A 144179-nucleotide genomic window follows, 5' to 3' on the forward strand; every position below is an offset into this window, starting at 1 on the left:
TCTTTAGATGAAAATTCTAGATAGAGGATAGGGTTGTGACTTTTCTGGTCATTCTTAGGTTTTAAAAAGTCCTACTGTGCAGGTCATAAAATAATGTCATTTCAGTAATTAATGTTTTCAGTTAAAATTCCAAACTTCATTTACAGTTGAGGCTTCTCCCCTTGTTCATCTCTGGTTTATTGCCAGCAGAGAGCTGGCATTTGGAGACAGTGATCTGGTGGGCTTCTTTTTTCACCTTGGCTTCCTTCTAGACCTCCCCTTCCCAACCTAGCAGGAAGGAGGAGAGTAAATGGGAACAGGAAACTTTTTACCTACTAGTGCTGTGATGGACATGATTGAGCGACTTCACTTTATTTTTTCACTTTCATGCATTGGAGAAGGAAATGGCAGCCCACTCCAGTGTTCTTGCCTGGAGAATCCCAGGGACGGGGGAGCCTGGTGGGCTGCTGTCTATGGGGTCGCACAGAGTCGGACACAACTGAAGTGACTTAGCAGCAGCAGCTGTGATGGTAGATGATCAATGCTGTGTGATGCTATCAGATGTTTAAAGCTAATTCTTAAAAACAATCCTGAATTCCTGTACAACTCCATCATCAATAAACTACTCATCTTTGGTTCCTTTGGCAAAGCAAATGCAGTTCTCCTTTTGCAGCCCCTAGAAACTCAGGCTCTGTGCTAAAGTCTGTCATGCCACCCAGTCCTTCTAGACAGGATCTAAGATGATCCTACACTTGCTGTCTTATAGTGGCCCACAACTGTTCCATGTGTATCCTTTTGTGCTGACAAAAGGGATTCTGGAGGTGCAGCAGGGGATCTGCTCCTCCCTTCCCCATTTCCTTTCTAAGCTACCTCAGCCAGCCTCTCTCAGTTCATATTTCTGAGTACACTGGGAGCCTAAGTTACATATACCACTGATGGGAGTATAAACTAATGCAATCATTTCAGAGAGCAATTTGGCAATAGATAATAAAGTTATATAAAGCTCCCAGCAAATTCACTTCTGGGGATCTATTTAGTGAATCTCTGCACATGGTATTCACTGCTGCTCTTATGTGCTTTAAAGTAGAACCAACTTAAATCCCTCAGTGAAGGAAAAGATAAAGAAATTTTGGGTTAGTCATACAATGAGTAGTGAAAATTAACTAGAGATTGGTCAATTGATTAAGTCTCAAAAGTATAATTTTGAGAGAGAAGAAAGGTGCAGAATGATAGGTATGAATGATTCCATTAAATTACATGTCTAAACATGCAAAAGAAAATATATTGCTATGGGTACACATAAAAACATCCATGGGAATAGTAATCTAACCATTCTGAGGATAGTGTAGAGGAAAGGGAGTTTCTGCCTATCTGTATTGTTCTACTTGAATAAATCAAAGCTAGTATAATATACTGAAGTTTTTACTAAAATTTAAGTTACATGGACCTATGGGTCCATAGGTATTTATCATATTAAAGTAATTAATTCATTTTAAGTCTTCCATTTATGGTATTTCATTATAAACACTGTCATTATAAGGGCTTCCCTGTGGCTCAGCCGGTAAAGACTTCGCCTGCAATGCTGGAGACCTGGGTTTGATCCCTGGGTTAGGAACATCCACTGGAGAAGGGAAAGGATACCTGCTCTAGTATTCTGGCCTGGAGAATTCCATGGACTGTATAGTCCATGGGGTCGCAAAGAGTCACAATGGAGCAACTTTAACTGTCATAAACATTTCATTTAAAAACTAGCAGAAGGTAATCAGAGAATGAAAGCTGACTGCCCAGGGTCCATAGCAATGGCTGCATACTGCTGGTATACAACTTTAATTTTTGCTCAGATACCTGTAAGTTTTGCTTGGACCTCCAGCAGGCACTTTAAACCTTGACAGACCCGGTATGGAGCCTATTCAGACATCCCACTGCCGCTGGGAGAGAAGAAAAAGAGTCCTGGGAATGACTTGCTGTAATCAGTTAAGAGCCGGCGAAAGGGGCTGCTTAACAAATTCAAGGGCTGAGAAGGGACATATGTATACCGATGGTTGACTCATGTTGATATTTGGCAGAAAACAACAAAATTCTGTAAAAATTATCCTTCAATTTTAAAAATGTATTAAAAAATAAAACGCACATATACAAAAACCCAAGGGCTTAGCAAAGCTCCACATTCGAGGTCCTCCTCTCTTGGAAAGCCTGAGCAGGGCGTGACCCTAGCACATGGTTGGTGTTCAGTTGCCCAGTCGTGTCGGACTCTGCGACCCCAAGCTCACACGTGGTTCAGTTCAGTTCAGTTCAGCCACTCAGTCGTGTCCAATTCTTTGCGACCCCATGAATCGCAGCACACCAGGCCTCCCTGTCCCTCACCAACTCCCAGAGTTCACTGAGACTCACGTCCATCGAGTCGGTGATGCCATCCAGCCATCTCATCCTCTGTCGTCCCCTTCTCCTCCTGCCCCCAATCCCTCCCAGCATCAGTTTTTTCCAGTAAGTCAACTCTTTCTCATGAGGTGGCCAAAGTATTGGAGTTTCAGCTTTAGCATCAGTCCTTCCAAAGAACACCCAGGACTGATCTCCTTTAGAATGGACTGGTTGGATCTCCTTGCAGTCCAAGGGACTCTCAAGAGTCTTCTCCAACACCACAGTTCAAAAGCCATCAATTCTGTGGCGCTCAGCTTTCTTCACAGTCCAACTCTCACATCCATACATGACCACTGGAAAAACCATAGCCTTGATTAGACAGACCTTTGTTGGCAAAGTAATGTCTCTGCATTTCAATATGCTATCTAGGTTGGTCATAACTTTCCTTCCAAGGAGTGTCTTTTAATTTCATGGCTGCAATCACTATATGCAGTGATTTTGGAGCCCCCAAAAATAAAGTCTGACACTGTTGCCCCATCTATTTGCCATGAAGTGATGGGACTAGATGCCATGATCTTCATTTTCTGCATGTTGAGCTTTAAGCCAACTGTTTCACTCTCCACTTTCACTTTCATCAAGAGGCTTTTTAGGTCCTCTTCACTTTCTGCCATAAGGGTGGTGTCATCTGCATATCTGATTGATATTTCTCCCAGCAATCTTGATTCCAGCTTGTGCTTCTTCCAGCCCAGCATTTCTCATGATGTACTCTGCATAGAAGTTAAATAAGCAGGGTGATAATATACAGCCTTGACGTACTCCTTTTCCTTTTCGAACCAGTCTGTTGTTCCATGTCCAGTTATAACTGTTGCTTCCTGATCTGCACACAGGTTTCTCAAGAGGCAGGTCAGGTGGTATTCCCATCTCTCTCAGAATTTTCCACAGTTTATTGTGATCCACACAGTCAAAGGCTTTGGCATAGTCAATAAATCAGAAATAGATGTTTTTCTGGAACTCTCTTGCTTTTTCCATGATCCAGTGGATGTTGGCAACTTGATCTCTGGTTCCTCTGCCTTTTCTAAAACCAGCTTGAACATCTGGGAAGTTCACGGTTCATGTATTGCTGAAGCCTGGCTTGGAGAATTTTGAGCATTACTTTACTAGCATGTGACATGAGTGCAATTGTGTGGTAGGTAGTTTGAGCACTCTTTGGCATTGCCTTTCTTTGGGATTGAAATGAAAACTGACCTTTTCCAGTCCTGTGGCCACTGCCGAGTTTTCCAAATTTGCTGGCATATTGACTGCAGCACTTTCACAGCATCATCTTTCAGGATTTCAAACAGCTCAACTGGAATTCCATCACCTCCACTAGCTTTGTTTGTAGTGATGCTTTCTAAGGCCCACTTGACTTCACATTCCAGGATGTCTGGCTCTAGATGAGTGATCATACCCTCGTGATTATCTTGGTCGTGAAGATCTTTTTTGTACAGTTCTGTGTATTCTTGCTACCTCTTCTTAATATCTTCTGCTTCTGTTAGGTCCATACCATTTCTGTCCTTTATTGTGCCCACCTTTGCATGAAATGTTCCCTTGGTATCTCTAATTTTCTTGAAGAGATCCCTAGTCTTTCCCATTCTGTTGTTTCCCTCTATTTCTTTGCATTGATCACTGAGGAAGGCTTCTTATCTCTCCTTGCTCTTCTTTGGAACTCTGCATTCAGATGCTTATATCTTTCCTTTTCGCCTTTGCTTTTCACTTCTCTTGTTTTCACAGCTATTTGTAAGGCCTCAGACAGCCATTTTGCTTTTTTGCATTTCTTTTCCATGAGCTCCTCCAAAAAAGACCCCCAAACAGCAATGTCTTTTTTGCCCCGTGCCGATCACAGGGCCCAGAAGACATCTGGACTTTAGGGAATCTTTAGAAAGAACAAATGAGCTAGAATTGCCGGTCTTGCTAACACAAAGGGGATGTCCAAACTAAAGCTAAAGGGCAGCTCTGCCTCCAACTCAGTATTGTTGGAGAGACCAGCCAAGCTCAGCATAAACACCTCAGGACAGCACACCCGCCGTACGGCTCCCGCCCTCAACCCATTCTGCGCAGGCTCCACCTGTGACGTACGCGCGCTTTTCCCCGCCCCTTCCGGAGGCTCGCCGTGCGCATGCGCCCTACGTTACGCGCTTTGTTGCAAAAGCGACGGGGTGAGGTCCTGCGGTCCGCGCGCGAGGGGCGGCCAGACGCAGCGGACGGGGCGGAGGATGGAGACTGTGGCGTCTGCTCCAACGGTCGTGGCCGCTCGTGAGAAGGTGGCGGTGTAGGCAACTCGGGCTCCGTGGAGGCTGGCGGTGGTGGCCGGCCATGGCGGGAGACCGTCTGTGTTGGGCTCCCTGAGGTGCGCTCCCTGCCGTCTCGGGGAGCTGTGACCCATGGGCTTGCTGAGCAGCCGGGTGCTACGCCACCCGGGGCGAACCCGAGCCCAGCCGGAACCGGCTTCTGGAGCTGGGGGCTCCGCCCGGAGGCCAGAGACTGGCGGCGACGCGCCCGGCCATGGCTTCTGTTACTGTCCGGGCAGTCACAAGCGCAAGCGGAACAGCGGGACCTTCTGCTACTGTAACCCCGATTCCGAGACCGACGAGGATGAGGAGGAAGGGGACGAGCAGCAGCGGCTTCTCAACACCCCTCGAAGGTACGGGGCGGGGAGGGGGACACGCCCGCACTGCCCGCTCTCGCACCTGTTGGGCGGCTCCCGCGCCCCGGCTTGGGGGTGAGCCCTGGGGGCTTCGGGGGCTGCGGCGCTCCCTAGCCTGTGAAGAGCCGGACGTGCCCTTGACGGGGTAGACCTGGGAGCCGGTCCGAGGCGGGCCGGATGGGGTGCACCTGGGGAGACGCCCAGTGGTCTGGCTTGTTAACCGCAGACGCCGCCAGGGTGGTGCTACCGCCCCAAGATGAGACTGAGAAACGCCAAGCCAGGCTTGCGCCTCGTTAAACCTTAGACAGGGCCAGCCAGCCGGCCTTCCGTAATACACCTCGGTCCTCTCTTGAGTGGGTGGCAGTAGAATTAAGTTGTTTTGCATCCGGCTGCCTTGAATAGTACAAGACACGTACATTCAGGCCCTGAAATGGGCACTCCTGTTGTCCCACAGCGGAAGGGAAATGGTTACGTACAGGAGCTCTTTTTAACTGTAAAGGTGAAATTTTCAGTTGTGTGTACAGTTGTTCCTCAATAGCAGGAGAGTCTTTTTAGCGTCTCTAGCACTCAAAGTCGTTGACCGTGGATATGTGTAAGGCAGCTTGCTTAACCTCTTTTTTTTTAGAAGAGTTGAAAAACGGAGTATTTACTTGGGAACTAAAATGTAGTTTGTAAGTTGAATATATTTTCACATGAAGAGTCTCGTTGCTACCTTTTTTTAAGGCTATCAGGGGGTCACATAGATGTAATTTTTTTTAAAAAACTTTAAAAGAGTAAAATTTTATGCTACACGTTACGTGTTTATTATAAAATAAGAATAGCATAATAACCTCTGTAAGTAATTTGATTTCTAAATCCTTTCATACAGTTTTATGTTTATATTTACACAAATGGACCCCGACTGTCAAACTGTTCAGTTCCCTTTTTGGAGAATTAGTGTAGTATAGTTTTTAGAGCTCAGGTTCTGAGTTCTAGTCTATATTTTGCACTTAACAGCCTTATTTCTAAAATGGAGATGCTAATACTTTACTTGTAGGACTTGACGGATGTTAGAATGCATACAATGCACAGTGCCTGGTATGGAAGCAGTCAGTAAATATTATGTCTCCTTGATGAATTGGCTCCCCTTATCTTTACAAAATACAAAGACGTTTACATCTGTATTACTACAGCCAGTATCACTTTGTCTTGATTCCCTTTTAACCTGTCTTAAAGTAGTATTTTGTAGACAGCATTTAGTTGAGTCTTGTTTTTAAAAAAATGCAATAGGATTATCTCTGCCTTTCGATTAATTAGTATTTAGACCACTGTATTTAATGTCACTGTAAAAATATATGGGACTTCCCTGATGGCTCAGATGTAAAGAATCTGCCGATGCAGGAGACCTGGGTTCTATCCCAGGGTCAGGAAGATCCCCTGGAGAAGGGAATGGCTACCCACTCCAGTATTCTTGCCTGAGAATTCCATGGGCAGAGAAGCCTGGCAGGCTGCAGTCCACAGAGTTGCAAAGAGTTGGACATGACTAAGCGTCTAAGGATTTGCCTGGAAAATCCCATGGACGAAGGAGCCTTGTGGGCTGCAGTCCATGGGGTCGCTAAGAGTCGGACACGACTGAGCGACTTCACTTTCACTTTTCACTTTCCTGCATTGGAGAAGAAAATGGCAACTCACTCCAGTGTTCTTGCCTGGAGAATCCCAGGGACAGGGAAGCCTGGTGGGCTGCCGCCTACGGGGTCGCACAGAGTCGGACCCGACTGAAGCGACTTAGCAGCAAGCGTCTAACACACACACATAGAAATATATATGTCAGGGTCCATTTGAAAGAAATTACATAGTACTTTGAGTAGAGAAAATTTAATATAACCATGGCACCCCACTCCAGTACTCTTGCTTGGAAAATCCCATGGACGGAGGAGCCTGGTAGGCTGCAGTCCTTGGATTCGCTAGGAGTCAGACACGACTGAGCGACTTCACTTTCACTTTTCACTTTCATGCATTGGAGAAGGAAATGGCAGCCCACTCCAGTGTTCTTCCCTGGAGAATCCCAGGGACGGGGGAGCCTGGTGGGCTGCCGTCTATGGGGTCGAACAGAGTCAGAAACGACTGAAGTGACTTAGCATAGCATAGCATTAAATTATTGAAGTAAAGAGATCTCTGAAAAATAGAAGAATAGAGGACATAGGGAGCAGTCACTACTTCTAGGGCTGAGACAGACTATCCAAATAAGAAACAAGTTTGGAATAGGGCCACCTTTTCCAAGCTGAGATTCAAATGTTAGAGGAGTTGTGGCCCTGTAGATGGTAGAAAAGTTTGCTAGGGTGTGGAAGGCTAAGACTGGCTAGCAAGGAACCACCCACTGGCATGCCAACAAAACTAGCTTGAAGGCTCTCTAGCTCACAAAACTGAAAATATTTACCGTCTAGACCTTTATAGAAAAAGTTTGCTGACCCCCAAATTACATGAGTAGAGTGGAATGGAAAATCGAATAAAGCAAATCTTTATTAGGAAGTGTATATCAGAATCTAGTGTGTTATACTAGCATACCAGCATAAGATGACTAGTTTATTCAGCTCAGCGTGGAGAAAGGGTGTAAGAAATTTTTAAGGTCAGGAATTTTGTGAGTTGTCACTAATATGCTTCCTGAGTCTGTCTCGTGTGCACTTCTACCTCAGCCACCACTCCATGAAAAGCTTTGGTCTCCAGGCCCACTTTCTGCCTAAGACCTTTTGTCAAGTGCATGTTTTACTTTTACATTAACAAGACTTAAAACTCAGCTGTTCTGCAACCAGATCTTTAGTTTCTTGTCCATAGAGTGTCTCAAAATTGAAATCTAGTGAACAGTTATTTTTTGTTAGAGCTATGTAAATGTTGTTCACTGCAGAGTCAAGTAGTGTGCTAGGATTATAAATCGTACTTCCTGGGTCCAAAGTCACAACCACTTGTTTTTGTCTTGGGAGAAATCTTTTAAACTCATAATTAAATTGAATCTTTTTTCTTTTTTTTTCCACTCCATTAAGTGTTTAAATTCGAACCCTGTTTTCATTTGTAGCTTATTAGAACAATACTCTTTTTTGTGTGTGTGTTGCTTTTTTATTTTCCTGGACTTCTTTGACTGGCTTCCACCCATTGGACAAAAGAATTATATTCCTTCATCCTGTCTTCAGATTTTTCTCTTTCCAAACACACTTGCGTGGAGTCCGTCTTATTTAAACCCAAACCTCCCTCCCGGGTCCCTTCATCTTCCTGTTCCAATTTGGATTCATTGCCCTGTAGGTCAACACTTATCTTGGGACAGACATTGACCCCGTGTGTAGGATTAGATCCTGTTTTCTGTAGCCTGTGTCTTTTATGAACTCTTCTGAGGGAACTACATCCTCAAGTATATTTTCCTAAGAAAATTGCTGAAGAAGGTAATTTGTGCTTCAGTTCAGTTCAGTCGCTCAGTTGTGTCTGACTCTTTGCAACCCCATGAATTGCAGCACACCAGGCCTCCCTGTCCATCACCAACTCCCAGAGTTCACTCAAATTCATGTCCATTGAGTCGATGATGCCATCCAGCCATCTCATCCTCTGTCGTCCCCTTCTCCTCCCGCCTTCAACCTTTCCCAAAGTCAGGGTCTTTTCAAATGAGTCAGCTCTTTGCATCAGGTGGCCAAAATATTGGAGTTTCAGCTTCAACATCAGTCCTTCCAAAGAACACCCAGGGCTTATCTCCTTGCCAAGGGACTCTCAAGAGTCTTCCAACACCACAGTTCAAAAGCATCAGTTCTTCAGTGCTCAGCTTTCTTCACAGTCCAACTCTCACATCCATACATGACCACTGGAAAAACCATAGCCTTGACTAGACGGACCTTTGTTGGCAAAGTAATGTCTCTGCTTTTGAATATGCTATCTAGGTTGGTCATAACTTTCCTTCCCAGGAGTAAGCGTCCTTTAATTTCATGGCTGCAATCACCATCTGCAGTGATTTTTGAGCCCCCCAAAATAAAGCCTGACACTGTTTCCACTGTTTTCCCCATCTATTTCCCATGAAGTGATGGGACCAGGTGCCATGATCTTCGTTTTCTGAATGTTGAGCTTTAAGCCAGCTGTTTTACTCTCCTCTTTCACTTTCATCAAGAGGCTTTTTAGTTCGTCTTCACTTTCTGCCATAAAGGTGGTGTCATCTGCATATCTGAGGTGATTGATATTTCTCCCAGCAATCTTGATTCCAGCTTGTGCTTCTTCCAGCCCAGCGTTTCTCATGATGTTCTCTGCATAGAAGTTAAATAAGCAGGGTGATAATATACAGCCTTGACGTACCCCTTTTCCTATTTGGAACCAGTCTTGTTGTTCCATGTCCAGTTCTAACTGTTGCTTCCTGACCTCCATATAGGTTTCTCAAGAGGCAGGTCAGGTGATCTGTATTCCCATCTCTTTCAGAATTTTCCACAGTTTATTGTGATCCACACAGTCAAAGGCTTTGGCATAGTCAATAAAGCAGAAATAGATATTTTTCTGGAACTCTCTTGGTTTTTCAATGATCCAGCGGATGTTGTGCTTACCCAGTTGTAAATTTAGTCTCTTACTTTAGTCATCTTTTGACTCGGTGCAGAAGTCTAATAGGGGGAGCCTGGTGGGCTGCCGTCTATGGTGTCACACAGAGTCAGACACGACTGAAGCGACTTAGCAGCAGCAGCAGAAGTCTAATCTGAAATAACTTTTTATATCTGATGATTTTAATTCATTGTCTTCTAGCCTGCCATATTGATGAGAAATATGATACTGGTCCAATTCTCTTTTCTTTTTAGGTGACTTTTTTTTTCTCTCTGGTGCGTTTGGAATTTTTTCTTTGGTATTTTGGAATTTAGAAGGTACTTAAATATAGGTCTTTAAATGGCCTTGGTGCTTGGTGGATCCTTACAGTCTAAAGACTGCTTTGGGGAAACTTTCTTCTGTAATTCCCTTTCTTCTGTTATCTTTGTTTTTTCTTTCTTGGACCCCTGTCAACTGGATTTTGGATCTCTTGAACTGTACCTCTTTCTCTTTTTTTCTTTCTAGGCCTTTTTTGCTTTATGTTCTAGGAAATTTTCCTTAATTTTGTCTTTTTTTTTTTTTTTTTCCGCAACCATGTTTTTGGTCCTAAGAGCTCTTTTCTCCCTCTTCTGAGACATCCTTTATCATAGCATCCTATTTTATAAATGTAATAATCTCAACTCTCATAGCAAATAGATGGGGAAACAGTAGACACAGTGACAAACTTTATTTTCTTGGGCTCCAGAATCACTGCAGATGGTGTCTGCAGCCATGAAATTAAAAGACACTTGCTCCTTGGAAGAAAAGCTATGACAGACTTAGTGTATTAAAAGCAGAGACATTACTTTACCGACAAAGGTCCATCTAGTCAAAGCTATGGTTTTTTCAGTAGTCATGTGTGGATGTGAGAGTTGGACCATAAAGAAAGCTGAGTGCCAAAGAATTGATGCTTTCGAACTGTGGTGCTGAAACTGAAGCTCCAGTACTTTGGCCACTTGATGCGAAGAGGTGGCCAAACGATGCAACTCATTAGAAAAGACCTTGTTGCTGGGAAAGATTGAAGGCAGGAGGAGAAGGGGTCAACAGAAAACAAGATGGTTGGATGGTATCACCGATGTGATGGACATGAGTTTGAGCAAGCTCCGGAAGATGATGAAGGACAAGGAAGCCTGGTGTGCTACAGTCCTTGAGTCTCAAAGAGTTGGACTTGACTGAGCTACTGAACAACAACAAAATCTCAACTCTGTAGGTGTGCTAGTTATAATTAGAGTGTTGGGATTCTTTTTTTAAGTTCTCTTTTCCCTGAATTATACGTTTCCTCTGATGCCAAATTCTCTCTTTTTAAAAATAGTCTTTAATACTCCTAACTTCCTCATGTTGGGAGATCCTTGGTTGGCTGCCTCAGAATGGGTAGCTTGTGTGTGTGTGTGTGTGTGTGTGTGTGTGTGTTGAATAAATAGATTTATTACTACTGAGCCTCCCCTTTGAGTAGGAAGACTGTCTACTAAGTTGTATATGATTGTATATGGGTGCGACACGCTCTGTTTTAGAACAGAGATTCCCAAACGTTATTGGTTCACAGTACCCTTCGTGTCTCAATAATGTTTTTCTTGGCACCTCTGGCCCTAAAGAAACATTTAATAGTCAGGTCCAAACAAGTAAATAGCATAGATCACATAGTGTCTGAATGATGTTGCTGTGATTTCCTCTAAGTCTGTAATATTTCACATGCCTCCCTGAGTTTGCTGTGGTGTTCCAGGTGCTTTGGCACACAGTTTGGGATCCAGGATTAAATCCTGGTGAATAGGTTGGTAAGTAACAGGTTACATATTGCTCAAATGCCATGATAAGGATAGCTTTGTGTGGGGCTCCAACACCTACACCAGAGTCTTAATTCTTCCTGATAAATATATTGTTTCTTTCTAGAAAAACCTTGGATTCTGTTTGCAGGAGTTATCTGTACTCTGTGTTCATAGTGGTGGAGGTCATTAGGGGAACAAGTCTCCCCATTTTCTGCCTTCTTTTTCTCTTGAGATCTCATCCTCCCAGCCCCATCCCCACCCCACAGTTCTGAAGGGCTTCAGCCTCCATTCTAGATCCTGATACATTTTGGGTTATGGCTTTCACTGCTCTTTTCCATTCTAGTTTGTTTTCTAACTTCCAGATCCATAGAATTCTCTCAGCACATGATAAGCCCAACCTCACCTTTTTCCTGTTGTGGGTTTATTCCTTTCTGCACTTTTAATCTTCATATAATCTAGAGAGAGTGCTTTTAGGAACTGGAGACTACTTGTCTTATTTATCTCTTACAGTAACCCAATGAAGTGAATATTTATACCCTTTTTTCACATGTAAGGTAACTGAGCTGTTATAGAGCTGGGACTCAAAGCCAAGTCTGTCTACCACCAAAGCATGTGCGATTTTTATTGTCTATTGGGAAGAGGTATTCAATACACAGATTTAAGACGCTGTCAGAATGATTACTGATTTTTTTTTACATTTAATAAAAATAATCATTAATTTTACATTAATCATTAATTTTACATTTTTCATTAATCAATGATTAATGATTTTTTTTCTTTGTTTACATTTAAAAGTTTTACTAGGAAAGCTGTCAGGATTGGCCAGGAGTATGAAAAATATTGATCAGCCTCTGCCTAGGGGTTTCCTCACCTACTGGATGGACCATCTTGATCACAGATTGTCAAAACAAAAATTACACAGTTCTTCCTTTAAATCTTATGCCCAAATCCAGGATATTTACAGATGCATAATAATACGTGATGCTGTTCTGGTTGAGGTTAGATGGGATACCCAGAATTCACTCCTCACTCTCCTTTGTAAACCCTAAGACACACTTCTCCATTGAGCATAGTTGTGAAAATCTTTGGTCTGAGGCTGTAAACCATTTGTCTAATTTAGGGAAAAACACATTTTAAGGAGTTTAAGAATAGTTTGGGGGCTTTCCTGGTGGCTAAGTGATAAAGAATCCACCTGCCAATGCAAGAGGCATAGGTTCAGTCCCTAGTCTGGAAAGATTCCACATGCCACAGAGTAGCTAAGCCCATGTGCCTCAACACCTGAGTCTATGCTCTAGAGCCCCAGAGCTGCATCTACTGAAGCCTGCATGTCCTAGAGTCCATTGTCCACAATGAGAGAAGACACACAGTGAGAAACTCGCACAGTATAACTGGAAAGTAGCCCCAGCTTGCCGCAACTAAAGAAAAGCCCTCACAACAATGAAGACCAAGTGCAGCCAAAAATAAAAATAAATTACATTAAAAAAAAGTTGTTGGTACTAAAGTAAGATCAAATGTAAATTACTAAAATACTTGGGTAGGTCTTGTTCTTCATTTTGTAGTTGCAATATTATTGCAACTATATTGACATTGTCCATAGTGCTGATTTCTAAACAAAAAAATAAGCAAAATCATCATGCTGACTTATCTTTATTGAATAGGTAATTGACTTAATTCAAAAATTGCAAAAAGGCGTATAGTGAAAGGTCTTCCTCCCACCCCACCCCCTCTATCCACTGTTGCCCCTCTTGGGAATAGAGTACTCCAGAGGTAACCACTATTACTAGTTTTTTATGTGCCCTTCCGTACATAAGCGCATTTGAATGCATAATATCTCTCTTTTTATACCGTGGGCAGATTGGTTGTATTTAATAGAAATTGAGCAAAAAGAGTATTTAGAGTTACATGCAAAATAAGTAAAATACTCAGTATTACACATACATAATGTTTGCATTTCTTTTAACAGGAAAAAACTGAAGAGTACATCCAAATATATTTATCAAACATTATTTTTAAATGGTGAAAACAGTGACATTAAGATTTGTGCTCTAGGAGAAGAGTGGAGCTTACACAAAATATATTTATGTCAAGTAAGTATTTTATTTTTCTCTTTGAGTAGCCAAAGTAGTTGCTTAACTCAAATTCTTTTAAGTCTTATTCTTATTGTATTTTACAATAGTCTTTTGCATGAGTATTTGTCCTGTCTGATGGCAAGTCTCATTCTGTAAGAGATACACTGTGAATATTGTTAGTGAAAACTTAAGTTTGGTCTAGGAAACAGATTTTGAATTTTCATTGTCATACTGGCCTAGGAGTATGTTTTTGTCATTCCAGTGAGGTACTTATTTTAGTGCCTTCTGTTGACAAAAATGGAAAAAGTTAGGGGAAAAGGATAGAAGAAGGACTCAACAGTTTTTAGTTTCTTTTCTCACTTCCTTAGTAGATTATTTTGTGTCCATCTTGTGTGCTGTCATATGTTTATGAGATACTTAAATGTATAATTTCTATGCTTGCATTTAGAATACTATTGAAAAGGAAAACATATATATATATATATAAAATATACTCAGAAATTGTTCCACTGAGTGAAAAGCTTAGTTGGTTCAAGTAGTAACATAGGAATTCAGTTCAGACAGTAATATGAGAATTTAGTTTTCTTTAATTAAAAACATAGTATTTTGATAAGCCTAATAGTTTCTTTATCATAATTTCTTTTTCATTTTGTTAAGTCTGGCTACTTTTCTAGTATGTTCAGTGGTTCTTGGAAAGAATCCAGCATGAATACCATTGAACTGGAGATTCCTGACCAGAATATTGATATAGAAGGTAACTGCCACCATAATTACTATTATGTAAAAATGATAAAAACATAACCTTTTTATCCTTTTGGCAGAAAGTATTTTCTTCTAACCTTGTTAACTAGGAAAAAAGCTCCTTTTAACACACACAGTGACAATTTTTATTGATTTACTCTATACTTTATCAATTCTGTTCTGTGTCTCCCTAATCTTAGTCATGTCAGCTTTATCAGTCCGTTTCCTTCATGTTTAAAAATATATCTGCCTGGGATATAGAGGATGTAGAGTGAAGAAAGGAGAAGTATGACCAGTAAACAGTAAGCCAGTAAACAGTATTCATTGATTATTCCCTGTACAGAAAGATCTTTTCTGGGAACAAGTAGATGTATCAGGTAGTCAGTATTGTTTTAGAGCTATAATGGTCTTTAGATGACGAAGCTGAGGCCAGGAGGATTTAAGAGACTTATTTTAGGTCTCAGAGCAGTTTAGTGAGGTAGGATCAGACTATAGTTCTAACTTCTATCCTGGTGCTCCTGCTTCCCTCTTTGATAACTGAAGTGGAAGTACCCAGTACTAACCTCATGGGTAAAGAATGTTTATAAAGCCAGCCTTGCAGGACACACATGAGAATGGCAATAGAGAAAAGGATGGACAGGTTCAAATAGCTGTGGTGGCAGCATACACAGAAGATGCGGGTTCAATTCCTGGGTCAGGAAGAGCCCCTGGAGGAGGAAATGGCAACACTCTCTGTATTCTTGCCAGAAAAATCCCATAGACAGAGGACTGCCTGACTGGTTACAGTCCATGGTGTCACAAGGAGTTGGACACAGCTGAGCACTCATTCACAGGACCAGGAGATATTCCATGCTCCGCAGTGAAGCACTGAACCACCAGGGTTAAGACTGTCATTTGGTCTGTGTAGTTGTACTTAATGATTGATCTACTCAGGAATATCTTCATAAAACTCTTTCCAAGGGTGTCTTAATTCTGACCACTAACTGACATCAAGGTTAGATGTAGGAGAATCCAGCATGATTTGATAGAATTGATGGAAATGTATAACATTGTTATTAAAGCATCATCAGTCCATAACCATTACTAGTAGTTTTATTGGCAACCCACTCCTGCACTCTTGCCTGGAAAATCCCTCGGATGGAGGAGCCTGGTGGGCTGCAGTCCATGGGGTCGCTAGGAGTTGGACACGACTGAGCGACTTCACTTTCACTTTCATGCATTGGAGAAGGAAATGGCAACCCACTCCAGTGTTCTTGCCTGGAGAATCCCAGGGACGGGGGATCCTGGTGGGCTTCTGTTTTTGGGGTTGCACAGAGTCAGACACGACTGAAGCAACTTAGCAGCAGCAGTAATTTTATTAGTGATGATCATCTTATCCTTTTAGACTAGATTTAGACATATGTCTTAGTGTATAAAGACTGTCCTTATTCTTGTAATATTCTTACAGCTAAAGTTGTTATTTTATTCTATCTGTGTATTTTGCTTCTGTGTATTTTGCTTTCAGCACTTCAGGTGGCGTTTGGGTCATTGTATCGAGATGATGTCTTAATAAAGCCAAGTCGAGTCATTGCCATTTTGGCAGCAGCTTGTATGCTGCAATTGGTAAGTATGCATATTACTCAAAAAATAATAATACTTGTATCTTTGTTTCAAGGTATCCCTTCCAAAAACAATAATAAAACCTAGTTTTTTATAATTTTTAAAATTAATATATAAATATTTCTTTTGTGATAAGTCATTTAAAATGTTAAACCAAAAACTTTACTACAAATGAGGAGGGTCTTGATATTTGTGTAAAATGAAGGCAGGCTGTTTCTATGTAGAGATCTTAGAATGACTATAATGTGAAACTAATATACTTGTCTAAATCCATTTATAGATTTCTGTGCATTAATGGGGCTTCCCTTGTGGCTCCGCTGGTAAAGAGTCCGCCTGCAATGCAGGAGACCTGTTCAATCCCTGGGTTGGGAAGATCCCCTGGTGAAGGGAAAGGCTACCAACTCTAGTATGCTGGCCTGGAGAATTCCATGGGCTGTATAGCCCATGGGGTCGCAAAGAGTCAGACATGACTGAGCGACTTTCACTTCTTTCTGTGCATTAATGACTTATCTTGACTATTATGAAGCAAGTGGCTTATGATTTGATTATTAATTCATATAGTTCATGGATTCGGAAAACATTGAGTGCTTACTATGTAAATGTTTTCTTAGGAAATAATTGCGTGTAAACCACCTAAATGTATATAACCTATTGACAGAATGACAGATTTGTTTATTCAACAGAAGTATATTGAGCAGTGTGTCAAGCTAGGCATAGAGATCCAGAGGTAAATAAAGATATCTATGCCTTCAAGAAGCTCACAATATAATAAGTGTAGAGTCGAGGAGGAAGAGTTGATATACAGGCCCCAAAACTAAAGTAAGAGCTGTCCAATATTATAGATATGATGATAAACTTTCTGTAGCATTTAGTGGATGTGCAAAGTGGTCAGTTTAACCTGGTAGTGTAAGAGAAGGAAGTTGTGTTTGAGGTTGAGTCTTAAAAACTAAAAATGTGTTTACTTGTGAAGTAAGAAGAGAGGGGAAGAAAAAGCATTTCATGCAGAAAACTAAGACTTAGAAATGAGAAAATAATGGAGCGTTAGAAAATCTGAGTGGAACACAGATCTAGCATAGAATAGAAGGGTTGGAGAAAAAGAGGCAGAGGCCAGATCACGAAAGTCCCTCAGTACCTTTTAAAAAGTTAACACTTTGCATAAGTGCTTTTGAAAAGTTCTAATCCGAGGAAAGACAAAGTTGTATTTTAGGAAGAATGCTTGGGATCAGTGTGAAGGATGAGCTGAAAGGAAAGTTGAGTATAAATCCTATTGCAGTAATCCACAGGAGGGTCTAGATGAGGGTAAAAAGCATGGAGAGGAAAACTGGATACTGGGAGGTTAAGCAGGGATTATCCACTAGACCTGATGACACAGATGGATTTTAAAAGGAAAGGGGCGGAGTCTAGAATAGCTTGCCGGAAAGTTTAAAATCCCGGTTTGAGTCAACATTTTATTTTGATCATTTTAAAAAGTTAAGTTTCTTTTTATGTGGCATTTTTATACTGGTTTATTTGAAATAATAGTTAATAGCTTGTTAAATATCCCTGGCTGAGGTAATTTGACTTTTTAACGTTTTGATCCTTTTGATACTTATTTTCAATAATTATACTTTTGTAACTTTTAATCCTTTTTAGGTTTTATTCTAAATTCACTTTCTGCATTATCTGTGTGACTTGGCTATTTAACAATAATACTCTTGCATGGTGGATGTAGTTCAAAAATTTGAGTAAACTCACTTTCTGCATTATCTTTATGACTTAGCTATTTAACAGTAATACTCTTGCATGGTGAATATAGCTCAGAAATTTGAGTAAAAAATGATAATTCTTTCCCTATATTAAATAAAATTAGCCATTTGAAATCTTCTATATAAACATTTTAGATTAAAATTTCAACGTGTTTAAAACAATACTATATTTGTCTTAGGTGTATTTCTTAGCTATTGATAGGTGTTTTAAACTTTAATAACAACTTGCTCTTGATTCATACTGTGTACTTGCCCAGCCCATCACATAGTCGTCTGACTGTGTAAAAAGGTCTTAGTTTTAAAAGAACGGCAAAACAGAATGCTGCTTAAGTTTGCAAAGGTCCCAGAGAGGAGAACAGAAAAGAGAGTAGCAATTTTTATCTCTGTCTTACTGCTTTTACCCTCTCCCTTCCGTTTTTCAGTTCAAGTATTTAGTTGAATACTTGCTGGATTTTTTTTTTTTAGGAATTTTTACTGGACTTTCAAAAAAGACTTAGGCTTGCTGCACTTAGTGGTTTTCTTTCTTTCTTCCTTTTTAATATGTGAAAGCACATATTCAGAGCTAATTTTTCCCGTATGAAATGGGCCTTTCCAGTGGTTATTTATATTTACAGGATGGTTTAATACAGCAGTGTGGTGAGACAATGAAGGAGACAATTAATGTGAAAACTGTGTGTGGCTATTACACATCGGCAGGGACCTATGGACTAGATTCTGTAAAGAAAAAGTGAGTTACCTTACTTGTGTTTCCTCTCATTCCACTTTTGGGAATTTGACTGCTTTGGTTTCTTAAGAGAATGTATAGGTATTTAAAAAAAAGAAAAAAAAGAATAGAATTTGCTATAAAAGGTTCCTTTTTATATTTGGACTAATTAGTAAATTCTTCAAAAGTGTGGTCTCTGTGACTGTGGGTGGGTTATACATGCTTATAAAAACTATGGTCCCTCTTTACAGTACATTTCTATTAAATGTTTTAAAGCAGTAGGCATAATAGCCATTACAGTCGTCCCTCACTATCCGCAGGGGATTAGTTCCAGGACCTGAGTGGATACCAGAATCTGCGGTTGCTCACCTCCCTTATTTAATGATCTAGTATATTCAAGTAACCATCTTTCTGTATACTGTGAATCATTTCTGGATTATTTATAATACCAATGTAAAGGCTATGTAAATAGTTATAAATCCAGTGTAAATGCTATGTAAATAGTTGCTGTCTTGCGACAGATTTAAGTTTTGCTTTCTGGAACATTCTGAAGTTATTATTTTTTTCTCCAATATTTTCAATTCTCGGTTGGTTGAATCCACGGATACAGAACCTGCGGATACCGAGGGCTGACTGTATATCAGTGCAACTACTGGCAGTGTTTTTAAGTCTTGAGAATTGCAGTACCCATTTTCAAATTATAAAGAAGGTAACAGAAGTATGTAAGGCCCTTCATAAACCATTTAACACAAACTTGAAAATGAAGTTTTCTCAATTAGAAAGGCTCTTATTAATATTAAGGGAATATTCCCTTACTAACTGCTGACAAAATCAGTACTAAATTTCCAGTTGTTAAATTAAAATATTTGAGCATGTCCTAGCAAGATTAATATTCTGTTTTTACTTTAACTGTATGTCCTGCTTAATAAATCATAAATATATACTGTATAATGAAATAATTCCATGTTTTAATTTCAGGTGCCTTGAATGGCTTCTAAACAATTTGATGACTCACCAGAATGTTGAACTTTTTAAAGAACTGAGGTATTTGAATTTTAAATAGCTTCATAATTATCCAAAAGACTATTCTTCATTTGTTAAAAGTATGCAAGACATTTTTATATAAAACAAAAATATATTATGAAAAAGTGAACTTAATGAAATGTATCTAAGTTTCTTTCCTTTGTTGCAAATGATACAATGCGTTTTTTTGATACAGTGCATATTATGTCTACTGTTTTAATCAATTTTAATGGAAAAATTCATTGCTGCTGTAAAACTATAGAAAGTCTCTAGGGTTACCTCACTTTAGCTGGACTCTTAAAGAATCTAAACATTTATTTTAAAAACCACCATCTCTTATTATCCAGAAATTACATTTGAGAAAATTGTCTTAAACTTGTTACTAAGACTGATGAAATTAAATTTACAATTAAGGTGGTCTTTTGTTTTAGTTTGCTTGTTCTTCCTTCCTCCCTTCAAGTAATTTCTGAATGACGGCTATGTGTAAAGGTACTCTGTTAAGGGCTTTGAAAGAGGCAGAGATGATTATGTCATGGTCTCTGTTCTCTCTGAACCTATTTGTAATAATGGAGCTAACATATCTGCTATGGGTCTGAGAAATTCAGAGTGGGAATGAACTTTTAAAGGCCATAATCACTTTCAGGATTGCAGTACCTTGACAGTGGTGCTTCTGAAACAGGGGTACAAATGTCCCTGGGAGTGTATAGCATTCTGATGGAAATGTACAAAACCAAAGGCTTTGTTATGTACAAAACCAAAGCCACATTCAGTGGCTTACTGGTTTGTCAATTTTGCTGACTTTTTGAGGGGAGAAAGGTAGGGAGGAGTAGGAGAGAAGTAAACATTTTTATGTTTAAATACATCATGGAATGGAGAGAATTCAAGTTTCTTTGGGCTTATAAATACAAAAATTAATAGAAATGTTATTTTTATGGCTAGCCTTCTCCTAGATTCCTGGATCCTTTCCTTTCATTTGCCTTTAAGAGGTACTTTGATAGAAAGATTTGAGAAGTATTGTATTCTACCAGAAAATCATCACCTAATGATGTCAAGGCATAACGTCATTAGAAACACTTTTTATCTTCTATAATTCTCATTGAGCTTTTTTCAAAAGGAAAATAAATCATAGTGGTCATCGTAAAAATTCAGATGCTCTTCTGGCTTGTTTAGGGTAGTGGGGGGAAGGGGAAAAAAGAAAAGAGCTAGTAATATCATTTCCATTCTAAATTTATACTAACACTTATTTTTTGATATTACTCCCTTAATAAAATAAAAACTTGTTTTATGACTAAGCAGTTCTCTTAAGCCTGGAAGTAAAAGGTTACTTTGAAGATATATCTTCTTCAGTGAATTTTGACAGAATTTTAATTGAATGAAAGGGAAAGGCAAAAGAAAGGGAAGGCTGCTACTTTATGAGAGCATGCTAAAACTTATCTTATTAGGACTTTGCTTTACCTTGATTAATCAGTGGAGCAAGCTTTTTGTTCCTCAGCAGTGCAAGAAAAAACCTTTTGCAGCATACAGTCTGAATTATAAGTATTCTTACATTCAAATAGATTGTTTTTGTCTAAGATTCTTTGTCTTGGGCACAAAGACTGATGTAGTTTTTTAATTCCATGTTTTCTTTTGATAAAAAAGACTTTTAAAAACATTTTCAGTTCTACCAGAGTCTTTAACTTTTGTATAAAGAGAGGCTCACTACTTCTATTTTATCTTTTCTAGTATAAATGTCATGAAACAACTCATTGGTTCATCTAACTTGTTTGTGATGCAAGTGGAGATGGATGTATACACAGCCCTTAAAAAGGTATTTCCATAATATGATATGTATAAAGATAGCCACTCAGCATTGCTTATAATAGTGAAAAACTGAAAATAGCTCGTGTCCAGTGGTGAGAGAGTGATTATACATGCAAGAAAAGGAAAAGGACATATGCCAGAATGCTAAGTCTTTAGGCTTAGGGAATTGGTATCATGAGTAATTTTAATTGTATTCTTTATACTTTTCTCTTCTAGGAATACATTTGTTTTTTCCAAGGTTTTTTTTCCCCAGTAATTAACATGTTATTTACATGATCAGAAATGTTAAATATTTTATGCAGTTTTCAGAAATGTTTTCAGAATTGAGCTTTAGTTGAATTAATAACTTTATGATGAAATTTTTAACAAATTTTTCTAGAGAATGTTGAGATTCTTTTACAGGTCTTTTGTACTTCAGACATATGTCTCACTTCATCCTTTTGTAAGGTTTCAACATTTTTAGTATAATTTAGTTTTCACAACTCTGAAGAGACAAGTGGGCTATTACTTTTGTTCTGTAGATGGTAACACTTAGAATTCTTACAGTTACTACATGGCAGACGTGAGACAGAACCCAGGTCTGTGAGTTCTAGTCTGTGCTTTCCCCACGGCATGATTTTGCTGTTAGCCTTTTGTCCTTAGCACCAAGTTTACATTAACATGGTCATGAAACCTGGGAATGAGTCACCTTCTGGGTGAGATTCTATTACTATTTTTCCTCAAGGAAGTTCAGTAAATGTGGTAACCAGTCATTAAAGGAAGGTAGACAGCCCATTTCTATCTCTGAGCCACTGGTAGCATTCATTCTTTCTCATAAGTATTGAATGTTTACTATGTGCTAGGCACTGCTCTATGTTACCCATATTAATTCTAATGTCCTGTGAGGTTGACATATTATCATGCTCATCTTGCAAATGAAGAAATTAAAGCCCAGAGAAATTAGGTAATTCCCCTCTCTATTAGTTGACAGGACCAGGATTTAAAAATTCATGTTCTTCATTACTCTGCATACTGTCTCAACAGCAGTTAGACAATGAGAAATTCCTTTTTCGCATATTTAATTTCTTTTATAATCTCACATAGGATGTCATGAAACTTAATTGTTAATTGAGTAAAATAAATTAGTATATTTTATATATTGTGTATATGTGTTGTATCTACACTCTATGATATAGTATATTTTATATGTATGTGTGTACACACACATGTAGGACATTTACCTTTTTAATACTAAAACTATAGTGCATTTGAAACCATAAATATTTTTCAGGTATTAGCTTATTCCTTATATGCTCATCTAGTTTTTATCTTTGGACCACGATTAATGCCATGATGAATTTAAGGCTTATCATGAGCATATCATGTAATAGTTTTACTTCTTTCAGTTGCTTATAAAATGGAAATTAAATTTTTAGATACTGTGTTTTAAGAAAACAGTTTGAAAATGTGAACTCAAAATGATGAAGTTTTACGGGGTTTTTTTCTTATTTTTTTTAATCTAGTGGATGTTCCTTCAACTTGTGCCTTCTTGGAATGGATCTTTGAAACAGCTTTTGACTGAAACAGATGTCTGGTTTTCTAAGAGGAAAAAAGGTGTGATTAAAATTGTTATTCAGAACTTTTTTTTATTGAAATTTAATTAAAACTGAGCCCTGATTTATTGATAAATAGAGAATTTTAGAGCTGGAGAGGACGTTGGGAATGATCTAACTCAGTCCCTTATTTATACTGAAAAAATTTAGGTTGGATAAAAGAGATTACAGAAAAAAAAAAATTTAATGGCCATCAGGAGCAAAAAAGTGGATAAAAATCACAGTCCTTAGTTCATGATTTTCTTAGTTCACTATCATTTTTTACCTGTGCATAACTACCTTTTTCTTTAAAAAAAAAAAAAAAATAATGTATTGAACCTCAATGAACTAATCAAGTACTTGAACATTAAAAACTCAGTCTATTCATGTGCTTCTTTTCTGTTGTGTCACTTCAGCTTTCCCCAACCACTGTCTTTAGTTTTGTGTTTATTTTTCCCTTGCTTTTAAAAAATAATGTTATGGTATTCTACACATGTCTTAACATGAATGTATAACATAGTGATGTGCTAGTAAGCTGGCTTTCTGAAAAAATAATCACTTATTTATAGCATTTAAAAAAAATTTTCAATGATAAATTTTCTTAGCATGACTAATTTCAGGCTAACATGATACTACTGAATGTGGAGTTGGAAAGAAATGCATGCCATGAGCTCCTGTGAGCCAATACAAGCCAGATTCACCTCACTCCTGGACAACATATCATCCTGTTTTTTGTTGTTATTGAACTATTATACTGTGGTATTGATTTTCATTTCCTTGAAAACTGAAGAGATTGAACAGCTCTTTGTGTGTTTATCAGCATATGTTTTCTTCTTCTGTGAAATGTCTGTTCAGGTCTTTTTCCTATTTTAGTAATGTAATTGTCTTTTCTTACTGATATATGGGCATTCTTTATATATTCTTGATAACCAATTCTTTGTCACAAATATGTGTTGCATTTATCTTTCAGTTTAGATTGTTTTTTAACTTTTTTAAAGGTGTATTGATGAATAGAGGCTCTTATATTAAAATTCAGTGTGCTCTTTTAGTCTTATTTAAATAAATTTTCTAGAATTATGTAGTGAGATTTACTAGCTAATTGTTTTTCCTTGAAGCTTATGAACCAAAATGTATAAATGACCATAGCAATAAAATCTAACTTGATTTGCTTCAAGAATAAAACACTAAATTTCTGTCTTAAGTTATACTTTATGGAAGTTAAAGAGGGATTTAAGAAATTGTAAAGGAAAAAGGTAGAGGAGAAAATTTAAGTTAAAAACAGAAGTAAAAGCTGAAAAAGATAAAGGAGGTAGAGAAGTTAAAAAAACAAAGCGGGTCAATAGAAGCAGTAGATGTTAGGTAAATTTTGACATAAATTTATGCTCATTTGAGCTCCAATTGGATTAACTGCAACAGTCCATCAAGAGAGAAATTACTTTGTAGCCTAAGTGGCAGAAGCTAGAATAGGAAACTGTGGTTCCCTCTGCCTTCTGGTTTTCCCACTCTAGGCTCTCTGTCCCAGCCTCAGTAGTATAAAAGTATACAGTTTAAGAAAACTTTGCAGGGAAACATTTACTGCATAAGGCAGAATGTATGTCTGATGCCCTTGTTTTTCAAAGAGGACTTCAGAAGTTTATTTCAAACAGTTTTTAAATTATAAAAGTGACAGATACCCAGAAAATAAGACCAAAAAGATCACTTGTAGCCCTTACCCACTATATTTTAGTATATTCCTCTTTGTTGTTGTTTAGTTGCTCAGTCGTGTCCGACTCTTTTGCGACGCCATGTATTATAGCCCACCGGGCTCTTCTGTCCATGGGATTCTCCAGGCAAGAATACTGGAGTGTGTTGCCATTTGCTTCTCCAGGGGATCTTCTTGACCCAGGCATTGAGCCGGGTCTCCCTCATTGCAGGCAAATTCTTTATCATCTGAGCCACCAGGAAAGCCCAGGGGAAGCCCAATATTCCTCTTAGGTTATCTTAACTATTTGTCTTTTCAGATATATATGCGTCAGGACCAAGAGAACAATAGAAATTTAGCAAATTTTCTGCATAGTTATACTTAAGGATTGCTTCCTTTATTTCCTATCACAGCAACAAGGCTGAGTCCACTGCTGTGGGTATACCTTGTAACAGAAAACAGGCTAAGGATTATGTGCAAGTCCATGCTTGATAGCAGCAGACCTTTCGTTCCCACTCATGAGAGCATATTGGAATGCAGCTGAGAGTATTTTTGGAAATAAGCTTAAATTCTCCCTAGAAGAAAAGACCCATAACTTTCAATTATTTTAACAATAAATACTACCCTTGTGTTGCAGATTCACAGCTACAATGTCTTTGTATCTTATTTTGTATTGTAGTAGAGAATTAAGGTTTTGAGTAATGTTCATCGCTTGTAACTAAAGTGTAAATTAGAAAGATGCCAAGAAATGTTCCGTGTCTTGTGAAGACCCTTGAATGAGGTATTTGGGCTAGAGTTCCACTGAAGTGTTCAGTCCCTGGGAAAAGGGATTCTGGAAAGATATCGTACCCTCGACCACCATTCTCAACCCTTCCTTTCCCACCTTGCTGGGCTATGTGCTGTCAGCTCCAACCCCCAGAAAGGCATCAATTGAATTCCCAGCCCAAGGGTCTAATTAGGACCAAAGTTAATTTCCTGGGGCTTTTTTTCTAAATCTCCCCAAGTTTGAAGAGATAAATTAATACATTTTGAAAAGAATGTCTATTTAGTTTAAGCTTTTTTGTTTGGTTTTGTTTGTTTTGTAGATTTTGAAGGTATGACCTTCCTTGAAACTGAGCAAGGAAAACCATTTGTGTCAGTATTCAGACATTTAAGGTTACAGTATATTATCAGTGATTTGGCCTCTGCAAGAATTATTGAACAAGATTCTCTAGTACCTTCAGGTAAGAACAGGATAAAATTGTGATTTTAAGTAAAATCTTTCTGATTGTAATAGTAAAATATATATATCATAGAAAAATAATAATGAAGAAAATAGAAGTTATCCTTAATTCCAGCAAGGATTTTTATACCAAGCAGAATCATACCATGTAGATAATTTTCTTTGTTCACATTATATATTATGAGTATCTTCCCATATCTTTAAATACTCTTCAGAACATTTAAGTGGCTGTATAGTATTCTATAATGTGGGTGTTCTTTAATTTGCCTTACCAGTACACTATTTTGGACTAGACTTTGAAGTGTTATTTAAAGGTCAACTTCTTTTTCTATTAATACTCCTTAAATTTGCTGTTTTCTTTTTCGTATCCTAGTCTTAAAGACATAAAGACATTGCTTTATGTCAAAGCAAATGTAATATCTTTGCTGGTTATGACTTAAAACTTGTGAAACAATTACTGTTTTAATTTTCTAGCTAGTGTTTGTGTAGGATTAAATTTAGTACTATATTCACATTTAAGAAATAGAAAGTAGCATTTGAAGATTTACTTGTAAATTTGTATAGATTTATCTGAAAATTATAATTTTTTGGCATCTTAGTTTTTGACATAATTGTGTTTATAGATTTAAATTGTTAAAATCGGTACATTTATTTATAAAGGTATTCAATAGAAAACAAACTGAGAGTTAACATTTCTGGTAGTTAAAGTAATGCATTTTTTAATAAAATCACTCTAGGCAGGTTTATAGACAGTGCTTTTTTGTTAATTTTGAATAATTCATTTGTATTATATTTGTGTGGGTTGGGGGTCTGAGATTTGTTTGCTCAGTCACCATTTCATTTGAAGATCATGTGCCCCTTTAGTATAGCAGCTTTATACTAGTTTTAGTGTATATTATACACCAGACACTAGCAGTGTGTGACATTGGATGCCAGGGCTTATTCCATACTCCCACTCTAATCATACTTCTTTTAAGGCTCTCTCTAATGAATTTTTAAAGAGTTTAAAAAATAAAGTCTGTTTTAAAGTAGTTTAATTTAGGTGTGTCTGTGATGCAAGGGGATAAGCTGTATATTTTTGAAATGTAAGATGGGCATAAATATTTCTAGTCTGAAATATTTTGCTTTAATATAAAATTGAAAAGAATTTAGATCCCAAATTTCTGACCAGATTTCATCCATGATTTTTTCTGACTTAAAATAGAGGGCACTTTTTTCATTTTAAAATATAAATGGACAAATAGTTTTTCCTGTATATCCGAATAAATTATCATTTCAAAAGCAGGGTATAACTAAAATTAAATCCCATGCTGTTTGTGAGAGGGCAAAAAGTGGCCGTATAGCTCACATCTTCAAGATACCTTGGTATATGCTCTCAATAGGAATGTATCCCAGATTTGAAATAAGTGAAAATAGTTTCAGTTATTTAGCTAAAATTCACTGATCATTTTTCAGAAATAGTGCCAAATGTGTTAACATTATTCAGAGTTATATGTTCAGTAATCTGGGAAATTTTAATATATACATTTTTTATCATCTTTAGGTCAGAATTAAATTCAAGATTTAATGAGATTAAATGAGAAAAAAATTAAAATTTTAATAGAAAGTGAAGTCGCTCAGTCGTGTCTGACTCTTTGCAAACCCACGGACTGACTATAACCTACCAGGCTCCTCCGTCCATGGGATTTTCCAGGCAAGAATACTGGAGTGCGTTGCCATTTCCTTCTCCAGGAGATCTTCCTGACCCAGGGATTGAGCCCGGGTCTCCTGCATTGTAGACAGATGCTTTACCGTCTGAGCCACCTGTTAATTCCAAATTAAATCCAGACTTTGTGTAGAAACATGGTAGTATTTTAGGATTTAACTGTGTTGAGCACGGTTGAATTCCATTATTTCATAGAATTAGATTTGTTGTGTTCAGTCGTTCAGTTGTGTCTAACTCTTTGTGACAACATGGACGGCAGCACACCAGGATTCCCTGTCCTTCATCATCTCCTGGAGTTTATTCAAGTTCATGTCCATTGAGTTGGTGACGCTATCTAACCATCTCATCCTCTGTCACCCCCTTCTCCTTTTGCCTTCAATGTTTCCCAGCATCAGGATCTTCCAGTGAGTAGACTCCTTGCATCAGGTGGCCAAAGTATTGCAGCTTCAGCTTCAGCATCAGTCCTTCTAATGAGTATTCAGAGTTGATTTCCTTTAGGACAGACTGGTTTGATCTCCTTGCAGTCCAAGGAGCTCTCAGGAGCCTTTTCCAGTACCACAATTCGAAAGCATCAGTTCTTTTGTGCTCACCCTTTTTTGTGGTCCAGCTCTCATGAATTAGATTTACCTTAGGTGAGGTCATTAAGTCTGTTTTGTTCTATACTCTCATTGTCTTGCTTCCCTCCCCATTGATACCTCTGACCTATCTTGTTACCATCTTTCCCAGACCTTTCTCTTTATGTCCTCTCCTATATTCCCTCCATTTTATTTAGCTCTCTCAGAAGAGAGTATTTTCCCTCTGTGGAGGACTTTCTCTCAACACATCCTGCTAATAAAGGGTTAGGAGGCCAGATAGTCATCGGCCCAGCCACCTTAGTGCCCTTTCTAAATCCTTGTTGCACGTGATCCAGCTCATACTCTCTTCTTTCTCTTCTGACCCCCAGTCTTTTCTTTCACATTCATTTAAATGTGAAATGAATTCTCCACCCTTCTTCGGTAATGTAATGTGTCCATATTATCATTACATTTACTAGCCTCTGAGTAATTTGACCTTAACTCCTGTAACATTTATCTGCTGATCATTAAGCCCTTGCTACATTTGAATCTTTCTGTAACCCCAAATTTCTCAGCATCAGAAATCCAGTAGTTTGCAGGCTATAAATAACCTTCTAGATGGTTCATAGTCTCATTCCTCTTACACTGTTATTTGATTTCCAGTCCATTTTAAACTCCATTTTCTGCCAGTCTTTCAAGCCTCCTGCTTTTTTCTTCCTTTCAGACCTGGATTTCATATTAGATCATCTGAACTGCTCTCTGTCACAGTTGCCTTTAACTTTCTGTCCTACTTTACAAAATTCTAAAACTAAACTAAACCTTCTTTGTTCTAATACCCTCTACTTTGTGCTGAGTACTGCTCCAGAACATTCTATAACTTTTGTATTGGTACCACTGCAAACTCATATTTCATTGCTAAGCTTGTACCTTGTGACTCCTTATATCACTTTTACTTGGTCACTGTTTTTAATTTGCTTCAGGAATCGTTTATCAAACCTCTGCCCCCCTGTTCAAGCGTCCTCTCCAGTCACCTCACTATCAGTGGGTGGTGGTGGTTTAGTCGCTAAATCGTGTCCGACTTTTGTGATCCTGTGGACTATAGCCTGCCAGGCTCCTCTGTCCATGGGATTCTCCAGGCAAGAATACTGGAGTGGGTTGCCATTTCCTTCTCCAGGGGATCTTGCCGACCCAGGAATCAAGCTTGTGTCTCCTCATTGCAGGCAGATTCTTTACCGACTGAGTTACGAGGAGAAGCCCACGGGAACTCTGTTGTTTTTTATATAAATTCAAGATAATCAGGCAAAGGTTTATTCAGATTTCTAGTTTACTCACCTCTCCTTCCTGTCCTGTCCCAGAGGTTGAGGTGCTTCCTTTCTCTTCAGGCCAACTTCCTACTGTGTTCATAATCTATAATTTTATGCTATCATTTAATAATATGTATCTTCAGCCCTTCCTGTTCTCCCTCAGCTTATAAATATGGTCAGACCTCTCATTAACAAAACAAAAATCCCTCCACTCCCATCTGGACCCTGAGTCCCCTTCATGGTAACTATTCCTCTGCCTTAAAATCACCTTCTTCAGAGTAGTCTATAGTTGCTGTCTCCATCTTCTTACCTTTCAGACTTTTCTCAACCCACTACAATCTGTCTTTTGCCCCCATTATTTTACTGAAACTTTCTAGCAAAAGTTAGGATTGTCCTGTTTTTATAAAATCTAGTGATCTTATGTTAGTCCTATTTTAACTTCCCTAGCATTTTATATCATGGTTTGTTAGTTTTTTCTTTAATTCTGTACAGTACTAACTTAGTTTACAAATACTATACTCTTCTGATTCTTTCCCTGTCCCTCTGACCATTCATTTTCTTGTGTAAGTTTCTCTTACTCCGCCCACCTCTTAACCTCCTAAGGGTGCCCTTGGCTCATTGATCTTTTCATTCTACATAGTGTCCCCAAATGATTTCCTTCATTCCTATGATTTATTGAGAGAATACAGTTCTGACCTCTTCCCTGAGTTTCATACTTAGATATCCAACTGATAGCGTGCCATCTATAAATTGCTTCAGTTCATCTATTCAAAAAAATACTTAATCTTTCCCCTCCAGTCCTAGTCCCTGCATTCTTTTTTCTTCCTATATTTGCTTATCAGTCATCAACATTAATAACTTGCCCAGCCTCACAAAAATGGCAGAATCCTGAAAGTCATCCTATTCCTCCTCAAACTCTTTTCTTCCACATCCATTTACCATGCCCTGTATATTTTTTTCTTAGATAATTCTCAAACCTTTTTTTTTTTTTACCTGCTACCACTTCCTTGTTAAGGCATCGTTATCTCTTGCTAGGTTACTCTAGTGTAGAATATATCTGTGGCCCTCTTGGGCCATATGTTTTTCATCTTTTTCTCTTAGGTACTTGATAGGTAGTAGAGACTGAGTTTGTGTAAACTAAAATTGTGTCCTAAAACATACTTTAACAATTATCATCTCTACCTTACAAAAATATTAAAAGTTTCCCCATTATACCCACAACAGTAATTCTTGACATTAAAAAGTTACAAGGATACCCATAAGGGAATAAATCTACTGCATTTACTCTGTCAAATAAGTTTAGATTCTAATTCCTAACCTAAGAACTATAAAGGAGAGAAGAAAAAGTGTGTAAATTCTTTAGTGTCCCAGTAATATGCCAGATTATGCATTTAATGTCTATTATGTAACATAATCTTTAAAATTATCAAGGTAATTGTTCCCGTTTTATACATGAAATATTACTATCCTGTCACACAGCTAGTTAGAAGCAGAGCTCAAATGCCACCCCAAGTCTTTCCTGTTCTAAAGTCCCCCGGTGCCCTGCTTTTTTTTTTAAACTGCATCTTGTGTGTGTGTTAGTCACTTAGCCTGAGTAAGCATGTGTTGGACTCTTTGTGACCTCGTGGACTCTTTGTGACCTGTCAGGCTCTTCTGTCCATGGAATTCTGCAGGCAAGAATACTGGAATGGGTGGCCTTTCCTTCTTCAGGAGATCTTCCTGACCCAGGGGTCGAACCCAGGTCTCCTGCATTGCAGGCAGATTCTTTACCATCTGAACTATAGGGAAGTCCCCAACTGCAACTTACTGATTACTTAAAAGAATTCCACTATGTTTAATCTCTTTAAAGTTGCATATCCAATTGTATAAACTTAAGCAGTAATTTTGAATCACCATTTTTTCAAGTATGTTTAATTTGGCTCTTGATAACAAAGTAGTGAAATAGATTTATTCCCTAACGGGTATCCTTGTAACTTTTTAATGTCAAGAATTACTGTTGTGGGTATAATGGGGAAATTTTTAATATTTTTGTAAGGTAGAGATGATAATTGTTAAAGTATGAATTTTATGAAAATAAGTTGCTTAAAATGGAAAGATATAATACAGAAATTCATATAATTAGTTTTATTGAAAAATACTATTCTCAGTAAGTTAAATTGTCATCTTTTGGAACTAGATTTTTAGATTATTATACAAGAAGATCTTTGAGATGAACTACTCCATTTTTATACTAATATACCTAGATGCTCTGTATAAGATATTCTTACTTATCCAGATAGGAATTTTTATTATGTAGACTTTTTCCTTCACCTTCATGATCTAATTCTGACAATGTGCTTCATATAACAGTTCAACCTATAGGCTGTTTTTTGCTATAAGCTTTACTGGTTGTGAGTAGATTTTTGTATGTTGTATATACCTGAATATCAGTTCAGTCGCTCAGTTGTGTTTGACTCTTTGCAACCCAGTGGACTGCAGCACGCCAGGCTTCCTTGTCCATCATCTACTCAAACTCATGTCCATCGTATCGGTGATGCCATCCAACTATCTCATCCTCTGTCGTCCCCTTCTCCTCCCGCCTTCAATCTTTCCCAGCATCAGGGTCTTTTCAAATGAGTCAATTCTTCACATCAGGTGGCCAAAGTATTAGAGTTTCAGCTTCAGCATCAGTCCTTCCATATTCATTCAGGACTGATTGAATATTCATTCAGGACTGATTTCCTTTAGGATGGACTAGTTGGATCTCCTTGCTGTCCACGGGACTCTCAAGAGTCTCAAGACTCTCTTCTCCAACACCACAGTTCAAAAGCATCAATTCTTCAGCGCTCAGCTTTCTTTATAGTCCAACTCTTACATCCATACATGACTACTGGAAAAACCATAGCTTTGACTAGATGGACCTTTGTTAGCAAAGTAATGTCTTTGCTTTTTAATATGCTAAGTTGGTCATTGCTTTTCTTCCAAGGACCAAGCATCTTTTAATTTCATGGCTGCATTCACCATCTACAGTGATTTTGGAGCCCAAAAATATAAAGTCTGTCACTGTTTCCATTGTTTCCCCATCTATTTGCCATAAAGTGATGGGACTGGAAGCCATGATCTTAGTTTTCTGAATGTTGAGCTTTAAGCCATCTTTTACACTCTCCTCTTTCACTTTCATCAAGAGGCTCTTTAGTTCTTCAATTTCTGCCATAAGGGTGGTGTCATCTGCATATCTGAGGTTATTGATATTTCTCCTGGGAATCTTGATTCCAGCTTGTGTTTCATCCAGCCCGGCATTTCTCATGATGTATTCTGCATGTAAGTTAAATAATCAGGGTGACAATATACAGCTTTGACGTACTCCTTTTCCAATTTGGAGCCAGTCTGTTGTTCCATGTCCAGTGCTAACTGTTGCTTCTTGACCTGCATACAGATTTCTCAAGAAATACCTGAATATACACTTTCATTTAAGCAATAAAATACTAGGCAAGCTAGGGGTGTATCTTATTTTTCTGTTTGTTTTTTAAAGTTTTGTAAATAAGACATTTAGATTTTCAAATAGTTTGCTTTTGGAGACCTCCTTCCCCATATCCTTTGTATAAAACAAGAGAAATTATCTAAATAAATTCATTCTGACTTATATTTTCTATTAGAAAAGTACTGTGTTTACATTTAAGACTTATCAATTAGATCTGCAACTGCTGATTTATAGTGCTATCCAGTGCCACCTTGATGTGCCCATTTTGAGTTTGTTTTGGATTTTGGTCTGATAAAGTTTAAAAAAGTGATTGAACTTGTTTTCACTAAGTGGAAGTTTCTTGAAGGCACTTTTACAGAATCTTTCCACTGAACACTAACTGCCGACAAGGATTCTGGCAAACTCTACCTTTTGGAGATATGTCTGCATATAATCATATTAAAAGCTCTACATAAAGGAAATTGTTTCACTGTTCATTCTATGTTTTTCAGGCTTGTTTTTTTAGGGATTTCTCCTTATGTATCAGTTGCCAGCACTGCATTTGAACGAGTGGTTCTGTTGACTTATTTGAGGCTGATGCTATTGGGTGAACTACCAGTGACTGAAAAGATTTCTAGTTTGACTTTTTACTTTTATTTAAGGCAAGAAAGGAGGGACAAAAATATGTACACACATTTTTAACTTGTTAAAAATGCTTTTAAGAAATTGCATGGCACAACCAAAAAAAAAATGTTTTTTAGTTTCGAAAGAGATCATTCAAAGTTGTTGAAACTAAGTTTTAAATTATTTTCATGGGATATAGCTTATATGATATTTGTGAATGTGAATGTATAACGTTTTCATTCCATTTTTATAAGTGAATCATGAAAAGCCATATTCTATCTCTAGATCAGTGAATTTCAAACTATAGGTATAACCTGAAGGCAGTGGCACCCTACTCCAGTACTCTTGCCTGGAAAATCCCATGGATGGAGGAGCCTGGTGGGCTGCGGTCCTGGTGGGCTGGGTCGCGAAGAGTCGGACGCGACTGAGCAACTTCTCTTTGACTTTTCACTTTAATGCATTGGAGAAGGACATGGCAACCCACTCCAGTGTTCTTGCCTGGAGAATCTCAGGGACGGGGAAGCCTGGTGGGCTGACGTCTATGAGGTCGCACAGAGTCAGACACGACTGAAGTGACTTAGCAGTACCAGTCGTGAGTTGAGAAATCATTTTAATGGGAAGGGATCAGCTGTTTTTTAAAAAAATAAAATACAGTAAAACAAAACTTAAAAATCCAAATACATTGCAAGTAAGATTGAATATGTTTGTAGATATACTGAGTCACATAAGCTTTGCTGTTAGTCTTTACCTACTAAAGATGAATTGTTTGTCACCTAGATATTTAGCAGTTATTTAGCAACAATATTATTTTGAGGAAAGAAACACTCAAAAGTATATTTATGGAGAATTTTAAGAAAGGACACTAATAAATCAGTGCACAGGTAGATAATTATGAAGTGACAATCCAGATTTTAATTGCACTAGGGTTTCCCCCTGTGCCTTTTGGTAAAGATAGACAAATCACTTAACTTAAAATAGAAAAACTGTCCTTTTAGTTGGGAATAAATAAAAACAAAAAAATAAATATGGTGCTAAGCCATTTCAACTTAGGTGTTTAATAAGTCCATGTTTTTACGTAAAATAATAAAAATCTCAGCTTCCAAAGTCTCATTTTGTAGAAAAATTAATATGCTTATTACTGAAGGAAAACATCTATTGCATTTACAGTAATTTTAATTATAACAGTTATCTAAACCAGATGGTGACTGCAGCCATGAAATTAAAAGACGCTTACTCCTTGGAAGGAAAGTTACGACCAACCTAGATAGCATATTCAAAAGCAGAGACATTACTTTGCTAACGAAGGTCCGTATAGTCAAGGCTATGATTTTTCCTGTGGTCATGTATGGATGTGAGAGTTGGACTGTGAAGAAAACTGAGCACCGAAGAATTGATGCTTTTGAACTGTGGTGTTGGAGAAGATTCTTGAGAGTCCCTTGGACTGCAAGGAGATCCAACCAGTCCATTCTGAAGGAGATCAGCCCTGGGATTTCTTTGGAAGAAATGATGCTAAAGCTGAAACTCCAGTACTTTGGCCACCTCATGCGAAGAGTTGACTCATTGGAAAAGACTCTGATGCTGGGAGGGATTGGGGGCAAGAGGAGAAGGGGATGACAGAGGATGAGATGGCTGGATGGCATCACTAATTTGATAGACGTGAGTCTGAGTGAACTCCGGGAGTTGGTGATGGACAGGGAGGCCTGGCATGCTGCGATTCATGGGGTCGCAAAGAGTCAGACACGACTGAGCAAGTGAACTGAACTGAATGTGTCAGAATTAGTTATTGAGTGTGCTTGATTCATCTAAGAATTTAGAAATGATTTACTTCTCATTATTTAGTTGCTTTTAGATAATGCCGTACACGAACATTCCATTATTCAGTTTTCTATTAAAGGTTTTGTAAACACTGAAAATACTACTTTTGGTATGTTTCTCACATGAAAATTAGTATGAGCTATGAAAAGAAAACCATTAAATGTAAGAATATACTTTTAACTAAAGATTTAAATATATGTGATTAAAGTAGAGTCCTAAGGCGAAGGAAGATAACATTTACCATCATGAGGCCATCAGTTCAGTTCACTTCAGTTAAGTTGCTCAGTTGTGTCCGACTCTTTGCGACCCCAGGAATCACAGCACACCAGGCCTCCCTGTCCATCACCAACTCCCCGGAGTTCACTCAAACTCATGTCCATAGAGTTGGTGATGCCATCCAGCCATCTCATCCTCTGTCGTCCCCTTCTCCTCCTGCCCCCAATCCCTCCCAGCATCTCCTTGCAGTCCAAGGGATTCTCAAGAGTCTTCTACAGCACCACAGTTAAAAAGCATCACTTCTTCAGCGCTCAGCTTTCTTCACAGTCCAACTCTCACATCCATACATGACCACTGGAAAAACCATAGCCTTGACTAGACAGACCTTTGTTGGCAAAGTAATGTCTCTGCTTTTGAATATGCTATCTAGGTTGGTCATAACTTTGCTTCCAAGGAGTAAGAGTCTTAATTTCATGGCTGCAATCACCATATGCAATGATTTTGGAGCCCCAAAAAATAAAGTCTGACACTGTTTCCACTGTTGCCCCATCTATTTCCCATGAAATGATGGGACCAGATGCCATGATCTTAATTTTCTGAATGTTGAGCTTTGAGCCAACTGTTTCACTCTCCTCTTTCACTTTCATCAAGAGGCTTTTTAGTTCCTCTTCACTTTCTGCCATAAGGGTGGTATCATCTGCATATCTGAGGTGATTGATAGTTCTCCCGGCAATCTTGATTCTAGCTTGTGCTTCTTCCAGCCCAGTGTTTCTCATGATGTACTCTGCATATAAGTTAACTAAGCAGGGTGACAATATACAGCCTTGACATACTCCTTTTCCTATTTGGAACCAATCTTGTTGTTCCGTGGCCAGTTCTAACTGTTGCTTCCTAACCTGCATATAGGTTTCTCAAGAGGCAGGTCAGGTGGTCTGGTATTCCCATCTCTTTTAGAATTTTCCACAGTTTATTGTGATCCACACAGTCAAAGGCTTTGGCATAGTCAATAAAGCAGAAATAGATGTTTTTCTGGAACTCTCTTGCTTTTTCGATGATCCATCGGATGTTGGCAATTTGATCTCTGGTTCCTCTGCCTTTTCTAAAACCAGCTTGAACATCTGGAAGTTCACGATTCACGTATTGCTGAAGCCTGGCTTAGAGAATTTTGAGCATTACTTTACTAGCGTGTGAGATGAATGCAATTTGTTGTAGCATAGTTTTAAAATATAAATTACCAGCTTTACTTATTGCCATTTTAAATTTGAATTTTAATATGGTAAAAATTTTATCAACGTATTAAAATTTTAAATCCTTTGTTTTTCCATATTTCTTATTATTATTATATTTGTTTTTACATTTTAGAATGGCTATCTTCTGTGTATAAACAGCAGTGGCTGGCTATGCTCCGAGCAGAACAAGACAGTGAGGTCGGGTAAGTATAGTGTTATCGTGTGTTGTTGGGGTCCTTTAATGGACTGGAACCTGGTGGTCTGGAGTCGACAATAAGAAAGTAAAAGAGAGTAAGAGGCTGATATTCCTTGGTTTACACAGAAAACTGATAAAGCCTTTGACACAGGGCTTGCACTGCTTCACGTAGGCACTGGATGCCCTCTTGAGGGGGTAAAAGCACAGTGCTCCTTCTCGAGAAGGTCTTAGAAGTCCGGGCAAGAAAGTGAGCTCAGCGGGCTTCTGCGCTCCAAAGAATTAGCCTGAGAGAGAGAGAAAGCAAGAGTAAAAGAAAAACACGGGGACCCAAGCTCTGATGGAGCAAAGGTGTTTTATTCAACATAGTGTGGGTATATATACTGTCTTAAGAGGTAGCTATTTTCAGCAAAGATAAAAATCAAAAGTCCAGACTTACAAATTATCATAAGGCAATCCATATCAAAGAGAGAGGGTTGTAAATAATCACTTTTACCTTATGGTTCATAAAAAGGAAGAGGGTTGTAAATAGTTACTTATCACCGTATGGAAAAACTAATGAAGGAAATGCATGCGTTCCTCAGCCCCCGGAGCGGTTTGCCAACTCCTCTTGATTCCTAAATATTCAGGAATTAATAAGGGACAGAGGATTCATGACAGATCCAAAACAGCACACAGGAAGCCTCCTGTTAAATGCTTCCTGACAGTGTGTGTGTTGTGTCTGACTCCTTGTGACACTATGGACTGTAGCCTGCCAGGCTCCTCTGTCCATGAAATTCTCCAGGCAAAAAGACTGGAGTGGGGTAGCCATTCCCTTCTCCAGGGGATCTTCCCAACCCAGAGATGGAACTCACATTGCAGGCAGATTCTTTACTGTCTGAGCCACCAGGGAAGCTCCCGTGGTACATCATAGCATTTTTTATTTAAAAAAAAAATTTTTTTTTATACTGAATTTAGTTGATTTTATAATATTGTGTTAGTTTTAGGTGTACATCAAAAAGATTCAGTTTTTTATATTTGTATATATATATATTCCAATTATTTTCCATCATAATTTATTACAAGATGTCAAAATAGTGAATATAGTTCTCTGGGCTCTATAATAAATCATTGTTGCTTATCTGTTTTATGTATAGTTGTTTGTTAATCTCATACTCGTAATTTATCCCTACCTGCCCCCCCCCCCCCTTTCCCCTTTGGTAACCATAAGTTTGTTTTCTATGCCTGTGAATCTGATTCTGTTTTATAAGTAAGTTTGTTGGGTATTTTTGTATAGATTCATTTTTATTATTTTTTAGATTCCACATATAAGTGGTATCATATAATTTGTCTTTGACTTACCTCACATAGTATAATGTTCTCTAGATCCATGTTGCTGCAGATGGCATTATTTCATTCTTTTTTATGGCTGAGTAATATTCCACTTTATAAATTTGTGTGTGTGTACACCACATCTTTCTAAGACAATCATCTGTTGATGGGCACTTGGGTTACTTGGATGTCTTGGCTACTGTAAATAGTGCTAGGGTGCATGTATCCTTTTGAATTAGAGTTTTCATCATTTTGAGATATATGCCTTGGAATGGCATTGCTGGATCATATGGTGTCTCTAATCTAGTTTTTTAAGGAACCTCTGCACCATTTTTTCATAGCAGCTGCATCAATTTGCATTCCCACTAACAATGTAGGAAAATTCCCTTTTCTCTATACCCTCTCCAGATTTATTATTTATGGTCTTTTTAATGATGGCCATTCTAACTGGTATGAGAGTATACCTCATTGTAGTTTTGATTTGTATTTGTCTAATAATTAGCGATATTGAGCATTGTTTCACGTGCCCATTGGCCGTCTGTATTTCTTCCTTAGAGAATTGTCTATTTCAGTCTTCTGCCCACTTTTTGATTGGGTTGTTCATTTTCTTTTTGAGTTGTATGAGCTGTTTGTATGTATTGGATATTAACATTCCTTGAAAGTCACATCATTTGAAAGTATTTTTTCCCATTCAGTCAGTTGTCTTTTCATTTTGTTTATGGTTTCCTTTGTTGTGCAAAAGCTTTTAACTTTGATTAGGTCCCATTTGTTCATTTTTGCTTTCATTTCTTTTGCCATGGGAGACTGATCTAAAAAAATATTGCTTGGGTTATATCTGAGAGTGTTTTCCCTGTTCTTTTCTAGGAGTTTTATGCTATCATGTCTTTATACTTAGGTATATAAAATATTTTTTTTTTGGTATATAGTGTGAGGAAGTGTTCATATTTCATTGATTTACATGTAACTGTCCTGCTTTCCCAACACCACTTGTTGAAGAGACTATCTTTTCCCCTTTGTATATTATTGCCTCCATTATTGTAGATTAATTGATGATAGGTGTGTGGATTTTGCTATGAATTTTTAAATGGACTCATTATGTTGGAAAAACAGTAACAATATTAAAATCAAGAGCTGTTAGAGAAAAGATCATGTAATCAACGTTTATTCTTATATTTCTTTAACTGTCAGTATTATAAATATTTATCTTTCTGGTAAATTAGTATAATGGGGCATTTGCATTGTCATTTGTTTTATTAGTAGAATTGAATAATTTATGCGTTTTGTCTCAGTGTTACGGTTTTCTTTTAACCTAATTGAAATGTTACTTGGAATGATGCTTTCATAAAGCATGATCTTCATATATATGTATAGGTAAAGCTGATTTTCTTATTTGTGGTAATATTGTCAAATTTTACTAATGTAATAGGTTTTTTGAAGACTTGAGTCTAAGGTGAATTAACTCATCTAGATATACGTGCCTTCGTCAAAAGCACATGACCCCTCTACAAAATGTTTCTGTACTGTCTTCATTTTAAGAGGAAGCATATTATCTGTTCTTTCAGTGTGTGGTGCTCTGCAGTTCACAGAAGTACTTCCACATTTATTGTTTGATCTTTATACTAGCTCCTTGGTATAGGCAGCATGAAGAAACAATCCACCTATAAGTTTATAGAAAGGCTTTACATTTAATTTTTTTCCTGCCCCAGTCTCTTAATTTATTTTTATATACCAGAAAACTTACTAAAATAATAGCCTAGTATGTTTATATCTAAACAGTCTATGAAAGGGTTCTATAAACTCATGATAATGATTACAAGATTGTTATCCAGGGTTCTTAGTTTCTGTTTACTTACAATTTATATCTCATCTTCTCCCAGATATATTCACAGCATACTTACTTTGCAGAAATTAGTAAGATAGTTGAAATAGGAATAAGAAAAATCCCTCCAAAAAATGAAAGTAAATTATTTATTGGAATTCAGATGTGAAGACTTTTTTAATGTATGAAATATTTTATAAACCATCCTACCTACTTCTTTTGTATATTCAATTTTTATATGATGGATGTTCTTTTCTTTTTTTTTTTTCAAGATTTTCCTCATGTATACCCTTTTTGAGTTTATAATATAGAGTCTTACCTAAGAGTCTGAGCTAGAATAAGTGGTTTTCTTGCCCTCAGAAGTATATGGCTGTATTGCCCCTAATGAAGCACTCTATTCCACACATGCTGAGCATCTTCTTGCTACTGCAGGGCCAGTAAAATGAGAAGGACAGTGTACTCCCTGGACTCTAGGTTATAATCTAGTAAAGTCTCCCTCCAGGGTTCTCTTCTTCCAAATTCTTTTCCACATTGCCAACAGGATTATCTTCCTATGTAGAAATATATTTTCACTTCCCTGCTTAAATAGGACCAGGGACATTTGAGCTTAGTTAGGGATTATTGCTTCATGTGTGATAAATCTGTGTCAATGTTTTTTGAAAGTTCTTATCTTTAAGAAGTACATACTGAACTATTTACAGATTAAAGGATATGGTGTCTGGAGGATCAGCCTCAGAAATAGTAGTTGGGAGGAGTATGGGAAGAAGTGGGTTGAGAGTAAAACTAAAACAAAATGACTGAACCTAGATGGTAAAAAAAAAAAAATCGGCTCATTATGCTGTTTACTTTTACAGGTTTTAAATTTTTCATAAGAAAAAATTTTAAAGTAACAGAAAAAATACATGGGAACTCTCTCATCTTAAAACTCATATTAATGTAGCAGCAGGGGCAGCCCTTCAGCAGTCTGTCCCAAATGCCTTTTGCTTCGTCTCTCACGCTCGTTTTAGGTTCTGCCTGCACTACATTCTTCAGACATTTGGTAACCTTTCATGCTCTGGTCCTTTTCTACCTGCTGTTCTTCTGCCTGGAATGGCCTTCTGCGTAGAGGTCATCCCTGACCTCTACCTCAAGAAACTCCCTCTCAGGCACAAATAATACTTCCACCATGGTGATCCCACTCTTAACCCCAGGCAATAAACCTGTGCCTTCTTCATGCTCTTAACATTAGTTCTCTCCACATTATTATATTATTACTTAAGTCTAGCTCCCTACTAGACTGGGCTCTTGGATGTCATGGGCATGTTTTATTTTATCTACATTTAATTAATTTTTATTTGTTGTATTTGTTTCAGTATATTTATGAGATGATGATAGCCCCAGTATCTTGGTACTTAATAAATGCTATATATGAATGAGTATATTATATTACTTTTATCATTTGGAATTCTAAGCTAGTAATAATGTCATTTTATTATTTCATACTGAAATAACAGTTTCTCTTAGTTGATTATGGTTTTTAAAGGGCCAAGTAAAGATTAATTGATAAAGTTCTACAGCAGTTTCCTGTTAAATGCTGAACTTGGTTTTTCTGCTCTTAAAAAATGGGTTGTGTGTGAAACAATAATAATAGATGATACCAAGTTGCATCTTATATATTTTATTTAATAGTTAGACTTTAAGTATTTTTCTTTCTTAGTAAGCAGAATTTCTCATAGATTTCCCCCACCTTTTCTCTGGTTTTACTCTGCTCTTGTAAAAGTGTTCTAGAAGTCAAAGCAATAAGTAAAACACTAAAGATTTAAAATTTTTTTATTTAGCAAAGGTAATGGGCTAGATGTAATCCCTGCATTTTAATCTTCATCCATACCACAAAATGTTGAATCTAGTAGCAATTTTTTCCTGTTGATTTGAACTCACAATTATTTTTCAATTATTAGTTGCTTATTTTCTATGAGATTTCATGTTTTATGTATAATTCTAGGCCTCAAGAAATTAATAAAGAAGAACTAGAGGGAAATAGCATGAGGTGTGGTAGAAAGCTTGCCAAAGATGGTGAAGTAAGTATGGGTTGTAACTCTATAGTCTTATACAAATTGTTATACTGTTAGTGCAAAATATGCTTTCAGTAACGGTCATGATACATGTTATCATGTCATAATGATCAATTATGACATAGTCATAAATGCTCAGAAGAGCATTTTTTTGTGTTTTAGTTTCTGTAGCATGATCTCCTGGGCAAGGAGTTACATGCTCAGTGGTGACTAATTTGTCAGCTTTTCATGAGACTGTTCAACCTCTGGAGTCTAGATAAGAGATATGAGAAGATCCCTTAGTAATCCAAAAATTAAGATAAATAAGTTAATCCTATTAATATCTTAATATCTTTAATGAGAGCCATTACATAGTCTTAAGAGTGATTCTGTTTTATAGTTACAACCCTAGATGAAAGACATTCAAGCCTTTTGATTTGCTTGCCATCCACATTAAGAATTGTTTTTCATTACCACCCAGTGCAAATTCTTACAAGGGAAACAAAAGTATCACAAAACGGTGCTTACAGCTGCTGTGTCCCAAGCTTTGTTTCTCCTTAATTTATTTTTAAAAACGAGTGTGACTCATTAATTGATTTTACAGCCATTAAGGAGACATGAATTACATTTTTTAAAAAAACTCTACCCTAATTGTAATTTTTATCTTAAAAAAAAAAAGCCTAATTTTTTTTTCTTTTTTTTATTATTTTTTTAAACTTTTTATTTCTATGTGTTCCCCATCCTTAACCACCCCCCTCCCACCTCCCTCCCCATCCCATCCCTCAGGGTCATCCCAGTGCACCAGCCCTGAGCACCCTGTCTCATGCATCAAACCTGGACTGGAGATGTATATTATCATATGTGAAACAGATTGCCAGCCTAATTTAGATAACAATTTGGTTATTTTTCTCCCAGATTTTCCCTCATTTTAAGTTTTTAAAGATTTATTATTTTATGTTTGTGTTAACAGTTGTGATAAATGATCAGAATATGAATGAGAAATAGCGTCTTTATTCCTTAGTCATCCTAGTTGCCGCTCCCAGACCTTGTTCCACCCTCGTCATAGTTGAATGATATCTCCTTTGACAAGCATACTTCTTCACCACTCACTACTCTGACTATGGCCATCACTCCCTGGGCTCACTGGCTTGCTTTCTCCCTACTCTTCTTAGCAGTCTCAGTGGTTTTAGTATCTTTTCCTGAACCTTCCTTCCCTCCGTGATCTTGTGCGCCACTCTATCTCAGGTACCCATTTCCTGTAAGCATATCCTCCATTTTTGTATGCCTGATTCATACACCCCCTTCAAAATCTCTATTTTAAGCACACTGTTTGCAGAATGTATCTTTGTAGCGCTCTCCCTCTCCTATTTGACCTCCCAACATCTTTCTAACCCCACTGGAATGTACATTACATTGCTCTTACTTTTTCCCTTTACCTTCTCACCACATCCCTACTTCTTTCTTTACTTGACTTAAATTTTGTTACGTCTTGAAATTGGTCCCTGGCTTATACTCTTCATTTCTCTTTTCCTTTTTTCACTCTGTCAAATTCACCTGGCTAGTCCTCAGTTCTTGTTAAATCCCTCCTTTCCATGCTTTCCATGCCAGTTATTGTTGTTTAGTCGCTAAGTCATGTCTGACTCATTTGAGACCCCATGGACTATAGCCTGCTAAGTTCTTCTATCCATGGGATTTCCCAGGCAAGAATATTGGAGTGGCTGATTCTTTCCCACTGAGCTGCCAGGGAAACCCCTGCTTTCCATGCCTGCTTCCATACAAATGGATTCAACTAAGGAAAAACACCAAATATGCCCAAGCAGGTTTTGTTTGTAAATGTAAACTTCAAGCAGGTCTTTAATGCTGTGTGATCCTTGCGTCTCCCTAGTGAACTTATCCTCCCACACTTGGAGTAACTCTCATACCTTCTCAAGGGCAGTGCTGCCACCCTTATTCTTATCCAGTGGCATTCCTTCTTTCTTTATTCAGAAAGTAAAGGCAATAGGAAGAGGATCTGTGCATCTTCTACCAACAATACTACCAGTCTACCTGCATCTTAGCCATGTATTGTACTTTTATCAGAATGGATGAACTGTCTGTTTCTGTCCTAATCCATCCCCTTCTCCTGTAACGACCCCATCCCTTCTCACATATTCAGAAGGTTTGTTCATACAGTCATCACCTCCCTCTCTTGCATCGTCAGTTTTCTCTTCTGGATCATTCTGATTTAGCATATAACATGCTACAGCATCACCCATCTTAAACCATTCCCTGACCCACATTCCACTCTAGCTCCCACTTCATTTCCCTGTACCATTTTTAAGCAAAACTCATTGAAAAAAGTTGCCTGTCTCCATTCCAATTCATTTACTCCAATAAACTCAAGTGAAACTGCCATGCCACTATCACCACTGATTCCTGCATTACCAAATCAAGTAGTTTTTAGTCTTCTGAAAGTTCTTGGCAGTGTGACCCATCTGCTCACTCACTCCTTGGAGATTTTCTCTGTGACTTCCAGGAGAGCACACTGTGCTGGTTTTCTTTCTACTTAATTGGCTGCTTCCTCTAAGTCTTTGCTAGATCCATCTCTTTCTCAATACATATTGATATGACTGGAGGATCAGTACTTGGACTTCTTCCTTGTCTTTGCTCTTTGGCTGGCTACTAAGTGATCTCTAGTCCTATGACTTAACACCAATTTCTAACTCCTGTATCCAGTTTCTTACATGACATCTTTCTTAGAATCCTAATAGCATCTCAGATAGAATGGGCCCAGTTAAACTCTGATTTTCATTCCCAGACTCCTCCTTCCCAAGTATTCTCCAACCCATAAATAGCACCTTTGTTCATTCATTGTATAGGCTCCAAACTTTGGATTCTTCTTTCTTTCATTCCACACCTGTTGTCTGTAAGAAGTTCCTTTAAATATATAGCTTCAAAATATACTTGCCCTGTCTTCTACTGTGACCCAAATCCAAGTCACCATTACCCCTTGCCTGGACTGTATTGGAGCTTCATAACTGCTCTCCCTGTTTTTACTCTTGTTGTACATTCTGTTTTCCACACAACAGCCAAAATCATCTTTTTAAAATGCAAGTTAGATCATGTTATCTCCTCTAAAATTTTCCATTAGACTTTTATCACACTTAGAAGAAATCCAAACTCTTCTCTACTATGGACACTGGACCCTATATTCTCTGGCCCCTGACTGGCTGTCTGAACTCATCTCCAGCTTCTATCCCCCTCAGTTATTGCCCTAGCCACATAGCCCTTTTTGCTGTTCTTCAGATATGCCAAGCATGTTTTTCCTTCCAGAGCTTTGGACTCGTTGTTCCCTTTGTCTAAGTCACTTTTTCCCAGATAGCTAACTGGTCCGCTCCTTAGTTGACTCAGGGCTCTAGTCATGTAGCATCTCCCTAGACATTACCTGACCACCTGCCTGAACCAGTAGGCTCCCCAGCTGCCAGCCCCTATCCTCTGCCCTGTCACTCTCTCCTGGAATTACATTCTGTCCTCCTCCACACAAACATACATGTATTAAAATATACATTTACTAGGGCTCAAACTTATTTACTGCCATTTCTTCAATGCCTAGGGTAGTACCTGGCACAAAATATGTGCTCAATAAATAATCAATGAACTATTGGTTTAATGTTGTAATTCATAGTGTCAACCAAGCACTCAAAGCCCTAACTTCAACTTCATTGTAGCATGCCACTTTATTTAATAGTGTCTTGTTAACTATTAGTTGATAGAATAAACAAACTTGTGAGCTTCATGATGGTTTTATTTATTTATTTTTTGGCTACACTGGGGTCTTTGTTGCTCTGTGGGCTTTTTCTCTGGTTGTGGTGCGTGGGCTTCTCATTGCAGTGGCTTCTCTTGTTGCAGAGCACAGGCTCTAAGGGCGCGTGGACTGAGTGGTTACAGTTCCCCGGTTCTAGAGCACAGGCTTAATAGTTGTGGTGCACAAGCTTAGTTGCTCCACAGCACGTGGGATCTTCCTGGGTCAGGGATCTAAACCTGTCCCTTCTGCATTGGCAGGCGATTCTTTACCACTGAGCCACTAGGGAAGTCCCTCATGATGGTATTTAAAAAAACTCAGTTGGTGATTCTGTTGGTTAGTTTAGAGTATTTTTTAAATTTTTTAAACTTTTTTTTTAAAAAAACAGTGTTCATTCATTTCTCCTACTCCCTACCCCTTGCCTCTGGCAACTACCCAGCTGTTCTCTGTAGCTGTACATATTTTTTTTTTTTTTTAGATTTTACATGTAAGAGAGATCACACAAGGTATCACTTAAGGTATTTCAGAGTATAAATAAGGTATTTTTATTAAGGTATTTTTAAAGCAGGAGAAATTTTAATGGATTCTTACTACCTTTATCTAGACTCCTAGTTTCCGAACCTATACACCTCCTTAGAATTGTAGTAAAAAGCCATATTAGTTATGATAAAATTACAGTGTGGAGAGTTGATGAAATAGATCATAAAGAGACAATATTAAGAAAGTACCTTAAGGAATAATGATCATAAAGGCTGCTTTTGCTGGCTTTGATGTACACCATGTTTGTGTAGCAAACCTTTTATATGTATTCTGTGTGGTAAGTCTTAAGGCACTGACAAAATTAGGAAACCATGATACAGGAATATTTGAAATGAATTTTAAAAAGAAAAGACATTTTGATCTTTTAATTTTTGACTTGCTAATATGATAAAATGAAGTAAATCTTTCTCTTTTGTATTTCAGTACTGCTGGCGGTGGACAGGTTTTAACTTTGGCTTTGACCTGCTTGTAACTTACACCAATCGATACATCATTTTCAAACGCAATACACTGAATCAGCCATGTAGTGGATCTGTCAGTTTACAGCCTCGAAGGAGCATAGCATTTAGGTAGGATGAAGTTTTACCACCTCACTCTTCCTCACTCCAGAACTATAAAAATGAAATAAAACCATAATTTATACCAACAGTGGTAGAACTTTGGTAAGATACAATATACAATGAAACGGGAAGGCAATGATAAGGCTCTATTCTTATAAAGTGTATTAATAGTCAAAAGTATAAACCCTAGATCTAATGTATCAGGAAGAAAGAATGTGCTAAAATATAAATGGTATAGGGTTGATACTGGGCTTAAAGCTATTGCCTTGCTGCTAATCCAAAAAGGTCCAAATTGGAAATATAACAAGGTACTTGTATAGGAAAACATGTCTCATACTATCCTTAACTTTCTGTAGGATTTCAGATGTTCAACTTTGCCTAATAGTTGAGCTGGCAATATTTTTCTGGAGAGGATGCTGGCAAATTAGAAAATAGCTTATTGAACAGATTATTTTAAAGTCCTGGATTCATGTCTACCTTGTGTGTGTGTATGCTCAGACATGTCAGACTCTTTGTGGCCCCACAGATTGTAGCCGGCAAGGCTCCTCTGTCTGTGGAATTTTCCAGGCAAGATACTGGAGTGGCTTGCCATTTGCTTCTCTAGGCGATCTTCCCATACCAAGGATCAAACTCTTATCTCCTGCATTGGCAGGCAGATTCTTTACCACTGTGCCACCTGGAAAGTCATATTTAAGTTACACCGTGCACAAAAATTAACTCAAAATGAATCAAAGACCTAAACATACGAGCCAAAACAATAAAATAACTCTTGGGAAAAAACAGGAAGAAAGCTTTTTGATACTAAATTTGACAGTGATTTCTTCAATATGATACCAAAACACAGGCAACAATAACAACAACAAAAAAATGTTGAACTTATCAAAATTAAATCATGTGTCAAAGGACACTTAACAACGTGAAAAGGTAACCCGTGGAATAGGAAAAAAATATTTGTTAACCATATATCTGATGAATTAATATCTGGAATACATAGAGAACATCTAAATTCCATAACAACAACAAAAAACTGATTCAAAATTGAGCAAAGAACTTAAATAAATATTTCTCCAAAGAAAATGTACAAATGACCAATAAGCACATGAAAAGATGCTCAGCATCACTAATCATTAGGAAAATGCAGATCAAAACCACAGTGAGACATCACCTCACACCTGTTAGGATGGCTAATATCAAAAACAAAAGTGTTGGTAAAGATGTGGATAAATTTAGGAATTTTAAAATGGTGCATACTCTGTAGAAAATGGTATGGCATTTCCTCAAAAAATTAAACAGAATTACCATATCACCCAGCGATTCCTCTTCTGGTTATTTACCCCCAGAGAATTGAAACCAAGGACTCAAACATATTTGTATACATAGCAACATTATTCACAGTAGTCAAAAGGTGGATGTAACCCAAGTGTCAACAGATGGACAGATAAAACATGGCATATACCTAAAACAATATTATTCAGCCTGAAAGTGGAGGGAAATTTTCACATGTGCTGTAACATGAACTTTGAAGACACTATGCTAAGTGAAATAAGCCAGTTAACAAAAGTTCGTGTGCTGTGTGATTCCACTTACATGAGGTACATAGAGTAGATGAGTTTATAGAGACAGAAAATAGGATGGTGATTGTCAGGGGCTGAGGTAGAAATGGGGAATTCATGTAACTGGGTACAGAGTTTAATTTAGGGAAGAAGTGAAGATTATGGATGGATGGTTCAGTTCAGTTCAGTCTCTCAGTCATGTCCGACTCTTTGCGACCCCAGGAATCGCAGCACGCCAGGCTTCCCTGTCCCTCACCAACTCCCAAAGTTCACTGAGACTCACGTCCATCGAGTCAGTGATGCCATCCACCCATCTCATCCTCTGTTGTCCCCTTCTCCTGCCCCCAATCCCTCCCAGCATCAGAGTCTTTTCCAATGAGTGGTGGTATTGACTAAAACAGAACAGTGTGAAATGTCTTTGGTGTCAAGAACTATACACTTAAACTTGTTTAAAATGGTAAGTTTTATGTATATTTTATCACAATAAAAAGGCATAACATAAATTATTTTTATATCCCAGATGTATATAATAGCACAAGCTTAAAAATATAAACAGAATCAGTTATAGTTTGGAAAAACTTTGCAAAGTATTATCAAATAAAACACTTCTAGAGAATAAATAAATAAAAATTTTAAAGTAAAAGAATATGGAAGAAAAAAGTATAAATTAAAGTAAGGTAGGGCTTATTTAATGTGTGCTTTAAAAAATCATTATTTATTTTTGTGCTTGTGTGTGTATTCTAGATTACGTTTGGCCTCTTTTGATAGCAGTGGAAAACTAATATGCAGTAGAACAACTGGCTATCAGATACTTACACTTGAAAAGGACCAGGTATGTCTGATTACTTTTCTGTTAAATTTTTATTGTAGTATTTGTCTTTTGACTCCTTTTTGAAAATTCGTAAGATTTTAATATTTGACTTAAAGATTGGTTTGAGAGTTTTTTGAAGGTAAAGATGGAAGTGCCATGTTTACTCATTCAAAGTTTACTCCATTCTAGCAGAAGTGTCACTAAGACAAAAAAGAAGGAAACACAATTTGATTGGAGGGGCAGGAAAAAGTTGACAGTATGGAAATAATTATTCATCCTGGACATGATCTTCAAAAAGTTATGACTCTTAATTGTTTTCTCCATTGTGTTCATTATTGCATTTATTTATACATTAATAAGAGAGACCTTAAAAACAATCCGCTAAGTTTCCATAGATCCTGGATATTAAGAGAACCTAATCTGCTAGCATAGTCGGTTTCTAAAATGACAGACATCTACAGTGTTCCTAAAATTATCTGAGACCTTTTGTTTCTTCATATATCACATGCGTGTATAAGTTTCAAAATGTCATGATGCCAAAGGAAACCAGTTTCAAAAAATAAAATGAGAGCTGTTAAAAATCAAGGAAGTTTGTTTCTAGTACAGCTAACCATCATTTCAAAGGATATACTGTGTTTATAAAGGGTTTGGAGCCTATCACATCAGATCAGTTGCTCAGTCGTGTCTGACTCTTTGCGACCCCATGAATCGCAGCACGCCAGGCCTCCCTGTCCATCACCAACTCCCAGAGTTCACTGAGACTCACGTCCATTGAGTCAGTGATGCCATCCAGCCATCTCATCCTCTGTCGTCCCCTTCTCCTCCCGCCCCCAATCCCTGCCGGCATCAGAGTCTTTTCCAATGAGTCAACTCTTCACCTGAGGTGGCCAAAGTACTGGAGTTTCAGCTTTAGCATCATTCCTTCCAAAGAAATCCCAGGGCTGATCTCCTTCAGAATGGACTGGTTGGATCTCCTTGCAGTCCAAGGGACTCTCAAGAGTCTATGCTATGCTATGCTATGCTATGCTAAGTCACTTCAGTCGTGTCCGACTCTGTGTGACCCCATAGACGGTAGCCTACCAGGCTCCCCCGTCCCTGGGGTTCTCCAGGCAAGAACACTGGAGTGGGTTGCCATTTCTTTCTCCAATGCATGAAAGTGAAAAGTTAAAGTGAAGTTGCTCAGTCGTGTCCGACTCTTAGCGACCCCATGGACTGTAGCCTACCAGGCTCCTCTGTCCATGGAATTTTCCAGGCAAGAGTACTGGAGTGGGGTGCCATTGCCTTCTCCATCAAGAGTCTATAGTTTACATAAATTATTAGAAGTTAGCAGTTTTGAAAGAAAAAAACAAAAAGCAAAACACACACACAAAGAAGTTAGCAGTTTTCCTCAGACTGAAGAGCCTATCATAGAATATCAGAATTTAGCACTGCATGGAGCAGCCTTGGAAGTGATAGATCTGACCTCCCTGCCTTGTATGAGAACTTCTTTAACAGCATTCTTATGGAGGGTCTTAACCACTGTTAGAACTCTTAGGGATGAAAAGCTGACTCTGTCATGTGAGGTAGGAAATGACAAGGCAGATACATAATAAGTTCAAATCTGCCTCCACTAAAATTCTCTACTGGTCTCTCTCACACCCTCTGGAGCTGCATGAACATTTGTCTGTCTTTGCCTTCAACTTAGAACTTCCTTAAAAAAACACTGTCATGGACGAAAGCAGCCAGAGACTTAATTAAAAATCACCAGGCCAAGATACTTGTATTCCTAGTGTTCCTTGATTTGCTCATTCAACAAACATTTGTGTCCCTGTTACATGCTAGGTTTTATGCTAGAAGTGGAGGATATGAAGAGAGGCTTATGTTATAAAGCTGAGTAGCACAAGAGAGATGGGCTCAAAGACTAACATTGAGGGGAGATATCTCTAACCTTTGGGTGTTGGGAAGTGGTGAGGGACAGCTCCGGAAAGCCTCTTCTGGACAAGTTGAAAAGTGAATGGATACCTGAACCAATCCTCAGATGGAGCCCAGGGAGCATATGGGTCCTTCAAGGAACTGAGAGGTTTGAAAGAGAATGAGATCAGGAGTAGAGCAGGGCATGATGGGCTATGGATTGAGTTTGGACTTTTTCCGAGATCTGTAGAGAGCTATGGGAGTTGCATATATGTATTTTATGTAGCTTATGGAGATTTGTTATAGAAAAATAGAAAATAAAAATAAACAGGAAAAAATCATACATGGTTCGCTGAGAGATGACACTTTTTTCATCTCCTATATTCTTTTTCCAGAATTTTATCTTATAGTTAAACTACTTTGTAACCTGCTTTTTTCCCACTTTGCTGTATGTAGCTTTTCTTGTCAATAAATGTATACGTGCAACATCATTTTTTTTTTGTCCTGTAGTTTGTCTTTTTTTTTTTTAATTATTTTTAATTGAAGGAAAATTGCTTCACAATATTGTGTTGGCCTCTGCCATACATCAGGATGAGACAGCCGTAGGTATGCATGTGTCTCCTCCCTCTTTAACCTCCCTCCCACCCCTACCCACCCCTCTAGGTTGTTACAGAGTCCAGGTTTGAGTTCCCTGAGTCATACAGCTAATTTCCATTGGCTGTCTATTTTACACATGGTCGTGTATATGCTTCCATGTTACTCTCTCCATTTGTCCCACCCTCTCCTTCTTCCCCCGCTGCCCGTGTCCATAAGTCTGCATCTCCATTGTTGCCCTGTAAATAGGTTCCTCAGTACCATCTTTCTCCATATATATGGGTTAATACATGATATTTCTCTTTCTGACTTACTTCCTTCTGTATAATAGGCTCTAGGTTCATCCACCACATTTTAGAACTGACTCAAATGCATTCCTTTTATGAATGAGTAATATTCCATTGTATGTATGTACCACAAGCAGATCAGGTGGTCTGGTATTCCCATCTCTTTCAGAATTTTCCACAGTTGATTGTGATCCACACAGTCAAAGGCTTTGGCACAGTCAATAAAGCAGAAATAGATGCTTTTCTGGAACTCTCTTGCTTTTTCCATGATCTAGTGGATGTTGGCAATTTGATCTCTGGTTCCTCTGCCTTTTCTAAAACCAGCTTGAACATCAGGAAGTTCACGGTAGACATATTGCTGAAGCCTAGGAATCTGGAATGTTAGGCCCATGAATCAAAGCAAATTGGAAGTGGTCAAACAGGAGATGGCAAGAGTGAACGTCGACATTCTAGGAATCAGCGAACTAAAATGGACTGGAATGGGGGAATTTAACTCAGATGACCATTATATCTACTACTGTGGGCAGGAATCCCTTAGAAGAAAGAAATGGAGTAGCCATCATGGTCAATAAAAAAATCCGAAATGCAGTACTTGGATGCAATCTCAAAAATGACAGAATGATCTCTGTTCGTTTCCAGGGCAAACCATTCAGTATCACAGTAATCCAAGTCTATGCCCCAACCAGTAATGCTGAAGAAGCTGAAGTTGAACGGTTCTATGAAAACCTACAAGACCTTTTAGAATTATCACCCAAAAAAGATGTCCTTTTCATTATAGGGGACTGGAATGTAAAAGTAGGAAGTTAAGAAACACCTGGAGTAACAGGCAAATTTGGCCTTGGAATACGGAATGAAGCAGGGCAAAAGCTAATAGAGTTTTGCCAAGAGAACACACTGGTCATAGCAAACACCCTCTTCTAACAACACAAGAGAAGACTCTACACATGGACATCACCAGACGGTCAACACCGAAATCAGATTGATTATATTCTTTGCAGCCAAAGATGGAGAAGCTCTATACAATCAGCAAAAACAAGACCGGGAGCTGACTGTGGCTCAGATCATGAGCTCCTTATTGCCAAATTCAGACTTAAATGGAAGAAAGTAGAGAAAACCACTAGACCATTCAGGTATGACCTAAATCAAATCCCTTATGATTATACAGTGGAAGTGAGAAATAGATTTAAGGGACTAGATCTGATAGATAGAGTGCTTGATGAACTATGGACGGAGGTTCGTGACATTGTACAGGAGACGGGGATCAAGATCATCCCCATGGAAAAGAAATGCAAAAAAGCAAAATGGCTGTCTAGGGAGGCCTTACAAATAGCTGTGAAAAGAAGAGAAGCGAAAGGCAAAGGAGAAAAGGAAAGATACAAGCATCTGAATGCAGAGCTGCAAAGAATAGCAAGGAGAGATAAGAAAGCCTTGCTCAGAGATCACTGCAAAGAAATAGAGGAAAACAAGAGAATGGGAAAGACCAGAGATCTCTTCAAGAAAATAAGAGATACCAAGGGAACATTTCATGCAAAGATGGGCTTGATAAAAGACAGAAATGGTATGGACCTAACAGAAGCAGAAGATATTAAGAAGAGGTGGCAAGAATACACAGAAAAACTACAAAAAAGATCTTCACGACCAAGATAATCACGATGGTGTGATCACTCACCTAGAGCCAGACATCCTGGAATGTGAAGTCAAGTGGGCCTTAGAAAGCTTCCCTATGAACAAAGCTAGTGGAGGTGATGGAATTCCAGTTGAGCTATTTCAAATCCTGAAAGATGCTGCACTCAATATGCCAGCAAATTTGGAAGACTCAGCAGTGGCCCCAGGACTGGAAAAGGTCAGTTTTCATTCCAATCCCAAAGAAAGGCAATGCCAAAGAGTGCTCAAACTACCGCACAATTGCACTCATCTTACACGCTAGTAAAGTAATGCTCAAAATTCTCTAAGCCAGGCTTCAGCGATATGTGAACCGTGAACTTCCAGATGTTCAAGCTGGTTTTAGAAAAGGCAGAGGAACCAGAGACCAAATTGCCAACATCCACTGGATCATCGAAAAAGCAAGAGAGTTCCAGAAAAACATCTATTTCTGCTTTATGGACTATGCCAAAGCCTTTGACTGTGTGGATCACAATAAACTGTGGAAAATTCTGAAAGAGATGGAAATACCAGACCACCTGACCTGCCTCCTGAGAAACCTATCTGCAGGTCAGGAAGCAACAGTTAGAACTGGACATGGAACAACAGACTGGTTCCAAAAGGAAAAGGAGTTCGTCAAGGCTGTATATTGTCACCCTGTTTATTTAACTTATATGCAGAGTACATCATGAGACACGCTGGACTGGAAGAAGCACAAGCTGGAATCAAGATTGCTGGGAGAAATATCAATCACCTCAGGTATGGAGATGACACCACCCATATGGCAGAAAGTGAAGAGGAACTCAAAAGCCTCTTGATGAAAGTGGAAGAGGAGAGTGAAAAAATTGGCTTAAAGCTCAACATTCAGAAAACGAAGATCATGGCATCCGGTCCCATCACTTCATGGGAAATAGATGGGGAAACAGTGGAAACAGTGTCAGACTTGATTTTTTTGGGCTCCAAAATCACTGCAGATGGTGATGCAGCCATGAAATTAAAAGACACTTACTCCTTGGAAGGAAAGTTATGACCAACCTAGATAGCATATTCAAAAGCAGAGACATTATTTTGCCAACAAAGGTCCGTCTAGTCAAGGCCATGGTTTTTCCTATGGTCATGTATGGATGTGAGAGTTGGACTGTGAAGAAGGCTGAGCGCTGAAGAATTGATGCTTTTGAACTGTGGTGTTGGAGAAGACTCTTGAGAGTCCCTTGGACTGCAAGGAGATCCAACCAGTCCATTCTGAAGGAGATCAGCCCTGGGATTTCTTTGGAAGGAATGATGCTAAAGCTGAAACTCCAGTACTTTGGCCACCTCATGCGAAGAGTTGACTCATTGGAAAAGACTCTGATGCTGGGAGGGATTGGGGGCAGGAGGAGAAGGGAACGACAGAGGATGAGATGGCTGGATGGCATCACTGACTCGATGGACGTGAGTCTGAGTGAACTCCGGGAGTTGGTGATGGACAGGGAGGCCTGGCGTGCTGTGATTCATGGGGCCACAAAGAGTCGGACACGACTGAGCGACTGATCTGATCTGATCTGATCTGATGCAATATTGCTCTTTACAGCATCAGACCTTGCTTCTATCACAGTCACTCCACAACTGGGTATTGTGTTTGCTTTGGCTCCATCCCTTAATTCTTTCTGGAGTTATTCTCCACTGATCTCCAGTAGCATGTATGGATGTGAGAGTTGGACTGTGTAGAAAGCTGACCGTTGAAGAATTGATGCTTTTGAACTACAGTGTTGGAGAAGACTCTTGAGAGTCCCTTGGAGTGCAAGGAGATCCAGCCAGTCCATTCTAAAGGAGATCGGTCCTGGGTATTCTTTGGAAGGAACCTCATGCGAAGAGTTGACTCATTGGAAAAGACTTTGATGCTGGGAGGGATTGGGGGCAGGAGGAGAAAGGGACGACAGAGGATGAGATTGGCTGGATGGCATCACTGACTCGATACACGTGAGTTTGAATGAACTCCGGGAGTTGGTGATGGACAGGGAGGCCTGGCATGCTGCAATTCATGGGGTCGCAAAGAGTTGGAACACGACTGAGCGACTGAACTGAACTGAACTGAATGAGTGGTGTTGAGCATCTTTTCAGGTGTTTATTAGCCATCTGTTTGTCTTCTTTGGAGAAATATCTGTTTAAGTTTTCACCCACTTTTTTGATTGGGTTGTTTGTTTTTCTGGTGTTCAGTTTTATGAGCTCCTTGTATATTTTGGAAATTAATCCTTTGTCAGTTGTTTCATTTGCTATTATTTTCTTCCATTCTGAAGATTGTCTTCCCACTTTGTTTATATAGTTTCCTTTGCCATGCAAAAGATTTTAAGTTTAATTAGGTCTCATTTGTTTATTTTTGTTTTTATTTCATTACTCTGGGAGGTGGGTCATAGAGGACTTTGCTATGATTTTATATTTTATACAATGTCCTGCCAATGTTCTCCTCTTAGTGTTTTATGGTTTCTGATCTTACATTTAGGTCTTTAGAATTCATTTTGAGCTTAGAGGCATGATAATGGCAAGAAGACAGTTTTTAGAAACTATTGCTATAATCCAAATTATCAGCAGTAAACAAAGCATGAATTACTGGTACACAGAACATGGATGAAATAATTAAGCTAAATGCAAGCAGTGAGACAAAAAAGAGTGCATTCTGTATGCTTCTTTTTATTTAAAACCCTAGAAAAGGCAGACTATGGAACAGAAGCAGGCAGTTGGTTTCCAGAGGGTGGAGGAAGCATCAGGAACCTAAGGACACTGAGGGGGATGGATGGGGGTGGATATGTCTATTATCTTGAGTATGCTGGTTTCTCAAGTGTATATACATGTAGTAGAACTTATTGTATATTTTATGTAACTTGTATGTTTATACCTCAGTAAAGACCCTTTAAAAAAATAAACCAATATCCAATTAAAAAAAAAAAAAAGATGCTCTTGCTGTAACCCAGATCAGAAACAACGAGAACCTCAACTTAAGGAGGATAGTAATGGGGTGAAGAGATGTTGATAGGTTCTCAAAATTAAGGGGTGCACTTGGTAGAATTTGATGCTTAAGTGTGTGTGAGCGTGAGGAAGAAAGTAGTCAGAGATAGTACCTGGCTTTGTGACTTGGGAAACTTTTTTCCCTTATATTTGAATTATAGGAAGGAAAATGAACATGACTTGGGGGTAAAGAGATGATGAATTCTGTTTAAAGCATATTTGATTTGAGGGCACTGAGGTAAAAATTGGAACACTGGTGGATAAATGGGTCTAGCGTTTATCAGCAGTGCCTGGGCTAGGAATAACGATTGGATCAGACAACCTACAGGAAATTATGTTGAGAATATGACAGGATGGAAACCTAGGGAGCCTTGGTATTTAAGGGGTGGGCAAAAAAAGTAACCTGGAATGAAGTATTTAAGAACTAGGATGGGGAATCAAAACCAGTTGCAAGCATGACAGCACTGACGGCCCAAAAAGAATGGAAACGGTAGGTAGTATTCAGTAGCTGATGATTTAAACTTGAGTTGCTTTATGTCTAAGCGAAGATTTCTAGTAAGGAGTTGGACTTAAGGATTCTGGAATTTAGAAATAATAGAGCTATAGTAGAAATAAGTAACATGAGCCTCAGAGAAGCAGAGAAGATAGAAAAAACAGTCTGGAAACAGATGAAAACTAGGAAGATACCACCACTATGTCTGATGCTGTGATGTATGGGCTTCACTGCTCCCATGCCATAGTGGAAGAAGGAAAATGGAGCTTTTCTAAAGATAAAGGTGCATGTATAGATATAAACTGAGCCATCGGGCGGCATTAAAGGTTTTAAGAAAGCAAGAATTAGGTGTCTAATGAACGGGAAATGGGGATTAGTACAGTGTTATAATCAGAAATTGGTATGTCCATTCAGCCCCCAAGTGATATCTGCATGGCTCTCTTTCCCCAGAATTGGGTCTTTGACCTACTCTCCCCCACCAACCTTAACTATATTTATATACCAGAATGCTAATTTTCTTAAGAGTTGTGAGTAGAGAATCTTGCTTTTATCATCAGATACACACATCATCAAAGCCTTTGTCCTCAATAGACTTAGTAAATCTGCCTTGAGTCAGGTTATTGCTACACATGTTGACTAGTCCAGGGTGACTTAAGCATCTGAAGGTCAACTGTGCTTTGACATGCTTGCTGTCTGCCAGCCCTGTTTGCACCATCAGCCCAGGTGATGCCTCATCTGACTTGTCATCATATCCATTTGTTCACTTAAACAACAAAATACCACTTTGCCCAATTTGGAGACTATAGTGTGTGTGTCTGTGTGTAACATTTCTATTCCCTGCCTTCTTTATCCAAATTTATCTTGCTGCTCCCCCAACACAGAAGCTGTATCTAGCTGAGCCTTTGTCTGTCACTCAAATGTTGCAGTTTTAGTCCCTCTTTAGTCCCTTAGTAGGAACACATGCTTCAGTAAATAATATAAAATTCTAGATTTAAACAGTATTTTAAAAGTATATTCTTCAGGGACTTCCTTGGTGGTACACTGGATAAGAATCTGCCTGCCAGTGCAGGGGACATGAGTTTGATCCCTGGTCCGGGAAGATTCCATGTGCCGCAGATAATTAAGCCCGTGCATCACACCTACTGAGCCCATACTCTAGAGCCCAGAAGCCGTGACTGCTGAGCCTATGAGCTGCAACTACTGAAGACCGCTCGCCTAAAGCCTGTGTACTACCATGAGGAGTAGCCGCCACTCACCACAACTAGAGAAAGTCCACACAGAATCAAAGACCCAGCACAGTCAAAAATAAATATTTTTTTAACTTTTTTTAAAAAGTATATTCTCCAGAATGTATAAAGATAAAACAAATGCATATTAGTTCAGAGAATATATCCAACTATTGAAAAAATAGAGGAGTTCCCATTTCAGGGCTCCTGCTTATACTCTAAAAGGATTTATTCTTTTCATGAAAACCTGCTGGTAAACGGTTCCAGAGATCTGTAACATGAGTGAGTGAGGGTTATATTTGTAGCTCTCAGGTGTAGTATCAACTCCTGTCTCTAGAATCTCAAGTTGCTCTCATGTATATTGATGTAACTGAACTTGAAATTGATTTTACATGGTAATGTATTTTAGGTTCCAAGAGACAAATAACTTGTTTGCATTAGAGATGGTGGGAAATCTTAGACAAGGGTGGGAAGGGGCCATGCTTATTGTTGTGACAATAATGACTCCCATCAAGTATTTGCTGCACATAAAGACCATCAGACATAGAAACCAAATGAGAATTCTCTGTATTTCTGGGCCGTTATCTGTTCATAAAATATGTAGGTACTTGATAGAAATTTTCCAGTAATGAAAATAACTACCGTTATTGGTAACTTAATATATAGCTGGCTTTGCTGAGCCCTCTATGTGCATTGTCTCATTTAATCCTAGTATAATCCTATGGACTGGTTATTCTCCTCTTTTACAGTGAGGAAGCTGCAGTTGATAAAGTCAGTGACTTGCCTGAGGTCACAAAGCTAGTGGGTGGAAGTCTTGAGATTTGAACAGAGACTGTCAGATTTCAGATGCAAACTTTTAACCACCATACTAACCTTTAGTTCACTCAATTCAACAGTTGGTTCTCTGTTTTATTTTTATACTACTACTATTATCATTAAAGTAACAAATTTGTTTTATAGGAACAAGTAGTGATGAACTTGGACAGCAGGCTTCTGATCTTCCCTTTATATATCTGCTGTAACTTCCTGTATATATCGCCAGAAAAAAGAACTGAAAATAGTCATCATCCAGAAAATCCAGAAAACTGAAGAACTCACCAGTTGGAAACAGTAGCACTTTGAAAACTTTTTTGCCAGCTTTAATTTAATGGCCCTGCAGATATTCACATCTAAGGTGACTAACAATGACAAAGGCCTTACGAACTGTACAGATAATACAGAAGACTATTCTTATCCTCATTACATTTCTATGCATATATGGAAAAGCATTTTAAAGCCAAGAGAATATCTGTCAAACCATTTGCTAATAAAGATATCAACTCATGCTTTTTAATTTAGCATCAGTAGAAAATTGCTATAGGTAAATTTCCCATTTCTCTGCAACCATACATAGAGTCAGTTTTCAGCTTGAACTTTGATCCTACTTAATGTTAATGAACCTCAATTATCCATCTGTTAGTTTCATTTTTATCTGACTAAAAGAATGCTAAAGGAATAATCTGGCCAATTATAAATGCTCTTTCAATTGGTATATTTAAAGCTGTCCTTAATTTTTTTTCCAGCTGCTCTTTATGATTCCTCCTACTAGTCAGATATTCTTCTAGTCTACATATGTTATTAGTCATTAAATATTTTTTCATGGTTTTGAAGACTAAGCTGAGGAACTTTTATTTAACTTAAGCATTTTCATGCTTTTTTATTTTGCTTTCCTAGAATTTTAACAAGAAAAAAATCAGCTTCAGGCTTTCAAATGATCTTGAATAGGGGAAGAAAATTAGTTTGATTCCAAGGATATTCCTTTGCCTTTTATGGTCTTTTCTTTGACATTCTGTACAACTTTATTATTAGGTCACAGATTATTTATATACCAAATATTATACGTTAAACATTTTCATATTCTGTGGTCTTTGAATTATTTATTTTCAAATTTTAGTTGGGAATCTCAGGACTTTATAATCTCCGAATTGAGTGCCTTTGAGTTACACATAATATTAGAAATCTCATAGTAAATGTAAATAAGGTCGGAGGATATCATATAGAAGCTGATAATAAAGCATTAATGTATAAATAGAACTTATTTTTGTCAAAAATGAGATGTACATTTTTCATGATTTATATATGTTCGGTTCTTGCATTTACTGCTATTTTGAAAATAGCCATGCTCATCATTTTTCAAGTCAAAGTGAGTATTTTTTGTGGTTAATAAATATTTTTAGTATGTTTTAAGAAAAATGGGAATTACTTTTGTGTACCTGTACAAATAATAAATACTCATTTGGAGAAAGAATAAATAACATATAAAATGAACCAAAAAAATAACTCAGTTGAAACCAGAATTTTTTTTTCCAAGTTTGAATTTTTTATAGTTAGATTTAACTTTTAGAACTCATTGCTAGTTTTTATTCCCTAGCGATATGTCCATAGATCATAAATCACTTTTGTCCTTTCAAAATTGATCCTCATGGTGAATTTAAAGGAAGCTTTTAAATGCCTTCCCTATCTCTACCCCTAGAACTGTAGTTTGAATGGTTTTAATACAATAATTTGGCTGTATCAAGAGACTACATTTCTTGTTTTTGTATTTGGCTGTATCTCTTTCATGAGATGCTTTTGTTTTTTTCCTGTCTTATTGTAACATCAGAGATTCCTTACCCTTACATATTAAAAATATAAATACCAAATTTAAATCAAATTTAAATAACTGAATTTTTACAAACCTTGGGAGTAAAGATAATTAAAGTTTGAGTATATTAGTAAAATTATTTCATTTCACTTGTATGAATTGATCAAAGTGGAATTATATATGGTTCCTTTCCCTTGTTTGTTTCCTAGCCAAATTGCTTACAAACAAAAGAATTATTTCTTCAGTCACAAGTAGGTTGTAGTCTCACTGGAGAAACCAGTAATTGTCAGCTAGTACTCCACACTGATAGTAAAGATCTGCTTTTGTTTTCTTACCAAATACTTTGCATACTTTTCATTCTTTTTAATTGGAATCTTCTTAATAAAGTATTAAGTATCAGCTGGAGTCTTATATCAACTAATATATATGAAGATTTTTGTGTTGGTCACCTTTTGCCTTATAACCTTTGCCAAGTCTTTTTTTAAGCTGCAAGGGCTAGAAAACAATATTTAGCCAACTAATAATTATTTTTACTTGGCTATCAGTAAAGAAGAGGTCCTTATGAGGAAATACTCTAGAGTTCCATGCTAAATTACTAGAGATATATAAATATACCTTTCTTTTTCAAAAATTTGGCTTGAAACTTAGCAAGGTAGGCAAAATTAAATGATTAGTGGTAGTCATTGGTTTTTTACCAAGCATTTAGTAGCCAACATTTTATCACATTTCAAAGTCTTTAAAGAGGATTGATTGCCATCATTAATAAGCAAATTTCAACATCAGATGTAAAAATAGGGTCACCAGAGTCACTGTGGCTATCAAAGCTAATTAAAAATAAATAGAACTTAAAATTTACTTCCTCAGCCACGTAGATACATTCCAAGTGCTTAGTTAACCACAAGTAACTAGTGGCTACTGTATTGGACAGTGCAAATATAGTCTGTTCATCATTGCAAAAAGTTCTGTTGAACAGAGGTGCTCTAGAATATTGGACTGTTAACGTTGAAACTGTCAGGAATTATATTCCCTTAAAGATGAACCCATGTAAAGAATAGAAAAGGATAATAGAATGCAAATGGTAGATAATTTATCAATCACCTAGAATGATGTGTTGAATCATAACTTCAAGTAATTTGGACCTAAATCCATTAACTACATTAAAAAAGTCACAGTAGTTTCCTCCCAACCACAGAGTTTGCAATTCTTCTGAAAGTCCATGATAAAAGGATACAAAAACAGAAAACCTCAAACATCATCAACCTCTATTAACTAGTGGTCAAACTATATCTAATTGGTGGTGAAATTACTGACTCAATAGTATGCATCCATTTGTAAAGATAAAGTCAAGTTGCTCAGTCATGTCCAACTCTTTGCGACCCTGTGGACGGGGCGGGGGGCGGTCCTCCATCCATGGAATTTTCCAGGCAAGAGTACTGGAGTTGGTTGCCATTTCCTTCCCCAGGGGATCTTCCCAACCCAGGGATTGAATCTGTGTCTCCCACATTGCAGGCAGATGCTTTACTATCTGAGCCACCAGGGAAGCCCTCTGTAAAGATTAAAAGTAGGATGCTTTTGTAAAGACTGGTGATTTTACATAAAATAGGACTAGAAAAGGTAAAACAATTTAACCAAGTCTCAAGATAGTACATTTGTAGGAGTCACAGATGCTTAATGTTTAATGTGCCTTAGAGGTGTCCGTGAAGAGATACCCCAGGTCCAAGGTAAGAGAAACCCAAGTAAGAGAAGAGATACCCCACATCCAAGGTAAGAGAAACTCAAGATGGTAGGTGTTACAAGAGGGCATCAGAGGGCAGACACACTGAAACCATAATCACAGAAAACTAGTCAATCTAATCACACTAGGACCACATCCTTGTCTAACTCAATGAAACTAAGCCATGCCCTGTGGGGCCACCCAAGATGGGCGGGTCATGGTGCAGAGGTCTGACAGAATGTCGTCCACTGGAGAAGGGAATGGCAAACCACTTCAGTATTCTTGCCTTGAGAACCCCATGAACAATATGAAAAGGCAAAATGATAGGATACTGAAAGAGGAACACCCCAGGTCAGTAGGTGCCCAATATGCTACTGGAGATCAGTGGAGAAATAACTCCAGAAAGAATGAACGGATGGAGCCAAAGCAAAAACAATACCCAGTCGTGGATGTGACTGGTGATAGAAGCAAGGTCTGATGCTCTACAGAGCAATATTGCATAGGAACCTGGACTGTTAGGTCCATGAATCAAGGCAAATTGGAAGTGGTCCAACAGGAGATGGCAAGAGTGAATGTTGACATTCTAGGAATCAGCAAACTAAAATGGACTGGAATGGGTGAATTTAACTCAGATGACCATTATATCTACTACTGTGGGCAGGAATCCCTCAGAAGAAATGGAGTAGCCATCATGGTCAATAAAAGAATCCAAAATGTAGTACTTGGATGCAATCTCAAAAATGACAGAATGATCTCTGTTCATTTCCAAGGCAATCCACTCAATGTCACAGTAATCCAAGTCTATGCCCCAACCAGGAACGCTGAAGAAGCTGAAGTTGAACAGTTCTATGAAGACCTACAAGACCTTTTAGAATTAACACCGAAAAAGATGTCCTTTTCATTATAGGGGACTGGAATACAAAAGAAGGAAGTCAAGAAACATCTGGAGTAACAGGCAGATTTGGCCTTGGAATACAGAATGAAGCAGGGCAAAGGCTAATAGAGTTTTGCCAAGAGAACGCACTGGTCATAGCAAACACCCTCTTCCAACAACACAAGAGAAGACTCTACATGGACATCCACCAGATGGTCAACACCGAAATCAGATTGATTATATTCTTTGCAGCCAAAGATGGAGAAGCTCTGTGCAGTAAGCAAAAACAAGACCGGGAGCTGACTGTGGCTAAGATCATGAGCTCCTTATTGCCAAATTCAGACTTAAATGGAAGAAAGTAGAGAAAACCACTAGACCATTCAGGTATGACCTAAATCAAATCCCTTATGATTATACAGTGGAAGTGAGAAATAGATTTAAGGGACTAGATCTGATAGAGTGCTTGATGAACTATGGACGGAGGTTCGTGACATTGTACAGGAGACGGGGATCAAGATCATCCCCATGGAAAAGAAATGCAAAAAAGCAAAATGGCTGTGTGGGGAGGCCTTAAAAATAGCTATGAAAAAAAGAGAAGCGAAAGGCAAAGGAGAAAAGGAAAGATACAAGCATCTGAATGCAGAGCTGCAAAGAATAGCAAGGAGAGATAAGAAAGCCTTGCTCAGAGATCACTGCAAAGAAATAGAGGAAAACGACAGAATGGGAAAGACTAGAGATCTCTTCAAGAAAATCAGAGATACCAAGGGAACATTTCATGCAAAGATGGGCTTGATAAGACAGAAATGGTATGGACCTAACAAAAGCAGAAGATATTAAGAAGAGGTGGCAAGAATACACAGAAAAACTACAAAAAAGATCTTCACGACCAAGATAATCACGATGGTGTGATCACTCACCTAGAGCCAGACATCCTGGAATGTGAAGTCAAGTGGGCCTTAGAAAGCATCCCTATGAACAAAGCTAGTGGAGGTGATGGAATTCCAGTTGAGCTATTTCAAATCCTGAAAGATGCTGCTGTGAAAGTGCTGCACTCAATATGCCAGCAAATTTGGAAGACTCAGCAGTGGCCCCAGGACTGGAAAAGGTCAGTTTTCATTCCAATCCCAAAGAAAGGCAATGCCAAAGAGTGCTCAAACTACCACACAATTGCACTCATCTCACACGCTAGTAAAGTAATGCTCAAAATTCTCTAAGCCAGGCTTCAGCGATATGTGAACCGTGAACTTCCAGATGTTCAAGCTGGTTTTAGAAAAGGCAGAGGACAGCTGCTTCCCGTCCAGAGGTGGGGCGTCCCCAAGCTTCCGCCGCGCCTGCGCAGGAAGGGCAGATCAGTGCGCGGGTGCAGTGCTGCGGTCATAGGCTGACTGCTGTGGGACGAACCTCACTTAAAGTAAAAAAAAAAAAAAAAAAAGGAAAAGGCAGAGGAACCAGAGACCAAATTGCCAACGTCCGCTGGATCATCGTAAAAGCAAGAGAGTTCCAGAAAAACATCTATTTCTGCTTTATTGATTATGCCAAAGCCTTTGACTGTGTGGATCACAATAAACTGTGGAAAGTTCTGAAAGAGATGGGAATACCAGACCACCTGACCTGCCTCCTGAGAAACCTATATGCAGGTCAGGAAGCAACAGTTAGAACTGGACATGAAACAACAGACTGGTTCCAAATAGGAAAAGGAGTACGTCAAAGCTGTATATTGTCACCCTGCTTATTTAACTTATATGCAGAGTACATCATGAGAAACGCTGGGCTGGAAGAAGCACAAGCTGGAATCAAGACTGCCGGGAGAAATATCAATCACCTCAGATATGCAGATGACACCACCCTTATGGCAGAAAGTGAAGAGGAACTAAAAAGCCTCTTGATGAAAGTGGAAGAGGAGAGTGAAAAAGTTGGCTTAAAGCTCAACATTCAGAAAACGGAGATCATGGCATCCGGTCCCATCACTTCATGGGAAATAGATGGGGAAAAAGTGGAAACAGTGTCAGACTTTATTTTTGGGGCTCCAAAATCACTGTAGATGGTGATTGCAGCCATGAAATTAAAAGATGCTTACTCCTTGGAAGAAAAGTTATGACCACCCTAGATAGCATATTCAAAAGCAGAGACATTACTTTGCCAACAAAGGTCCGTCTAGTCAACGCTATGGTTTTTCCTGTGGTCATGTCAGAGTTGGACTGTGAAGAAAGCTGAGCACCGAAGAATTGATGCTTTTGAACTGTAGTGTTGGAAAAGACTCTTGAGAGTCCCTTGGACTGCAAGGAGATCCAACCAGTCCATTCTAAAGGAGATCAGCCCTAGGTGTTCTTTGGAAGGAATGATGCTAAAGCTGAAACTCCAGTACTTTGGCCACCTCATGCGAAGAGTTGACTCATTGGAAAAGACTCTGATGCTGGGAAGGATTAGGGGCAGGAGGCGAAGGGGACGACAGAGAATGAGATGGCTGGATGGCATCACCGACTCGATGGATGTGAGTTTGAGTGAACTCCAGGAGATGGTAATGGACAGGGAGGCCTGGCATGCTGCGATTCATGGGGTCGCAAGGGTCGGACACTGCATGAGTGAATTGAACTGAATGTTCTTATATAAAGTACATATACTTTTTGGCTTCTCTGGTGGCTCAGTGGTAAAGAATCCCTCTGCTAGTGCAGGAGAAGCAGGTTCGTTCAATATCTGGGTTGGGAAGATCCCCTGGAGAAGGAAATAGCAACCCGCTCCAGTATTTTTGCCTGGGAAATTCCACAGACATAGGAGCTTGGCAGGCTATGTAGTCCATGGGATCACAAAAGAGTCAAACACAACTTAGTGACAAAACAACAACATACACAAATTTACCTTTATGGAAAATTGCCCTGTCTGGTTAGGGAGGGAACTTGTAAGTATGATCACAAGTGTTGACAGCACTCCAACCCTACCCCGCTGCTGCCAAGTTGCTTCAGTCGTGTCCAGCTCTGTGCGACCCCACAAACGGCAGTCCACCAGGTCCCCCGTCCCTGGGATTCTCCAGGCAAGAACACTGGAGTGGGCTGCCATTTCCTTCTCCAATGCATGAAAGTGAAAAGTGAAAGTGACGTTGCTCAGTCATGTCCGACTCTTAGCAACCCCGTGGACTGCAGCCCACCAGGCTCCTCCGTCCATGGGATTCTCCAGGCAAGGGTACTGGAGTGGGGTGCAAATGCCTTTTACCCTACTGTAAAGTCATTAAAATAACCATTAGAATGAGGGAACCTCACGCCATGTATTATAAACAGGATTTTTCTTCAAGATAACAGTGCTGAAAGTACACAGTGATGGATAATCTATATTCTGAGAGAGGGCAACTTGATCAGTAAACAAGGAAGCCTTAGCAGAGCACAGTTTCTGTCCCACATCTTCAGGTGGGGGAGAGGGGGTGCTTTTCTGCCTGAGGTAAATCTCAGGGCTGTCCCTTTAGGAAACTTTACTCCTTTGGTTTTCTCTTTCTCTCGTACTTTTTTATTTCTCTAAACTGACTTGTTCATACCAATATTTTAAACATGCTTAGGTTTCTCCCATCTTCACAAAACCTCCAGATTTACCTCCACCCATATTTTGCCCTGCGTAAGCCAAACTTTTCAAGAGGGTTATGCAGGGAACCCCCTGGTGGTCCAATGGTTAAGACTCCATGCATTCACTGAGGGGGACCTGGGTTCAATCCCTGGTGGAGGAACTAAGATCTCAAAAGCCACAAAGACCAAAAAAAAGGGGGGGTATACAAATTCGCTCTCCACTGTAAAAGTCATTCACAACTCCATAAAACTGAGTGAACAAAGACTTTGTTGCTAAATCCTTTAGGTTAGATGGCCTGCGGTGGGGGGTTGTGGGGGGGGGGCAGGGGCGCGGTGGGGGGGGTTGGTGTTTGTTTTTCTTTTTTTTTTTTCTCATTTTAACATTTTAAATTAACCACTTTGTTCTTGAAACAGCAGACTTCTCTTAAAACTTACCTGATAACACTCCTTCTGTTTCTCTGGCTACCCCTTAGTCTCCTTTTGGGGTTCTTCCTCTAGCTGTCTCCAGGCCCTTTTCTCTCAGCCTCCCTGAGTGGTTTCATGCACTCTCGTGGCTTCAAATGAACACCTGTATTCTGATGATTCCTTTTCTGTGTGGTTCCAGCCGAGAGCTCTCTTCCAAGCTCCAGATACGCATCTAGTTGGCATCTCCTTTTGGGTGTTCAGCATGGCTCCTCACATTAGTAGGTCCAGATATACAGCCTTCACCCAAAACTTATATGCCTTATCTTAGCAAATGATGTTACCATCTACCCAGTTTCACAAGCCAGAAACCTGGATGTCTCCTTGAATCTTCAAACTCTCATGCAGACATCTAAGAATCAAGTTTTTCCAATTTTACCAATTCTCAGATTCAGCCACTTCCACATTACCTACTGATAACCACTCTAGTCTAGGTGACTGGAGTCCCAACCTAGACCACTATACCATCCTCCTAGCCGTTTTGCACCCCCACCTCCCAGGCAAGTCTCCACATTACCCAACATGTTCTCTGAATAAACTCAAATGTGATTCCCTCCGATCCTCAAAGCCCTTGAATGAACAGCTCTCTGTTGCTTTTACATCAGGGTAACTTGACCACAGCCTACAAGGCTTCCAGTCTGGTCTTCACACGTTCACTCCTTGCTCCATAGGTCTCTACTTTTAGCCCATCTGCTCCCTTGCCTCTTGTCCTGGCACATGCAGTCTCCTCTGCCTGGACAATCTCTTTCCTTGTCCCCACTACAAAAGTCACCCCATTTGACCTGGCTAATTTCTACTCATCCTTAAGGTCTCATTTGGACATCATTTCCTCCTGGAAACATTCCTTGAGAACCCTTCCCCTCAAAGGAGTTAGGTATCCACTTCATGTGAACTCCTAGTATCTGGTTCTGCCCCTCTCCTGCATCTTGATACTATTTACTTGTTTGTATCCCTCAGTGGACTGCAAGTACTCAAGAACAGACTTGCTTTTTTCATTGATTAATCCTCTGGTACAGGACTTCCCGGGTGATACAGTGGATAGTAATCAACCTGCCAATGCAGGCGACATGGGTTGGATCCCTGAGATTCCACATGCTGTGTAACAACTAAGCCCATATGCCACAACTACTGAGCCCGCCTGCTGCAACTACTGAAGCCCAAAAGCCTAGAGCCTGTCCTCTGCAACAAGAGAAGCCACAGCATTGAGAAGTCCGCGCACCTCAACTAGAGAGTAGCCCCTGCTGGCCGAAACTAGAGAAGGCCCATGTACAGCAACAAAGACCCAGCGCAACCAAAAATTTTAAAAGTTAAAAAAAATTTTTTTAATCCTCCGGTACTAGGTGTGCAATAAATATTTTTGTGAATACTTGTATTAATCATTCCTTTTTAATTGCTTTCATTTTCTAGTGTTTTGACATCTGGGGCCTTGCCAAGACTGCCCTTCCCAGGACTAGCTAATTCTTCGAGATAGCAAATGAGTCCCCTTATGAGTCTGACTTTAATATGTAAGCCAGCCAGTAAGAAGCCCCTACTCTATGACCTCCTTTATCAAGCTCACAAGTCAAGGCATTATCCCTCTGCCACAGATCCCAGGGCCAGGTACCAACAGCTCTGGACAGCCCTTAAATCTCAAGAGCCTCTGGTCAGTCTTAGAGAACCTGCTTAGCCTGCTTCCCAGCCTCTGCTGTTCCCTCCAACAAAACTCAACAAAAGCTCTCAGCCATGCTTGCTTTCCCCTTGCTCCCTCTGCCTCCTGACCTGCCCTACTGCTTCCCCGTGTGGACTTAAAACTTTGTATATGGTAAGTTTAGATTGGTTTGATATGAAATATTTTTTTGCCTATGGACAAGATGGTAGGAAAGAATAATGGGGGCAGGGCGGGGGTGAGAACTGTGTTAGGGTGGTTTATATATGGCTTTTTCCTGACATTTCTAGAATACCAACAGGGAGCAGGGGCTTCCCTGGTGGGTCAGTGGTAAAGAAACCGTCTGCCAATGCAAGAGACCAGATTTCAGCCGTGGGTCGGGAATTTCCCCTGCAGGAGGAACTGGCAACCCACTCCAGTATTCTTGCCTGGGGAATTCCATGGACAGAGAAGCCTGGAGGGCTACAGTCCACGAGGTCGCAAAAAAGTGGGACACGACTTAGCGACTAAACAACAACAAAGCACATTCTAATGCCCACCTCGAAATACAGGAGAGAAGATACTGCAGCCACCAGGAAAGAGGGGTTGGAGGAGCAGAGATGACAACTCTGTTCTCCACGGAACCTCTGGGCTCGGAAGAGGTGATACCAGGTTGGGGCAGCCTCCCTTCTTTAGATGCCGGAACCCTGGCGAGTCGTTTTATCGTTTCCCAGTCGGCGGTGAAAGCTCAGTTCCCGGCCCTCCCGGAAGTTGTTGCACAGCCGTTTCCGGGTCGACTTGTACTGGAGAAGGATTCCAAATGGGTCGCAGTCGCAGCCGCTCCCCACGGAGGGGTGAGTCCAGAAGTGGTTCTGAGGGTCTAGGGCTCGGTTGGAGACTCGTCCCCACTTTGGTTCCCAGTCTAAGGGCCGCGGAGAGGGGGGAACCTTTTCTTCTAAGGAGAAGGGAGGGGTCTACTGGGAACGAAGACCTGGGCCCTACACGCTTCAGCCCTCCGGTTTGAAGGCAGTTTTTTTTACCCAGTTGGGGTTTGGCCAACTCTTTGTCAGCCTCCTGTAGTAACTTTTGTTTTACTTGTGGCTTGGGAATTTAGAGTCAGGCCATGGTTCCCCCAATTTCTGTACCTAGTGCAAGTCATCCAGCCCTCCTGCGTCCGAATTCCCGTAATTAGACATCTGGGGTAAATATTATCTTTCAAAGCTGACATGAGAATGCATGCCACACTCCGTTAACACTCAGCATGTGCTGCCGCCAGGTTCTTCAGCGCTCAGGGTTTCCTCCCCGGTTTATAGTAGGGAAATCAGTGTTTAGGAGTTTGCGTTCAGGGTGCTCACCTCATAATGACTTCTGGCCCCAGCCCCCAGAGGGGGCAATGAGAGGGGAAGATTTCACTTAGAACCTCGATTCTGCCCCCTCGTTAGTTTTTATCACCTTCAGCTAATCAGGGTTGATCTTAAAAGTTAAATGAGCCCTCGAACCACAGAGGGCTATTGAGCACTTAACAAGTTCTCAATCCGAATTGAGAACTGCTGTTTAAGTGTCGAACACACCGGTTTTCCTTGATTAGTGCGGAAAAATAAATGCGTGTTGAAATGCTGGTGAAGTGAAGTGAAGTCTCTCAGTAGTGTCAGACTCTTTGCGACCCCGTGGACGGTAGCCTACCAGGCTCCTCCCACCATGGGATTCTCCAGGCAAGAATACTGGAGTGGGTTGCCATTTCCTTCTCCAGGGGATCTTCCCAACCTAGGGATCGAACCGGGGTCTCCCGCATTGCAGGCAGAAGCTTTAACCTCTGAGCCACCAGGGAAGCCAAGTTTGGGTTAAATCTATACTGTTAAAATTAATCTCATGTGTCTTTTTTTACTTTTTAAATGTGACATCTAGAAATGGCTCGCATTATATTACTGTTGGTCGGCTCACCATCCAGTAGATGTTTGAAGTAATTTTTGACTCTGCAATTTTGTGTTTTTATTAGAGCGTAGGCGGTCCCGGTCCACATCCCGGGAAAGAGAACGCCGGCGCCGAGAAAGGTCCCGGTCCCGGGAGCGAGATCGGAGAAGAAGCCGTTCTCGGTCCCCACACAGAAGGCGTTCCAGGTAAGTGCAGCAAAGCAGAAGTTTTACCACAGCTGCGTAGTCGCTGCTCTTGACTTTTGTTGTTATCGCTTACAAAGCGACTTACAGTTTCATGAAATCAGCGGAACTTTATCCCACTTTATTCTAAACCTAACATTCCCATTGGTAAAATGGGGTTGATAACATTCCACATAATAGAGTTGCCTTGAGGAATAACTGAGAAATAATACATGAAAAGCACTTAGCAGGAGTAAGAAGTGTTTTGTATATTATAGTCTTACTTTTTTATAAACTTTTGGTGATAATAGTTTATTCAACCATATAATCAAGAGTGTGAGATCTTGGAAGAATCTTAGAAGTGGACTCTGATTCTTAATAACCATCAAATACACTTTTTGTTTTCTTTTCTCTGCCTTACAAAAAATTTTTAGCCTAGCTATACTGAGTGTAACTGATAATTAAACAATAAATAATTTTTTGTTAATAGTCAGGGCCTAGGCAGAACTTTGTTCCTCATTCTGCTTTGAGGAACAAATTCCTTTCTCTAGAATCCAGCTTTTGTTCAGCCTTTACCTTTCATGCACTCATGTATATCTCTGCTCTTCAACACAAGTCACCAGGTATGTCTCTGTTTCTAACATCTTTCCTTATTAAATATTAGGTCCCCAAGACGACATAGATCCACATCTCCTTCCCCTTCTCGACTGAAAGAAAGAAGAGATGAGGAAAAGAAAGAAACAAAAGAAACCAAAAGCAAAGAACGTCAGATAACTGGTAATATTAGATAAATAACTGTAGGAAATGTACAGCCTTGTTTAGAAATTCAATTATAAAATTAAGTATAATTTTTGAATCTTTAGCTATTTAAGTTTTTGACAGTATTCATTAAGGGCTTCCCCAGTGGCTCAACGGTAAAGAATCTGCCTGCAATGCAGGAGACAGACGTTCAGTCCTTGGATTGGGAGGATCCCTTGGAGAAGGAAATGGCAACCCACTCTGGTATTCTTGCCTGAAAAATCCCATGGACAGAGAAGCCTGGCGGGCTATAGTCCATGCTGTTGTGAAAGAATCGGACGCAACTGAACATGCGCGCACACACACACACACATACATAGTGTTCATTTGCATATGGTTTTGAGATTTTGTTTTAATTGTACCCTAATTACTAGTTATTTGGTGCTCTTGATACAGGAAGGACAGTTAAAAACATGAAAATATTCTATTTTGGAAGTATCTTCACTGTCTGATGTTGAAGGTGGTCCTTCCTAAAGATGCCAAGCATATCCTTTTAAGCAATCTCTTACAATGGAGGATAGAGATCACACTTTTTCCTTGTACCTTAAGTTATATTCTATCCAAATTGAGGGATTTTTCATTAAATTCAAGTCTTTAGCTAATTGTTTAGTATATTTTCTGCTGGTAAAGTGGAATAACTATTAATCTATTGCCAGCTCTCTTTTTTATGTATAAAATGAGTTTAAAATGTATCACTTATTTTTGCAGAGGAAGACTTAGAGGGCAAAACAGAGGAAGAAATAGAAATGATGAAGTTAATGGGATTTGCCTCCTTTGACTCCACAAAAGTAAGTAAAACATGTAGCTAGTCAGGTATTCTTAATGTGAACTGATCTGCCCCATTTTTCCATATTCTTTTATTATCACTTGTAATTTCTTCCAATGATGCAAGTTTATTCTGTTAGAAGACAGTAACTGTTTGTGTGAAGGGATTTGAAAGCAAGGGAAGGAAGTTGTGGGCTGCCATTGGAATTCAGGAAGTATTTGCTTGGGATATTTGAATTAGATCTTAAAGGGCCAGTAGAGGTGATCAAAGAAGAGGAGGAAGATCATTTGAAGTAGAGGGAAAAGCTCACAGAGATGCCCTGTCGGCGTGAAGCGGCATAGAGTATTGGAGGAGGTGCAAATTCAGTAACTAGAGAAAGGATGTTGATGGGCTGGTGACTATAGATGGGGCTAGAAATAGAGGTGGGAGGCAAATCACAGAAGGCTGATATCCTTAGCCATACTGAGGAATTTAAGTTGATTATTTTGGTGATGAGAGGAAGCAATGGTTTTTAAGCGAGAGAGCAACAGATTATATGTATGTTTAGAAAGATGACCTGGGGCCTCATGGAGGGCAAACAAAAGACTAGGAGAACTGCCTAGTCATGTAGTGAAAGATGATGAAGGCCTGACCTGAGGAGAGAGAACTGAGAACAATTCAGAAACAAGAGTTAGTGGTGGTGGGAATGGAGGTGAGTAGTCAGTGATGACTCTTGAGGTGTCAGGCTGATAGAGTTAACCAAAAAAAGGATTGTAGGAAAGGGAAGTGCTATGAAACAGAATGAAATGCAGCTGCCAGATAAAGATGGCATTGCATCAGATCAGATCAGTCGCTCAGTTGTGTCCAACTCTTCGCGACGCCATGAATCGCAGCACACCAGGCCTCCCTGTCCATCACCAACTCCCGGAGTTCACTGAGACTCACGTCCATCGAGTCAGTGATGCCATCCAGCCATCTCATCTTCTGTCATCCCCTTCTCCTCCTGCCCCCAATCCCTCCCAGCATCAGAGTCTTTTCCAATGAGTCAACTCTTCGCATGAGGTGGCCAAAGTACTGGAGTTTCAGCTTTAGCATCATTCCTTCCAAAGAAATCCCAGGGCTGATCTCCTTCAGAATGGACTGGTTGGATCTCCTTGCAGTCCAAGGGACTCTCAAGAGTCTTCTCCAACACCACAGTTCAAAAGCATCAATTCTTCGGCACTCAGCCTTCTTCACAGTCCAACTCTCACATCCATACATGACCACAGGAAAAAACATAGCCTTGACTAGATGGAGCATACATATCTCATAACTCAAGAAGAGGGACTGACAGGAATTTGAATGCTGTCTAGCCCTGACCATCGTATTGAAAAGAATAACGAGGTGGTGAGGCAAAAGAGGGAGAGGTTGTGGAGAGGGAGATGGGAGAAAGATAAGGAGATAGGGTAGAGAGAAATAGAGCAAAGGGGAGATGGAGGGAGAGAGGAAATTGAATGAAGAGAGAAGGGAGGATAGAGAGGAAGCCATTAAGAATAGACAGGGAGAGTGTGTATGGAGAGAAAATATATTGTTAAAACTTTCTTTATAGAATTTTAAGTCCTTTTCATTTTGCAAATAGAAGTTGCAATCTCTGAGGGGAGGTGTCAAAAATAATCCACTTCCCCTAATCTTGTGTTCCATTATGTCATGAATGGAGTGGGGTAATCACAGATGCTCTAAGAGCTTCTAACTGATGTCATTCTGTAGGATTCCTGTGTATTTTTTAAATGACAGTGTGTGGCCTAAGAGGAGTACCAGAGGCATGACTATTTTGAGGTGAGAAAATTAAGAATGAGCTATTTGATTCTCACAAATGGTTATGTGAACCCCATTTTAAAATTTAATGCGATTTCTGTACCAGGTTTTTTTCTTGAATATACCAGTTCCCTATTTGCTATTCCAATGAGCGTTTGTAAGTAAACTGGTTTATTAATACATATATTGGATGAATAAACATATTTTCAAAATGAGACAACTAAATTTCACTGTTTTTAGAAGAATAGTGAAGGACCTTATTAGAATTCTTTTTTTTTTTTGGTTTTACTATTGCCTGACGTTATGTTTGGAATTCCTGAGTATCAGATGTAAAGATGGAGCCACTACTTTTAAATGTAGTCTGTGCTGAAGATGTTTGTTTATAAAGGAAAAATTATGTGAGAATTTATAGATTCCATAAAAATTATGGAGTACCACAAGAACAAATGATGTCAGTTGTTTTTTTAATGACATCAACAAGGATGTTATTTCATATGCACTTGGCTTCAGGACTCTCAATTATAGTTCCTCAGCTCATTTGTATTTTTCAGTAATGTGTATCTTATGATATTTCATCACTAATCTATGGTGGAACCTCTTCAAATGCCAAATTAGTCACTTATTTTCCCTTCTATTTTAACATTCTAAAAAATTTCAAAGTTGGTTTTGTTTATGGACAAATTTTCTATTCCAACATGTAAATAAGAAGAGAGCTAAAAATACACAACTCTACAAATAGTTTTCAAAAATCAGTTAGCCTTTAGTAACTGAACTTAGTAAAAAAAGATTAATGGACTTTCCTGGTGGCTCAGTGGTAAAGAATCAACCTGCTAAATGCAGGAGACTTGAGTTTGATCTCTGGGTGGGGAAGATCCCCTGGAGAAGGAAATGGCAACCCACTCCAGTATCCTTGCCTGGGAAATCCCATGGACAGAGGAACCTGGCAGGCTGTAGTCCATGGGGTTGCAAAGGGTCGGATGTGACTTAGTGACTAAACAACAACAGTGTGATGTTACACATGGTGATTGTGTAGATGTTATCATCATGATTAGACATCTTGATAAATGGAGGGTAGAAAATGGAGGGAATTGTGAGGAAAGCACAGTTAACGTTCTGTGGAAATTAGAGAAGAGAGCTCTTCCTAGCAGCTGGGTCATTTAACTTGGCCTCGAAGAATGCACAAAAACCAGACGGTTGAAGGTTGAATGGGAGTTGAGAAGGCAGTTTAGGCATGAGGAACAGAAAGTGGTGAGTTCATTTTGCTGAATCAAAAGACCCATAAAGAAATTAATGAAAAAGAAAGTCTGAGGTACAAGTGATACAACATTAGTATCTGTTATCCTGATTCTTGATTTAAAAATCAAAATTTCAAAGCCTATGCAAGAAATGGGATTAGATATGAATGGTGACTGATTTGAGAATCCCATCAGTTCAGGTCATAAGTTAAATTTTTGTGGATATGAATTTTTCTAGAGGAGATATCCATAACTTGTATCTGGTTTTGAAGAATTCTCTGACCAGAAAAGGTGAGGCTCTGCTACCCACTTTCCCTGCATGCCTTGCACATAATACATATGAGCATTTGTTGGTTTGAATATTGGTATTTCTTTATATGTGACTATAAAAATGTGAACAAGATTGTAACACTTGAGAGTTCCTGCGATATCATCAGGATCTGAAAATTCAGTCATTGGACTATGTCATGCTTAAATGAATCTTGCCATTAAAGAGGTCTGTGGAATCCAGCTCTTTGATCAAGGCATTTAATATATTCTTTCTCTTGTGTGTTGTTTGTTTGTGTGTGTGTTTTGGTTTTTGTTTTTTGCTTCTCTCCAGGGGAAAAAGGTGGATGGCTCTGTAAATGCCTATGCCATAAATGTATCTCAGAAGAGAAAGTATAGGTATGCATAGCTGCCATTATTATGTTTGAACTAATATAAATTATATGCTTGAGAAAGAATTTGTTATGGGATAATCATGTTTGTAGGAAATGTAGCAGTTTTCCATACAATCCCTTACTTTAGTTAGGTTTCCATATTGTTCCTTGATTTACTCTTCCTTGTTTATATTCTTGTATGTTAAAATAATTTTAAATTTACCTGTGAACCAGAAACTATTACAGAGAAAGGGTAGTTGGCATAAAATTTTAGGTTATAAGTAGTTCTTTCTTCAAAATAGCATAATCTCAAGTCTTTAGACTTTAATTTCATTATAATTATAGGTTTTAAAATAGATTCCTTCTCAATTATTTATCTAAATTGATTATGTAAGGATTTCAACTGTAAATACCTATCTGTTAAGTATAGGCATATTTTATTAATACCACAAAACAAACCAATCCATACTTGAAATCTCACTGCATGAACAGAAAAGTCAAGACATCTGCAAACATTCTTTTTCTCTACATTTTATCACTTCAGTTAATTTAGACTAATACTTCAGTTAATTTAGAAATATGAATAGTGTGATTTGAGACGGCTGTGAGTTAAAATACTAGAATCAACAGTCCATTATAAAATTACCTTCAAATAAGGTCTTATGGGGAGAACTAGTACAGTGTGTCATCAGATTTGTTTGATAGGTACCTATTTGAAACTCTTCTCTGTTTTCCTTAAACTTAGTAGCTGTTTGGTGTTACTTAAATATGGATTTTCAATTGGTTTTTTTTTTTAAGTCTGTAGAATCTTCCCAAATAATACTGAAAGTATATTTCCATGCTTTTGTTTAGATTTTGACTTTGAATACTTCTTGCCCTAGACGTTGCCGTTTTAGAAATAGTTTATAGGTTTAACTTCTGAAGCATATGATTATTTCTTTTATAAGACAAACCCACAATTTTTTTAATAAATAAATTTTCTCATCATAGGCAGTACATGAATCGAAAAGGTGGATTCAACAGACCTTTGGATTTCATTGCATGAGCTGAAATGTTGAAGAATGATGTTTTTTCCCTCATCTTGATCAGAACAATGGATTTTTGTATTTAATATGCATCAAAAACAGGATCAGAGTCCTTCCTCCTTGTAAAGTAAGAAAATTTTATTTATGATGTGTGTAGTTCACTTACCTAGCCTCAAAAAAAAAAGAAGTTAAATATTACATTTTTTTCCTTTAGGAAATATCGTTTGGGGCAGTCATCAACCCCATTTTTTTGTCCTTATTCCTATGGAAACTATATGTTTTTTTCTTGGATGCTCTTTATGACTTTTTAAAATACATAAAAGTAATTTGGAAGTAAGTTTCTCAAATAAAGCAATAATTTCTACCCTTTTGTATTTAATATTTTTATAACTAGAAAAAAATAATCTCCCTACACATATACATAGATATAGATATCATGATTCTTCATAGTTTTAAAAATTAGAATATTGAAAAAATATAACTGGATTTTTTGTGTCTTCTATGTTTTTTGCCCCTGTCCCAATACCGTATTTCCCCAGTTAAAAAGCAATACATGCTTATTCAGTTCAGTTCAGTCGCTCAGTCGTGTCTGACTCTTTGCAACCCCATGAACCTCAGCACGCCAGGCCTCCCTGTCCATCACCAACTCCCGGAGTTTACCCAAACTCATGTCCATTGAGTCAGTGATGCCATCCAACCATCTCATCCTCTGTCGTCCCCTTCTCCTCCTGCCCTCAATCTTTCCCAGCATCAAGGTCTTTGTAAATGAGTTAGCTTTTTGCATCAGGTGGCCAAAGTATTGGAGTTTCAGCTTCAGCATCAGTCCTTCCAATGAACACCCAGGACTGATCTCCTTTAGAATGGACTGGTTGGATCTCCTTGCAGTCCAAGGAACTCTCAAGAGTCTTCTCCAACACCACAGTTCAAAAGCATCAATTCTTCGGTGCTCAGCTTTCTTTATAGTCCAACTCTCACATCCCTACATGACCACTGGAAAAACCATAGCCTTGACTAGATGGACCTTTGTTGACAAAGTAGTGTCTCTGCTTTTTAATATGCTGTCTAGGTTGGTCATAACTTTCCTTCCAAGGAGTAAGCATCTTTTAATTTCATGGCTTCAGTCACCATCTGCAGTGATTTTGGAGCCCCAAAAAATGAAGTCAGCCACTGTTTCCACTATTGCCCCATCTATCTGCCACGAAGTGATGGAAATGGATGCCGTGATCTTCGTTTTCTGAATGTTGAGCTTTAAGCCAATTTTTTCACTCTCCTCTTTCACTTTCATCAAGAGGTTCTTTAGTTCTTCTTCACTTTCTGCCATAAGAGTGGTGTCATCTGCATATCTGAGGTTATTTATTGATATTTCTCCCAGCAATCTTGATTCCAGCTTGTGCTTCTTCCAGCCCAGCGTTTCTCATGATGTACTCTGCATATAAATTAAATAAGCAGGGTGACAATATACAGCCTTGATGTACTCCTTTTCCTATTCGGAACCAGTCTGTTGTTCCATGTCCAGTTCTAACTATTGCTTCCTGAGCTGCATATAGGTTTCTCAAGAGGCAGGTCAGGTGGTCTGGTATTCCCATCTAAATAAAAAAACAACCTTGGGAGAAATCAGAAGGTAGGAAAAAAAAAATCACCTATAATCTACCCCCAGAATGTTAACATTTTGGTGTTGTATTTCCAGGCTCCTATGGGTGTATATTTCTTGCCCCTAGCCAAAGAGATCAGATGCTGCTTTCTTTGCTAATTGTTTTTCTCCCCTGTACTGTGAACATCTGTTAAATGCTCTTATAAATTCTTTGGAAACTTAGGTTTTAGTAGCTACTTGGTTATACTGTAATTTTTTAACTAATCTTTTATTGGTAAACATTGGCTTCCCTTCCAAGATTTGCTGTTATAATCAAAGCTATGAGTAGATTATTTAGGGGTAAAGGAAAACAAAACACAACACCCATGAAGTAGTATCCTTTTTGCATGTATTCTTTTGTACTTGTTGCCTTATTTGCTCATGTTTAGGTCTTGGAGGCAGCATTGCTGGGTGAGAGAAAGGTGCATGCTTTACCCTTTGTGTCCATGCTTAAGGCTTTTGATATATGTGTGGTTAGAAGGCTAAAACCCAAGCATCACCAGTAAAGTATGAGCATTCCTGTTTTATATACGTGTACCAGTATTAAGTGTTGTTTTTTAAGTTTTTTGTTGTTTTTTAAGTTTCCAGTCTGAAGGTTAAAATAATGGCGTTTGGTTTTGTTTAGTTTCTAAGGAAGATGTATGTTTTAAGAATGTGTATATTTCTTTTGTGAAATACGTATTTCAAACCTTGGCTCCATTTGTCTTTTGGCAAGCTTTTCTTTTTCTTATTTGAAGGAATCTCTTTTTCTAATGACCATTACCTGTTCTGTTTCCTATCTCAGTGATATTTGAGGCTTTGTGGCTAGATTTTTAATTTGGGGGGTTTTTTTTTAGTAACTAATATAAACACATGGAACACAATTTGATGAGCTAACTATATCCTTTTGGAGATATTCCATGTATACATAAGCATATAATTTACATGTATATGTGTTTTTTACTCAAGTTTAAGCAAACTTTACACTCTATTTTGTACCTATTGTTTTTTCACTTACTGCTACATCTTAAGATTGTTTCTTACCAGTGTGTGTAATATTCAGTTCAGTTCAATCACTCAGTTGTATCTGACTCTTTGCGACCCCATGGACTGCAGTTCGCCAGGCTTCCCTGTCCATCCCCAACTCCTTTTCAAATGATTTGATTTATTTTATTTTTGGCTGGGCTGGGTCTTTGGTGCTCTGCGGGCTTTTCTCTAGTTGCAGAGAGTGGGGCTACTCTGTAGTTGTGGTGGGTGGGCTTCTCACTGCAGTGGCTTCTCTTTGGAGCACAGGCTTCAGTAGTTGTGCCTCTGGGGCTCCAGAGCACAGGCTCAATAGTTGTGGTGCACAGGCTTATCTGCTCCATGGCACATGGCATCTTCCCGGATCAGGGATCAAACCTGTGTCTCTGTCATTGGCAGGTGGAGTCTCTTCCACTGAACCATCAGGGAAACCTTATTGCCTCTTTTTTTAAGGGTAGCAATTATAGTTCATTAAATGTGCTACATCAGCTGTACAACCTGTAGTACCCACTGCACAAGTGTCACTACCCCAAGCAGTTGGGTTATTCGGCTTAGACTTTTTGCCAAATGAGTTGAGTAGATTCCCATACCCTGACCCTCCGAAATACAGCCTATCTGTAAAGTATCTGCGATAAGGACTGTTTCTGACCACGCTTGTGCACATCTAAAGGAAAGCTCACCCACTTGTCTTATTGGGAAGCTAAAATTTCTAGGATGAAATAATATGCCCCAAATCAAACAATGGGTATTTGGATTGTCATTTTAGTGTGGTGTTCAGTATGATTGTCATTTTAGTATGCTGACTTGAGATCCTCAAGGCAGCATACTTTGTAAAGAAATAATCTGAGAATACCTAGTAGATCAATAGGTTCACTCTCTGTGAGCTAACTCCAAAGAAATGGAAGAGGAAGAAATCTTTAAAGATCTAGAGATGAGATCAAGTCTTGCTTTGAAGAAACTTTTATCCATCAGATCATCTGATTCTGTAAGAATAACAAAGATGGAGCATTCTTGTCTTCTTCTAACAGGCTGCTTCTCTCAGAAGACATAAATTGTGCCAAATCTTCTAAGTATCCAAATGTCAGAGTGCTCCAGGGCTCAACCCCTAGACTCTCCTGTCTGCCTCTGGTGAGTCATCCCTTCACAAAGCGTCAAATGTCTTCTGCTGTGGCTCTCCATTGTATACTTCTAGCCTGACTGTTTTATGGAGTTCCAGTCTTGTAGATGCACTTGGATTAGTAGGCACCTCAAATTTAAGATGAATTGACTTCTGATTTCCCTGCGCAGTCATCTTCTCTCAGGCTTCCCCATCTCATTGAGTGGCCTCTCCATTTACACCTTTGCACAGGGTGAAACTCCTTAGGCTCGTTCTTCGCTCCTCTCTCCTGTGTGGCACATTTGATTCATTAGAAATCCCTTCAGCTCTAACATTCGAGTATATTTTGAATCCAACCACTTTTTTCTCCCATATTTATTGGGATATAATTGACAAATACAAGTTTAAGATATTTAAAGTGTATATTGTGGTGATTAGATGTACTTCAAATCTGACCATTTTTCACCCACCTGTACTAACAGAAGCCATCTCTAATAGATTTCCTTCCTTCCCTTCTGCCTCAGTTTATTCCCCACCTAGCAGCAGAGTGAACCTTATAAATGTACCTCTGGTCGTTGCTTCTGGCTCTGATGGCTTTCTATCATTTAGAGTGAAGACCAGTCCTTACTGTGGGTGTACACATCTGTACAGTTTGGACCATGGCTTCCTGCAGCCTCACCCCTTGCTACTGCATGCAGCCACACTACTCGCCTCTTTGCTGTTACTTACAAATAGGTATGCATCTACCTTAAGAGTCTTCCTACTTGCCTTTCCTCCTGGAATGTCCCTCCTCTCCCTCCTCCCACCTCTCAGATTTACATGGTTAGCTTCTTTATATTGTTCAGGTCACTGCTCAAAATAAGGTCATTCCTGACTACCTTATCCAAAACAGCAGCCTCCCCTTCCCTCTCTATCCTTTTACCCTGTTTTACTCTTTTTTATTTAGCTTTTTTAAATTGAAATAAAATTCAACCTATTAAAGTATATCATTTCAGAGACTTCCCTGGTAGTCCAGTGATGAAGACCCTGCACTAACTTGCAGGAACTAAGATCCCATAAGCCCTTTGTGGCATGGCCAGAAATAAAGTATACCACGTTAGTGGTTTTAGTATATTGACAGTTATATATTTATCGCCAGTAATACTAAAATACTTTCATCATCCCAAAAAGGAACTCCATGCTCATTAACAGCTGTTGCTCATCCCTCCCCTTCCACCTTACCCTCCAACCCAAAAACCGCTAAATTTACTTTGTGTCTTTAAAGGTGTATCTATTCTGGACATTTTCATGTAAATGGACATTTCAAATGGATGGAATCACACAATATGTGACCTTTTGTGTCTAGCTGCTTGTGCACAGCACAGTGTTTTTAAGATTCATTCATCTTGTATCATAAATAGTACTTCAAGGGCTTCCCAGGTGGCTCAGTGGTAAAGAACTCACCTGCCAATGCAGAAGACAGACTTGGGTTCACTCCCTGGGTTGGGATGATCTCCTGGAGGGGGAAATGGCAACCCAGACCAGGATTCTTGCTTGAAGAATCCTATGGACAGAGGAGCCTGACAGGCTACAGTCCATAGGGTTGCACAGAGCCAGACATGACTGAAGGGACTTAGCACACACACGTCCCTTTTTTATAGTTTATAATATTCTGTTCTGTGGATGTGTGTGCATGCGTGTGTGCATGCTCAGTCGTGTCCGACTCTTTGCAACCCTATGGATGTAGCCAACCAGGCTTCTTGTCAGTGGAATTTCCCAGATAAGACTACTGGAGTGGGTAGCCATTTCTTTCTCCAGGGGATCATCCCGACCCAGGGATCGAACCCGATTTTGTCTCCAGCATTGGCAGGTGGGTTCTTTACCACTGTGCCACCTGAGAAGCCCCCACCTGTCACACTGTAATTTGTAATTCATCAGTTGATGGGAATTGGGGTTGTTCCACTTTTTTGGCTATTATGAATAATGCTACTATGGACATTTGTATCCAAGTTTTGTATGAACATACGTTTTCACTTCTCGTGGGTATGTAACTAGGAGTGCTATTACTGGGTTATATAGTTAAACTCCATGTTTAACTTTTTGAAGCACTGTCTGTTTTCCAAAGCAACCGCCCTATTTTATATTCCCACTAGCAATTTGTGAGGGTTCCAGTTTTTCCACATGCTCTGCAGAGTTTCCTTCTCCTTATAGTTTATCATTCCCTGACACTCTGTTACTATGCCTTTGAACTTTGAGAAGCAGGGCTTCTGTCTTGTTTGCTGCGGTAGCCCCAGCACCACAAGTGCCTGGCACCCAGTAAAGCATTCAGTGAATACCTGTACATGAATGTAGTTTAGTAACATTTTTTCACTTAACAACTTCTCTTAGTGTTGTTGTTTTTTTTAATTTGTATTGGAGTATAGTTGATTTACAGTGTTGTGTTAGTTTCTGCTGTTCAGCAAAGTGAATCAATTATACATACAGCCACTCTTCTTAAGATCTTTTCCCATATAGAAAAGACCCATATAGGTCATTATGGAGTACTGAGTAGAGTCCCTTGTGCTATACAGTAGGTTCTTACCTATTTTATATATAGTAGTATAAATATGTCAGTACCAGTCCTGCAATTTATCCCTCCCTCCTTTTCCTCTTGGTAACCATAAGTTTGTTTTCTACATTTGTGACTCTATTTTTATTTTTTAAATAGGTTCATTTGTACCATTTATTTTTAGATTCCACATATAAGTGATATGTGATATTTGTCTTTCTCTTTGTGACTTAAACTTCATTCCACTTCCCTAAGTTTTTAAGTTAACTTTTAGTTATCCAACTCTTAAATGAACACATTTTTCCTATAAAAATTTTAAAACATAACTGCTTAATCCCTTTTGAACAGTCCTGATTCACTGTGAATCCTTTGTAGTGTTTCCTTCCAGACATATATGTGTGTGTATGTGTGTGTGTATGTGTGTGTGTGTAGCAGACTTAGTGTTGGAAATGAGGAAAAAAGCCCAGTTTGAGGTGTTTGGTTGGTTGGTTTGTTTTTTACACAGATAATATGCTGCAGGGATCATCTTACAACTCAGCTATTTACTCAGCACTGCCTTGGAGATGTTTCCATGCCTATATATATATATATATATATATATACACTCGTCTTTTTTTTTTTTAAACTTCTACATAGCGTTCTGTGTAATGTATGTACCCCTGTTTAGCCACTGCTCTGTTTTTAAAAGTAGCAAATATTTGTGGAGTAATTAACTTTTGCAGAGCAGTGTTTTTAAAGGTTTTTAAGTTTTAATTTTGTGATATTGGATATCATGATGTTAGAGTGTCCCAAGTAGCCACAAAGAAAGATTAATACTAAGTCAGTAAATCACAGTCCTGATTTTTACATTTCGAAGAATAAAATAAGTTCCTCAGAAACTCAGAAAACAAAATTCATTTTAATGTCATTATAGTGTTTTTTAATTCAGCATTCATCAGTTCTGGAACTTTTTAGACAGTTAAAGGATTAGAATACCAACAGTTGTGTTCTTTGTACTCTGAGGAACTCAACTGAAATGCACCTCTGTCAGAAGTTCCATTGCATTTAATAAACCTGCCATTCAGCACTGGTATTTACTACTATCCTCTGCCCACCTAGAGTATAAACGCCTCAGAGGAAGGAAACCAGGGCTTTTTTAAAAAAAATAAAGATTATTTGACAAATACAATCTTTTGTGCTTCCCATTTTCACTATATTTTTAGTTTCCAATTCTATCAGTTTAGCTTGATACCTGCTCAAGGATATATATAAACTGTTGTCAGCCTATGTTTATTCTATTTCATATGGCTTTTTACTTAAAATTCTGGTCATAAAATTTAGGTTCAAACATTCTGGAATTTCAGGTTCTTATTCTGAGGGTTTTGCCTATCCGTTAGTGCTTGTGTAATGCCTTTGAAGTGCTAGATGCTGGGGGTAACCACTTCTTCATTTTAGGATTTCAGTTCTTCAAAATCTATACTTTCAGATTATCTAACTGGTCGTTCATTGTAATATATTTGTATAAAATAATTGCTAGAAAAACAAGAAAAAACCCTTTGTTTTATACTTACTGCTTGATATCCAGTAGGTGGCATCAGACACCCTTTGGAGTTCTTCATGATACTAATTCCTAGTTGGTATTACTGGTTTACTGATCATTTCTTCCAGTGCTGCCAGGGAACAGAAAGAGGTCTATTCCTTAGTCTTAATTCTCTGATTTTATATATTATATAATTTATTTTTGTTTGGAATTTAAGCTAAACCTATTGGTGTTTAAATGGTTCCTTTGCTATATCTGACTCAAATTTCAACCATTTTTCCTTTTTTAATTTTATAAGTGTGATTTTCAATCAGGCTAATTCCAGGGGAAGGATCATGATTTTGAAATAAGACTGGCTTTTTAAAAAAAAGAGTTGAGGATAAGAGAAAGAATAAAGAGATGCTAAATGTTCATAATAAAATCAAAGAGAAAATATAGAAGTACACAGAATCCAAAATTAAGAATGAAATCAGTGTTTTTACTGTCAGTAAAAACTGTATTCATTACTGTTTTCAGGTTTGTTTTACAAATAACCTGCAGTTAAAAATTATATCTTTATAATTTTTATAAACTTATATCCCCAATTCTAGCTTTTTGTGCTTTTTTGAAAACTTTTATCTTCAGTGTATTAATTGCTGTAAAGAAGCAGCTTTTAGATCCAATTAACCATTAAAACCAGAAAATATGTGTTCTGTATGTAAGGACTGGGTTACTCTATTTATTCTTATTCTTTTGAGTTTAATGGATTTGTCAACCATTAGAAAAGACATATTTAAAACTTACCATCATAATTACATGTTTTTCTTTCTTTTCCCCGTGTTTGAGTGTCACTGTTTGTGACTCATGGAGATCCGGTTCTTAATTCCTATTTTTTGGAAAAACTACCACCCATAGTATGGGCTTTGGGTGAAACAGATCTAGGTTCAGTTTCCATTTCTGGCTGAAAGGATGTCTAAGAAAGTCATTTAGCTTCTCTGGGCATCAGTTTCCTTATATACAAAATGTAGATAATTAACCTATCTAGTGGGGTTCTACTGAGGATTAGCAATAATGTAGGTAAATTACCTGACAAGCTATTGTTTTCACATATTGGCAACAATAAACTGTTTAAAAGCTTTGTTAAATATGTTCATGCTTTACTCATTTCTATATTCAAGAGTCTCAATTTACCAAGAGTTTTATTTCACCTTTTTTAATGGAGCTGTCAGTGTATTATAACTTGGGTCTCGAGATAGCTTAAGGAACAATTCTTAAAAATCTTAGTTCTGTTCTACGTACATTTATATTTGTACCACACACACACAAACATCATTTATAGCCGTCTTGAATAGGAAGTATTCTTTTTGAATGTTTTCCTCTAGAATTAAAAGAGAAGGAAAGACTCTGAAAGAGATGTCAAACAAATCTCAGAATTCAACGTCAATTGCAGGTACAGGAAGTTTCTGAGCTTTTAAAATCCACTCGCATGAGGGAGTAATTAGCCAGCACTTAGGGCGGGGTATACAGCCTCGCGATTCCAGTGCTTTCTGGGGAAAGAAAAAAAACGCTGGGTGGCGAGCACTGAACACAGTCTCCCCCGCCGAGCGCTACAGCCACGTGGCGCTCGCCGGAGCCCCAGGCCCACCGCCCTATCGGGCTGTCGGCGGGGCCTTTGGTCCCGGAAAGCCTGGAACCTCTGGGCCGCAGCCAGCAGGCCCAGAGATCTGGCCCCGAACCCGAGCAGGGCAGAGCGCCCAGGTGACGCGCGGTGCCAGCTTCCACTCTAGGGGCGTCCAGCAGATCCCCGCAACTTTTCCCCGGAGACCCGTTCCGGCAACAGGTCCGAGGAGGGGTCGGTGAATCATCGCTGCTCGGTGCCTGGGTCAGCCCTGCAATCCAATGCCAGATTCGGGTAGGAATAGCCCGGCGTCTAACCACTAGCCATTCAGGGATCGCTAGCCAGGGGAAAGATGACGTCATCGTAGCTGGGCGGTGTCGGAAGGTCCCACCAATGGGAGACAGGCAAAGTGGCTTGCTCTCTGTATCTCGGCCAATACTAACAAAGCAAAAGGGGGCCCGGTTGTTGGTATAGAACCAATGGAAAACAGAGAAGGAGCACGAGGCGGAGTTGAGAATCCTGTCACCAATTGGAAAGAGGAGGTGGAGCCCGGGCCTTGTCAAGCGTGACCAACCAGGGAGAGGAGCGGACTCTGAGGGGCGGGGCCGTAGTGCCTTCCCCCTATCGGACAGGTCTGGGGGCGGGGAATTCTTTGGGGCGCCCAATGAGGAACGCAGCCGAAGTGGGCCTGTCAAGAGAAGGGCCTGGGGGCGGGGGACGGTGAGTCGGGGATAAACACTCCGCGGCGGTGGCGGCTGCTGCTCTTCTGTAGGTTCTGTCACGGTGTCGGTGGTGCCCAGCTCGCCGGTCCCCTCCCCCTTCCGGCGAGCGTGGTCGCCAGAGAGGCTCTCTCAGCCCTGCTCTGCGGGGTCCACAGCGGGGCGCGGGTGTCCGGCGGCGGCGGCGGCGAGCCCGTGTCCAGTGGGGGTTGGTCCCGTGGCTCCGGCCCCCGGTGCAGAATGGCGGCGGCGGTTCGGATGAACATCCAGATGCTGCTGGAGGCGGCCGACTACCTGGAGCGACGGGAGAGAGGTGCACGGGGACAGGAGGGGTTCGGCCGGAGCTAGTGCCGGGAGCTCTGAGGGGCCTGGCAGCGGATCCGGGCGCCCAGCCTCTCCGGGGGTGGTTGGAGGAGCTGAGAGCGCGACCCGCGAGCGCTCCCAACCCCTCCAGCTTTCCCCACGCGCGGTCCGAAGGGAGGCCGTCGCTGCCCCCAAAGTCAATGAATGGGAGTAGAAAGGGACTGCTGCCCCCGGGATCCTGAGCGCTTCCCCCTCCGCACCCCGTCGCGAGTGGGGTGCCCGGGGCCCCCTCAGCCAAGCGCTTGGTTTACCTCACCCGGCTCTTCCCGGCCCGCCCCAAAGTGGGCCTGGCGCCGGGTCTCCCAGTCGGCGGAGCAGCGCCTCCCTTGCCCCGCATCCTCCGTCCTCGGCTCTGGCTCCCGGTGTCTGGGCCCGCACCTTCGTCTGAGGCCGGTCCCACTTAATATACACCAACCTGCTGGACGTTGCCAATGGGAAACTCAGGCTCCATGAGACTTGCTGTCTTTCTCAACAATGAGCAGCTGGAATGCTCCTTACACCTGCTCCGAACTGAGGGTATTCACTCAATTAAAAAAACAATCATTGTTCTAAGAATTCCACCTTGCTCCTTTTAATTATTTCCACAGTCTTCTTTTAATAAAAAATAACTCCATTTTTAAAAGGAAATATTGTGAAGGGGAGAGAGTGTTGACTGTTCTGTGTTCATTCATTAACTGGATCCTCCGGTTTTCTAGAAGCTGAACATGGTTATGCCTCCATGTTACCATACAATAACAAGGACAGAGATGCCTTAAAACGGAGGAGCAAATCCAAGAAGAATAACAGCAGTAGCAGGTAATTTGGTAAACATTTTCCTTTCTCTTTTAGGTTATGCCGCAGATGATACTGGGTTTTAACTGGTAAATGAAGCAGCTATCTTGATTCAGTAATATATACATAGTCCTAAGGCATTGGAAGAAACCCTTCTATTTGGGTTGAGGGGACTGAGAAGAAAAGAGAAATGGAAGTGTTTTCTATTTCTTTATGAGCTTTTTCCCCCCAGAACTTAATTTTGCTTTTCTTCCCTTTGGAACAAAAAATCTGTGGAAACTTCAAGTGGAATTAAGCAGCAGTGACAGTATTTTGCCTTCAGAAGTTGAAGATTGAGGGCAAGTTTTCTATAGCTGAAAATACTGGACATTACCCACTTTTTACTTTTCATAGTGAAGATTTTATAAATATGTTAAAGTATTGATTTGGCATAGGTGGTAGGATTTCATATTTGACGTGTAAATTAAATACAGTGATATGTCTGATAATCTATCACTCTATTTATAATGGCAAAGAGGAACAATTGAGGTTCAAACCTGCTTTTTGGTGATGGAGGAATAGATTGATATAATATTAAAATATTCATATGCCACAAGCTTTTTACGTTAATCATGCAATTCTTGAAATTTGTAAGTCTCACTGGAAAGTATTTGGTTAATGGTCAATGAAATCACATAATAAAACCCTGAATGTACTTCCTGGTATAAATGAGTACTCCATTAATGCTGTTGCACTCCCTTTTCCCCCTCTTTCCCCTGAATATATACGTTAGCTAGGAAATCTGTTTTTATTAGACTCATTCAATTATACCTTTTATTCCAGTAATTGAAAATCATTGACATTTTCCTTACTGATTTAGAATCCTTGTCTGTCTCCCATTCTCATGAACACTCTGCAAATAACTGTATTTGGTTAGTGTCTGTGACATTATATAGACTACTAAAAGCCAGAAGTTTCCCACTTAAACCTTTAACTCCCTTGTTCTTCCTTCCTCTTCTGTCCTTGGTTCACCCCATTGTCCTTAGCGTTGGAAGAACCACAGGATATGAGTGAGCAGCACATATGTGCCGAGCTCTTAAATAGGAAGGCACGGGAAGGATGAACCTGTTAATTAGTTACCTGGTGGTTCTTCCTTTCCCTCCCACCTTTGGCATTATCTGAAGGTGGCAGCAAGTAGATCTGTGCACGAGTGCTGACAACCTTTAAGAAGGTTGATGCTGACTTGTAGTGTGCAGTGGTATAAAACAATATGTGTTGCTTTTTGTTACAGTATTTTTTTTAAATAACTTTTTGAAAAGACATTGAAGCCTTTTGCTTTATTTTTATGGAAAAGTATAGTTCATTTGTTACTTTTACTCTTGTCCACTCATGATTTGAGAGGAATTGTTCACATTAATAGTCAAGGCTTAATCCTTAGTACTTTGTTTTTTCCTAAGTTTCACAGAAAAGTTGTTGAGGGGATGTTCAGTGGTGAGGAGAAGGGGATGTTGTTGAAGAGAAGTAGCTTGGCCCCAAAAGGTGATTGCCATGCTATGCCATGCTAAATCACTTCAGTAGTGTCTGACTCTGTGTGACCCTATGGACTATAGCCGGCCAGGCTCCTCAGTCCATGGGATTCTCCAGGCAAGAATACTGGAGTAGATTGCCATTCCCTTCTCCAAAAGGTGATTAGGAAAGAAAAATAATGATAGTTGAGAATTTCAATTCAAGAAATAGATTCTTTCTCTTTTCTTTAATATCCAGCTTTATTCCTGGGAAAATGATTGCAACTCTGGATTTGGGGGAAAGCTCTATTATTTCTGTAAATGGATTTGGTTTGCTTTCCATAGTTAGAAACAGGAGGCTCTCACAGTTTTCCATATTCTTGACTAATGATGAATTCGTGCAGTAATTTAAGTGGTGCAGGGATCTCTGCGAGACCATGATTAAACCTGGAGATTGCACCAAGCAAAACAGATGAAGCAACAGCAGGTTGTTTTCTTTAAATGTAATCACTTCCTTCATGACCTGTTTGGAATGACCCTTACCTGAGCAATGAGACATCTCCCCAGAGAATGCAGTTTGACCCCTTGATTTGAATCAGACTTATATCCAAGGCCATTTATGGTCAGAATTTTGAACTGTTGTAAGAGCTATAGATTACTTCTGGTTTACATAACCATTGGTAACAGTGTATGCTTGTTAATTCAGGTTGAAATGCTGAGCTCTTTGCTTGTAGCATCTGGGGGTTACTCTTCCTTGGACAACAATAAAAATAAATAAAATTTAGCTGCATAGCAAACTTCTTGGAAACTGAAAATGCAGATCTTAAGTTTCTCTAATTGCTTGTCTAAAAACAAAAACAAGTGAAATTGTGAATATTGATTGTTCTGGAATCATCTGGAGAACTACAGGAAGATGGAATTTTTTTTTCTTTCCCACTGATTTTTTAAATCAGTTACTTAAATAATTACATTTGAAATCCAGAGTTTTTAAAAGTGTGTTTTGTTACATTGGTGAAGCAGGCATTGGCATTCATGTGAAAGAGGAAGTTCAGCCCTTGTCACCCAGTTCTTTTATGAGACAGTGGTCATATAGCTGACTTGACAGTGTGAGTCTTTTTTAACCCAGGGACTGGTTTGGCTTAGTTATATTTTTGTTAAAATATATTTTTAAATGATGACATTTGATCTTTTATCAATGAGTCCAGAGTTATCCAATCTTTTCAGTAATCACATGGAAAATGATTTTGATACAAGGTGTCTATATATTCTTATGCTTTAATTAAAAATATAAATGTTTTCCCATCAACAGAGTTGGCAGGGAGTCTCTGGACGGCCTTTTCTGAATGGCCTCCCTTTTATTAAAGACAAATTCAGTTTCACTAAACCAAATGTACTTCAGTAATGCCCTAGCCGTTAGGTGTAAGTCCTCTTGTAAAAATCACCATGTGTTCAACACTCTTAAGTAATCAAATAAGATCCATAGTTTCCAAAACTCTGTTCAAAGTTTGGAAAGAGTTGTGCTGCTTATGGAATTTGTAAAAAGATTATCTTGGGAATTCTTAATTTTTTTATATGTATCTTCAAAGAATCCAGATGGCATAAGGGTGACTTGTGGTGTCTGATTTTTCTGTAATCGGACACCATGTTCTTTTCAAATATCCACCCTTCTCTCCTCCACCTCCTTAGAATGGTCCATGTCTACAGTTAAACAGGGTAATTTTGACCACCTGTCATCATATATTTTCATCCATCTAAAAAATGTGCCAGACTTTGAACTTGTTATTCTCTGTTAAAACCAGAATGCCACGTGCTATCAAGCCAAAGGTTTGCAGTTGCATGCCAGACTCTTGTTAACAGTGATATCCTGCTGGCCATTGCAGGAAGTGAAGTATACATCAGAAAAACACTGAAGGGTAACCAAGTGAATCAACTTAAAGCTTTTAAGTTAACCAGTTTTAAGGTTCATATAGCCCTTATCTAGAAAACAAATATTCTAAGATTTAAAATATTGTCATTATTGTCTTGTTTGTTTTTCCTTGTGAATGAAAATTGTATCCCAGAAGGCTTGTGGAAAAAAAGTTTAGTGCTGGATTAGAAATTTCCCATTTCAAGAATGCCCCAAATCCCACAACTAGTCTCTGGTGTGAATGAACGGGATGGTGGTGCCCCTTGCTGTGAATGAATGGTCGAGCATTCACAGAAGTAGGGTTTCTCCATGATTACTCTGAGAATTTATTTCCAAGACCCAGTAAAGTTCCAATTATTGCCCCACAGAATTCTTGACCTGAGCCAGGGTGTCATCTCTCCTGAACTGATTAGATTCTAGAGAATTTCCAAAAGTAAGGTCAAGATTCAGTTCATTTATAATGCTGGCAGTTTCCTCAAGTTTATTTTTAACTAGTTGGGATGAGTTATTTGAGATGGACACTGAGATAGCCACACTGACTGACTTCTTGTGACATCTATGAAAACCTGTCCATGAATCCATAGGCCAGGCCTTATATTCAGGGTCAGCTATAAACGCACTAATAGTCTGATTTCACACACACCTGTGCTTTCATCCAAACCTCTCTCATCACTTTTACAGTTGCTACCTCATTGATCCACATGTGTTCTGTAGATAATTGGCAATCATTTTTATTTCCATTTTACACAAGAGTTAACCAAGGACAGGACGGTAAGCATGTGTATTTCTTCCACAGTATCAGTCAGTGGCAAAGCTGGACCTCAGATTCCACCCAAAGGGCTGCCCTTAACCAGCCTGTCATCTTTACATTGAACTGAGTTTTGGAAGCCCCTTCCTAAAAGCATTTGGTAGCTCTTCAACAGTAGCATCTTTTGGGAGGTTGCATGCAATAAAATAACTTCAAGGAGTAGAAAGATTGAGGGAAGAAGGGTTATATTTATCCTTTTAAAACTGTATCCTATAGTCAGACAACCTAGCGTACAATTTTGGTGTATAGTACACCTAGAGAACTGCAGAGCTGGGTGGGGATGCCAAATTTCTGGTGTTCCATGCTCAGCCTAAAGAAAGCCTTGTGGTATTATATAACCCAAATTCGCATCACATTGTGCAGTTGTTTTCCCTTTGTATAAATAGAACCCTTTTATTTCCTTTCTTAAAATGGATTACTTTTCCACGAGGGAATGCATGCCTCTCAGTTTGTCACTTCTTCTTGAATGCTGTTTGAGATATTTATGTTTATCTATTTCCCCAGAGGGACTAATTTCTTAGGTAGAGCCCTTCCTCTGTCTTCTCTCCTTCCAGCTTGAGAGAGAAAGAAGTTAAAATAATTGTGTTGGCATTGGAGCAGTCCTTTAAAATAAGAATAATGTTTCTCTTATTGTTCCCTCTTTCAGATCGACTCACAATGAAATGGAGAAGAATAGGTGAGTTGAGGGTTCCGGGTGTGGGATGGGGGGAGCTTTGATGTATTTTTTCATTGACACTTGGTTGCTGCTCTTGGCTTCTCACAGTGAGCCCCTGATATTAGAGTTCGCTCAGTATCCTGTAATCAGCACTGCCTGTAAAGCCCTTAGATAGATGGACTCCCCAGCTCCCAAGATGACACCCCCAACCCTCATCCCCACAGCCTGCTGTTCCCCAGCAGTGCTTTCCCTGTGACTATTCTAAGGCCAAAGCGTTTTAAGTCAGAGGTAATGTTCCCACAAATAGTGTTTTTCAAAAATTACATGCTACTGAATATAATTGGTAGTGCTGTCTTAAATCATGTACACACACAGATATATATACGTGCACATACAGAAGTTCACTTGTGAGTAAAGATGCTCAAAATTTAGGTAAATGTATGCAAAGCAGAAATTGGAGATGAGGAGGCAGACCACCCTCCCTGGGCTCCATCTTACCACATCTCACCTGATTCCCTTCTGCTGCTCATTTGCCTCCTTATTTTTCAAATGATGTGGCCTAGTCACTCTCAACTCTGGTTGCACATTAGAATCACTTGCAAAGCTTTTATTTTAATGTTTTCTTTTTAATGTTTATTTCCATTAAATATAGTATACACATACACTCATATGAGTTGGGAGGGCATGGCTCCCCGCTCCAGTATTCTTGCCTGGAGAATCCCATGGACAGAGGAGCCTGGCAGGCTATAGTCCCTCGGGTCAAAAAGAGTCAGACACAACTGAAGCAACTTAGCATGCACACACAGTCATGTACTCTTTGGGGTAAGAGAACACATTTTTATTTCTGCTCATTTTATAGAGTAACTTTTTATTATAGAATTTTTCAAATATATAAAAGTGGAGTGAATAATGTAATCAACTTCTATGTATCCATCACCCAGCTTCCACAATTATCAGTATTTTACCAATCTTGTATAATAAACTCTCTGGGGAGTGTTTTTAAAAGCACCTTTTCTTCAACCTCTGGTAATGCAAAACATAACCACTTGCTTTTATTATGCTGAAAAAAATTAATAATTCTCTGTGGAACTTTAGGGAACACACACACACACACACCCCCCACAATGCGCACACACACACACACACACACCCCACAATGCGCACACACCCCACAATGCGCACACACACACCCACACACACCCACACCCACCCCCCACCCCCCCACACACACTGCTCAGACCTCACCCCTAGCAATTCTGATTTAATTGGTTTGGGTTGAGATCCTGCACTAGTATTTTTTATTTATTTATTTATTTTTTTCATTTTAAATTATACTTTATTGTACTTTTGTTTAAACTACAAAAATAATGTATCTTTGTTGCCATAAGCCAAACCCAACAGGGGTGTACAAATAAAAAGCCATGAAACCACCCTCCCCCAGAGCCGACCCCCTTCCATACACTAAGGTAATCCCACTGGGCAGACAGGAGTGTCTTCCTCCAAGTTTTTGTACCAAGCAATATGCTGCTGCTGCTGCTGCTGCTAAGTTGCTTCAGTCATGTCCGACTCTGTGTGACCCCATAGACGGCAGCCCACCAGGCTCCCCCGTCCGTGGGACTCTCCAGGCAAGAACACTGGAGTGGGTTGCCATTTCCTTCTCCAATCTGGTCTCTGAACTCCCATCAATTTGAAGTACAGGCTGTCCATCCAGACTGAGTGCTTTCTCAGTGCTCTGCATGAACAGGATGATGTGTGATGATGGTTCTCTAAACACATGTGGTTATTTCATGCAAACCCTCTTTGAAGAGAGTCTGACTCTGATAGTCAGAATCTGAATGGCATGTTTCATCAGTGAAAGGGAAGACCAGACCTGACAAGGGAGGAGAATCTTGGAACAGGCCGTGTGTGTGTGTGTGTGTGTGTGCACGCGTGCGTGTGCAGGCCGTGTGTGTGTGTGTGTGTTGGAGATGGATGGTAAGTGTGCCTTGCACATGTGCTTCTCCGCATCCTAGGGAGGAGAATCTTGGAACAGGCCAAACATTTAGCATTACTCCACCATGTGTGTGTGTGTGTGTGTGTGTGTGTGTGTGTGTTGGAGATGGATGGTGAGTGTGCCTTGCACATGTGCTTCTCCGCATCCTTCTCCCCTTTCAATTTCTCTATGATTGTGACTGACCATGTTTGAAATCAGACCATCTTTATGCATTAGGGATTTACGTATCATGAACTGGAAACTCCAGAGTATCTCTTCTGAAGGTGGAAAGGTAGTCTGATGTGGCTTCTCTTTCTCATCTTTAGATTCTCTTACATCTCCATGGTTTTTAGGGGAACTGGTTAACTGGGACTGTTTCTGCTGAAAAGCCTCCTAGTTCTCCTCCTCCTCATAGGCATTTATTTGTATTATTAAAATGTCATCCCTTCAGGTAAAGGCTCTTAGGTGTACCCAGCTTTGTGCTTCACCTCTGCAGGAATACCACAGGATGTCAATTTTATCATTTATTTTAGCAGTTCAAGAATGTTTATTTTCTGCCTACCATGTCTTAAGAGCTTGTGCTCAGTACTAGGGTATTAAGTAAGTTTATACTGGGGTATGAAATCAGCATGGTCTCCATCCTAGAGAAATGTAGTTTGTCTAATGAGAAAGATGCAGAGACAGTCTGCACAGGAAGCGATGGAGGTAAAAGTTCTAGAAAACTGGATTTGAAGTCATAACTGGGCCAGTTGCTTATAATTCAGATTGTGCCCAGGCAACATTTGTTTATTGAAGGGCTAGTGGTCTGGTTTCCTTATTGTCCTTCCTTTTTTGGAATTTGGTCTTCTACGGTCTTGATCGTTTATCCTCTAGTCTAAAGCATGTGAGCAGAAGAGAGGGAAGTAAGGACTCACATTTAGTTAATTTAACCAAGCGCTGGTTGCTTCAGTTGGGGGACAGGGAGGGGTGGGTGGGGTGGGGAGGGGGGGGTGGGGTAGGGCGGGGAGGGAGTTAAAGTTGTTGGGTTCTTCTCTTGTAGAGTAGATGCTTATGATTTTAGGGTTTGATGGTCAATTGAACAGCTGTATCTCCTTGGTTTTCATAGCTGAATCCTACAAAAGAAGACCACTTTGCAAAATGCTAATACACTTAGGCCATTTTTTCCTTAACATCACATTAAAAAAAAAAAGATTGCTGTGGCTCTCAAAAAAAAAAAAAAAAAGGCAATTGAGAAAAGAATTCTAATAATTGGATTTTTTTTTCCTCTTTAACATTGCAGAGTTAATTAGATTTGTGTTAAGTTTTTTTCACACCAAAACCTTTTCTGTGGCTCTTAAGAGATTCTGAATAGTTGGTGTGCATCAGGACTCCACTATGAGGATATTATATTCAAACTGCCCGTTTAATAATCTTGGCAGTGGTGGGACAATTAAAAGATTTCTAGAATGGTGGAGATGGAGGTGGTAGTGGCAGAGGCAGCAGCAGTAATTTTCATTCAATAGACTAGGCATTCATGGAGCACCATAGATGCTGGGTACTAGGTGCTGGGGTCCAGAGCCCATCAGAACCCTAGCCCCCAGGGTGGAGGGCTCAGTTTGGTGTCACTGTAGATACGTCTGTCACTTGGTATGTGCTTCTCTGCATTTTAACTAATTTTGTGGGTCTAGCCTCCTAAGGAAACACCCATGGTGAGTGTATGATCTTTCTTTCGTTTTAAAACTGATCTCATAGAAAATTTTGAGAAATATAGTGTATTGTGTGCTCAGTCGCTTCAGTCATGTCCTACTCTTTGCAACCCCATGGACTGTAGCCCGCCAGGCTCCTCTGTCCATGAGATTTTCCTGGAAAGCATACTGGACCAGATTGCCATGCCCTCCTCCAGGGGATCTTCACCACCCAGGGATCAAACATGCATCTCCTGAGTCCCCTGCATTGCAGGCACATTCTTTACTACTGAACCACAGGAAAGCCTTCAGAAATCATACACTAAAAATTAAATCATCCATAATTCTAGCAGCCCAAGGAGATCAGTGAAACTTTGAAATGTATTTTTCAATGGTTTTTTGGAAAGAAACTTTTAAAATAGTTTAGTAAGTTGGAAAGTTCAGAAAAGCACAAAGAAAATAAAAATCACTGGTAACAGACCTTGCAGCAGCAACAACTGTCAACATTCCTACTAAGTTCTGTGTCCACTAGATTTTTGTGCATACTTTTTAAAAATCAGTATTACATCATATGGTGTGCCATAACTCATATAACCAGTCTCCTATTTTAGGTTCTTCCCAGTATTTTGCTGACATAATTGATGCTTCCTTAAACTATCTTATAGATAAATAGATAATTATTTCTTTAGGGTAAGTTCATGGTTGTGAAATGACTGGTATCCAAATGGTTGTGGTTTTTGATATTGACTGCTAGATTGCCCACCAGGCAGATTATAGGCCATATTTTCCTTCACCTTCGGAAGTTTATGTTTTAGCTTAGACTTTTATAACTTTGATAGATAAAAAGCAAACACACAGCTTGTTTTAACTTGCATTCTTATATTACTAAGACAGTTTAACAGTTTTTATTATCTTTGACAGTTTGTGTCTGTGTATGTGAATTGCCTGTTAAATAAGTGTTAGTTGCTCAGTTGTGTCCAACTTTTTGCAACACCCTGGACTATAGCCCACCAGGTTCCTCTGTCCATGGGATTCTCCAGGCAAGAATATTGGAGTGGGTTGTCATTCCCTTCTCCAGGGGATCTTCCCAACCCAGGTCTCCTTGCATGGTAGGCAGATTCTTTACTGTCTGAGCTTCCAGGGAAGCCTGTTAAATAAGCTTTGCCCAATTCTCTACTGAGGCATTTATCTTTTTCTTTATTTTGAAAAGATTCTAAAATATGAAGGGTGTGTATGAAAGAAATTGCCCCTTGGTGGGCTTTCCTGGCAGTCCAGCAGTTAAGACTCCATGTTCCCAGTGCAGGGTGTGGGTTCAATCCCTGGTTGGGAAAGTGAGATCCACAAGCCATGTGGCCAAAAAAAAGGTATTGTCCCTTCAGGTGTCATACGGTCGCCCTGTTTGTCATTTACCTTTACAGAATCGGTGTTCTCACACTATTTAAAGTTGCTGCCTCTGTGTGTACTAAATTCAGGCTAAGTCTGATTCTGGACTTGTTCTTCTGTTCCACTGATTTGTCTGTTCTTCCTGCACCAGTGTACAGTTTTAATCATTGTGGTTTCATGCACTTCAGGATCTGGTGAAGCAAATCCCTATTCTTCCCTCCTCCTCCTTTTTTTTATTTTACCAGTTTATTTTTCTTGATGAATTTCATAGTTAGTCTTTCAATTCTCCATACCCCAAATTCTTTGGGGATTTTCAAAATGCAAACGAAATAATTTCAGTATAAATTAACCTTTAAAAGTACATGTTTACATATTAGAGTTTTCCATCCAGGATTTGATGTGTGTGTTCATTTACTCAGATCTCTTTTATGTCTCTAAGCCAAGTTTTGTTGTGTTTCCATGTGGATCTTACACATGCCTTGTAAAAGGTATTCCTGGATTTATGTGTATATATTTTTAAATTGCTACTGGTTTCCCACTGTTGTTACCACTAATTAATTATTGTTGGGAGGTGGGAAACCTTTTAGTCTTTGGTTGCTGTGATATGCCCTTTATTGATGATAATTGTGCTGTCTCTTTTCCTTAGCTGGTAATTCCTCTGGTTTGAATGCCCTTCAATACGCTGCTCAGCAAAATGGAGGCTGAGTGAATGCAAATACGCTGCAGCCGGTGGGTCAGGAGTCAGGTGCTTGAATGGGCTCCTTTTCAAAAGAAGGCTCTAGCATCTCCTTTAATTGTAGACACCCATTTTTTCTGGAATGGTACACACATGCAGGCCTTTCTGGAATTAAGCAGCTGGTCTAGAGAGAGTACCTCTACCAGAGTCTTCTGACCCCATGACAAAAGATTTCTGTGTGTGCTCTGTGAGGAGGACTCGGCAGCCTGACCTAAGCTGTTGTTTTTATCTGGTCAAACAGTATTTCATGGCATCTGGTCTGACTTGAGAAGCCATTCCAGTCAGGTCTCTCTTGGCAAGATATGCTAATAGACTGCAGTTCCCTAGAGTTGTTTCTTCTGGAGTCTTGCTTTTCAAATGGCCAGACTCCCACGGAAGGGGTAGGGGCCTGAGTTGTGGTGTGCATTGCACCACTCTTCCGCTTTTGAACACCCTTGACCACATTCACATTTCACTCTAGGATGTTGTAACAAATCCACATTGTTTTGTTGCTACAGGGCCCTGAGGACACAGCCAGGTCATTACAAAGGAAAGGTATAGGCATTAGTGTACAGATCTCTCTGGTGATGGTGTGGAGGTGCACCCTAATTTGTGCTACTATAATCCATTTTCCTGAACTGTACCTCTTGGAAGAACTTGTAGAAGAGACATGCTAATTATTCAGCCAATTTCAGGCACTCCTTGACTTTTTGTCCTAGACATTAATAGTTGAAGGGTGAGATAGACCTAGCAGGTACTATAATTTATATTTTGTGTTTTTTTAAAATTGAGCTCTATAAAGGAAATATTAAATAGATTATTATGTATTTAATACTTTAATATAGAACTGACGTTATTAAAATGTAGTCAGCATGAATTACTGTTTATGCATTGCGTACTTAGTGTCATGTTCCCATACAGTGAGGATGTATGGCTATCTTTGTGTATTTTACAAAGGTTACCATCACAGTTATGAAAGATCTTCAAAACCTTCCAAGATTCCACTTAAGTCAGTAATAAGGATGCATTTGGCAATATTTATAAAGGTACCATTTTAGAAAAAGGAAAGTACTTTTTTCCCTCAAAGAGTGACTTGTATTCTTCCCCTGGATTTTTTTGTAATCCAGTAAGGCTTTGGTCTCAACCCAAAATCTGGAGAAGGTTATGATTTCCGTGACCTGTAGTCACTTTTAGGGGAGAAATTTTTGACACCGTAAGATTTATTTCTTCTTAGTCTATACTAAATATTCTTTTTTAAAATCACTATGCAGCTCATACATACCCATATTACATACCCATATTGGAAATTATCTTTATTCAACCACCAGTTATTCAACCTTCCCTGGCTCTGGAAGATCCCCTGGAGAAGGAAATGGCAACCCACTCCAGTACTCTTGCCTGGGAAATTCCATGGACAGAGGAGCCTTGTAGGCTACAGTCCATGGGGTCACAAAGAGTTGAACACGACTGAGCGACTTCACTTCACTTCACCCTCCAGTTATCATATAGGATTTACTATTTAATTGGCTAAATCTGTGTCCACACAAAAGTAGGAGAGGAAATAGGTATGGTTTATGTAACTTATTTTCTCCCTTGGTAATAGTCTTAGGCCCAGTTTTAATGAAAACTAGTACTCGGTGAGGTCCAGTGGATCATGTTCATTAAGCATGGCTTTCCTCAAAGAGAAGGCATGTGAATTACCAAAGAAATCAGGTTCTACTATTAGGACAGCATCTGCAGATGCTTTATTATTTGTAGACTCAAGTGGATTAAGACGAAATGGAAGACAGTCACTTCTGTTAGTTGGTAATGGAAGAAACAGAACAAATAGATACATAGGAGGTCTGCAGCATGCAGGTAAAAGGATAAATGAATGTTATCTATTTGGAAAGGGAAACACGCTTCTAATCTGTGAAAGCTTGAAAACCCTTATGGAGAAGTTAAGTCAAACAAGATGTAGATAAAGGAAAAGAAAAAATAATGTTCGGTAGAGGGCAAAGGAGGGTCCATTCTAGAACTTTCAGTGAGAGCTGTTATTTGTCACAGCCTGGAGGTAGCTGAGATAAGTGATTCTGCAATAATTTGTTTATATGTTTGAAGTAAACTTAAACTTTTAGTACCTCGAAGGCAGTGACTTTGTCTCACTCAGCATTCTATCACCAGCACCTAGGAAGGTAGCAGTGCATAGTAATCCTTTGAGAGATGCTAGAGGTTAATAAGTGAATGAAACAACCAAGTGTATATTTCAGGATTTCCATCTGTGAACCTGATTACTTATGTGTCCTCTTCACTGGCTACCATCCTGTTGGCTCTGCCCCAGCCTGGTACGTTTTTGTGTCATACATTTCACTGTGAAACTCTGGCAGCGAGAGTCCAGTTACATCCTCCATAAGAAGAGTAATGTCTGATAACAGTGCCTCTCTCTCAGTACACTCACACACACACCTGCATACCCTCTTTCACACCATTCCTCCTGGTCTTGGCTACATACGATCAGATAGAACTTTAGGGATAACAGAGTAAATTCAGGAGCACTGTCTTCAAATAGCATCATCTCTACCTGGAGACTTACTTTTTTGTTGCATCTTTCCATCAATTTACAAATCTGCTCACCTGAGCGAGAGAGGTGTGGATAGAATCAAAGTAGCTTGAGTCTGGAAGCAGAAATAAAAAGAGCAGCATTCAGAATTGTCTGAGAGCACACTGGTGAACCCAGGTGCCTTCTGTCAGTGCCAAGCTTGAGTGGCAGGAAGTGCCCCCCAAAGGCCAGAGCCCACTTCACTGATGACCTCATTCACTTGCAGGTTTAATTTTCCATAATTCATGGCTGACATGAGTTAAGGAAAACTAAGAACAGAACTAAGTCATATCCAAATATACCTTATATTTAAATGTTTAATATATTTAGAATGTCTTTTGATATTTATTCCCCACTCCCCTACTATTTTCTGAGTAATCTGTTCTTTTCCAAGGATTTGCAGTGTTAGCTCCATTATATGCTCAATTCACATCTATTCCTAAGTCTGTTTCTGGGAATTTTTTTCTTCTCTTCCTTTGATTTGTCCACCTTTTCCTGTATTAGTATATTCTATTTTTAATTATTGATACTTTGTAATACAACTTAATGATTAGTATAGCATAGTCCTCTTCATTCTTCTCCAAGAATTTTGGCAGTCTCTTTATTCTTCTGGATGAAGTTTAATTTCCCAGCATTAAGAAGAATGCTGTGGGGATTTTTTTTCTCCTGGAATTATGTTAAATTTGTAGAAAAAGTTGGGTAACATTGATATTTTTACCTTGAGGGTTCATATCTAGGGATGTGCTATTTTTTCCATTTATTCAGATTTTCTTATGTCTCTCAGCAAAGTTTTACAGTTTTCTTCCCAGAGAGCCTTCCCAGACTATTTTAAGTCTGTACTTAGACGTGCTTTCCTTTCTTCTTGCTATCGTACATGAAATATTTTAGGTTTTCTGGGTATGGATAACACATCCGGAAATGAGCTTGCATTTCCAAGGTCCGTACATATTTGCCCCAATTTTTACTTGTCTTTGGCCTTCGAACTAGAGATGTAAGCAGGAGTCTTCATGTGATTTAGATGGTTCCCTCCATACTGCGGAGTCCCTTCCAGCCCTGCCTCTGCATGATGGGGGTTAGCTTTGTAAAGTCCCTGCTAATATTTTAAATGTTAAAAAAAAAAATAGTACCTTTGGCATAAGCAAGACCTGTATCTCCATAGAAAATGGATTAGATTTTCCACTAAATCTTTTAATGACAAAAGATGTCCGTTTTCCTTAAGGAAGAGTTGAGTGAACTGGATTTTAACCAGACAGCCTCTGTTTACCGAGTGAGACACTCTGAGTTCCCTGTTGATTTTGAAAGGAATATGATAGGGTTATAATTATCTGTGTTTGCTCCCAGCAATTATCCTTCCTCAAAGGAAGCTAGGATTGAAAGAATAACTGCTACCATATACAGAGCACTTCCCGTCAGACCCTGGTCTGGGCTTCCATACCCCATCTCAGTTAATACTCATGACAGGCCTCACAGGGAGGCATTGTCATCCTCTACTGCCAAGGAAACGGATGCTGCATGGAGTTAAGTAATCTGCTCAAGGTCACACAGGAAATAAGTGGCAAGGCCAGAGTCCCAAACCTTTACCCTAATCACTACGCTAATATTTGGTTGTATAGTGACTGACACATTCAGAATATAAAAATAATTAAAAACAAAAATAAATAAAATTTGAGATACTAAAAAAAAAGCATACCAAAGAGAAGCTGTAGTTTGCATCTAGTTTAATTATCACTAGTTATAGGCCACACTTGACTCTGAGCATCCAGATCAAAGATTGGTTTCTCTGTACGACTGTAGATCAAAGGTATATCAACCTATTCACAATAACGAGAGCAATATTTCTGAAGAGTCAGCAGATGAGGTTTGTCAAAGTCCATCACTTACAAAGCAGTTGGATCAGTGCAAAAAGAGGAGGCAGTTGGGGCAGGAGGGGGCCAGGATTTGACTACCCTTTTCTGCTGGTGGCAGGGTCGGGGTGGGGAGCTGGGAGGCAGCTCTAGACAACAGGAAGAGGTCTGTCTGAATATGTGATGAGAGGGGATCCAAGTAAGGGTCAGATGGAAGTGTCGAGTGGCTTCCTGTTGAGGAGATACAGCCAAACCTGCTAATTCCTGGAAGAGGGGGTTAGGCCAGGTTCACGGTGGAACAGTAGGCTCCTTCTAGAAGGCCAGAGCCCTGGGCAGGGGAGGGGTCAGGCTGAGGACAGAGAGCCGAGACAGGAGCTTGTTCTACTTGTTTTAGATCTAGGAGGTCCATGTGTGCTCACGGCTGGCTGAAGGATTCTGGGTCCCAGCTTGGGGGTAGGGGTGTGTCTTGGAGTCAAGGACCCTCAGTGGAAGCTGCTACAGAGGGGTCTGTTTGCTTTTCTGCATCTGGCTCAAGAATTGAATTTCACTGCTCTGTGATAGAACTGAAGCTTCCTCACATACCTCATCCCTCCCCTGAGGTCGGTCCAGGCACCAGCCTGCGGATGTGTGTGCGGCACGGTGGGCAGGGCAGCTATGGGGCTGGAGCAGTGAGGCGCTGTAGCAGGCCGAGGCAGGCACTCCAAAGACACCCGCTGACTTTGGATCTCTACAAAATCCAGCAGCACTGCGGCCCTATTTTCATAAAACTAGGTCAGCAAATACTGAACGAACATGTATTACTCTAAGCTTGAATCAGTCAAATGGCTGATTTCAAGTTTCACAACTGGGAGTGTTCTTTGGCCACCCACATTTGGGGAGTGAAATTGTCTTTTCTGGGCCCGACTCCCTGAATAACTAGAAATGACACTGCATGGAAAGATGACTTTTATTATTTTTATCAGAAAACAAACTTCCTTAAAAATGTACATACTCATATCTGTAGATAAACCCACATCATAAGAGGACTAATATGACACTGTTCTCAATCATGCAGTGTTTGCAGTGAGCAGGCTGAAAAAAAGGTCTCATTTTAATTTTTGAACTTTTAAAAAAATGTGTAAACTTTGTAGTGGGAATAAGTTAGATAACTATATATGACTAATCATAGTTTTTCATAGTGTTTCTAATAGTAGGATCTGTTTTCATGGCTCTTTTATGAAGAGGTGAACAAGTACATTTTATACACAGCTCCTGTGTTTGTGTTTCTCCTCATGTAGTAGTTGAAGGAGCACACTTCTAATGTGAGTCCTTGTTTGCGGCCATTCCACATGGGCAGGTTTTCAGAGCAAGCAGAAGTCTTATAAAATAGTACAGAATTTGTACCACTACATCTTCCTAGCTCAGGAATGAATGCTGGACTCCTCGAGCTCCTAACCCCTGGACATCAGGGCTTAGGGAGCCTTGGAGACCTCAGGGCAACCTCCAGAGCTAGATGAGGAAGGAGGCTCAGAAGCAGATGAGGCAGGGGCTCAGAACTACTCAAGCCCCGAGAAACTTGGTCCAGTGGAATAGAAGACACCATCCATGCTACAAACATGTATTAAGCACATATATGAGAGGGGAAGGCATCAAGGCAACTGAACAATAGTTAAGTTGTAATCCCAACTTGCTAAGGAGTTAGCAATGAATGGTTAAGTCACAAATACCAAAAAATTCAGGCAGAACAGTGAATTTCCCAATGAATTGTATAAAAAGTACTCAGGAAAAGGAGGAAGCCCTGTGGACTGGAATGGCCTGCAAAGGCTTTGAGGAGGTGGAGGTTCACTGAAGCAAGAACTCTGAACCTCAGCTGTTTCTTACATTCACAAAATCTGCTAGGTTCCAGAATAAAGCCTAAACCAGGGTTTCAGTGAAGTATTCATTTCCAAAATTGTAGAGACTCTTATGCTTCTGGTCTGTAGTGAATACTGTCTCTTCAGTGAGTGTCTGCAGCTTCTGCCTCGGGCGGCCTTCCTCCTGTTCTGTCCCGCTCCAAGACATACAGGTGGTCCTTGCCAGCTCTCAGCATGCTTGTTGGTATAGCAATACCACTGATGGGCTTTTTCCTTATTCTTGAAAAAATGCATTTAACTTTTTGAATGGCTGAAAAACCAAAACCTGTAACAAATTATTCAGTAAAAATCCCCTCTCTGTCTTTGTCCCTGTCCGACTAGCCCTGATGCCTCTCTGCCCAGTTGCTGTTACTAGTTTCTTATGTATCATTTCAGACTTTCTTTATGTCACACAAGAAAACATGAATATAGATAATAATTTTTCTTCTATTTTTACTCAGAGATAGCATGTTATAGGCATAGTTTGGTATCTTGCTTTTCTTTTCTTAACAGCATATCTGAGTGCTCTTTCCTCATAATGCATAGAGCATATTTTCATTGTCTTTCATAGCTGCATAGTACTCTCCTGTCTGGGTGCACCATAATTCACTTGACCAGTCCCTATTGATGATGGGTTGGGTTGTTTCAATCTTTGCTATTATTAAAATAATTGTAACGAATAACCATACACATTTGTCATTCACATGGATAAATATTATATACAGCAAGATATAGTTGTCGTGATTTAGTGATCCTGAAAGGGGAAAGAGAGGTATGGGTTCAAAGGATTCTCTCACTGGCATGTATAGTATGTAGATATCAGTGTTTACCTTTGATGTGTGTTATAGACTCAACTTTAGAAAACCATGGATTTTTGCGTCTCCTTGGTTTTTATCAGAGTTGCCTAATTTCAAAAGATGTTCACTTGGCCAGAAGTCCCTGGTGGCATTTGTCTTCAGTGGGCCTGGGCAACTTCATACTCTGTTAAAGCTTGTTCTCCCGGGTGCCTTCTGGCCAGCTATGAAAGTCTCAAGTGCTTCTTTGATCTTGTTTTTGTAGACGGGCCCACCTTCGCTTATGCCTGGAAAAGTTGAAGGGGCTGGTGCCACTTGGTCCAGAATCAAATCGACACACTACGTTGAGTTTATTAACAAAAGCCAAATTGCACATAAAGGTAAGTGCATCCTGAGGTACCTTTTTGTCTTGACCTGCCCACTGAGGGTTTGTTTGTTGTTATGAGAGACTGTCTCCGGGACAGTTCTCTCCTCTGAACTCTTCCAACCTGCTTCTTGGATGAATCACAGACTCAACCTGTCCAGCACCCAACCGAGTAATTCTCACCCCCCAAGAACCAGAAGTTAAATTGTCCTTCCAGCTGTCCATGTGATGTACGAGCCAGAAACTCAGGGTCACCCTTGATCCTGATATCGTCTTGCTCCTTAGCCACATGCCTTCAAGACTTACATATGCCACAGCCTGCTCTGTTTCCATAAACACCATCATGTACTGCAGCAGACTCCTCAGAGGGCTCCTCCAAGCTAATCTCCTGCTTCCCAAGGTCAGTCCTGCCAAAGTTCAAATCAACATGTCACCACATGGAAAAGTGTACCGTGGCTGCTCAGGACATACTGAGCCAGGCCTGCCTTACCTGCCCCCTTCCCACACCCTGGCCTGTGCAGCAGCAGCTCATGCCAGACACTCCCCACCCAGCCCTGCGCTAAGTCCCTTGCCCTTGTCAGGCTCTCTCACCACGGGGCCTTTGCACATGCTGTGCCCTCTGCGTGGTGCACTCTTCCCTCCCTTCTTCACCTAGATGACTTCTTGTCATCCTTCAGACCTCAGCACAGGTATCGCGGTGCAGGGACGCCTTCCATGACTGAGTTGCCTTCTTCCTGTTAAGAGATGGTCCTTACTGCTGGATCTCTCCCTTTAGGACTCGTCACAGTTGACCTCTGACCATGGTTTGTGTGACTGTTCACTTGTTTCCGTCCACTATGTTAGAGTACAGGCAAGGATGGGACCAGATCTTTGTGTTCACCTTGTATCCCCAGCACCTCCCAGAGGGTCTGAAACAAAGTCAGCACACAGTATGTGTCTTGAAAAGCAAAGGGTAAAATCCTGGGCCAAAATCACTGTTTAGCGTGTTTTTATAGTTATAGTCACAAGCAGACACATGTCACTTGAATTATAGTTAGTAGCCTGCATACATGGCAGTTCTGCAGCAGGGGGCAAGAACCTCTGTTTAGAGCAAAACAACCACAATTACACAATCTTCATAATTATCTGAAGAATTATCTGAGACACTGGAGAACAGATTTGTGAAAACAAAGTGATTTATGAAAATGTGTTTTCTAAGCTCTTATTTGGACAGTTCAGAATGAGAACTTCAAAAGGGAATATCATTCCCGCCAACAGACAGAAGTTAACGGAGACTTGGCATGACATAAAAAATCACCAGTGTAACTGGGATGTGTACTTGAATAAACATACCTTTAAAGGAAAAGGTATGTTTCTTAAGCTTCTGTCACACACAGTTGCTCAGAGAGTAGGTGCTGGGGGAGGCGTCACCACAGACAAGGGAGACCAGGTTGGGGGTTCCCGCCACGGTCTTTTCACTGTGGCAGTTGAGGGGGCCGGTGCCAGTGTGTCAGCTCACCCTGGAATCCACACAACAGTACAGGTTCCACAGTGCTGTTGATGGTGATAAAGGTAGATGAAAACGGGGTCACCAGCCAGTCAGCTCGCTGTCCCCGCGAGAAGCTCAACAAGGGACACGGCAGACGGCTTCTGTGGGAAACTGGCATATTTCACCTCTAGACAGGGAGGTGCGGGGCCATCACCGATTGTGAAATGTGCCCGCGCCCTTCAACAACTGCCCCTTCGACCCACAGAAACTTGAAGACTGTGACAGAAAAGCCATTCACCAAATCGACCAGCTGCAGCGAGAGCAGCGGCACCTGAAGAGGCAGCTGGAGAAGCTGGGCATCGAGAGGATACGGATGGACAGCACCGGCTCCACTGTCTCCTCGGAGCGCTCTGACTCCGACAGGGGTGAGCCTCCCCCTGCCCCCGCCCCCTTCCACCCGGGCAGAGGGGGGACCAAGAAGCTCCCTGACTTAGAGAAGTCAAGGGGTGTGACCTGCAGGAGCCGGCCTCCTGGTCCCTCAGTGGTTAGGGCCCGCCGCCGAGCTCGTCTTTCCCAAAGCAGGCCCTCACCAAGGTCTGTCTCGTCCCCACAGAAGAGATTGACGTGGACGTCGAGAGCACAGACTATCTCACGGGCGACCTGGACTGGAGCTGCAGCAGCGTGAGCGACTCGGACGAGCGGGGAAGCATGCAAAGCCTGGGCAGTGATGAGGGCTACTCCAGCTCCAGCGTCAAGAGAATAAAGCTCCAGGACAGTCACAAGACGACGTGTCTTGGTCTCTAGGAGAGCATGGTCGCTTCGGCTGCCGCCCGGATGGTCCTCCCTGTCGGCTCCAATTTAGGTAGCGTATGGGACCTGCCCACAATCCCCTCGCACGTCGGCTTCCGTGTACCACGTCACCAAGAGCAGCTGCGTTTAAAGTTGTCAAGGAAGTGCTTAGGATTGTGGGTTTCTGTTTTTTCTTTTTCTTTTTCTCTTTTCTTTTTTTTTTTTGAAATCCCCAATTTCCATCTCAAAAAGGGTTGAGCAGCCCGCACCTGCCCAGTGTCGGGCAGGCCGGCCCCGCTGAGCCAGTCAGTGCAGCCAGGACACCCGGGGGCATCTCGACTCCATGTTGCTCAGTCTGGGGTGGCAGAATGCTGCTTAGCCCCGCACGAAGTTGGGGGACGCCGACCAGGATCGTGGATTTCTGATTGCATCCTCTAGCTTCTCTCTTTCTCTCCACAAGTCTCTCTGAGAGACTGTACATTCCAATCCGTTTGAAGCATCCAAGAACTCTGAGGCCGAATAAGCCCCTCACACATCTCGGCAGTTCCCCCTCTTACTTACTGTCCCGTGTGTTCTTCTAGACCTTCCTTAACGTTTTCTGGCTTCCTGTGTGACATGCCTAGCAGAAATGTCCAAATGTGTCTTGTGCTTAGGAAACTGAAGGAAACAAACTTTTCAAGTGGAGATCCTGATCTTAGAACTCCAAAGTAAGCTTTGAAAGTGGCATTGAAGAGCACTTAGCCCTGGCCCTCACCACCCGTGACGAGTCAGGAATACCTCCAGAAAACACGCCCTTCTCACACATACACACACAGACACACACGTATACACACACCCCAAGTGAACACCCCAACCCCCGTGCAGACAGGAGCAGTATTTCTAACCTTCGGATGGACACCTTGCTTACAGAAGTTCCAACATCATTTGTCCTCACAAACGCAATGGTATGGTCTGTTTTTGTGCGCTGTCCCTGGGTCCGTGCTGTGCCTGCTCTCTGAAGGCATGTTTCCCCTTCCAGTTGGTTTTGCTACTTGTCTCTGGAACATTTTTTTTTCCTACCTCAGAGATAAATGAGATCTCCATTTCCCACTTAACACAAACTGATTATGCCTCTTTTTTTTTTTTTTTCCCCCGAATAAGTGATATTTGGTCCAATCTTAATCTATTTTCCTATGTAACTTTCAGCAATAACTGAGCTTTGGCGCTAGCTGAGCTAGTGTCCATCATCAGTGAAAGGGGAAAAGTCCACATTTCTACTCTCTGTTGCAGGTGAACAGGAGGGGATGGTACAGTGTTACTAGAATCCTTCCTCACTGTTTTTGGACGCACCCAGAAACTTCTTTATGGAGGCTTTTGGGTTGATAGTTTAAAAGGCTGATTTTTCTTTCTGGTTATGATTTCTCCCTTAAGTGGTCTCCCACTTTGTAGCATTTTTATTTAAGCTAAAACAGAGCACATGTATATGTACATAAGACACATTAAATCTATAAATACTATTTATTCATTTTATATAAACTAATGTAATGGAAAATAAATTCTTATGACTTTGTGCTTTTATAGATGTTCTAGAAACTTTGTATGTAGGTATCTACAAAATTGGTTCATTTCCCCTTAATATTTTTGCATTCATATTTTCGAGGTCTCGATGTTTCCAACCTCTGGCGAACCTTTTTCATTGAATTTGAACCATTTGTAATAACTGTGACGCTGAAACAGAGTGTGTGTCACAAAGTGATGAGAACATTCCTAAAATCTACAGCCGCACTGCAACCTAAGGGCTCACTGGCTGAAGCGGGAGTGGTGGCCGCCTGTGCCCCCAGCTGGCCTGTGGTCTCCCCCAGCACAGCCTCGCACCTCCTCAGCGCCCCCTCCTTGCCCACAACTAAAAGTTCAAACGCACTCCACACGGAAGCTCACTCTAGACGTGAAGAGCAGTCTGAAACAGTACCTTTGTGTTTATTTTTGCTTTTTAAATGATTTCTTAATGTATTCAAAAAATTTTAATTGGAAGTAGTGGATTCCTAAATGATTCCAAAGTCATCTGTAATTCTTCTATTTTTGTTTTGTTCTGTTTTTCTCTTCATTTCAGCTTTGGGTGGGGGGAGGGGCAGGTGATACAAAAGATTTTTCTTTCTTTTTTCTGTTTTTTAATTGTTGGAATCTTTTCCAATTACCAGCTGAAGATTTGCACTGAAATACAACTTGTATGCCTTTTGCATTTTTAAAGCCTGCTTCCTGAATTTAAGCAGAGTGATAGTGTTCAAAGAGCCAGCTCAGCCTGTAACATGTTTGAAAAAAGATATAACTGCACTTTGAGGTCCCTTTTGAATGCCATTCACTAGACCTCGCAAGCATTTTAATTGCTACCTTCAAGCGCCTCACAAGTCCACGATGCTGGATGCTGTATGGCATCGAAAACTTAAGACTTTGGGAAAAGCTTGTGGGCTTGCGTTGAGGGAGGGAAGGGAACAAAACTCATGTATTTTGTTTGTTTAATTTAGAAATAAGGCATCTGAGAGATGCCGTTATTTTCTGTGTTTTAATTGTTGTGCCTTTTGAGTTAAACTGCATTTTTGTCTTTCGGTTGAAATATGAAATGTACTGTCCCGATATAAAATAGTGATTATTTGACCTTTGCACTGTTTGTCTGGTCCTTTTCCATTTGATGGCATATAAATGTGGAACTTGATAGATCTCTATATTTTTAATGCACTTGTGATAAACTGACACCAGGGTTAGACACAACTTTCAAAGCTCGAGGTAGACCAAATCGGCGTGCCAGACAAGCCTCTCTGTAACCAAAACTGTAAGCTTCAGGACCAGCAAACTCAGCCCAAGGCAGCTAATCCTCTTCCCCACGTGGCTAATCAGCCCCCTGATTTGCCAGTCTGCCCTGCCATTCACTTATCCACCAGCATGACTGTTAAAAGCTAGACAGTCTTTTTGGTTCTGGTTTTTCTTTCTTTTTTTTAATTTTTTAAGCAAAATGAAAAACCTTTCTATTAGGGTTGTTGGGGGGAGGGGATGGGCAAAGATATAAACCCCAGCCTTTAAGACTTTGACTGTTGTACGTAAATAATAGATGTGTGTAAATATAGGCACATGCATATTTTTATGTGAAAACTGGTTTTAAGAAACTAAGAAGAAATCTACACTCTTACTGATAACCATTGCAATGCAAGTGAGAAAATAAAAGAGTACGTAGTGCAGTTTAATTTCATGCAGTGAGAAAATCTCTGTGTGCTTCTGCTAACACACAGAAGACCTAACTTTCCCTGCCTTTTGGCTTAGAATGGCGGGCACGCACCCAGGGTGTTTTTGGTTTCTTTTGCTAAGCAGAGATCTGGATTCAAGGTGCTGATAGTGACCACGGCTCCTTTCTCTAGTCACATATCTATGCTAGTGTTTCAAAGACCATCACCTTTTTGAGCAGGACCTAGATTTTTCTTCCTGTCAACCCAAAGCTAAAATAATTTCAGTGCTGATTCAGAATTGAGCTCTAAGAAGGCCCTGACCCTACATTTGGCCACTTAAGTGGCTTGAGGATTTTTTTTTTTTTAAAGATGGGCATTCTCCTTTAACCTTTCCTTTTTTTTCAAAGGAAGCAAAGGGTCTTTCCCTGGGTTTCCTATGGGTCTCTTCTCTGTCCCTCAAGTGGCCAAAAGCCAATCTTGGGGTGTGGGGGAAAAAAGTATAAACGGTAGGATTGTAATGTTCAGAACAACTGCCTAGCAATATCTTGGGGCTTAATAATGCATTTTTGTGGACTTCCTTCTTCCTCTCCCCCATCCTTTAAAGAGAAAACTTACTTTTGAAAAGTATATGCAGATATATAACAGGTTTTTATATCATACTGAATTGGCAAGGATACCACTTTCATTGTGCTTTATAATCCATTTAGTCCCCCAAATCTCACTCCTTTCTTTCTTCTTCGTTTTCCCGAGTGTCTTTGTCTTCCCCTTTTACCTGCCCTCTGTGTTGAACACCAGAAAGTCAAAGGCTGCAAAGCAATTTCCTGCATGTCAGTCTCTTATTTTTGTATGTCTAACTCTTGGATGCAGTAGGTTTCAGTAGCTGGCTACTCCTGATTTTAAAAACCCTTCCTGGGAGAAGATGACCCAAAGACCCTTTTAGATGAGGTGTTTTTTCTCATTCTACACGATCAGATCTCTGTAGACTGTGGGATGTTTTATTTTTGGAAATATTTGGGGATAGGGGCAGGGGGGTATGATATGTGATTTATCATGATTTTTTCATTAATTTATTACATGGATGATTTTCTTACCCTATCTTCTGAAAGAAGAAATAATTGCCTGGCACTGTTACCATCAGCTATTGAATGGCTGAAGAAATTGAGTATCTTTGTCTTCTCTCAAAATCATAAAATAAGAATTAGTAAAGCACTTGTTTCTAAGATTTACCCAGATTTTAAATTTTGATTTCTTATTCTGTCTGGAGGGTGTGGAGGATTGAGAGGGCTTTCTTCATTTTAGCTTTCACCAGAGAACCAAGCTTGCCTTGACCCCTGTCCTTAGAATTGGTGCTCTAGGAATGTCGCTGTCAATCATCAACGTTGGGGGCCATCCCCCTAACAGTAAACAGCCGAAACAGGGAGCAGCAGACAAGAGTGTGAATTTCTGTTTCCAGATGTTTATTTCTTGATGTAAATATGATGCCAATGTAAATCCTGTGTCAAGACATAGAGAATGGTGCTTTTTACTACAGTTAGTACATGCATTTTGAGAACTACTCCATGTTTTAGAGAATCTTTGCTGTGTATATGTAAACTTCTGTATTGTTCAACCGTTAACAAATAATAAATTATTTCATTATTAAAGAAATTCTCGTCTTCCTGATGTTTTGTACCCAGTTTAACCTTTCGTGGTTTTTTACTTGAGAACTGAGTTCATCAGGTTTCTCTTTTCCTTTTAATAATCATGGAAAATTTGCTGGCCAAAAGTTCTCAGGACTTGGATTCTGTAATGGGAGCTTTGATCGTGTGGCTCCGATTGAGGCCCTTCCCCGATGCTTTCCTCCTGTTCTCCTGCTCAGGCACTCGCTTTTGGCTCTGCTCCACTGCAATACATCTGATCATGCAGACTGCATGCGGGGCCACGCAGCAAACCAGACTACCCTGCCTTTCTGGCAGCCCGTGGTCTGGTGGGGAAGAGGGCGATGTACTCACCATTCGATGCAATACAGTCGGTGGTGGAATAAAATCATACAGGGACAGGCTATGAGAAATCATAGAGCTGGTGACATTCAGGTTGGGCCCTGGAGAAAGTTTTCCCTTGCAGGCAAAGAGTCAGTACAACCAGGCAGGTGAGGGAGAAGGGAGAGCTCCTGGGACTGGGGTGTGGCTGGGAGCCCATGGTGAGTGATGGGGTGCAAGGGGGACACCACACCAGGAAAGACAAGTCACTGAGAGGAGAAAGCACACCCAGTTTAGGAAATTTGTTTTTTCACATATTAAACCCTTTGGTTAATTCGTATTTATTCATTCATTTTTTAAAAATTTATTTGGACTTCATTTGTTTTTCTTGATCCACGATCCTACCAAAGACACATGTTAAATCCCAACCATCTCTCCTTCAGACTCCTCTGGCTGTAACTGCCACTCAGACTTCCCTTGTTGTTGCTGCTGTTCTGAAATATTTATTATTTTTTATTCACTTATTTGGCTGGGCCAGGTCTTAGTTGTGGCACTCGGGTCTTCAGTCTTCATTATGGCATGCGAGACCTAGTTCCCCGAACAGAAATTGAACTGCCCGCCTGCATTGAGAGCGCAGGGTCTTAGCCCCTGGACCACCAGGGAAGTCCCTTTCTATTCATTCATTTGACAAACAGGGATTGAGTGCCTGGGTGGGGCCAGGCTCTGTCTTAGAGATGAAGACATACCAGTGAACGAAACACACAAAACCCTGCCCTCGGAGTTCCTTTCTAGAGCAGCAGGCTTAGTGTTCAAGTCCTTGGCCAGGCAAGTTTGCTGAGCTGAGTGCACCGTCCTGACCTGACGTTGTTCCCACAGCAGAGCACTTGTTCAGAGTTAAGGAAAAAGCTTCTTTCTTCTTGGCCAGTGGCTTCTTATTCTAAAACCACCTAAAAATTTTGAAAGATTTTTATGGTGCCCCAAAAGTGAACTATGACGACGTGAGGGTGTTATGAAAAAGGCTCCTTCTGGTAGTTCTACTTGGGAAAAGCTAAGGCCTACCTGTTCTGTTTTCTCCCCCAAAAGCGGGGCTATATGGTAGGCCCTCCTAGGACATGTGAGTCTGGGACCCATCTCTGTGGACAGGCTCCAAACTGAATCCACCAAAACTAACTTGCCAGCAACATGGAAGAAAGCTACATTCTGCCTCGCATCAGGACCCCTGTTTACTGTGGCCGAGAGAGGAAGCTTTAAACCACAGATAACCAAGACAGCTCTCACTTAAAGAGAACCTCTCCCACAGATGACAAATCTTATTTTCAAGGTTTCCTGACTTTGTTCACAGTAGCCTGATGAAAAGAGTCTTCTTCTCTTCTGCTATTTGGGCCCATGGTCAGCTTACACGTGCTGAGTGCTTATTAAGCACTGAGTGCTCTGCCCTGTGCCCCCCAACCCCTGGCCAGGAACTCTCACAGCCCTGGGGATGTGCCATCATTATGCCCATTTCATAGGTGGGGACGCAGAGAGAAGGCTGAGGCATCTTGCCTTGAGTCCACGGGGCTGGTGACCTCTGGCCAGAGCCCCACTCTCCCTTGCCTCAAATTTTGCAAATTGCAATTGTGTCAAGTTGTAATCAGTTTTTCATGCATAGACACCTTTTCTGTTTTAAGCCTTTGAATGCAGCCACCTACTTTCTGTGGAGGAGCCTTCAGCTCCAGTTAGCGGGGCCGAAACAGGGAAAGCACAAGACAGTTGGGGATTGTCATGGCTTGGTCATCACCCTCCCCTAGATCTCTCCTCTCTGCGCTTGTGGTGAGGAATAACCACCGTCTCTGGACCCTAACACGGAGCCTGTGGCAGCAACCCAGGCAGCTCCTGAAGGAGGACGTTCTGTCCAAGCACTGAAGATGCTCTTTCTCTACCATGTCTTTTGGGTTGACGACCCCGTGACATCACTCTCCTGATTCAACCAGCTTTACCACATACAGATCTGCTTAGCATAGGCAGATCCCCATCACCCCATCACCACCAAGCACCGCTTTGTCCACCTCTTGGGTGTCATGTGACCTAGACGAGGAGGGGCACAGTGAAACTCCCTGCACGGAGACCCTGGTACAGCAGGCCTGTGCGTACAGCCCATTTGGCCTTCCCCTCTGTTTGGGATAGTCAGCTTCCAGGGCTCAAGGGCCCCACAGGAAATCCTGTTCAGGGCTCAGCATTGACTGGGTGGAAAGTCCGCTCTCTGCCCCCTCTGTCCCAGGTGAGACTTGAGTGGCCGTGTGGAGCCCAGACAAAGTGGTTGGGGCTGCTGACTAGGGGTGACAGGCTGCCCAAAGGGAAAGGAAGCCACATGCAGGAAGAGAGTGAGGGACCCTCCTTCAGGCAGATTGGAGGGTAAGCTCTGTCTAGCTGGAGCTTCCTCCAACCTCCTTCCTTGGGAGCAAAGGCAGCATCTCTGTGAACACAGGCTCCAGACTTGGTGGGTAACTGAGGTAAGAACCAGCACTGGAGCAAAGGGAGTGGCCCCAAGACCACGGAAGAGCTGATGGCTGGGGAACTTGGGGGGTTGAAGGGGTTCACTGTGGCCTCAGCATGTGTGCTAAGTCATTTTAGTCATGTCTGACTCTGTGTGACCCCATGGACTTTAGCCTGCCAGGCTCCTCTGTGCATGGGATTCTCCAGGCAAGAATACTGGAGTGGGTTGCCATGCCCTCCTCCAGGGGATCTTCCTGACCCAGGGATTGAACCCCATCTCTTAAGTTTCCTGCATGGCAGGCAGACTCTTTACCACTAGCGCCCCCTGAGAAGCCTTGGGATGGTGGTGGGGTGTTCTTTTATAGAATCCCTTTGGCCGCACCTGGGGCAGAGGTGGGCGAGGACAGTCAAAGCAGAGAGCTCTGTGTCAAGGATCCGCCTGCCTTCAGAGAAAGCATGACCTGGGAGAGAAGACACCTGGAGGCTGTCCCCAGCCCTGCACAGAGGGCAGGGGGATAGGAGACCCAACATCCATCTGCTGGGAAGTTTGTTCAGTTAAAAACACAATGTCTGACTAACTCCTGCCTTGCCTGGTTGATATTCCCACCTCCCAGAAGGCAGAAGATGTTTTCATGAAACACCAGAGAGAATTCTGATCCATGAAGACAAGCAGGATGGCCAAGTGGGAGGAGAGGTCCTCAGGAGGAGCATTGTGTCCCTTAGATGCCTCAGAAGGGGGTCCCAGGTGACGGTCAAACACACACACTCTGCTCAGAAGGATCCCACCCTTTCCACTCTGGGTGACCTGGCTCTAGTTTCCTGGGTCTGCATAGTGAACATATAATAGTATTTACTTCTTGGGGCTGTTGAGGGAATTAAGGGAAACACGGTGTGGAAAGTCCAGGGCCTGGTGGTCAGAAAGTTTAGTGTCTTTGAGCAATGACAGTTAGTTCACTAGCAAGGATAGGAGCTGGAGGAGTGTCAGGAATGCAACAGATTTTCAGGAAACAAAGTTCTGACTTTCAGAAAGAAATCAGCCTGGAAAGTAAAATTACATTAGAGGGTAGGGAAGTGTTCAAATATGTCATTCTGACTGTGCTGTTTAGACAACAAATTGTGGACAGAAAGTGGTTAAACTGAGAGGAGGAGCAGAGAAAGGCTGACTCAGGGACAGAAGGTGACTGACTGTGGGGGACCGCCACAGTTTTCAGGTGGTCCCTCACCCGGGGTGCTGCTCAGAAAGGCAAAACTAGCCCTAATGGGACTTCCCTGACATGGGACTTCCCTTGTGGTCCAGTGGCTAAACTCCAAGCTCCCAATGCAGGGGGCCCAGGTTCAGGCCCAGGTTCACTCCCTGGTCAGGGAACTAGATTCCACATACCGCAACTAAGAGTTCACGTGCTGCAATCATAGAGTCCCGTGTATCACAGCTAAGACCCAGCACAGCCAAGTAAATAAATATTAAAAAAAAAAAAAACTAGCCCAGAATCCCCCAGCCCTGTAAGGGCAACCCTCAAAGAGAAAGCAGGCGGTGCAGGGGTGGCTCTGAGAGACATTTTCAAGTAACTCATCAAAAGAGTGCTAGATGCTCAAGTCCCGGCCTTTGCATGCATCTTTCCAACAGCAAATTCAGACCAATCAGAGCTAGAGCACTAGCCAGGCAGTCAAGGAAAAGCCACACTTCAGGTGTGAACTCTGAGCAACTACAGACATGGTGACATTCTCTGCAATTTTGGAGTTAAAAGCTTGAGTCAAAGCAGTTGCTGGTCAAGCAGACCAGCACCAGGCAGTAACTGCATGGGGTCTAGAAAAAGCATCAATGGAAACAGATCATCAGGGTAGGACCTCTCTCTTCATCACACTTAGATCATTTAAGGGCCTCCCTGATAGGTCAGTTGGTAAAGTATCCTCCTGCAATGCAGGAGACCCCGGTTCAATTCCTGGGTCAGGAAGATCTGCTGGAGAAGGGATAGGCTGCCCACTCCAGTATTCTTGGGCTTCCCTTGTGGCTCAGATGGTAAAGAATCCGCCTGCAATGCGGGAGACCTGGGTGCGATCCCTGGGTTGGGAAGATCCCCTGGAGAAGGGAAAGACTACCCACTCCAGTATTCTGGCCAAGAGAATTCCATGCACTTTATAGTCCATGGGGTCACAAAGAGTCAGATGTGACTGAATGACTTTCACTTCACTTCAGTTCAGGTCCTTTAAGGCGGGGCAAAAATTCAGAACCCAGTGCAAGAATCCCAGTGCTTTCCCTGAAGAAAGGGTGTGTGTTTCCTCAGAGAAACGGTGAATCATGGAGTTGATCATCTTTGTCTTCTTGCTTTGGCTGCTGGGAAGCTCAGAGTTAAATGCACACCTCACCTTTAGTAATTACGTGAGACTATGTGATTTGTAATTAGTGTTCTAAATTCCCCCTAGTCTTTTCTTTCACCTTGATTTTTATTTTAAAAGTTTCCTACTTTAATATATGTAAATTTGGAAGTCATTTCAGATCTACTCATGTAGAGAACAAAGAGGACGGTCATATAGGAGCACTGCCTGTGTATAATGAAAAAGTTTCCGGTCTTTTCTTTTGCAATCAGGGGGAAGTGAGGTTGACTAAGCCAGGGTGAGGTGATGAGGGTCAACAGTGAGGAGAGGGAAGGTGAAGTGTTTTTCTTTAAGTAGTGGAAATGAATTTGCCAAAATATAAAAGAGAGCTGCCTTGGGGCAGAAGGTAACCCCACCTCGTCTAGAGGAACTGGGCTCCTCCAGGGCTTTCCACACAGGCTGGAGGCAGCGGAAGAGTTGACCTGGGTCTGAGTCACCTGTCAGAAGCGGAAGGAACACCGCCTTTTCTTCCCAACTCAAGAAAGTTCACTGAATTGAAAGCAAATGAGAATAGTGTTTTTATAGGACTAGCCTGGAATCTGCTCTAGTGCATATTTTTAAAAAGTAAATCACCCACAAATGTCAGCATTTTATTAAATTACTCATGGCCCCACCAAGTGGACCATGGGTTAGTGGACACAGGCCAATCTGCAAGATGGCGCCCGGCAGTGTAAATGGAACACTGTCCTCAGCCCTTGGCCATTCAACACGACTGTGGGAACCTGGAGTCTAGTGTGGCTGGCACGTTCTCCACATCTGTGATGACCCCTGGATAGCAAGTTGGCACGCAGACCGTCTAACAGAATCAGGGTCCAGTCATTATTGACAGGCTGCCATGAGGGGCGTCGTGGATCTGTGAGGGGCGTCGTCATGGACAGATGCAATTGAAGAGACAGTACAGGCTCCTGTGTTCAGTCATGAACACACCAGTCACAGGGGCCTGTCGCCAGGTGGGCTGGATGCCAAGTCTCCACTGTGAAGGGGCTGCTGCTGCTAAGTCGCTTCAGTCGTGTCCGACTCTGCGAGACCCCATAGACTGCAGCCCGCCAGGCTCCCCTGCCCCTGGGATTCTCCAGGCAAGAACACTGGAGTGGGTTGCCATTTCCTTCTCCAGTGCATGAAAGTGAAAAGTGAAAGTGAAGTTGCTTAGTCGTGTCCGACTCTTAGCGACCCCATGGACTGCAGCCAACCAGGCTCCTCCATCCATGGGATTTTCCAGGCAAGAGTAGGGGAGTGGGTTGCTATTGCCTTCTCCTGTGAAGGGGCTACCACAGAGCAAAGCTCTCGGGTCTCATAAAGAGGCCCATAGGGGAAACCAGAGCAAGTAGGGGCCCCCAGAATGGGGGCTAACAGCTCAAGACAGCACAGGGCGCAGCAAAACTTCCTCCCTGGTTCTGCTCCCCTCACTCCACCCCAGGCTCTCCCCACCCCCATCTATGAGCATTTCGAAACAGATTTCAGATCTCAGCCTTCCTTAATGGCCCAAACCCCCTTGCCGAACTCCACCTGGCTCAGCAGCACATCTGTGTCTCATCTGAATCTCATCTGAGTCCCCACCTGACCTGGTCCTGGCCACCCTCCCTGACATCTCTTTGCCGATTTCAAAAGTCCATATAGTCAAAGCTATGGTTTTTCTAGTAGTCATATATGGATGTGAGAGTATATGACAGAATCCTTATGGTTGGATCATAAAGAAGGCTGAGAGCTGAAGAACTGATGTTTTCAGACTGTGGTGCTAAAGAAGACTCTTGAGAGCCCCTTGGACAGTAAGGAGATTGCACCAGTCAATCCCAAAGGAAATCAACCCTGAATATTCATTGGAAAGACTGATGGTGAAGCTGAAGCTCCAATCCTTTGGCCACCTGATGCAAAGAGCCAACTCATTCAAAAAGGCCCTCATGGAGTTGCAAAGAGTTGGACATGACTGAGCAACTGAACAACAACCCTCCCTGAGCTCAGATCCTACCATTCTACCCCTCACTCATTTTGTTTCACCTGCCCTAGCCTAGGGGCTGGGCCTCTGCCTAGAAGGGTAGCCTGGCCACCTCCCTTCACTCAGGGCTCTGCACAAACATCAGCTGACCCAAGAGAACTCCTTGACCCCCTTTGCATAAAACTGCATAAAACTGCATATCAAGCACCCACCCTGATTCATTTCTCTTTATCCCCACAGGACAAGTCATTTTTTTTCTGTCTGGTATTCAAATACAGCTGTGCAAAACCAGAGGCTTGACTCTCCTCTGTGGCTCTGTCCTAGGCCAGTGCCCAGCACACTGGATGGATGGATGCTTGAATGGCTGGATGGAGGGATGGATGGATGGACAAATGGATAGATGGATGGATGGATGGGTGAGTGAGTGAATGAGTAAGAGACGAACTTCTAATTCAGAGCTGAAGCAGACAATAGTCTCCAAAGTCATGTGCCCCGAGAGCAGATAGTGAGACTCGGAATGAGTTTTCTCCTACATGTTAAGGACTTTATCACCATCAAAGCACAATGAAGGCAGCACGATGAGAGCCATGGAAATTGCCTGAGTTTTAGAATAATCCAGATGACTTGGCCAAAAATAAAAGCAATTTGATAGCAAATAATTTGATTGAGAAGAAGTTTAGAGGAAAACAATTCAGCCTGAGGGACAATTTGGTCTAAAAAGGACATTCCACCTTACTTTCCAAAAACTAGAATTTTGATGTAGCATTGAAGAGGAATGCAGGAGCCTATTATACAGAGTGAAGCAAGCCAGAAAGAAAAACACCAATACAGTATACTAACGCATATATATGGAATTTAGAAGGATGGTAACGATAACCCTGTATGCAAGACAGCAAAAGAAACACAGATGTATTGAACAGTCTTTTGGACTCTGTGGGAGAGGGTGAGGGCGGGATGATATGGGAGAATGGCATTGAAACATGTAAATTATCATATGTGAAACGAATTGGCAGTCCAGGTTTGATGCATGATACAGGGTGCTCAGGGCTGGTGTACTGGGATGACCCAGAGGGATGGGATGGGGAGGGGAGGAGAGAGGGGGGTTCAGGATGGGGAACACATGTACACCCATGGCAGATTCAAGTCAATGTATGACAAAATGAATACAATATTGTAAAGTAAAATAAATTAATTAATTAATTAAAAAAAAGAGGAGTGCATTCTTTTGTGCCTTTTCAAGTATGTTGCTTAAATTTCAGAATAGTTTTACTCTCTGCTTTAAATATCTAGTTAATATTTTAGCCAATTATTAATATTTTAATTCTGTTCATTTAAAAATTTTATCATTAAATGTTACACATATAGATAAAAGTCCATAAAACATAAGTGTACTGCTTAGTGAATTATTATAAACACCCATATAGACACGACCCCGTCGAGAACCAGGACACTGTCAGCCCTCAGGCACCCCCAAAGGCCTTTCCCAACACAGAACCCTCGTTACCCAAAAGGACAGGGCAACCCTGCTTCTGCTATAATCATATCCTTTCTTGCCTTTATAACTTTCCTCCTGAGTAGACATCTGTACGCACTGCAGCCTAGTTTTGCTTGTTGGTTTTAGAATATTTTGTAAATGGAATCACACCGTACAGATCTGCGTCTGGCGTTTTTCACTTAACAGTATAGCTGGGAGGTTTGTGTGTGTCACACGTGGTTGCAGTATGCTCGTTTTCATCACCGTATTGTGAGGTTGGTAACAGCAAAAGGTTGGAAACAATCTGAGTGTCCAAAAATAGGGGACTGGCCGATTAAAGTATGAGTTTACAAAACAGAAAAGTACTGCATAATCCTATTTTTGCTGAAAAGGAAAACCAAGAGTTAGAGAGTGAAAGAGAAAGAATGAAGGGAAATACATCCATATGAATGTCTACAGAGAAAGGTCTGGAAAAATATGCCACATCTGACCTAGGCGGAGTGAGTGGGCACAAGGCTCTTTGCAAAGTTTCTTCGTATATTTTTGGACTGACCTAATTTTCTGGTTTTCCTAAACGAGCAGTATTGCTTTTGTAAAAGAAAGGGGAAAAAGGAATTTAAATAATGAAAAACTCATCAAGCAATAATAAGCAACAATCAAAACAAAAAAGGCTGTGGAATTTGGGTGAGGTTTAAGGGAGGGTTTTCCTTCCTAGTTTATTTTAACGCCAATATGTCTCCTCTACTTGTTTGATTATTTTTGTGAATTTTTTTTATAAAGCGATAGAATCAATGAATGTTTCTGACCACAGTTAACACGTTAGTGAGTTCTGCAAATACCTTACACACTGTTTAGTTAATGAAGACCTCTTTGTTGAACATTTCAGCTATTCAAATTTATTTTCACCCACTTTGTCTTGCCTCGCTCTATTTATAATAGATGCAAACAACCTAAATTCACTTTAGCCGAATCTCCATTTGTCCAAACCGCTCCAGTGGACTGAACTGAATATTCTAAAGGCAGGCAGTCTTCAATGCCAACCTCAGTTCAATCATTTACCTTGAGAGCAACACAGCAGATTAACCTTTCTCTATTTCAACTTCCCCATCTGTTAAAGCGGGGTAAAACCTACACTGTAGGGGTCTTGTGACACTTAGAAAGAAACGTCCACATCAGCATCCACGAGTCACCTCAGGCCAGTCTCAGTCTCAGCACTGTTGATGTGCAGGACTGGGGAATTCTGTGTTGGGGGGTCGGGTTGGAGGGGGCGGTCACGTGCACTGGAGGATGCCATTAGCAACCCCTCAGAGCTGTAACAACCAAAATTACGTCCAGAAGTTGCCAACTGCGCCCTGAGGGCAAAACTGCTGTCTCATGTAGACTTGTCCCCCTCTCATAGCCCATCACTGAGGTTCCCCAAATCCTGTTGGTATCTTGGGAATCGGCCCCTTTCCCCACTGAGCCTGCTTAGCCTCGTCAGCCAATGCAAAAATCCCACAAAAACCCCAGACAGCCTCCCTCCACCCCGACTTGTTCCCTGTGCTCCATCTGCGGGTGGTGGCACAGGAGAATGTGAATGTGTGCTTTTGTCATTGACTGTTCCATCTAGAGCAAGTAACCGGGTTTTAGGGCTCTCTTACGTCCCTGGGCCAAAAGCCAGTGTCACCTGTAAATCAGAAGATACGTCCCTTCCCCATCCTTTGTGCCTGCCCAAACCCACGGATGACAATATGTTCGAGTGTCCTGAACGGGAGGTAGGGGGAGGCCTGTAGGTGAGAAAGAAAAGATGAGAACAGATCTGGCCAGACAGGGGTTGGACAGCAGTCAGTCCTGGAGAGAAGAGACACCCTCACACCACTCAGCAGCCTCATCCCAAAGAAGTGACAAGACATCACAGGCAGTGGCTAGCCTGGCGTCCCTAGGATGGCAGGACCCAAGACCCGGGCCTCTTGTACAAGCGTGCATGGCACAGACATCAGCACGGCCACGTGGCCTGAAGGAACCTGTGGACAGAGATGCGGGCATCTATGACTTGCAGCCCCTCTCCCTGCAAGGTTTCGGTGCTGCCAAAGATTCTGGGACCTTTCCCCAATCCAGAGCAGGAAATGTCCCCAAAATGACTGAGAGTGACTGTCTTAAGAGCCCAGTTGAATGGGGACTCAGAGTAAGACATAATTAGCTTTAATATTGGGGGAAAATACCTTTAAGTGGCATTTCCCACACATCTCTGAGTTTGCTGCGAGGCTCAGATGCGTTACAAATGCAGATGTCAACATGTCACTTCCCTGCCTTCCGCTTACCTGTGGATGAAGCCCCCTGACTGCACACAATGGACAAAGCAGGTGCTTATTCTCCACACTTGCTCCCAGGACAGACATCACTCATCAACTGTGCCATCTTGCTGGCAGTGTCTGAACACAGTCCCAGCATCTTTCGCAGTGCCTCCGAGCAGGCAGCTGCGTGGATCTGAGTTGGTACTCAAGATGAAACCAAGTGTTTCCTTTAGGACCCACCACCACCACCACCACCTCATCCTCCACAAACACATTTTACCACTTTTAAAGTTGGTACATACGTTAACCATCGGTACATACGTTAATGTTTACAAGGTTTATTTTTTCTTTCTCCAAAAGAGACACTGATGTATAGAACAGTCTTATGGACTCTGTGGGAGAGGGAGAGGGTGGGAAGATTTGGGAGAATGGCATTGAAACATATAAAATATCATGTATGAAACGAGATGCCAGTCCAGGTTCGATGCACGATACTGGATGCTTGGGGCTAGAGCACTGGGACGACCCAGAGGGATGGTATGGGGAGGGAGGAGGGAGGAGGGTTCAGGATGGGGAACACATGTATACCTGTGGCGGATTCATTTTGATATTTGGCAAAACTAATACAATTATGTAAAGTTTAAAAATAAAATAGAATTAAAAAAATACTAAATTTATAATGCACTCTTGAATTGAGTGCATCTCAGAGCTGAAGAAACCCAGCGTTGGTTATTCTTGGCTTTCTGGAGTTTCCTCAAAGGCCATTTAGGACCCTGCCCCTTTGTCCCCAACCCAAGTCACCCTGTTAGCCAGCACCAGCCCAGCTTGTCTCCCTCCCTCCCCTCACATTTCTCCCTCTACCCTGCATCGTCTTGGGGAACAACCACTTGTCTTTCAGGACTCAACTTAAAGATCTCTGGAGCCCTTCCTGACCCCCAGCCCCACCACATGAGCCCCCTGTGCCCATGCGCACATGGGCATGAGGAGGGGATGCCACGCTGGGCCACTCTAAGGCTTGGGCTTCCTTTGTCCGGCTGCCTTCCTCCTCTTCAGATTGTGAATCCCTGGAGGGCAGGGCTCACTTCACACCCTTCCCAGGGCTGGAAGATGCTCTAAGTGGAGCTCAGAGAGACAGGCCAGGGCAAGGCTGGCCCCAGGCAAGTCCCACAGGCAGCAGGTGGAGAATTCACCCCTATCCAGGTTTAGGCAAGGCTGGCCCACAAAATTGAGCAGTCAGAACTCAAGAACCAATTTATGAGTCCACAGCGAGAAGCAACAGCCAGGTGGAGTGGGTGGTCATAGTGGCCTGAGCACGGCCGGTCCTCTTTGCCACCAAGCCAGGGAATCCACACGTATTACCTAGGGTTGCTTGGTAGCAGTGGATTCTGGCCAGGACAGTGCCTGATGGGACCGAAACATGTGGTGGCATCAGCTCTGACAGCTGCCTCAGTGTCTCCTTGGGGACTGAGGACCAGGTGGGTAGGCCAGATCACCTCTCTGGGGCATTGAGGCTGGCCACTCCCTCAGCATTGCCGTAAGAGAAGGATGTGTGACCTTTGGTCTCTGCCCCCAACTGCCCTCCTGATGGACACATTATGTCCTCAAGGTAAACTAATGGCCACAGATGGGCACCTAAGCACACCTGGGAGCCTTAACTCGCCTTGTGATGACTGCAGTCTAATTTCATTGTTTATCTTTCTTATTTGTTGCCAAGGACCACCCACACATGGCATTGAGTAGGTGATTAATAATTGGTTGCTTCTGGCTTTGTTTTTCATAGGCTTATGGGTTAGCAATTCTGAAACTACTCTCTGGGTACTTAGAATTGAGCAAATAAGTAACCCGGGATCAGATTTCTCACTGGAGAAAGAAGTTGCAAATATGGAAAGGAGGGAGATTAGAATAAACTCTATGGTGCTGGGTTGGAATTGGAGGTTCAGTGTGAACTCAAATTTTAAATATATATAGAGAGTATATATATACACACACACACACATATATATATATATTGAGAGATACATACAGAAGCATACATAGATGTACTATTTTTTTCTTAGTTCTGACTACTGAGAGCATCTAAGAGTATTGACACCCTAGTAGTAACAAGCATACCCAACACCCAGGTCCTGGTTTCTAAATACCAGACCCCACCTAAAGGAACCAGGGGTCTTGGAGAAATGGCCAGTTTCAGGGGTGGTTCAGGGAAGGTACACGATGAACCTGGAACATAAATAAAGAAGGGCTCAGATGATGGTAGGGACATGTCCCAGAAAGACAAAAACCAGTCTGAAGAGTTTCCCAAGGCCAAATTTAAAACAATGTGAGCATCAGAATGATAGTAACAGAGTATAGCTCACCAAATAAAACAATAGTCTGTGAGTCTACAATTATTTAAATAAACAATAAACAAACAGGAGGGGAAAACTCTTCTTCAGAGTTGAATGCCAGCTAACAAATGTAGAAGGGTAGAATTAGAAAATCACCATTGGCAGGCCAGGACCATTGACGGGTCTAATTGGTGACTGATAAGAAAGGCTATTTATATAGTCTCAGAGCTTCAGCCTGGAAGACACTCATTAATTATATGGGGAAGGGACTTCCCTGTGCTCCAAAGGCCAAGATTCTGCACTCTCAATGCAGGGGGCCTGGGTTTGATCCCTGATCAGGGAACTAGATCCGCATGCTGCAACTAGGAGTATGCAAGCCATAGCTAAAGAATCTTGTGTGTTCTAAATATGACCCGGAGCAGACAAATAAATAAGTAATAAAGAAGATAAATATTTTTAAAAATTATACAGGGAAAAGACATGTAGTTTACAGAGGGAAATCTGTCACCATTTTGACCAGCTAATTCAAGTTAACATCACCAGTAATGGAATAAATAGGTGTCCCACAGCGCCTGATATGATCCACTTGAGAAGGATACAATATCACTTTTGGATACTCTTACCAAAAATGCATAACCTGAATCTAATCCTGAGAAAATATCAGAGTCACAAATGTAGGTTCACATTCTGCACAATAACCGACCAGGCTCTTCATAAATGTCAAGATCATGAAAGACAAAGACTGAGGACTGGTTCAGATTAAAGGAGATTGAAGAGACATGACCACTAAATGCAGTGTGTGGCTGGCTTGGATCTGGACCAGAGAACAATTGTTTTCTTTCACTATAAAGGTCATTATTGGGCCTTCCCTGGTGGTCCAGTAGTTAAGACTCTGCGCTTCCAATGCAGGGGGTGCAGGTTCAATCCCTGGTCAGGGAAATAATTTAATTAAAAAAAAAAAAAAAGGCATGAAGAATTACCTAGCAAAGTTAGTAGAATTAGTAGGCATTTAGTATATGGTGCTTGCATGCACACTCAGTTATGTCCAACTCTTGCAACCCCACGGACTGTAGCAGGCCAGCTCCTCTGTCCATGGGATTTCCCCAGGCAAGATATAACACCGGAGTGGGTTGCCGTTTCCTTCTTCAGGGTATCTTTCCGACCCAGGGATGGGACCCGCATCTCCTGCGACTCTTGCACTGGCAGGAGGATTCTTTTACCCCAGAGCCACCTGGGTCACTATTTAAAAGGGTGTCTGGTGGGGATCATGAGTTGCCCCTTAACTAGAGGCATCAGAAAGTTCTAGGATAGGAATTTTCAAACATTTGTGTGTGTAAGAATCACCTGGAGATTTTGTTCAGTGCAAGTTCTGCTGCATGTCTGGGTTGGTGCTCAGAGCCTCTGTTTCTAACAACTCCCAGGTGATGCTCACAATGCCTTTCTGCTGGCCCAGGGACCACCCTCTGGGTCGCAATGAGGTAGATACAGCTGGGATTAAGACCAGGCCTTCTTGAGCCTAGCTGCACAGGACCACCAGGAAGAAGTGGATTTTATTGATCCTCCCAGTGATTCTGACAGGCAGCCAGAATTAGACTTTCACAGCCTCACCTGTTTCTGTCTTCTCCTATCCACTGTCTCAAGTTCAGACCCGAAGTCTGAATACTGCCATGGCTGCCAAGCTGAATTTGTTGCTGTTCCTCTACTCTGTCCTGTTCCCAGAAGCCAGGCGAATCTTGCTGCTCCTTCACAGTTCAAACACTTTCATACAAGTTAGGTGCAACTCCCCACCCAGAGATCAAGCCCTCTGAGATGTGTGGCCGAAACCCACTGTATCCGGCTGCTCACCACCCTCCCCCTCGATACTCTGCTCCCAGGAAGCAGCGTCCTGGTCCTGCAACCCAGGCTCCCTTCACACACACAGCAACTCTTATCTCAGTCCAGTCTCCAGGTAAGAGGAACCAATCTTCCTCCAGGAGGCCTGTGCTGTGACGTCAGTCTGGCTGGGCCCACCCGGGTGCTCGCTTCCCCCAGGAGAGAGAGCTAGCTGAGAGCCTGGTGACTCAGACTCACTCATAGCAGGGCACGAAGGGTCTCTGTGGCGGGGACACAGGTCATCCTGCCCCTGTTCATACAGGCAGGGCTCTGCAGCCTGCGTCCGTGGGGAACAACTTGGGTGTTGCCCTGAAATTCTAGCCTGGCACCCAGCTCCCCATTCACCTGTTCCCCTCCCACCCACTCTTTCCCTTCCCTCCTCCAGACCAGCAGGTGCCTAGGATCTGAGGGACCTGGAGGAAAATAGGTCACAGGGAGGTGCCACCTAGGTTGTCCCCTCTGGGGAGGGTTTGGCCTAGGAGAGATGTATTTGTCAGGCGTTGAAAACCAACTTTGAGATGGGGGATGGGGGACCTGAATACCAGGAGACCACCTCCTTCTCCCCTTCCCCTCGGCTCCAAGGCAAGGGCCAGGGCTGGGCTGACACTTCCCTGGTCCTCACATTCCTGAGGAAGAACTTCCTCTCAATCCAGCACCCGCTGCTGCCCCACGCGCCCTGTGGCTGATGTAGCCAATCCCTGTTAGGATGCTGGGGAGAAGGGGCTTAGGGACCGGGGGTGCTGCAGTTTCCAGGAGAATCACAGCTGGAATCTGAGGGAGGAGCAACTACTCTCGGCTCAGACAGGTTCAAGGTCAAGGCCCCAAAGGCTTCTTAGAATAAAGCTCATCCCCACCTCTGACTCCCACTCAGGCTGTTCCCCTCTCCCTCATGAATGTCCAGATGGAAACTCCCAGGAGAGGCTCATTCCACCCTCATGTAGGGAGAAGACCCTTCCCGCCTCCCATCAAAGTTCTTTAAGCTTTGCACACTTAGTCTCCCTTTGGACCGGGGAGTTTTCAGAGTCCCAGTCCCACTGAGTTCTAGAGAGAGGGGCAGGAACCTGGATGCAAATATGAGGTAGATCCCCTAAGAGAGAGGTACCCCATTCCTGGATCTGGAGTGTCCTCCCCCCACCCACCTCCACTGTCCTGCAGAATGCCCTTGGGCTGCCCCAGGCAGGGTAACACTTGGCCCCCAATTATGCTTTCTGTCTCCAAGTCCTGGCTCCCAGGTGGCTGTAAGAACCTATTTTCCAGGCAGAGACTTTATCAGTTGTTTACAATAACCGTAATTTTCCAATCCCCAATCAAGACCACAACTTGAGGGTCACTCTTGGGTATAAGAGGCAAGTTGGATACTAAAATATTGCAGTTTGTAATGATTAGAGGAATCAGGATTAGATTAGACATGACAAGAATTATGGAGGAAATAAGTCAAGCTATTTGAAATCGAGGTTGTCTTGGAAAATCCAAGCTATATTGTCTCTGTACATGTATTCTCTTCTGTTTTCTAGCGAGACCCTCTGAAAATACTTGAACCTTCCTTCTCTTTACCACTCATTCCCTGTTTTCCCCAACCTCTCACATCCATTGCATTCATCCCCAATCAACACATTACATGGTTTTTCCATGAGTCATTCTTTATTGCTGTTTGAAGTCATGAATTATTGGCACAAGACGCAGTGGGTTTCAAAGCAAATGACAGAAGGAAATACAGTTTGCAGGTGGGAAGACCCAACAGTGAAGAATCCCAAAGCAGCCATGACCTTGGCCTTGAGGGTTGGGTCTTTCTTGAAAGGACTCTGCAGCCAGGATCTAGCCCAGTCGAGTCAGACTACCTGGCCCACAGGTGATCGAGCCACATCTCCAGGGAAGGGGTCCCCCAGTCCTCTCTCAAAGACCATCATTGTAGCCTTTTTGGAACCTTCTTCTAGCCGCCAAGTCTTGGCCACCAACAGCAGTGTGACAATCACAAGGACCTCTCCCCTCTGAGACAGCCAACCTACTCTCCTCACCTGTTCCTTTTCCAATGGAAGCTTCCCCTAACCAGGGCAGATAAAGGCCCCTGCAGTTGGAGAAGGAAATGGCAACCCACTCCAGTGTTCTTGCCTGGAGAATCCCAGGGATGGAGAAGCCTGGTAGGCTGCAGTCCATGGTGTCGCACAGAGTTGGACACGACTAAAGCGACTCAGCAGCTGCAGAGGGAGGAGCGGGGAGGGGAGAAAGAAAAGGGAGGGGGGCATGAGGGGGGGAGTTGGTTTCAGAGGGTTGGCCAAGTCCAGTGACCCCCTGAGGAGACGTGCCTGTCCCCTCCACCACAGTGGGTCCTCCCGCCAATATCTGAGGGATGAGGCAAAGGGGGCTTCTCAACAAGAGAGTTGCTGCCCCCCCTCCTCTGAGGAGGGCTCCTCCTCTATGAGCTCCAGGTCGAACTCATCTTCCAGGGACCCTCCCACCGGCAGAAGGCGGAACTTCCTCCCTTTAAGTGTGCAAGTGCGATGCTCGAAGTCCAGGACTGCGTTGTGATCCTGGAGCACGTCGGTCCCAATGATGGCTTCCTCTGCACTCGCGTTGGCCACTAGGAAGGCTGCCTTCAGCTTCAGCTTGCCCAGGGACACCACTGTATCCCAGACGCCCAAGATCTTCATTTCGGCCCCGTTGGCCACTTTCACCACATTCTCAAAGGGCCGCAGTGTATCCAGCTCGCCATCGGTGACCTCCTCCCACAAGCTTGGGTGGACCACGGAGACCTGGGCCCCAGAGTCCACCAGGAACCTCACGGGCACTTTGCCAATTTTCCCCTTGAGGTAGTAGCCCTTACCCATGCTGTTGGCAAAGACGATCTCCTTGGGCAGGTGGCTGTGGGCAGCCTCGGGCCCCCCGAAGGTCTTCAGGAGGGTCTCTTTCACAGCCTCGTAGTTTCCCTGGTCCTCGGGACTGAGACCATTGAAGGCCCCCAGGGCGTCTCCCCTGAGGGACTCTTTCAGGAACCTCAGCTTGGTGATGTGGTCCCAGTGGTTGAGGTGGTTGATGACCTCAAAGCGATGCAGCCAGAGGTGTGGGGCCACACTGGCTCCATCGAAAGGCTCTGGGACGAAGGCTCGCTCCTGGCTCCTGACTCCGCTCCCGGCCATCCCTCTGCTCCCTTCTGGAACTGCAGCAACAACCCACAGCAGGTAGAGAAAGCCACAGAGCAGTGTCAGCGCAATCACGCTGGAGAACAAGGCTTCTCTAAGCAGACTGTTTCTGGGTGCCGGCTGTTGGCAGGCTGGAGGGACCAGGCGAAGGCTGTCTGATGGACTGCTGGGCGCAGAGCTGTGGCCTGCTCACGCTGCAGAGCCTTTTTGATACCCAGCCTGGGCCCCCCACGGCTCCCCATTCGCCTTTGTTCTGGGAGCTCCGCCCCTGCTCCTCCCACTCCCCCTCCCTCCAGCATCCTGTTCGACGGGCAGGATCAGTGCCCCGCCCTTCTGCATCCATCAACGGGACAGGCCGCGGGCAGCCCACGAAGGCCAGCCTGGGTCAGAGGGGGCCTCCTCAGGTACCCTCCCGAGCCTGTGTCCCAGAATCACAGATGAGGACAGGACGACGTTACAACATCCAGGTGTTTGTCATCAGCTAAAGGAAGGTGGAGTCAGGGACCAGAGGCAGGGACCAGGGACCATCAGCTTCTAAACTGGGGAGGCCCCTTTGCCCTCAGCCTCGTGTGACCCCCTTTGAGTGGTTAAGGGGAAGGAGCTTACATTTACTATGTTTCTGCTCTGATTGAAGTGAGGGGCTGGGTGTTTCTCATGAGCTCTGAACCAAGTACAGAATCCCATAAGATTCTCTGGAGAGATGGAGGAGAGTCCCCAGGATCAAGAATGCCCATAAATAGTTTCTTTAAATGAGGGAACACATGCACACATTTTCCATGAATGCAATTGCTACAGTAGTTTTCCCTGGTTGATCACACCTAATTCAGTCATTCTGCCTTCTGGGAGTGGAGTGCCAGAACCTGGAGTCAGGCTCTGACTCTAGCTCTGGGCAGGCCCCCTCCTCGGCTTCTCCCCTCTCACCTTCCAGAAACCTTTGTAAGAGTCTGTTCCCCAGGTTCTTCAGACCACCTCTTCATCTGGGCATTTATGGAAAGAGCAGCAAGAGAATTCCACTCCTTTTTATTCCAAGAGGGGGAAGCACCCACTGTATTGGCAGAGCCAGCAGTGAGAGTCTGGATGGCTTTAGATGGAGGAGGCTGGCTGTGGGACCTCCTGTGGGGCTTGGGGGTGGGAGGGTGGAGAGCCGTCCCAGGGCACCCCATGGATACCCAGAAGACAGATCTGGGAGTTCATGGCTGGAGTCTGACTTGGGCTTGTGCAGGGTGACTGGGGCTACTGGGGGGCCCACATTGATGACCCTGTTTAAATGCCACCCCTCCACAGAGCCCTCTACTCTGTGCCCACTCCCAGGTGACAACCATGGCAGTGTGCTGTGTGGTTCATTCATAAGTCTGTGTCCTGCCCATGTACGACTGCCTCCAGGCCCAGTAGAAACTGACTCTGGGACAAGTAGGTGCTCTTTCCTGAGCTCCAAGCCTGCTGAGTGCTGTCACCAAACAGGAGAGATGAAGACAGGAGAGGAGCAAGAACCAGCAGCACACCTGTGGCTCTGGGCTGTTTTTCCTGGCCCAGAGCCTGTCTCTCACCAACTCCCTGTCCCACTGATCACGTGGTACCTGGTTGAATTCCAGAGGACCCTGGCTCCAGTCCTGGGTCCAGTCCCTGGTTGGCCCCAGGGCCTCTGACTATGCCAGAAGACCCTTAGCCCCTGTGGCTGTGTCAGCCCCTCACACCTGACACAGTGAGCCAGCACAGAGGCAGCTGGGTCAACACCTCTCATCACAGCTGCCTGGCTGAGGTGGGGCCATCGTGCCATTCCAGAAACCCAGAGGAGGGGGAAGTGGAGTCACTGGGCAGGTGGGTCTCCTAGAGGATTGCACAATGCAAAACCTGCACCCAGAGAAACGGCCCTGCACCCACAAGACCAGGAAGCCCCTTCTGCAAGTGGATGTTTGTGGATAGACTCCCAGTCCCTGGAATGGGCATTGTTCTGTGGCCCAGGTACTGACTTAGTGGCTCCCTGGTATTCATCACCTTGAACCCTTGGTCCCCTGGAAGTGGGAATGAGTTAGGAGGCTGGCATGTGACCGAGGGAAGTAAGAAATAAGGTGGCTTCTCAACTAGCAACTAGGACTGCTGGATGCCCCGACTGTGGCCTTTCAGGACCTGGGTCATGGTCCTCACTTGATTGGGTTTGGTGTACACTTTGGCCAAGTCATTCAATGTCTATCCCCCCAGTGAGCATCGGGACAACCTGCAGGACAGACCAGCTGCCATACTCCACCATTCTGAAAAACAAGGAGCTTGAATGGCTAAATGGCTTGTCTCAGGCCCAAGTTGCCCAGTGCATGTAACGGCATTTTGCAAATAAAGGCAGGGAAGCAGGTGTGTTGGGCTCAGAGAGGCATCCGGCTAGGTCCTGGGCTTTGCTGTTGATGGCCTCTGAAGGGGGCAGTGATCTAGTGGGCAATGAGAGCTGATGGCTAAATATTTGAGAATTTTCTGAGTTAGTCTTAAACCAACTGGCAGCTTGAAACCAGACTTGGTGGGAGCATTTATACCACAGAAATTGGCAAATTCTAAATCAAGCCCCCCTTTTTCTGGAAAGCCAGCTTGTCATCACATTCCTGCCTGCAGACCTTGGTCACTCTCTCTGGGGCAGGCAAAGCACCACAGCCAGTGATTAACAAGCTTCTAGCATCTCCACTCCTGCCCAACCACTTGTGCCCAAGTCCCCTCTCCAGCCCCCCTTGCCTCACGCTCCCCCACAGCCCTTATTCTTCTGGGTCCTTGGACCTGAGGGCGAACCCCTCTAGGTTAGCTGTCCACACAGTCCCACCTGGGGTCCCCAAGACAGAAGCACACAGGGGACCTCATGGTTATTAGGCGAGCTGGCAAGGGTTGGATTAGGGAGGTTCTCTCGTGAAGATCAGGAAAATAGTGACCTCAGTTCTCCAGCTCCCTTCAGCCTTGGGAGAGGCCCATCCCTGGAACACCTCAGAACCACTCAGGAACCTTGGGTTTGCCGTGTCGGTGTTGAACTGATGCGCAGCCCAGCCAGGCCAGGCCAGGTGCCACTGCCTCCTCCCAGGACCCAGGAAATCGTGGTTAATTATTGATAAATATAGGTATTGGGGTGGGAACACCCTCATTATTACCCATTGGCATCTCCAAAGTGTGCTTGGAGGCAGGCACATCCCAAGAGGAGGTTAAACAGGAAGGGTTTACAGGGTCCCCACCCTCCACACCCCTCATTGAGATTTTGGGGCTCTGAGCTCTGCTGGCCCCACTCCCTGCCTCCCCTTTGCCATTTCATCCCTCCCCAGCCCTAGGGGTCGGGCGGGGTGGGGGGGTGGCATGTGACACACTATAAGCCCATGAAAGGGCCCATCGGGGGCCCCTGAGAATTGAAGCCCTTGGTGAGCAGTGGGGACACCCCAGAAGCCTCATTCCCCTTCTCTTTACTGTTTCTTCTGCCTGACCACTGCTGGGGTACAGTGAGACCCAGAGAGGAGCCAAACCCCTCAAGTTCTGAGATTAGGGGGGTCCTGGGATGCAGAGTGGGAAGTGGGGGGGCCTGGGAGGGAGCCTGGGCATTCTCAGGAGGTCATTTTGAACAAAGAGCCTGGAGACACCCTACAGATTCCAGGGCTCTGGGTGAGGCCCAGATGTAACACCAGGAGGGGCAGAAAAGGCACCACCAGCCCTTGCTGTGCCCAGATAAGGGGCTCTGCAGCTCCTCTCCAGCTGCCTCTGGCCGGCGCCCCGCACTCCCAGGATCAAGGTCACCCTGGGAACTGGATGGGGCAAGAGCAGACACAAATTTAAGGAGTTTTCAAGGCAATAAAGAAGGTTGAGGGGAGACAGAAGGTGCACTTTCTCTAAGTGGGGACGGCTTCATGAGCATCCAACCTGTGAAGTCCCAGGGACTCTGCTCTCAGAAAGGCCAGGGTTGGTCTGATGTGCTGCTGACTTTAAATTCCCAGTAGTTGGAACAAAGAGCCCCACGCTCATTTTTTCCAGGCCCTGTAAATTATGTAGCTGGTTGTGTCTCCAACCCATCTGATGGGACTTCACACACATGGACATATACACACATGGACATACACACATGCACACACGCACACCCTCCTTACCACGTATCACACATATATGCTGTCACTCAGTTGTATCCGACTCTTTGTGACCCCATGGACCGAAGCCCGCCAAGCTCCTCTGTCCATGGGATTCTGCAGGCAAGAGTACTGAAGTGTGTTTCCATTTCCTATTCCAGGAGATCTTCTTGATCCAGGGATCAAACCTGCTTCCCAGGTGGCACTGGTGGTAAAGAACCCTCCTGCCAAGGCGGGAGATGTAAGAGACACAGGTTTGCACCCTGGGTTGGGAAGACCGCGTGGAGGAGGGCGCAGCAACCCACTCCAGGCAAAATCGGACATGACTGAAACGATTTAGCACACACATACACACACAAACACACACATACATACCCACACACACTACACACCCTCCTTACCACGCATCATATATATATGCTCAGTCACTCAGTTGTTTCCGACTCTGTGACCCCGTGGACTGAAGCCTGCCAGGCTCTTCTGTCCAGGGGATTTTCCAGGCCAGAATACTGGAGTGGGTTGCTATTTCCTACTCCAGGGGATCTTCCTGACCCAGGGGTGGAACCCATGTCTCTTGCGTCTCCTGCCACCGGGGAAGCCCTCACACATATACACGTGTCCACAAAAACGCACCCCCCCACACACACTGTGCTCACATCCTGTGCATGTAAAATCCACACCAAACACACAGTCACACTCTAGTTCTCAGCTCAAAACGACTAAGCAATTATGTAACATGCATATAGAACTCAGCTCCCACCTTTCTTTTCACAGATTTCTTTGCATACACATTTACACTAAGTATTAAAACCATATTTATTGGAGGCACCTGCAGTTTATTAGCCCCTGGGCATACTTACTGGCCCAGGAAACTAGGCAGGTCCCATCACCGTGGCTTACACGCTAATGAAAACAGGATACAGCTGGTTAACAGCCTGGTTTTGAAGAGTTTAAGACCAACGTGTGTGTGCAGGCTGACCACTTGAAGAGCCCCAGTCACAGCCACACTGCTTCGAAAGTAGGTCACACCGCCTTCTGCCCCCACCCTCTGCCCTCACTGTGCGGGGCCAAAGACACGACGCCCTCTGTTTCTCCTGCCTGCAGGCTCTCCCACCACAAGCAACTCCCTCAGCCTGCCTCGCTCCTTGCAGCTCCCACCTGGCCCGTTCCCCCCAAGGCCCTGTCCGAGGGTTGATGTGAATGTGGGGTTGGGGAGGGTTGATGGCACAGCTCCTGGGAGGTGGGGACCCAGCTGCTTCCGGTGTCCTGCTTAAGTGGGTGGTGGCATCAGGTCCTCAAGCTGAAAAGAGGGGCAGAGCAGTGAATTGTGCACGAAAATCTAGTTAGGGATTCAGATCAGAATCCAAGGGCATCTGGGTGGGCTCTGACCCAAGCCAGGCATGTGGGGAAATCCACGGCACTGGCAGGTGCCCGAACCCCAAACCACAGCCCCTGGACGGCCAGGCCTGCTGTTCTGAGTGGGAATCCCACACCCGGCATTCACATCACCTGTGGCCAAAGGCGCAAGGGCAGCTTTTCCTTGTGTGTTTCCCACCCTGGATCCTGGGCACAGCTCGGGGACAGAGTATTCCTGCCCCAGCTCCCTGCCCCCGTTCTCCACTGTTCCAGAACCACCTTCTCCCATTTGTGACCCCCTCGACACTCATCTACCACCTGGTTTAAAAGCCTTCCACCTGGATGCCGCCCTGCTCAACCCACCAGCTGAACTCCCCTTGTCAGCAGCCTGCAAGACCATCACACTGGAGGGTCCCAGAGAAGTTTAGGGAACAGTGATCCCAGGCCTAAAGCCACTGCCAGCCCTCCAGACCCAGGGCCAAGGCCAGGACCAACCAACAGCTGGTCAGAACAAGTTTCTGGCTGAGTCCCTAGAAGTTCAATATGCCAAAACCAGTTCTTCCCCTGTTTTTAATCTTTCAGTCAACTATGAAGATTACTTAAGGTGTTCGGAAGGCCTTCCCCACTCCCCTCCTCCCAACCCAGACCCTCCAAAATAGGCTCCCGCCTTCTTCCCAATTCCTGGTGCCCCCAGCCTGGACCAAGCCCTCATCCCTTTCTTCTCTGATTTCTGCCACCCTCCCTAGGGGCAGGAGTTCTACCTGGCGACAGGGACTGGCTCTAAGGGAAGACCCCAGAAGATCCCCCTGTTTCCCATCCCCATGGGGAATGATGCCAACTGAGGTTGGCAGCAGGACTCATCAGGTAGTCCAAACAGCTCTGGAGACATGAACTCACTTTTAACAAACAATCCTGAAATTTATGAAACGTTCACAAAAATCAAGGTATACAGATTGTAGTCTCCAAGTACAAGTGGGCTTCTAATGACATCAGGACGCTCAGCTTAAAGCTAGACACGTAGAGGACTTTTGTCCAACTTAAAATACCTCAAAGGCAGCTTTGAACTGATCCCAAAATAGCTTTAATTTGCTGCTAATGATAACTGGTATCTTGAGGAATGCAAACATATAAAACAGCCTCGGCACAGGAGCTGCTGCTTTGGAATCCATGGCCAACTCAGCTTTGCTCCTGACTTATGGAAGACAGGGGACAAAGGGTGGCTCCTTCCGTCTGGTGTGTCAAAGTGGTCTCTGCTTTACCATCCAGAAGAAGGAGGGGAAGGCAGGAAAGGGAAGATGGAACTGCCAGGGGAGCTCTGACACAGATGGAAATCTCCAGGTTATTAGTAGCAACAGTAACAGCCATTTATCGAGCACCTACCCTGGGTCACACACCATGCTGGCAGCTGTAAGTGTGTGTAAGGCTCTGAGTCTAGTCTGAAGCTAGATGGGGATGGGCAGTGCTGAAGAAGCGGGTTGGTTCCATTCCAGACCTATTTCTTGAGGCTAACTCTGCTTCACGTTGGGTGATGAATCAGATCTGAGCCCTGCCCTCACAGAGTTCTCAGGTAAGTGGGGAAGAAAGACTCATGGGTGCCCTAATTCCAGAGAGATGAGAATGGGAGGTGGGCAAGATGGTGGTCCACGGAGCACTGGGCACCTCATCCCGCCAGAAATCTACTAGTATTACCCAAGAAAAACAAAAAGTAAAGGGGTGCCAGAGAGGAGGGAATGAGCTGAAACCGGGGAATGAGGGCAATCACACATCACAATTTAGATGGACTGCTGTTGCTCTCGGCTCACTCTGTGCAGGGATTTGGGGGCGAAGGCCCTCGGGCTAACACACAAGACAGGAAGGCATTTAGTCGCTAGATGCAGCAGTCCAATTGAAAATATGTGTGTAAACATGGAAAAAAGACTGGAAGAAAATACTAGTTTGGCCCAAAAGTTGGTTCAGGTTTTTTTAACATCTTATGGAAAAATCCAAACAACCTTCTTGGCCAACCCAATACAACAAAACAAGGACAGTACCTTTGTCTGGGTGGTGGGATCATGAGGACCTTAATTTTCTTCTATATTCATTCTGAGAATATATTCTCTAATAAAAACATTATTTAAAAATAAACTTGTTCTTACAAGTTCTATAAGTTTAAAATTATTTTCAAGTAAAAAAGTTTTTCACAGGGAGTGTATGAGAAATCTGTTCCTTCCACTCAGTTTTGCTATGAATCTAAAACTGCTCTAAAAAATTGTCTATTTTTTTTTTAATTTTTAAAAGGTACTTAAAGAAGGGATAATAACATTGCCAATAGTAATAACTGTTGAAACTAAATGATAGGTATGAGAGTTTGAGTTTCCCATAACTTTGGGGTGTGTTTAAAAATATTCCATAATAAAAAGTAAAATTGTAAGTAAACAAGGGACTTCCCTGGTGATCAGGGGCTAAGACTCCATGCTCCCAGTGCAGGGAGCCGGGATTCAATCCCTGGTCAGGAAATTAGATCCCACGTGCTGCAACTAAAAATCCTGCATCCCGAAACTAAGACATTGCACAACCAAATTAAAAAAAAAAAAAAAGTAAACCAAGGCTCTGTGCCAAGACCATCCCCAGCCTGGCCTGCCCGGTTCTAGACCCACTGCCCAGCAGTCTGTGTGTCACCCAGGCTTGGGCACTGGAGCCACTGGTGACCCAGGACAGGCAGGGTCGGTGTCCCTTCTGGGCGTCCTCTCCCCAGCCCCAAAGCAGAGGTTCTCAGCTAACTCCTGTCTGCAGCACCACTGACACACGGGGCCCTAGGCTCCAGGCTCAACATACAATCCTGCTCCCCGTCAGCGCCCAGCCCCCCAAACTCACGACAACAACACTAGCCTTGACCCTCCTGCCAGGGCCGCCACCCAGCTTCCTGCAGGCTGCAGGCTCCTGTCCTGTACTCTTTCCTCATGGACTCTCCGTCTTCATCTGAGTCAGCTGGCACCAGGCTCTCACATCCTAAAAAAGTCCCTTGCTGGTCCAGCATCCCCCTTGGTTAATGACTGTTCCTCTCCTTCCTCCCCAGTCAGTTTCTAGAAGGGCTGGTCCACACTCGCAGGACCAAGGCAGGCACGTGCCCCACTGTGGCTCAAGGCCACCTGCGTCCCCTGTCACTGAGCAGGTCCACCTCGCACAAGGCGCCATACAGGCTAGAGCAATGTTGCTTCCTTCTGTTTCACTGTGTCTGTGCCACTCACTCCCCAAGCCCCTGGCTTCTGCCCCCTCCTCCTGGAGCTGCACCCTTGCCAAGGGCATCAGTGGCTTCCCAATGGCCGCATCCCAGGAGCCCCTCAGGCAATCTGCTTTTCCTCCTAGGTCTCTCCTGCCCCCACTGGTTCCTGGGACCCAAGTTTTTTGATCTTGTGCCTCAAAGAGCACTCCCCTAGTCTTTCATGGCGCCTTTCTCCCCAGGCTCCCTCTACCGCCCTTCCCCTGTCATTCTACACTCTCCCCAGCCTGTACCCTGACTGAACTCTCTGCTCCACTGGCACATACACCCCACAAGTCCACTTTCAACACTAAACACATTGTCTTCCCAGACCTGCTCTGCCTCATGTGTTCTTCTTTTTCTGGGCAAAAGCACCACCGTGGAGCCAGTTTCCCAAATCATTCACCTTCACCGCCTGCCTCCTCTGCTGGCTCCTCCTGAGTCCCTACCCCAGCTCCCACACCCCTACCTCCATGCCCACCCCCATCCCAGGTCCATCTGCCCTCTACACCGCTACTGCCCTACTTCAAGCCCAGCTATGTAATAGCTGTCCCACAGTCTCCATCCCCGCTGTCCCCTCCTTGGTAATCCACTCTCCTGGGGATGCCAGAGTCCTGAGATGGAAGGCCACCCATGTCATTCTTCTGCCCCAAATTCCTCCATGGCTCCTCAGGCCAAAACAAAATCCTGACTCTCAGCAGGGCACGTGAGGCCCCTCCCTAACTCATGGTCTACCTACACCAAATGACTTGTAGTTCCCCAAACATGAAAGGCTTTTTCATGCCTTTTCACAAGCCTGTCACTTGGCTGGGCAAGCCTTCCCCACCTATTCTCCAAGTGAACTCTAACTCTTCCCTCAGAAGTCAGCTAAGCTACTGCCATCTCCTGGAAGTCTTCCTTGATTTCCCTGACAGACTTAAGGGCTCCCTCCTCTAAGCTCCCATCTCAGGGACTGTAGTCTTCATGCCATCTGCAAGCTTCCAGAAGCCAGGGCCAGACCAGTTCCTAGCTGGAGCACCAGCACGATCTAAGCATGAAGGACGTGGTCTGTGAGGGTCTTTACTCCTATCATTCCCTCTGCTCATCCATCCGCTAGACCCTGCTCACCTTCACTCTTTCCCCAGAAGCACTACCTGCTCTCCCTCAACAATTGCCTCTCCTCTGTGACTTTGCAAGTCAGGCTAGCAGTGCTGTCTTCACCAGGTAGACTGGTGTTATTCAAACCTGTTACTGTGATCCTAGTAAGGAAGACATTTTTCATCATACTCCAGCATACATATGCATTATAACATATGAAAAATACATTTACATATGTATATGTGCTGTGCTTAGCCACTCAGTTGTGTCCAACTCTTCCCAGCCCCATGGACTATAGCCTACCAGGCTCCTCTGTCCATGGGGATTCTCCAGGCAAGAATACTGGAGTGGGTTGCCTTGCCCTCCTCCAGGGGATCATCCCAACCCAGGGATTGAACCCAGGTATCCCACACTGCAGGCAGATTCTTTACCATCTGAGCCACCAGGGAAGCCCAAGTATACTGGAGTGGGTGGCATATCCCTTCTCCAGGGGATCTTCCCAAGACAAGAATTGAACCAGATCTCCTGAGCTACAGGCAGATTCTTTACCAGCTGAGCTACCAGGGAAGCCCATATATGTGTGTATAAGGAAAATGCACTTACCATATGTGATACACTCATGTTTTCTATTTTACTCTACTTTTTCTTTTTTAAATGCTGGTAATGACACACTAAATTAAGCTCCCAACCATGAACTGGTCCCCTGCCCTCACCATTTAAAACCTCTTGGGGATCACTAAGGGTTTCCTGCAAGGGAGCAACATGATTAGAAGGATGGGTTAGGACAGTGCTTCTCAAATGTATGAAAGTGAAGGCCTTGTGCATTTACAATCCATCCTACATTTTACTTAAAAAAAAAAAAAACAATAAAAATGAATTATTAGAAAATAAAATAACAAAAATATACAAAATAACACAAGCCCCTATTTGCTGTAATAAAAAAGTATCCTTTGTAGACACTGTGGAGTGATGTCAGAAGCATGCTGGGAGACAGATGCTAGGCTGGGACCAGGCATGTGAGGTGACTTTGCCAGGCCTGTTTGCCAGGCAATGCATTTGAGCCCTTGACACATGCCACACCTGCACTGCCAACCTCTCTCCCAGGGTACTTCCAATTTGCACAGTCTGAAGGGCTTTGCTAAGGCGACAAGCACTGCTATGCAGGATCCTTGTCTATGGATCCACTCTGCTTACATTTGAATCCCAACTCAGCCACTAAGCAGCTGTGGGCCATGGTCAAAGGACTTAGCCTCTCCCAGCCTCTGTTCCTTCTTGGAATCATCCTGGGAGATTAATAAAACAATCTGTCCTGCAGGGAGGGGCCCAGAACTGGAACCTGGTTGAAACCCCTGCTTCTGCTGCTCATGGTTAGGATTCTGGTCCCCTGTCTTTCTGAGTCAGCCTCATCCTTGCAGGTCCCTTCTCTGCCCCTCACCGACCACTGCAGCCAAACCACCTCAGCTCCTTGCTTCCTGTCTCATGCTCTCAGAAGATGGCTTGCACCAGGATGTGGAAGCAACCTAGATGTCCATCAGCAGATGAATGGATAAGAAAGCTGTGGTACATATACACAATGGAGTATTACTCAGCCTTTAAAAAGAATACATTTGAATCAGTTCTAATGAGGTGGATGAAACTGGAGCCTATTATACAGAGTGAAGTAAGTCAGAAAGAAAAACACCAATACAGTATACTAACGCATATATATGGAATTTAGAAAGATGGTAACAATAACCCTGCATACAAGACAGCAAAAGAGACACTGATGTATAGAACAGTCTTTTGGACTCTGTGGGAGAGGGAGAGGGTGGGATGGTTTGGGAAAATGGCATTGAAACATGTATAATATCATATATGAAACGAGTCACCAGTCCAGGTTCAATGCACGATACTGGATGCTTGGGGCTGGTGCACTGGGACAACCCAGAGGGATGGTATGGGGAGGGAGGAGAGTTCAGGATGGGGAACACGTGTATACCTGTGGTGGATTCATGTTGATATATGGCAAAACCAATACAATATTCTAAAGTTAAAAAATAAAATAAAATAAAAAAATAAAGAAAAAAAATGTTAAAGGAAAAAAAAAATAATAGCATATTCTTAAAAAAAAAAAAGAAGAAGAAGAAGATGGCTTGCATCCTACAAGGCAGAGAGAATAGTAAGCCCCAGCTTCTGTCCACTCCCACTCCTTTCTCGGGGACTCTGTACGCATCAGACTAATCCCTCCACCTGGGTCTCACTCACCCACCCCTCCTCTCTACATTGATGGAGCTTCTTTCCACTGATTATTCCCTCCCTCTTCTGAGTATCCTTCCAAAGAGCCAAGTCTCTGATCACTCCTCAGCCTAAGGAAATCTGCTCTGTGGTGTGCTGATAAACGTTAAACAACAGACCCGCTAGAGAAAATAATGTATGCATATATACACGTATATGAGTTTATTATAAATTTTACTGACATAAAAGATGTTTCAGTTCAGTTCAGTCGCTCAGTCATGTCCGACTCTTTGCAACCCCATGAATCACAGCACGCCAGGCCTCCCTGTCCATCACCAACTCCCGGAGTTTGCACTCAGACTCACATCCATCGAGTCAGTGATGCCATCCAGCCATCTCATCCTCTGTCGTCCCCTTCTCCTCTT

At 41.8% G+C, this 144179-nt stretch overlaps 4 protein-coding genes and 1 long non-coding RNA gene across 7 annotated transcripts; 3 read left to right on the forward strand and 2 right to left on the reverse strand.

Moving 5' to 3' along the window:
- Window positions 1-4501: 4501 nt before the first annotated feature.
- Window positions 4502-61132, forward strand: GMCL1 (germ cell-less 1, spermatogenesis associated). Its single transcript, NM_001101983.2, is given in 15 exon segments — window positions 4502-5017; window positions 13301-13424; window positions 14064-14160; window positions 15652-15749; window positions 18106-18218; window positions 19173-19238; window positions 20940-21024; window positions 22520-22610; window positions 25355-25492; window positions 36511-36580; window positions 41682-41757; window positions 46475-46620; window positions 48909-48996; window positions 59049-59134; window positions 59137-61132. Coding segments are annotated over 15 exon segments (1545 nt in total). The 5' UTR covers window positions 4502-4757; the 3' UTR covers window positions 59144-61132.
- On the reverse strand, window positions 33950-69623 carry LOC132346597 (uncharacterized). Its single transcript, XR_009496478.1, has 2 exons — window positions 69494-69623; window positions 33950-36857 (listed from the first exon to the last, which is right to left on the reverse strand). It is a non-coding gene; the product is annotated as an uncharacterized lncRNA (long non-coding RNA).
- An 86-nt stretch (window positions 69624-69709) lies between these two features.
- On the forward strand, window positions 69710-86162 carry SNRNP27 (small nuclear ribonucleoprotein U4/U6.U5 subunit 27). Of its 2 annotated transcripts, XR_009496314.1 has the most exons (7): window positions 69710-69787; window positions 70930-71050; window positions 71691-71803; window positions 72533-72612; window positions 76200-76264; window positions 77230-77391; window positions 80925-86162. XR_009496314.1 is itself a non-coding variant. In NM_001098162.2 (6 exons), the coding sequence occupies exons 1-6, from the start codon at window positions 69754-69756 to the stop codon at window positions 77282-77284; spliced, it is 468 nt and encodes a 155-aa protein (NP_001091631.1). In that variant the 5' UTR covers window positions 69729-69753; the 3' UTR covers window positions 77285-77628. The 2 variants fall into 2 exon arrangements, 1 of the variants encoding a protein (NP_001091631.1); NM_001098162.2 differs by lacking the exon at window positions 80925-86162 and having other exon boundaries at window positions 69729-69787; window positions 77230-77628.
- Window positions 86163-87594: 1432 nt separating this feature from the next.
- MXD1 (MAX dimerization protein 1) lies at window positions 87595-113624 on the forward strand. Of its 2 annotated transcripts, none has more exons than NM_001192380.2 (6): window positions 87595-87667; window positions 88413-88512; window positions 93333-93362; window positions 106428-106542; window positions 108260-108419; window positions 108608-110339. In NM_001192380.2, the coding sequence occupies exons 1-6, from the start codon at window positions 87595-87597 to the stop codon at window positions 108796-108798; spliced, it is 669 nt and encodes a 222-aa protein (NP_001179309.1). In that variant the 3' UTR covers window positions 108799-110339. The 2 variants fall into 2 exon arrangements, with proteins under 2 accessions (NP_001179309.1, XP_005212906.1); XM_005212849.4 differs by lacking the exon at window positions 87595-87667 and adding an exon at window positions 87674-88233 and having other exon boundaries at window positions 108608-113624.
- A 16654-nt stretch (window positions 113625-130278) lies between these two features.
- ASPRV1 (aspartic peptidase retroviral like 1) lies at window positions 130279-137019 on the reverse strand. Its single transcript, XM_003586646.3, is given in 3 exon segments — window positions 130279-131905; window positions 131907-131944; window positions 131946-137019. Coding segments are annotated over 3 exon segments (1068 nt in total). The 5' UTR covers window positions 132096-137019; the 3' UTR covers window positions 130279-131025.
- Between the last annotated feature and the right edge of the window lie 7160 nt (window positions 137020-144179).

This window comes from Bos taurus, chromosome 11 (genome assembly GCF_002263795.3).
Source record: "Bos taurus isolate L1 Dominette 01449 registration number 42190680 breed Hereford chromosome 11, ARS-UCD2.0, whole genome shotgun sequence".
Taxonomy (NCBI): domain Eukaryota; kingdom Metazoa; phylum Chordata; class Mammalia; order Artiodactyla; family Bovidae; genus Bos; species Bos taurus.

What these genes read in the sequence shown, in the direction of transcription:
- SNRNP27 (NM_001098162.2), top strand. Translation starts at nt 69,754, where the DNA reads ATGGGTCGCAGTCGCAGCCGCTCCCCACGGAGGG. An exon ending in CAGCCGCTCCCCACGGAGGG is followed by an intron (nt 69,788 to 70,929) that starts GTGAGTCCAGAA and finishes TGTTTTTATTAG; the next exon opens with AGCGTAGGCGGTCCCGGTCC. An exon ending in CCTCCTTTGACTCCACAAAA is followed by an intron (nt 72,613 to 76,199) that starts GTAAGTAAAACA and finishes GCTTCTCTCCAG; the next exon opens with GGGAAAAAGGTGGATGGCTC.
- MXD1 (XM_005212849.4), top strand. Translation starts at nt 88,149, where the DNA reads ATGGGAAACTCAGGCTCCATGAGACTTGCTGTCTTTCTCAACAATGAG. An exon ending in AATGAAATGGAGAAGAATAG is followed by an intron (nt 93,363 to 106,427) that starts GTGAGTTGAGGG and finishes TTGTTTTTGTAG; the next exon opens with ACGGGCCCACCTTCGCTTAT. An exon ending in GCGCTCTGACTCCGACAGGG is followed by an intron (nt 108,420 to 108,607) that starts GTGAGCCTCCCC and finishes TCGTCCCCACAG; the next exon opens with AAGAGATTGACGTGGACGTC.